This window comes from Melanerpes formicivorus, unplaced genomic scaffold (assembly GCF_026170545.1).
Source record: "Melanerpes formicivorus ecotype bairdi unplaced genomic scaffold, bMelFor1.0.p_v2 SCAF_60, whole genome shotgun sequence".
Taxonomy (NCBI): domain Eukaryota; kingdom Metazoa; phylum Chordata; class Aves; order Piciformes; family Picidae; genus Melanerpes; species Melanerpes formicivorus.
Genome location: NW_027142412.1, coordinates 3,302,354 through 3,408,282, shown reverse-complemented (window position 1 = coordinate 3,408,282; position 105,929 = coordinate 3,302,354). Strand labels below are relative to the sequence as shown.

At 64.2% G+C, this 105,929-nt stretch overlaps 13 protein-coding genes across 23 annotated transcripts; 7 read left to right on the top strand and 6 right to left on the bottom strand.

Moving 5' to 3' along the window:
• Window positions 1-5,153: 5,153 nt before the first annotated feature.
• Window positions 5,154-11,203, bottom strand: SLC35E4 (solute carrier family 35 member E4). Its single transcript, XM_068161879.1, has 2 exons — window positions 9,650-11,203; window positions 5,154-8,166 (listed from the first exon to the last, which is right to left on the bottom strand). The coding sequence occupies exons 1-2, from the start codon at window positions 10,266-10,268 to the stop codon at window positions 7,739-7,741; spliced, it is 1,047 nt and encodes a 348-aa protein (XP_068017980.1). The 5' UTR covers window positions 10,269-11,203; the 3' UTR covers window positions 5,154-7,738.
• Window positions 11,204-11,296: 93 nt separating this feature from the next.
• On the bottom strand, window positions 11,297-15,720 carry TCN2 (transcobalamin 2). The gene is made up of 10 exons (XM_068161878.1): window positions 15,244-15,720; window positions 14,364-14,553; window positions 14,186-14,254; window positions 13,202-13,344; window positions 12,942-13,103; window positions 12,676-12,851; window positions 12,148-12,322; window positions 11,816-12,008; window positions 11,507-11,628; window positions 11,297-11,405 (listed from the first exon to the last, which is right to left on the bottom strand). The coding sequence occupies exons 1-10, from the start codon at window positions 15,326-15,328 to the stop codon at window positions 11,344-11,346; spliced, it is 1,377 nt and encodes a 458-aa protein (XP_068017979.1). The 5' UTR covers window positions 15,329-15,720; the 3' UTR covers window positions 11,297-11,343.
• A 923-nt stretch (window positions 15,721-16,643) lies between these two features.
• PES1 (pescadillo ribosomal biogenesis factor 1) lies at window positions 16,644-25,661 on the top strand. Its single transcript, XM_068161877.1, has 15 exons — window positions 16,644-16,753; window positions 17,152-17,231; window positions 17,838-17,991; window positions 18,080-18,189; window positions 19,959-20,130; window positions 21,083-21,172; window positions 22,202-22,318; window positions 22,458-22,535; window positions 23,093-23,182; window positions 23,405-23,535; window positions 23,684-23,809; window positions 23,919-24,103; window positions 24,198-24,331; window positions 24,616-24,783; window positions 25,112-25,661. Exons 1-15 carry the CDS (start codon window positions 16,730-16,732, stop codon window positions 25,196-25,198), a joined length of 1,746 nt encoding a protein of 581 aa, XP_068017978.1. The 5' UTR covers window positions 16,644-16,729; the 3' UTR covers window positions 25,199-25,661.
• A 2,420-nt stretch (window positions 25,662-28,081) lies between these two features.
• GAL3ST1 (galactose-3-O-sulfotransferase 1) lies at window positions 28,082-36,368 on the top strand. 6 transcript variants are annotated; one of them, XM_068161870.1, is made up of 4 exons: window positions 28,082-28,600; window positions 28,944-29,165; window positions 32,360-32,493; window positions 34,116-36,368. In XM_068161870.1, the coding sequence occupies exons 3-4, from the start codon at window positions 32,369-32,371 to the stop codon at window positions 35,266-35,268; spliced, it is 1,278 nt and encodes a 425-aa protein (XP_068017971.1). In that variant the 5' UTR covers window positions 28,082-28,600; window positions 28,944-29,165; window positions 32,360-32,368; the 3' UTR covers window positions 35,269-36,368. The 6 variants fall into 6 exon arrangements, with proteins under 6 accessions (XP_068017971.1, XP_068017973.1, XP_068017972.1 ...); XM_068161872.1 differs by lacking the exon at window positions 28,082-28,600 and adding an exon at window positions 28,634-28,785; XM_068161871.1 differs by lacking the exon at window positions 28,082-28,600 and having other exon boundaries at window positions 28,799-29,165.
• A 1,465-nt stretch (window positions 36,369-37,833) lies between these two features.
• LOC137452902 (zona pellucida sperm-binding protein 3-like) lies at window positions 37,834-40,992 on the top strand. The gene is made up of 8 exons (XM_068161720.1): window positions 37,834-37,884; window positions 38,325-38,510; window positions 38,995-39,175; window positions 39,307-39,421; window positions 39,600-39,691; window positions 40,066-40,160; window positions 40,522-40,602; window positions 40,694-40,992. The coding sequence occupies exons 2-8, from the start codon at window positions 38,333-38,335 to the stop codon at window positions 40,951-40,953; spliced, it is 1,002 nt and encodes a 333-aa protein (XP_068017821.1). The 5' UTR covers window positions 37,834-37,884; window positions 38,325-38,332; the 3' UTR covers window positions 40,954-40,992.
• A 472-nt stretch (window positions 40,993-41,464) lies between these two features.
• On the bottom strand, window positions 41,465-43,339 carry MTFP1 (mitochondrial fission process 1). 2 transcript variants are annotated; one of them, XM_068161868.1, is made up of 4 exons: window positions 43,228-43,336; window positions 42,300-42,427; window positions 42,000-42,232; window positions 41,465-41,680 (listed from the first exon to the last, which is right to left on the bottom strand). In XM_068161868.1, the coding sequence occupies exons 1-4, from the start codon at window positions 43,277-43,279 to the stop codon at window positions 41,605-41,607; spliced, it is 489 nt and encodes a 162-aa protein (XP_068017969.1). In that variant the 5' UTR covers window positions 43,280-43,336; the 3' UTR covers window positions 41,465-41,604. The 2 variants fall into 2 exon arrangements, with proteins under 2 accessions (XP_068017969.1, XP_068017970.1); XM_068161869.1 differs by having other exon boundaries at window positions 41,622-41,708; window positions 43,228-43,339.
• A 500-nt stretch (window positions 43,340-43,839) lies between these two features.
• On the bottom strand, window positions 43,840-48,800 carry SEC14L2 (SEC14 like lipid binding 2). The gene is made up of 12 exons (XM_068161867.1): window positions 48,692-48,800; window positions 47,310-47,385; window positions 47,193-47,236; window positions 46,930-46,989; window positions 46,636-46,824; window positions 45,612-45,707; window positions 45,276-45,336; window positions 45,115-45,198; window positions 44,814-44,920; window positions 44,589-44,728; window positions 44,340-44,509; window positions 43,840-44,250 (listed from the first exon to the last, which is right to left on the bottom strand). The coding sequence occupies exons 1-12, from the start codon at window positions 48,743-48,745 to the stop codon at window positions 44,099-44,101; spliced, it is 1,233 nt and encodes a 410-aa protein (XP_068017968.1). The 5' UTR covers window positions 48,746-48,800; the 3' UTR covers window positions 43,840-44,098.
• Window positions 48,801-51,710: 2,910 nt separating this feature from the next.
• On the top strand, window positions 51,711-56,472 carry RNF215 (ring finger protein 215). Of its 3 annotated transcripts, none has more exons than XM_068161864.1 (10): window positions 51,711-52,043; window positions 53,541-53,669; window positions 53,917-53,988; window positions 54,096-54,181; window positions 54,822-54,876; window positions 55,188-55,292; window positions 55,455-55,571; window positions 55,647-55,784; window positions 56,131-56,233; window positions 56,365-56,472. In XM_068161864.1, exons 1-10 carry the CDS (start codon window positions 51,711-51,713, stop codon window positions 56,385-56,387), a joined length of 1,161 nt encoding a protein of 386 aa, XP_068017965.1. In that variant the 3' UTR covers window positions 56,388-56,472. The 3 variants fall into 3 exon arrangements, with proteins under 3 accessions (XP_068017965.1, XP_068017963.1, XP_068017966.1); XM_068161862.1 differs by having other exon boundaries at window positions 53,538-53,669; XM_068161865.1 differs by lacking the exon at window positions 55,455-55,571 and having other exon boundaries at window positions 53,538-53,669.
• Window positions 56,473-57,679: 1,207 nt separating this feature from the next.
• Window positions 57,680-59,191, bottom strand: LOC137452988 (coiled-coil domain-containing protein 157-like). The gene is made up of 3 exons (XM_068161866.1): window positions 59,037-59,191; window positions 58,202-58,275; window positions 57,680-58,124 (listed from the first exon to the last, which is right to left on the bottom strand). Exons 1-3 carry the CDS (start codon window positions 59,151-59,153, stop codon window positions 57,875-57,877), a joined length of 441 nt encoding a protein of 146 aa, XP_068017967.1. The 5' UTR covers window positions 59,154-59,191; the 3' UTR covers window positions 57,680-57,874.
• An 837-nt stretch (window positions 59,192-60,028) lies between these two features.
• Window positions 60,029-64,421, bottom strand: CCDC157 (coiled-coil domain containing 157). The gene is made up of 5 exons (XM_068161861.1): window positions 63,943-64,421; window positions 62,593-62,764; window positions 61,402-62,029; window positions 61,004-61,081; window positions 60,029-60,171 (listed from the first exon to the last, which is right to left on the bottom strand). The coding sequence occupies exons 1-5, from the start codon at window positions 64,194-64,196 to the stop codon at window positions 60,110-60,112; spliced, it is 1,194 nt and encodes a 397-aa protein (XP_068017962.1). The 5' UTR covers window positions 64,197-64,421; the 3' UTR covers window positions 60,029-60,109.
• Window positions 64,422-64,626: 205 nt separating this feature from the next.
• On the top strand, window positions 64,627-85,598 carry SF3A1 (splicing factor 3a subunit 1). Its single transcript, XM_068161860.1, has 16 exons — window positions 64,627-64,810; window positions 67,030-67,142; window positions 68,019-68,223; window positions 69,439-69,696; window positions 71,363-71,437; window positions 72,503-72,653; window positions 74,050-74,243; window positions 75,492-75,609; window positions 75,761-75,946; window positions 77,285-77,406; window positions 78,472-78,714; window positions 79,486-79,696; window positions 81,471-81,625; window positions 83,159-83,260; window positions 83,458-83,529; window positions 84,950-85,598. Exons 1-16 carry the CDS (start codon window positions 64,745-64,747, stop codon window positions 85,049-85,051), a joined length of 2,373 nt encoding a protein of 790 aa, XP_068017961.1. The 5' UTR covers window positions 64,627-64,744; the 3' UTR covers window positions 85,052-85,598.
• Window positions 85,599-86,458: 860 nt separating this feature from the next.
• TBC1D10A (TBC1 domain family member 10A) lies at window positions 86,459-98,500 on the top strand. 2 transcript variants are annotated; one of them, XM_068161859.1, is made up of 10 exons: window positions 86,459-86,726; window positions 90,211-90,310; window positions 94,227-94,334; window positions 94,911-95,017; window positions 95,612-95,726; window positions 95,814-95,879; window positions 96,270-96,459; window positions 96,781-96,935; window positions 97,145-97,471; window positions 98,149-98,500. In XM_068161859.1, exons 1-10 carry the CDS (start codon window positions 86,527-86,529, stop codon window positions 98,149-98,151), a joined length of 1,371 nt encoding a protein of 456 aa, XP_068017960.1. In that variant the 5' UTR covers window positions 86,459-86,526; the 3' UTR covers window positions 98,152-98,500. The 2 variants fall into 2 exon arrangements, with proteins under 2 accessions (XP_068017960.1, XP_068017959.1); XM_068161858.1 differs by having other exon boundaries at window positions 97,145-98,500.
• A 1,445-nt stretch (window positions 98,501-99,945) lies between these two features.
• On the top strand, window positions 99,946-105,647 carry CASTOR1 (cytosolic arginine sensor for mTORC1 subunit 1). Of its 2 annotated transcripts, none has more exons than XM_068161857.1 (9): window positions 99,946-100,114; window positions 100,234-100,304; window positions 102,694-102,887; window positions 103,021-103,153; window positions 103,372-103,495; window positions 104,130-104,243; window positions 104,348-104,430; window positions 104,745-104,835; window positions 104,930-105,647. In XM_068161857.1, the coding sequence occupies exons 1-9, from the start codon at window positions 100,002-100,004 to the stop codon at window positions 105,105-105,107; spliced, it is 1,101 nt and encodes a 366-aa protein (XP_068017958.1). In that variant the 5' UTR covers window positions 99,946-100,001; the 3' UTR covers window positions 105,108-105,647. The 2 variants fall into 2 exon arrangements, with proteins under 2 accessions (XP_068017958.1, XP_068017957.1); XM_068161856.1 differs by having other exon boundaries at window positions 104,745-104,839; window positions 104,930-105,077.
• The last annotated feature ends 282 nt before the right edge of the window (window positions 105,648-105,929 follow it).

Sequence of the window (105,929 nt, the reverse complement as noted above, 5' to 3'; positions counted from 1 at the left end):
GGCTCAGCAAGACCTTCATCAGGGGTAAATGAGTCCCCATGGTTTAGACACTTTGGAGCTTAAGGGTCCCCATAGCAGAGACCAGAGGGAGGGATGTAGGGATGGGGGCAGAGGAGTGTGAGGCCATGCAGGAACTTGTGCCCCACAGCACCAGCCCCAGAGGGCAAAGCTCTGCTCTGGTCCCCAACCCTTGCCCTGGGATGAGGGCAGCCCCTGTACCTGTGGCCTTGCACTTGGGGGTGGCCATGGTAGGTCACTTCTGTGGGGGCCACCTCTGGCCAAGTTTGTGCCCCCAGAGCCAACCTGGGCTTGCTCCATTCTATTTCTGGGCATCACTTGGTGATTTCCCCAGAACATGGCAAGCTCTAGCATCTTGTAGCAGGATAATTTGGTCTCCTTTTGGGGTGTGGAGTGGTTGCACCTGGGGCTGATGAAACACCTCATCTGGAGAGCCATGGGTGACGTGGCACAGCCCGGGGGGGAGGGGGGTGTCCCACCTGCCCTCCCCGTGGCAGCTGCAGTCACCCAACTGCCACCACTCCTGGAGGCAGCAGTGCTGAGACTCGAAAGCAAGAGCTGGGGCTGAGAATAGCCCCAGCCCAGGCTGAGGGGAGTGGGGCAGAGGCAGACCCCACTGGGCTGGCTGTAGGAGGACAGCAGTGCCAAGCTGAGGCAGTACCCAATAGCCTGAGCTGGGTGGGTGCAGCCCACGAGCACTTGGAGGGATGACTGGTGGCTCCTGTTCCCCATCCTCACATCCCCCCACTCAGGTAGTTGCCTTCTCTGAAGGGTTTGGGGAAAGGCTGTGCAGAGCCCAGGCTGTGCCACGTCAGCTCTGGCCCCTCCTGGCCCCCCAGCCAGCCCCACCATGCAGCTGCACTGCCATGGGGCATCCCCCAGCTAAATTTACTCCTTGCTCACCACAGCCTCCAATCAGAAACTCGAAAGGGGAGCCTGAAAAAAGGAAGTGAAACCATCTCCAGGAGGTGCTGACATGTGAAGGTGAGTGGGTGCCACACAACCAAGCCCTGAGCTGGCTAAGTGCTGAGCTGGCTGCCTGCTCTTTGCTATGGCAAGCTTTGCCCCTGCCCCACCGCTGTCACCTCAGGGAGCCATCACCAGCAAAGGCACAAGCCTTGGAGCAGCCTGAAGCTGCCCAAAATTGGCAGGGTGGGTGGTAGGGGACCAGAGACACAATGGCAAAGTGGGTTGGTGTGTCCAGCCTGGGCTCTCCCCTCCTGTCTCTTGGAGAGTGCCTGGAAAGGGCCCTCCCAGGTGGGGTCTGAAGTGGCAAAGTGGTCCCTGCCCCAGTGAGGGCTTGTCATAGCATCATAGAATTGTTAGAGTTGGAAGGGACCTCAAGGCTCAGCCAGTTCCAACGCCCTGCCATGGGCAGGGACACCTCACACCACAGCAGGCTGCTCACAGCCACCTCCAGCCTGGCTGCAAACACCTCCAGGCAGGAGGCTTCCACCACCTCCCTGGGCAGCCTGTGCCAGGCTCTCACCACCCTCCTGGGGAACAACTTCTTAACATCCACTCTGAATCTCCCCACTTCTAGTTCTGCTCCATCCCCCCCAGTCCTATCCCTCCCTGACACCCTCACAAGTCCCTCCCCAGCTTTCTTGTAGCCCCCTGCAGATCCTGGAAGGCCACAATTAGGTCAGCTCAGAGCCTTCTCTTCTCCAGACTGAACAGCCCCAACTCCCTCAGTCTGTCCTCACAGGAGAGGAGCCTCAGCCCTCTGCTCATCCTCCTGGCCCTGCTCTGGACACATGTGGGGTTCAGAGCCACCTGACCCTGACCCCTCAGAGCCACCTGACCCTGACACTTCTCAGCTTGAGGCTTTGTCCCCCTGTGCCACAGGAGCACCAGCCTGGGGCCTCCTGCTACCACCCCACTGCCTAAACCCTCTCTCATTAACCCAATTAAATTGTCCAGACCCTGCCTTCTGCTGGGCAACCCCTTGGCTGGGCTTGTCTGCCAGTCCCACCTGCTGCAAGGTGCACAGGGCAGCCTCCAGGTCCCCACAGCACAGGGCAGATTTCCCTGGATCTGGGAAAGGAAATGCAGGTTATAAATAAATAAATCACTACATAAAATGCTGGTTATCAGTTATCAAATACGAGGTGTGAGCTACAAAATGCTATCAAGCACTCCCTGGGCAGCCCCAAGGCGAAGCCCCAGCAAGGTGTGAGCTACAAAATGCTATCAAGCACTGCCTGGGCAGCCCCAGGTCAAAGCCCCAGCAAGGTGTGAGCTACAAAATGCTATCAAGCACTGCCTGGGCAGCCACAGGTCAAAGCCCCAGCAAGGTGTGAGCTATAAAATGCTATCAAGCACTGCCTGGGCAGCCCCAAGGCGAAGCCCCAGCAAGGTGTGAGCTACAAAATGCTATCAAGCACTGCCTGGGCAGCCCTAAGCCGAAGCCCCAGCTGAGGGGAGCCGGCGAGCCCCAGGCTGAGGTTTGTCATTCCCCCCCCGCGATTGAAAAGGAATTAATCAAAATAAATAAACTCTTGGGGCTGACGTGGCCAAAAACACAAAGCCCAGCAATGGAGCCCACTTGCAAAGCCGAGAGCATTTGCATAGCTCTGTCAAAACAGCAACGGCCGCGCAGGCAGCTGGCAGCCGGCAGGAAGCAGCGGGGCAGGGCGGCTGCAGCTCTAGCTGGGGGGGGGGGGGGGGGGGGGCCTTTGATGTGCATTAAAGGCTAGCCACAGCCTGGGGGGAGAGGCAAACAGCCCCAAACCTAAACGCCTGGGCTTGTAAACAGGTTGTAAACAGGCTAACCCGACTGGAAAATAAACACCTCCCAGCTGCATCAAAATATTTATCACCGCCAGCGGAGCGTGGGGAGACAACAAAACCTCCCAGCAGAGCCTCGGCCCTGGGCTGGGGGCCAAGCAAAGCTTTGTTTTCTGCTGCTGTTTGGTGTAAACAGCCACTCCTGCCCGTGCAGGTGTGCTGGCGGAGGGGTTTGGTCCCGGGGCTGGGACTGCCGGACTGCCTGGCTGGAGAAATGTGGTGGTTGAGTTTCAGCCCTTGGTCCAACTTGCAAGACAGGAGGTTCCAGCTTCGTGTTGAGACATTTCTAGGTAGGGAAGGCTGGGCTCAGGGTTCTGGCAAGGTCTTGGCCGTGAGTGCTGATGGATGGGTATGGTGGAGGTAGCTGCCGTGGTCCTCACCGGGCCCTGGGGAGGGCATGCAAGGGTTTGACTCAACAGTTAGAGCAGGCTTTAAGTCTCATTTGATCTTCTTCCCATGCATGGCTTGCCAGGGTGAGCAGTACCAATGCCACAGCTTTTAAAGCATTGCTGTGCCTCGAGGTGCACCTCACCTTCCCCAGCGTGGCAGGGGCAGGAGGGGAAGGTGAGGTGCACCCCGAAGCACCCCGGCCAGTGCCGCCCTCACCAGCAGCCTCCCCACCCTGAGCAAATGCTGCTGGCCACAGCCACAGCTTGGCCTCAGCCCTCTCCCCTTCCTCTGCAGCCACAGCTTGGCCTCAGCCCTCTCCCCTTCCTCTGCAGCCACAGCTTGGCCTCAGCCCTCTCCCCTTCCTCTGCAGCCACAGCAGGGGAGGACCATCAACTTTAAGCATTTCTGCCATCTTTTGGGCATTTTTGCCCAGGTGCCCCGAGGCTGGGCGTGGGCATGGGGGGTTCAGACACGCACCACCAGGCCCCCAGCTGAGCTGGGGCTCTCCCCATGCAGCTGTGCCGACCGCAGCCCCGCTGCTCGGGGTCAGCCCTGGCTAAAGTTAGAGCTGGCCGAAAACAGGAGCCTGCTGTGGCCAAACACCAGCTGGGAGCCAGGAATAGCCCCAGCCAGGGCCACTTCCTCGGTACAAACTTTCCATCACCTGGCAGCCAGAGCAGCTCTGCCCGGCCACGCTGCAGGCAGAGCTGCAGGCGGGAAAAGCCATTGTTGAGCCTCGCTTCAGCCATGGCTCTGGGGTGACAGGGGACGTGCCAGGCCCTTTCCATGGGCAGCCAGAGCAGCTCAGCAGGGGGCATAGCCTGGCCCCAAGCACGGGGGCCCAGCAGGCTGCACAGCATGTGCCAAGCCCTTGGGTGGTTTTGCTGTCCAGCTGAGCAGAGGGCCTCGACTGCCAGACCCTGCCTGGTGCCACTGCCATCTTCTGGCAGAGGCACCACAGCCAGCTGAGATGGACACACCACGAGCACAGGTTTGTCTGCTTCAAAGGCACCTGCCAGGCGTTTTGTCCCTTGGAGAGCAACAGTCCTGTGCCTTTGATGCCCTGCTGCCCAGGTGCCCCTCACACCTTGGCCTGGTATTTGGGGGGACTGGGAGCTGCAGCCACTTGGGGCTTGCTGTGGCTGCTGATCCCTGCCCCTGTGTGCTCCTCCAGTAAGCTCCCGACAGCCCTGAGGGCAGCAGCTAATCTCCTGGCCTGAAACACAGAAAATATCCAGCCTGTGCTCCCAGGCATGCAGCAAAGCTGCCCTGGGTCTCCTCTTCCCTGCTTTGGGACACGCTGCTCCTCCACCAAGGTTCCCAGCTCCACCCCCAGCACATCCCATGGCTGCCTCAGGGGAAGATTTCGGCAGATCCAGAGGAAACCGTCTGGCCAGATCCCATCAGACACACATTTATTGCTCTGCTGCAGACTGTCACTCCCCTGAGCCTCCTCTCCTCCAGGCTGAACGCTCCCAATTCCCTCAGCTGCCGCCCGTGGGAAACCCGATCCGTCCCGCAGAGGAATGGCTGGAGCAGAGGGATGCCACCGGGCTGAGATCACAGCTTGAAATACCCAGAGGCTCACCATGCCAGGCCAGCCCACCCGCCACTGCCAGGCCTTTCACAGGCAGCAGCAAAGCCCCCAGGCCCAGCACAAAGGCTGCCCGCGGGACCCCCTGTGCCCAGCACAGCTCCACCACCAGTCTGCACAGGGTCACCTGGAGCAGCTGGGCATGTGGCCAGCCCCGTGCCACTCCAAAACCGGGTGGGCAAAGCGAAGCCACAGGTGGAGGCAGTGTCCAGGCAGCCCCTGGTGCCGAGTAAATGAGTCAGTGGACAAGAATGGGCAAGTGCTCCCTGGGGATGGGCTCCTTGAGGTCCCCTGGCAGGGACAGCATGGGTGGGAGGCCCCAGGAATGCCCAGAAGAGGTCCCTGGGGCCGCCCTGGGATTGGCCTTTTGCACGGAAATGGAAAACCGAAGTGACTCTTCCACCCTCCCCGTTATGGAAACGCCTCTGAAGTGTGAGCCCAGAAAGCAAACAGGGCTGCGGCAGCCACACTCTTGGCCAGAAAAGAGACCATTTGCCAAGAACTCGGAGCCCTTTGAGCTCTCTCTGGGATGGGCACTGCTCCAGCCACGCTGCGTGGGGCACCCTGGTAAAGCTGGCACCCGCGGCGGGCACACCACAGCACCCCAAGGGAGCTGCCCTTCCTCCACCGTGTGCTGAGCAAGGCGGCGATCCTGGGACGCTCCTGGGATCGGCCTCAAAACTCCCCGCCAGGATGAGCTCTGGATAAACACCGATGTTTGGGAAAGAGGGCGGGGAGCCGGCAGGGAGGAGCCCCGCGGGCAGCGGACGCCGTGGGTGTGACACGGTGGAACGATGTGAGTCAGAGAGCTGGGGGAGGATCGGATGTGTGAAGCCAGCAGACAGGATGCTCCCCAGCGTCACACTGCCCCGGGGCAGGGCGCAGCCAGCCCCCCTGCCCGACTGACCCTTCGCTGGCCACCCGCGGCCGGTGACTCCTCTCCTTGTCACCGCGTCCCTCCCATGTCCTGTGTGAGCGGGGCCCCAGCGCCAGCCCTGGGGCTGCTAAACCTCTCCACTAGGGCATGGTGGCGATGATCATGGTGGGCACCGTGGCCTCCCCTTCCCCATGGAGCTGGGACACCCCGCGACAGCCCTGTGCCTGTTTCCCACGCGGTTCCTCCTGTCCTGCCGTGACGCCGGGCGGGAGATGGCCCCAGGAGCCAAGGGTGGAGTACGACAAAAATAGAGCTTTATTTTGGGACAAGTGCAACCAGAGCTGGGTCCCTTGGCCCCGGCACGGTCAGCGCGGCAGCAGCCACACCGTGTGCCATGGTGCCAGCGCCGGTGCCGGGCACACGCACGCTGGGATGTCCCTTTGGCAAGGCAGGAGCGCGCCGTGCCGCGGCCCAGCACCGTTCTGGAGCGCTGGTGGCTGGGTCCGAGCTGCCCCCGACGCCTTTGCTGGGCTCTCGCCATCGCTGCGAGAGAATCCTGGGGACGCGCCGCAGCCCTGCAAGCCGGGAGGGACGGGGCTGGAGTTGGAGCTCTGTGGTTGGGAGGACAGGGAGGGGACCACGACAACACTGGCAGCACCCCCAGCAGCTCTTGTGGGACCGGCGTGACACGGTGGGGTTGGGGACAGGAGAGGGGACACTCACCCACCCCATCCCCATCCCCATCCCCATCCCCATCCCCATCCCCATCCCCGGGCGTCCGGTTTGGCCACGGGAACCCTGCGCACGCCCAGCCCCCGGCTCACTCCAGCCAGCAGAGCTCAGCAGTGGCACACACGTGTGTGAGCACACACCTCCTGCTCCGTGTCCCTAGGCAGGGCAGCAGCTGGCTGTGTGCCCGCAGCCACGACCCTGAGCCAGCCCAGCCGGCACGGGCACAGGGGGACACGCGTGCGGAGGCCGAGCACACGTGCGCACACACACGGATCTGTGCACACACACACGGATCTGTGCACACGGATCTGTGCGCACACACACGGATCTGTGCGCACACACGGATCTGTGCACACACACACGGATCTGTGCACACACACGGATCTGTGCGCACACACACGGATCTGTGCACACACACACGGATCTGTGCGCACACACACGGATCTGTGCACACACACGGATCTGTGCGCACACACACGGATCTGTGCGCACACACACGGATCTGTGCACACACAGAACCCGTGCCCACGTGCTCACAGAGCTGTGCACAGACACGCTCACGCATGCATGAGATCTGCTTGCACACGCAGAGCCCTCACGCACCAATACGTCTCCATGTGCACGCAGCCACACGCAGAGGCCTACTCTGCACAGCAGAGGCGCACACAGAGACAGCTCCCTGCACACACACAGCCTGTGCACAACAGCACAGAGCTGTGCACACGAAGACACAACAACACACCATGCACAGACACTCCCATCCACACAGCGCTGTGCATGCAACACCCTTGCACAAAGAGTTTGTGCACATCAGCACATCCACGTGCACAGAGCTGTGCACACCAGCACACGCATGTACAGCTCTGTGTGCACCAGAAAACACACGGTCACAGCAAGCCATGCACACCAGCACACAGGTGTGCACAGCACCACACACCTTAGCTCATCTGTGTGCACACCGAGCCATGACTGCCAGCACACACATGTGCACACAGAGCTGTGCACACCAGCACCCACGTGGGCACACAGAGCTGTGCACACAGAGCTGTGCACACAGAGCTGTGCACACAGAGCTGTGCACACCAGCGCCCACATGGGCACAGAGAGCTGTGCACACCAGCGCCCACATGGGCACACAGAGCTGTGCACACCAGCACCCACATGGGCACAGAGAGCTGTGCACACCAGCACCCACGTGGGCACACAGAGCCATGCACCACACTGCTACGCGTGCACACCAGCACACGTGCACCTGCACACGTGCACCTCCAGAGCCACGCTCTCCCACGGCCTGCATCCTTCCAGGCTCCCATCCACCCCTGTCCCCGCTGGGGACCCTACTCCCGCCGGGGCCGGCCGCGTCCCGGCCGCTGTGCCCAGCCCGCGGCGATGAGGTCCGGCTGGTGGTACATGAACATCCCGGCCAGCATCAGCCCGATGCCCAGGTAGCTGAGCCCGCTCAGGTGGCTACCAAAGAGCAGGCGGGAGAGCAGCAGGTTGCCCACCACGGCGACGTTGCCCAGGACGTGGACGGTGAGAGCAGAGGTGAGGGAGAGAACGCAGAAGGTGGCCAGGTTGTAGAGGACGGAGCCCAGGCAGCTGAGCAGGACGCAGGCCCAGAGGGCGCCGTCGTAGCGCAGGACCCCCTCCCAGGAAGGACCCACCTCCAGTGCCACGGCTGCCCCGAAGAGCAGGCAGAAACTGGGCAGGGAGGTCAAACAGAGCAGGGTCAGGGCATCCAGACGGTCCTCCTGCAGCAGCAGACCTGGTGAGAGGACACAGAGACAGTCAGCACTGCAGACACTCAGGTACCCAGCACCCGCAGGGCGCCCACTGACATGAGCCCTTGATCTGTGCCCAAGAGGTTAAGAAGTCCTCACCCTCCCCAGGAAGGGGGAAATGGCAGGGGGAGCCCCTTCCATGGGCCCCAGTTTGGGAACACCTTGGTTTGCAGGTCACCCCAGACCAGAGGCCCAAGGTACCACGGGTCAGGGTTTCACAGGGCAGTTTCCCCACCCCGATTTGGACCAAACAGGGGCTCCATCCCCTCACACATGCACCTCACACCCCCCATCCCGGTTTCTGGGCATGTGGCCTGTCCCCTCCATCTCCCCATGTCCCCTCCAAGTCATTTGAGGACAGCAGGCACAGCCAGGCCAACAGGCATGCACAGGGGGGGCACATGCTGTGTCCCCAAAGCCACCCTTGTGTCCCACTGGTGACAAGGGCAGCAGGGCGAGTGCCAGGCGGTGATGTACCTCAGATGGCCACAGCACCCCTGGTGCAGCCACCAGTGGTGCCCCTGGGGATCTTGGGGGGTGTGCCTGCTGCTCGGCCCCATGCCAGCAGCTGTCCCCACGGTGCCTGCCTGAGTCACCGGCTCTAGAGGAAATGTTCCCAGCCTGGCCAAAGAACAACCTCCCTGCTGACTGCCAAGGACATTGTGGCCTGGGCAGCACAGTGGCTGCCTGTGTCCCCACACACGGGGACAGCACTGCTGAACACGGGGACTTGCAGGGGACCCAGCAACCTGCGGCGCTGGTGAGGGGAGCCCCTGGGGATGGGGAAGCTTGGGTGCCCCTGTGCCACCTGCTGTGGCACAGGCACATGGGACAGCATCGCTGGGAGCCAGGGACAGAAGAGGGTCACGTCACCCTAGGGCCAGGAGTACAGCACAGCCCTGAGGCGACAGCTGGGTGGATAAAGGTGGCACCAGGTGACCCACTGAGTGGCACTGGGTAACACACTGAGTGGCACCAGGGAAAGAGTGAGCAAAGGGTGGTATTGGGTGACACTGAGGGCAGAGGGTTGCACTGGAGTGATGCCAAGGTGGCACCAGACACAAGGTGAGCAAGGGATGGTGCTGAAGTGAGCCTGGGGTATCCCCGGGGACAGCGTGCGGAGGAGGCAGCGCTGAGGCTGGGGTGACACTGAGGGTGACACCAGAGACCAAGTGGGCAGCAAGTGATACTAGAAAGGCAGTGGGTGAAACTGGAGTGGCACTGGGGCCAAAGGGGCACTAGGGTGATTCCAGGGCCAAAGGGGACAGCAGGTGGCACCGGGGTGGCACCAGGTGTCAGGGTGCCACGAGGGTTGGAGCAGCAACGGAGTGGCACAAAGGCCAGGAGGAGCAGGGAGCATCACTATCCCCAGGGTGGCAGTGGGGTGACACCAGCAGCCCCTGCGCGCCGGGGGCCATGCCAGGGGAGGGCAGATGAGCAGGGCGGGGACAGGCAGATGGCACTTACTCTGCTGTATGGACTTGAGGGCGCGGAGGACGGTGGCGGCCAGGAGGAAGCCGCAGCCGGGCTGGTGTAAGCGGAGGCCACCGGCAATGCTGCAGGCGGCCCCGGCACAGACGGGCCCCATGGCGACGTACTGCAGCGGGTGGTGCCGCCGGCCCCCCAGCAGCCCCGACAGCACCAGGGTCACCAGCGGCGTGGTGGTGGCCACCGCCTGCGCCACCTCCAGCTGCACGTAGCTCAAGCCCAGGTTGCCCAAGGCCACGCTAGTGCAGAAGGTGAGGCTGAGCAGATAGATCCTAGCGCGGGGCCGGGGGGCCGGGGGGGCCGGACCCCGCGCCCAGCCCAGCGGATACCCCACGGCCACTCCCGATAGCATGTGGAGGGACGAAAGCAGCAGCGGGTAGCGGAAGCCGTGGGTGGTGAAGATCCATTTGTTGAGGCTGGCCATGGTGGTGCCAGTGCCCAGCCAGGCCAGGACGGTGAGGGTCAGGGGCAGCGACGGCCCCGGGGGCGGCCGATCCCCCTCCGCCTGCCCCGGGTCCGGTTTCCAAGGCCGAAGGGTCCTCTCGGCAGCTGCCATCGTCATCGCTGCTTCATCGCCCCGCCGGGAACGCAGGCACATGAGCACCGGCTCCGCTCCCCCCCGCTGCCACCCGCCACTCTGCCCCGTCCTCCCGCGCCGTGCCGGTACCCGGTGTCGGTGCCGCCGGTGGCAGCGCTGGTAGCGGCGGTGGCGGCTCCCCGGTTCCCGGCGGCGGCGTTGGCGTCACCCACTCCGGGGGTGGATGGGGGGGACGGTGGCAGGACTCAGCCCCGGGGTGTCGGTGCCATGTGCCAGGGAGGCGGCGGCAGCGGCCGGGAGCGAGCGGGAAGTTCGGTGATGGCGGGGAGCGGAGGGACGGAGCCTCGCCGCCGCCTCCCCGCCGCCGTGCAGCGACTCCGGGGTGGGGGGGTCCGGGAGTGCCCGCCCGGGGATGCCGCCCGGTGCAGCAAGGCCTGCTGGGAACCGGCGGCCATGAACCCCGGCCGGAGCCGCTCACCGGAGGTAGCCGGAGCTCGGGCCGCCTCCGTGGTGACGGCAGCGGCGGGGCTGCGTCAGAGCCCCGGCTGAGTCAACGGCGGGCAGCGGAGCCGCCGCCATCGCTCCCCAGCCGCCGCATCCGCGCCGCAACCCCGGACTGCCCCGGGTTCCCTTCGCTGCCGGCCTCTCTTGGGTGGTTTTGGGGGGTGGATTAAACCCCGGGAGGAAACACGCAGGTTTGGGACACACACAGCAGGTCCCCCGCCGGCTGCCCGGGGCCACCGCGGTCCCCGAGCCCTTGGGCAGGTAAGGGCTCCGTGGGAAGGGCTTCTGCCCGCCCCGGCATCTCCCGGAGGTTTACAGAGGAGGACGGCCCCAGCTGGCAGCTTTTGGGGACAAGCTTGGATTTGGATTCCCTCCAGACAAGCTGCTTTGGGTACCCCAAAACTGGCCACTCCCCATGGCTGCCCATCCCGTCCCTGAGAGGTGCTGGGACTGAAGGAGCTGCTGGTCTGGGTTCTTCCACCGTGCCCACAGGGCACATCCTCTGTGTGTGAAACCCTCTGCCTCCTCCTCCTCCCCACCCGAATTTGGGGTGCGGCGAAAGCAGGAGGCAGGGAGCCGGCAGGTCCGGTGCCCACGGTGGGCGTTTCATTGCCATGGGCCCCGGCCCCCTCTACCACTCGCTCAGGCGAAGGATGATGGTGTCCCCATCGTGAGGTCTGTACTCGGCAACACCTGCAGACACAGGCACAGCGGCCCCAGGGGGTGAGAGTGGCCGTGGGGGCTGCCCGGGCCCCCCGGCTGCCCTCCCCCTGGGGCCCCCAACCATCACTCACCCATCTGCAGGCTGGTGCTGGGCTCGGTGAGGAGCTGCCAGTAGCGCCGCTTCTGCTGCTGGGCTTCCAGTCCCAGCACGCTGATCAGAAAGGGGCCCTGGAGAGTCTCCTGGGTGTCAAACCTGGCAGGTGGGGAGGGAGGGGGGGGTGGGGGTGGGTGAGTGTCTGGCCCAGCACTGACAGCAGTGGGGCAGGTGGGAGCTGGGTGGTGGGGACTGGAGTAAGACCCTGGTAGAGGTACAGGGCAAGTGGCCACCCCAGGTGTGATGCCCAGAGGGTCTCTCCACCCTGGCACGGGTCGCCACCTACGTGAAGTCCTGAGCTTCCTGGGCAGCAGCTGCCTTGAGCACATCCAGGAGGGAGGCACCGGCGGGCGCGGGCACCAGCCGGTCATAGGGTCGGTGCTGGGGGCACCCTGGCAAGGGGCATTCCACCACCAGCTGCACCGTGATGGTCCCCAGCACCTCGGGCAGTGGCTCAGGACTGATGGGTGTCAGTGTGTCTGTGAGAAAGAAGCCACCAGGTGCTGATGGACACCAAGGTACCACGGCACTGGTGGACACCAAGCCACCATTGTGGTGGCATCTGTGCCAACTGCATCCCAGCTGCCCACCATTTCCCTGCTTCACCCTGGCTCCTACCTGGCTCCTCCTGGCAGCGCATGGAGGTGATGTCCAGGTAAGAGTGCCCATGCAGCACTGGCAGCACCTGGGCCATGGTGGCAGCGGTGGTGAAGGCATTGAGGTTCTTCAGCAGCGCAGCCATGGCCTGGCCATACACTCCCTGTAGGTGGCACATCTTGCTGGCAATGAAGACCTGGGAGCAGGAGGGAGGAAGGTGGTGGGGCAGCAGCCTGAGTGGGAGGTGGGTTGGGATCAAGGGCACGCCTCTGCCCCAGGGCACCTCCCTCTGCCCAGGCACCTGCTTCTGCACCCACGGTGGCAGCCATGCCTGCACCTGCAGCCACACCTGCACCCACTTCTGCACATACACCCATATTACACCCACCCCTGCCTCCCAATCTGCACTTCACATCCACCCTGCACACCACCTTGCACCTGCAGCCATGCCTACCCCTGCACCCACACTTCACCCGTTCCCCCTCACACCTGCGTCCCAAACCACACCCCCACCCCACCCCCGCAGCCTCCCCTCACATCTTCCCCCACCTGCATGGCCCACGGCGTGCTGTAGACGTTGCCGAAGAAGCCGTCGGGGCGCTGCTCCTCCACCATCCTCCTCCTCACCCTGCGCCTGGCCGCCCGCAGCTCCGCCGCCAGCCGGGACTTCACCAGCCGCTCCCTCTCCAGGCAGGTGAAGGCCAGCACTGCCACCGCCTCCGTGTCTGCAGGGACACCGTGTCACACGCTCCGGGTGCCGCACACCCAGCCTGGGGTGCCACCACCCTTGCCTGTCCTCGGCGGGGGACCCTCACCCACGGCGCTGCCACCAGCGTGCCTGAACTTGTGGTGGTGCTCAGCCTCCAGGAGCCGGCGGATCACCTCCTCCCGCACCCGCTTGTGGTGGACACACAGCGCCAGGACGCCCAGGCCGTACTGGTAGTAACTGGTGAGGGGGTGGCCGTGCCGCCGGGACCCTGGGGAGGAGGTGGTGTGTGTCACGGGGGTGAGCCGGCGGCCCTGTGCCTGGATGTGCCAGCAGAGGAGGGGGTGCTCGCCGCTGGGATGCTCTCACCTGCCCAGTCCTCCTCCAGGTGGTGCTTCAGCCACGTCACCAGCGAGCGCTGGGAGCTGGGATCCGGTGGGGGGCAAGTGGCACGCAGCCCCAGCAGGTACAGCGCCAGCCGCCCTGTCTGCGGCCACTCCGCCTCCACACCCCTGCAAGCCACCGAGCTGTCACTGCAGGCCTCCGCAAGCAGTCTCTCCCCATTCTTCCTGTGGCCCCCTTCAGGTACTGGGAGGTTGCTATTAGGTCTCCCTGGAGCCTTCTCTCCTCCAGGCTGAACACCCCCAGCTCCCTTAGCCTGTCCTTGCAGCAGAACTGCTCCAAGCCCCTGAGCATTCTCCTGGCCTCCTCTGGAGCCTCTCCATCAGCTCCAGGTCCTTCCTATACTGAGGGCTGCAGAGCTGCACACAGCACTGCAGGTGAGGTCTCAGCAGAGCAGAGGGGCAGGATCCCCTCTTTCCACCTCTGTCCATGCTGCTTTTGATGCAGCCCAGGATGTGATTTGCCTTCTGGGCTGCAAGCTCACACTGCCTGCTCCTGTCCAGCTTTTCATCCATCAGCACCCCCAAGTCCTTTTCCTCAGGGCTGCTTTCTATCCCTTCCTCCCCCCAGTCTATTGACAGTGAGGATTGTTCCAGCCCAGGAGCAGAGCCCTGCACTTGCTCTTGTTGAACCTCACAGGGTTCACCTGGGCCCAACCTCTCCAGCTTGTCCAAGTCCCCCTGGACGACATCTCATCCCTCTGGTGTAAGTTAACATGGCCAGAGGCAGCAAATATGAAATAGAGACCACAGGGTTAGGCACAGACATCAGATTGCTGCTGGCAGCTACAGGATGTGTAAGGTGGGTCCCCACACCCCCTGACAGGGAGCTATCACCCCACACATGTGACAAACACGCAGGGGACAAACACACAAGCAGCTCACACACGTACTTGCTGCTCACACACACAGGACACACACATGTGCATGCTGCTCACACACACACACATACATGCTGCTCTTGAAAGCCTTGGCATCCCGGTGCAGGTGGCCGTGGTGTGGTCCAGCTTCCTCCAGGGTCCTGTGGAGATCCGGTGTCAGCAGGGTGCCAGGGCGGTGCTGGGGACAGGGGACATCCCCTAGAGGCTGGGGACCCGGTGCCCCCCTCCCCTCCACACCTCGGGACCTACCGGTTGTAGCGGCTCTGGAAGGTGTCCCGCAGCCGCGCCAGGTACTGCAGCTCCCCGGCCGGGTGGTGGTCGGCAGCCAGGCGAAGGGCCAGGTAGACGCTGGGGTCGGGGTCCCGCCCCAGGTCGGACGCCAGCCCCAGCAGCCGGCCGCTCAGCGCCTGCACCGCTGCCGCTGCCTCCCCCGGGGCTCCTGCCCACCGTGGCCCAGGGAGAGGGAGTGAAGGGTGATGGGAGGCAGGAGGGGCCCGAACCCACCTCAGGCGCTGGCCCCACGGCATCTGCAGCCCCCAGCACTGGTTGCGTGGGGCCACGGTGGTGATGGAGACCCAGCACCCCGACCCCGCTGTGTCCCCTGTGCCCTCTGCGTCCATCCCTCAAGTGCCAAAACCTCCATTTTTCGCCCCCCAAAATCGGGAAGAAACCAGGTAAGACATGACATGAGGTGGGAGCAAAGAATGCCCAAGGTCCTGGGCATGGTCACCCTCCCACCGTGCCCATCAGGCTGGCAGGGTGCTGGGATGGCACCTCTGTCCCCAGGGACCCTGTGGGACCTGTGTGGCACAGGAGCAGGTTGGCTCCGGGCTTTGGGCAGGGGAAGGGGAAGGGGGGCACAGGAGTGAGGCTTAACCCTGATGGGTGCTGGGGACAGCTCAGCCTTGGAAAACTCATCCCCGGAGGGGTTTCATGCGGCCGACGTCCTCCCAGGGGCCAGTGCACGGGGCTGGAGCAAGCGATGGTGGCCACTGCCCCAGCCTTACTCTTCGGGGACCTCTTGGCTACTGCAGCCAGCTCGGGGACCTCCTTTGGGCACCATCCCACCTGGGCGAGACGCCCGGCTCCAGCGGCGTCCCGCGGTGGGACGTGGGGGAGCTGTACTCACCGCAGGGCTGAGCGGGCAGGAGGGCAGCCTGCAGCAGGACGAGGAGCAGCCACATGCCGAAGCAGGACAGTGCGGGATGAGGCATGGCTCAGCCTGGCACGGCGCGGCAGAGGCAGGCAGAGCCCGGCCGAGCCGAGCCGGGACACCGCTGGGAACGGGGAGCTCTCGTCAGAGGCTGTTTCCGCACTCCGGAGCCGAGTCAGCAGAAACGGGAAAGGAAAAGGACTTCGGCTGGAGGCGAAGCGAAGGGAAGAGGAGGGAAGTGTGGCCCGCCCCAGGCAGGGCAGAGATAAGCTGCTCCCAGCTGCTCTTCCCTCCTGACTGCTCTCTGACCTGGCACAAACTGTGCGAGCGTCCCTGGATGCCGTGCCACAGCCGGGGCAGCGTGACCCGAACTGTCAGTGTGGGTCAAGCCGACCGGTCACATTAGCCCCCACCCCGCGAAAGAACCCAGAGGGGATTAAAGCACACGAGAAGGAGAGGAAGTGGACTCAAATTACACCACAGGGGACGTTCAGGTTGGGTATTAGCCTAACTTCTTCACTGGAAGGGTTCTCAAGCACCGGAACAGACTGCCCAGGGAGGGGGTTGAATCCCCATCCCAGGAGGGGTTTAAAAGCTGCAGAGATGTGGTGCTGAGGGACAGGGGTTAGCACCAGCCACGGTAGAGAATCGTTGGACTCGATGATCTTGAAGGTCTTTTCCAACCAAAATGTTTCTGTGACTCTAAACCCCTGAGAATCCTGAACCCTCTGTCTCCACAGCCTCTGACAGCAGTAACTCTGCTGCGCCCTTGGAACTGGGTTTTCATTAGCAATCTGGATTAACCAACCCAGTTTAGCAAGTGGGGGGTGCACACAGGGGTTCTGAACCACTGCAGGCAAGGGAAGGGAAGACACACCGCTCCCAGCCCAGAGGAGGGAGCCTAGAAGCTGAGGATGATGCCGTGGAGCCAGGAGACTGCCTCCAGCTGCAGAGGGGAGGAAAAGCAGCAGGCTCTGGGCAGGGGCTTTCCCCTAGCGACAGCGTGGTTCAGCCAGCCTTGTGCCTCGCTATATCCCAGCCAGCCCCGCGGCGCCAGGCGAGAGCCCCGTGTAGCGCAGCCAGGCCTGCGCCTCGCTATATCCCAGCAAGCCCTGCGGCGTCACGCATTATCCCAGCGTGTCCTTCCCTGCAGGCCCCCCCTCCTGCCAGGCCCCTCGGGCTGTCCTCGGCGCGCCTGAGCTGGCGTGGCCTCGCCGCCTGGCCACGGCGCCTACCGTGGCCGTCCTGCCTCGCCGTACCCGCGCTGCCCACCTCGCCCCCTGTGCTCGCTCTACGTCCCCCGCGAGCGGCGCAGGGCGGCTTTGGCTCCGCTAGGCTCCGAGCCGGGGGCGCAGGCAGGGCGGAAGCAGGCGGAGGGCAGGCAGGCCGGGCGCAGGCAGGCCGGGGGCAGGCAGGCCGGGCGCAGGCGCTGCGGGAGCACGCGGGCAGCGGCGGCGGTGCCATGGGCGGGCTGGAGAAGAAGAAGGTACTGCGGGGCTCCTGGCAGCCCCCACCCCCTCCCCCTTCCCCGACCCCCGCTCAGTGGCCGTGCTCACGCTCCCCGTTGCCGTCCTGCGTCGTGCCTCCCTCACGCCGCTGCCATCCGTCCCTCGGTGCCGGCGCTTCCCCCCGTCTCTTGATGCCAGTGGTGCCCCTTCGCGATGGCAGTGCCCACCTCTGCCTTGCCCCTCCACCCCGTGCCCGGTCCCCCGTCCTTCCAGCTGGCCGTGCCCGGCGGCCACATTTCCTATCCCTCCCACCCCGCCGGTTCCCGTTTCTACTCCGTTTCCAGCCGCTGTGGCTCCGGGGCAGCGCCTCTCGGTCGCGGGGCACGCTGAGCCTCCCCGGTACCGAACTCCCCCCGACCCTCCTTTTTGTCCCCAGTACGAGCGGGGCGCTGCCACCAACTACATCACCCGCAACAGGGCGCGGAAGAAGCTGCAGCTGAGCCTGCCCGACTTCAGGTGTGCTCGGGGACCACCGGCACCCCCTGGAACGCCTGAACCCCATCGTGACTCCCCGGGGGTCCCCCTAGATCTCCCCCCCCCCCCCCAACTCCTACAGACCCCCTGAATCTCCCTATGACTCCTGGATGCCCATTGCCCCTTCCTTCCAGAATCAACCCCGTGGGCCTTCCTGGGATCACCCTGAACCCCTTCAGGATCCATCTGAACCCCCTTGGGCCCCCTTCCAGAACTCTCTGAACAGTCCTTGAAGCCTCCTGGAAACCCCCAGAGGTCCACTTGGACCCTCCCTGGGTCCCCTAAATGCCCTACCTCCGATCCCTCTAGAGCCCCCTGAACCCCCTTCAGATGATTGCCACACCTGAATATTCCCAGACCATCCCCAACCTCCTGAACCTCTTCTTAGGACCCCCAGACCCCTCAGTAGGAGACCAAGCCCACGGTGGGTGTGTGGGGTGGCCCTCTCCATAGGGAGCATGGTGGTGTGTCCTGGGGTTTCAGGCTGCCCAGTTTTGGGGTTCCCCACCCCAAGGGGTGGCAGCAGTGGAGGGGAAGGCTCCAGGGGTCTCCTGCTCTCGGGGGTCTCACCCCTATCACCACTCCCAGGCGCCTCTGCATCTTGAAGGGGATTTACCCCCACGAGCCCAAGCACAAGAAGAAGGTGAACAAAGGGTCCACAGCGCCCAGGACCTTCTACCTCCTGAAGGACATCAAATTCCTCCTGCATGAGCCCATTGTCAACAAGTTTCGGGAGTACAAGGTGAGTGTCCTGCAGGATGCCCTTTGGGAGGGGCTGCCCAGGGCTGAGCTTGCCCTGCAGACCCCCCGGGCTCCCCCTTGCCCCCCAGGTCTTCGTCCGCAAGCTGCGGAAGGCCTACGGGAAGAGCGAGTGGGGCACTGTGGACCGGCTGAAGGACAACAAGCCCACCTACAAGCTCGACCACATCGTGAAGGAGAGGTGAGGCACCTTCTTCTCCTTCTGGCAGCAGCTTTCCCCCTGCTCATCTGGAGCCCTGGAGGCTTCACCATGTCGTAGAGTCATGGGAGGGTTTGGGTCGGAAAAGACCTCCCAAGGCCGGCGAGTCCGAAGCGTCAGCCTGAGACCACCCTGGCTGTGAAGCTTAATCCTAGCATCACAGAATCAGCCAGGCTGGGAAAGACCTCAGAGATCATCCAGTCCAACCTATGACCTAATCCCTAACACCTCCTGACAACTAACCCACGGCTCCAAGTGCCACATCCAAGCCCCTCTTGAACACCTCCAGGGATGGGGACTCCACCACCTCCCTGGGCAGCACATCCCAGTGGCCAATCTCCCTTGCTGGGAGGAGCTTTCTCCTCACCTCCAGCCTAAACCTCCCCTGGCACAGCTTGAGACTGTGGCCTCTTGTTCTGGTGCTGGCTGCCTGGGAGAAGAGCCCAACCCCCACCTGGCTCCAACCTCCCTTCAGGGAGTTGCAGAGAGCAAGAAGGTCTCCCCTGAGCCTCCTCTCCTCCAGGCTAAGCAACCCCAGCTCCCTCAGCCTCTCCTCCCAGGGCTGTGCCCCAGACCCCTCCCCAGCCTCCTTGCCCTTCTCTGGACATGTTCAGGTATCCCAATGTTTTTCTTGAACTGAGGAGCCCAGAACTGGACACAGGACTCAAGGCACTTCCCCACATCTGAGCCCCAGAGCTGCTGGGTTCCTCCTTGGGAAGCCAGGAGGACCTGGAGCTGGTGGGGCTGACAGGAGAGCACTGAGCATGGTTGGATTTTGTGATCTTCAAGGTCTTTTCCAACTGAAAGAACTCTATGAGCAGAACAGGGTTGGGGCTGCAGAGCTGTCCCTCTATTGGGGCCTTCCCCATGTCCCTTCCTCCTTACTGGAGCCTTCCCCGTGTCCCTGCCTCCTGACTGGAGCCTTCCCCGTGTCCCTCCCTCCTGACTGGAGCCTTCCCCATGTCCCTCCCTCCTGACTGGAGCCTTCCCCATGTCCCTGCCCCCTGACTGGAGCCTTCCCCATGTCCCTGCCCCCTGACTGGAGCCTTCCCCATGTCCCTGCCTCCTGACTGGAGCCTTCCCCATGTCCCTGCCCCCTGACTGGAGCCTTCCCCGTGTCCCTGCCTCCTTACTGGAGCCTTCCCCATGTCCCTGCCTCCTGACTGGAGCCTTCCCTGTGTCCCTGCCTCCTTACTGGAGCCTTCCCCGTGTCCCTGCCTCCTTACTGGAGCCTTCCCCATGTCCCTGCCTCCTGACTGGAGCCTTCCCCGTGTCCCTGCCTCCTGACTGGAGCCTTCCCCGTGTCCCTGCCTCCTTACTGGAGCCTTCCCCATGTCCCTGCCTCCTTACTGGAGCCTTCCCCGTGTCCCTGTCTCCTGACTGGAGCCTTCCCCGTGTCCCTGCCTCCTGACTGGAGCCTTCCCTGTGTCCCTCCCTCTTTTGGGCTCCAGTTCTTGGGGGTTCTGCTCAAACTGCTGTGTTCCTCACCTGCAAGTGTGCTGCATGCTGGCTGCAGTGCCACCTGAGCTCCCCAGGGAGTGCTGGGCCACCCTAGATGGCCTCTGTGGGCTCCCCAGTGCCCGTGTGGGACACCCCCACCCCGTGGGTCCGCAGCTCTGGTGGGAGGGGCAGGAGATGGAGGCTCCCTGGTGCCTGGTTCCTCCCTCACGTGAGGCCTGCAGCAGTGCCGGCAGCCGCCGGAGCTGGCTGTGATTCCTCCTCCTCCTGCTCCTGCTGCTGCCGGGGCGCAGGTACCCGACCTTCACGGACGCCCTGCGGGACCTGGACGATGCCCTCTCCATGTGCTTCCTCTTCTCCACCTTCCCCCGGAGCGGCAAGTGCCACGTGCAGACCATCCAGCTCTGCCGGCGCCTGGCCCTCGAGTTCCTCAACTACGTCATCGCCTCCCGCGCCCTGCGCAAGGTGAGCGCCGCGGGCCGGCCCCTGCCCCCTGCCCCCTGCCCCCTGCCCCCTGCCCCCTGCCCCCTGCCCCCTGCCCCCTGCCCCCTGCCCCTGCCCCCTGCCCCCTGCCCCCTGCCCCCGGCCCCAGCCCCCTGCCCCCTGCCCCCTGCCCCCTGCCCCCTGCCCCCTGCCCCGCGGTGCCGGCGAGGCCGCAGCCGTGCCCCACGCGAGCCTCGGGCCAGCTCTGCTGCCAGCCTCGGGTGGGCACCGAGTCCCAGCAGGCTGTCTGCAGCGCTCCCCCAGTGAGCCTGCAGCTCACAGCGCACAGGAGGTCAGGGTTGGGAGGGACCTCAGGAGAGCTTCCAGCCCAAGGCCCCTGGCAGGGCAGGAGCAGAGACTCCAGCACAGGGCACACAGAACACATCCAGATGGGGCTGGAGAGGCTCCAGAGCAGGAGACTCCACAACCTCTCTGGGCAGCCTGCTGCAGGGCTCTGGCAGCCTCCCAGGGCAGAAGTTCCTCCTCCTGCTGAGCTGCAACCTCCTGGGCTGCAGTTTCCATCCCTTGCCCCTTGGCCTATGGCAGGGTGCAGCTGAGCAGAGCCTGTCCCCTCCCTCCTGCCCCCCAGCCCTCAGAGATTCAGAAGCATTCCTTAGATCCCCTCTCAGGCTTCTCCTCTGCAGCCTAAGCAGCCCCAGGGCTCTCAGCCTCTCCTCCCAGGGCAGTGCTGCAGTCCCTCACTCATCCTGGGAGCCTCTGTTGGGCTCTCTGCAGCAGCTCCCTGTCCCTCCTGAGCTGGGGAGCCCAGGGCTGGCTGCAGTGCTGCAGGTGTGGCCTCAGCAGGGCAGGGCAGAGGGGGAGGAGACCCTCCCTGGATCTGCTGGCCACACTCCTAATGATGAGGGAAAGGTTAGAGACAAGGGGGAGCACCCCTGGCCTTCCTCCCCCTGAGCTGTCACTCTGCTCCTCACAGGTCTTCCTCTCCATCAAGGGCATCTACTACCAGGCCGAGGTGCTGGGGCAGCCCATCACCTGGATCACCCCCTACACCTTTGCCCACGATGTGAGTAGCTGGGGAGGGCAGGGTGGGATCCACACTGCCACAGCCCCACGGGGCTGAGGAGCCTGGCACCACAGGGCCCAGCTCAGGAGGCAAGTGGGGACACAGCCCTCCTCCACCCCACTCTTTCTGGCAGTGCCCCTGTCCCCCCCTATGGCTGGCAGTGCCCCTATGGCTGGCAGTGCCCCAGTGGCTGGCAGTGCCCATGTCCCCCCCATGGCTGGCAGTGCCCCAGTGGCTGGCAGTGCCCCTGTCCCCCCCATGGCTGGCAGTGCCCCAGTGGCTGGCACTGCCCCTGCCCTCCCCGTGGCTGGCAGTGCCAGTCTCCGTGGGTCTTTATTTCATGTTGTCAATCATTAAGATCATTAAGCCATTAAAGATTAACCTGCAGGAATGAGGCTGGTGGCACCTGGGGAGGAGGTGACTCAGACCCTGCTCCCTCTGCCAGGGTGGCTGTGCTGCATCTCCTGTGCCATCCAGCCTGGGTGAGGGGAGAGCTGTGGGTGCCGGCGTGCCCAGGCACCTTGCCAGAGATCTCATGGCAGGCAGAAGTTCACCACACAGCAAGGGCCTCTTGCTTCACTCCCAAGCTTCCCAGGGCTTGGCACAACTGGGCTGAGGCTTTGCAGCTTCCTGGCCTTTGGTGTGGTCCCTGCTGAGCTCCCCTGCCCAGCTCCTGCAGCATCTCCTTGGCCAACCCAAGGCCTTCCCAGACGATGACTTCTCAGGCCCTTAAGTTCTGGCTGTGGTGCTGGCTGAGTCCCTGCTGGGTTTGGCACCTGGTGTGGCTTTGCCATGGCCTGCACTCCTCACCTGGACCAAGCCACCAGGGCCTCCACCCATGCTGGGCTGTGGTGCTTGGTCTGGCCAAGCAGATCCCTTCGTGGAGAGCTGGCAGCAGGGCCCAGGGAGCTCTCCCTGCCCGGGGTCTGGCCAAAGATCTCCAGAGCTCCCTGTGAAGGGAGGGAGGATCCTCCCTGTCCTGCTGGGACAGACCCTTGTGCCCTCCTCACCTTGCCCCCGTGCCTGCAGCACCCCACAGACGTGGATTACCGAGTCATGGCCACCTTCACCGAGTTCTACACCACCCTGCTGGGCTTCGTCAACTTCCGCCTCTACCACTCCCTCAACCTGGTCTACCCCCCCAAGGTGAGCTCACCACTCGCCCCAAGGGAGCACCAGGCTGCCCCAAGGCTGGGGGATGGGAAGCAAGCCCCTGCTGGAGGGTCCCAGTGGTGGAGGGGAGGATATTCTGGGGGCTCCTCCATGCCCTCCTGTTCCCCCCCAGATCGACAGCCAGGCTGACGCGGAGCTGAAGCCCGTGGAGGGCAAGGAGTATGCCATGGATTCAGAGAGCTACCTGGAGGTGAGGGGCACTGCCACCCCTGGGGTCTCTGGGAGGATCCTGTGTGCTGTGGGACTTTTTGAGGGGATCATCCAGTCCAGACCCCCTGCTCAAGCAGGGAGAGCCACAGCAGCTTGCCCTGGAGCACAGTGGCCATGGGGGGTTTGGAAGATCTCCAGGGAAGGAGACTCCACAACCTCTCTGAGCAGCCTGCTCCAGGCCTCCAGCACCCTCACACCAAACAAGTTTTTCCTTCTGGCATGGAGGACTCAGTGTGTGGGGGTCAAGGAGCAGAGCCAGATCCCTGTTTAGTGGAGGGAGCTGGTGCCAAAGTCCTGTCCCCTCACACTGGCCCAGGGAGGAGCTGTGCCTCCCTTCTGCATGGTGGGAGCCCTCCACAGCCCCATGCTGAGCATTACAGGGTTGGGACAGCACCTGGAGAAGGCTGAATTTCTGCCAGGTCCCTTGGTCTTTTGACCTCTTGCTCTGAGAAGTCACCTCACACCCTGAGGCTGCCCCTCTTCCCATCCTCCAAGCACTGCTTGGACCTCTGACACCTTCTTGGTCTCCTGCTGCAGAAACTGTCAGCTCTGAGTGCCAGCCTGGCACGTGTGGTGGCACCAGCCCATGAGGATGAGGTGGAGATGGACGAGTTCCCAGTGGAGGGGGTAAGAGCCTGGGGTGGGGGGCTCGACCCTGGCCATGGGGGATCCTGTCTGCAGGCTGCCAGCCTCTGCCCAGGTGTGGTGGCTTGGTCACAGCAGGCAAAGGACATTGTGCAGACAGGGCCTGGTGTGGTGCTGGGAGAGGCTGGCAGCTGGGTGGGAGACCTCCTTTCAGAGTGGGGCTTGGCAGCACGGGGAGGGGGCTGAACACTTTGCTCTGAGCAGGAGACAGCAGAGCAGATGGACATGAAGAAGAAGGAGCAGGAGGCCCTGGAGAAGCACAAGAAGATGTTCGAGGGGCTGCGCTTCTTCCTCAGCAGGGAGGTGCCTCGAGAGCCCTTGGCCTTCATCATCCGGTGCGTGGATAGTCCCCTTCCTGCTCGTGCTGCTTCCCTCCCCCCTCCCTCCTCCTGGGGCTTCTGAGGCCCAGGTCCTGACCCCCCGTGGGTGAGGTGAGCCTGAGGGCCCCCTGCTGCCTGACTCCTGGCTGGGCTCTGCTGGCAGGTGCTTTGGTGGCCAGGTCTCCTGGGACAAGTCCTTGTGCATCGGCGCCACCTACGAGGCCAGCGACCCCTCCATCACGCACCACATCGTCGACCGGCCCCGGCTGCAGCAGCAGGTGGTGGGCAGGTGGGCTGGGGCGAGTGGCCTGGCCCCAGAACGTGGCCACGTGGGCTAGCAGGGCTCCCTGGCTGTTGCCACACGCCGCTCCCTGAGCCTGAGCCCCTGTGCCCCACAGGTGCTACCTGCAGCCCCAGTGGGTCTTCGACTCGGTCAACGCCAAGATGTGTCTCCCCGTGGCTGACTACTTCCCTGGCGTCCTGCTGCCCCCACACCTCTCCCCCTTCGTGACAGAGCAGGAAGGGGACTATGTCCCTCCTGAGAAGCTGAAGCTGCTGGCCTTGCAGAGAGGAGAGAACCCAGGTGATGGGAGGCTCCGAGCTTGGAGGGCTTGAGGAGCCCAGCAGGGCTGTGCCTGCTCCGGGCTCTCCTGTGGCTAACGGTGATCTCTCTGTAGATGAAGAGAGTGAGGAGGAAGAGGAGGAGGAGGAGGAGGACAATGAAGAGGAGGAGGATGATGAAGATGAGTCTGAAAAGGAAGAAGAAATGAAGTTAAAGAAGATGGAAGAGCAGAAGACTCAGAGCAACAAGGTAGAGGGTGGGAGCTGCAGGAGGAGGCAGCTTTGCTCAGAGTTCAGTCCCTGCTGTGGGCTGTCCTGGGCCAGGTCCCTGTCCTGGCACCACTGGGGCTGTGCTCTTCCTGAAGAGCTCCTGCAGGTGCTCCCATTCATGTGGTCCTGCAGCCACGCTCCCATTCGTGCCCAGCCCCTTTCTGCCTGGTCTGGAAGGTGCCACAGCTCTTCCGTGGCCCCCGGCGGACGGTGGGGAAGGGAGAGGGGAGGTCCCAGGGTCTGAGCTCTCGGGCTCCCCTGCAGGCACTTCCCGTGAAGGTGACTGCCGGCAAGCTGCGGCTGGAGGACAAGCAGCGGCTGGAGCAGGAGCAGCAGAGCGAGGAGAAGCGCCTGGCCATCATGATGATGAAGAAGAGGGAGAAGTACCTCTACAAGAAGATCATGTTCGGCAAGAAGCGCAAAGTCCGGGAGGTAGGAGGGCAGGGCGCTGCGGCGGTCCTGCTGCTTCCCCACGTGGCTGAAGCCAGCTCTGTGCCTGTCCTCTGCCAGCTCCTGGGCTTCTCCCTCTAGCTGGTGAGGAGAGGGAGGGAGGGTGGGCAGGGGTGAGGCTCCACAAGCCTCTTCCCCAGCGTCACCAGGCCTGGGAGAGCTCCTCGCGGTCCCTTACGGCCGTGGCTCTCCAAAGATGCTGCCCCTCTCTGTCTCACCCTGCCAGCTGCACAGGCAGCTGGGGGCTTGGGTGGGATCAAGGGTGGAGCAGCCCTGAGTCTGACTGTGGCCCTTGGGGGCTTCTCCCCAGGCAAACAAACTGGCTGCAAAGAGGAAGGCCCACGACACAGCTCTCAAGGAGGAGAAGAAGAAGAGCAAGAAGGCACGGCGAGCCTGACGGGGCCCAGGGGCTCCCACAGCATAGAGACCCTCATCTGGGGCTGGCAGGCCCCAGCTCTGCTCTGGGGCCAGAGCTGCTCCATCCAAGCATCTCTCACCTGTACCTGCAGCCTCCCCCTGCGCCTTGCTCGCAGCTCCCTGCGCTGCTGCCGCTGCCCATCCTTGCCCGGGCTGGGGCCGGTGTCACAGGGACTGTCCTCTTCATACTGGTGCCACCTCTGCTTCCTCACCTGGGAGGAGGAGGAGGAGGAAGCCAAGGAGGGGCCTGAGCTCTCGCTGGTCCCTCCAGATATCTTCCTTTTGGATTCGCACAGCCCTGTAGTGGAGCAGGAGCTGAGCCCCATGGTGGAGCAGGAGCTGAGCCCCGTGGTGGAGCAGGAGCTGAGCCCCGTGGTGGAGCAGGAGCTTCCCAGGGCTTGGTGCTTGGGTTTTGTTTGTAATTAAAGAAGGTGACACTGCCAGGGGGCTGTGTGGGGGGCTGTGTCCTCCCAGCCAGGGGGCTGTGTGGGGGGCTGTGTCCTCCCAGCCAGGGGGCTGTGTGGGGGGCTGTGTCCTCCCAGCCATGGTGCTGTGAGGGGGGCTGTGTCCTGCCAGCCATGGTGCTGTGAGGGGGGCTGTGTCCTCCCAGCCAGGGGGCTGTGTGGGGTGCTGAGCCCTCCCAGCCAGGGGGCTGTGAGGGGGGCTGTGTCCTCCCAGCCATGGTGCTGTGAGGGGGGCTGTGTCCTCCCAGCCAGGGGGCTGTGTGGGGTGCTGAGCCCTCCCATCCAGGGGGCTGTGAGGGGGGCTGTGTCCTCCCATCCAGGGGGCTGTGAGAGGGGCTGTGTCCTCCCAGCCATGGTGAGGTGGCACTTGGGGCTGCACTTGGTGTTCTGCCCAGTCCTGGGCATGGTGAGGGAGGTGTGGAAGGGGTGTCCTGAGGTGGGGGTGGTTTGCTGTGGTGCCCTTGCAGTGCTGGGTTGAAGGCAGGACTTCATCTTGGCCCTTCACTGGGCACATGACTGTGCCCACATCTCTTGCTCTTTGCTGAACACAGCACTCCCTGGGTGGCCTCACAAGTGCTGAGGGGCAAGATCACTTCCCTCAACCTTCTCCAACACTCCCCCCACAGCACCACTAGTACCCTTTTGCTGGCTCAGGGTCAGGATGGTGCCCAGGTCCTTCTTCTACAGAGCTGCTTTCCAGTGTGGTGGCCCCCAGCAAGTCCTGGTGCCTGGTGCTGCTCCCCCCAAGAGGCAGCACTTTGCTCTTCCCCTGGTTGAATCAAATGGACTGAAGCTGGCTCTCAGCACCCAGCTGGGATGCAGCTGACCCTGCCCAAACCTGCCTCTGGGATGAAGGACCAGCAAAGGCTGGCAGAGAGCATGGTAACAGCCACAGTGTTCATGGGTTGTAGCATCTGCACCAGAGACTAAGCTCTGTCCCTTCAGCTCTACTTCCCAGCAGAGACAACTTCCCCACTCACTCCACCTAGACTCTGCCCCACTGACCACAGCTCTCTCTTTCCCTCAACCAGTTCTCAGTCCACCTCACCACCTGATCATCCAGACTCAGCCTTCACCTTGCCTTTGGTCACCAGGTTCTCTCCTTCATCCAGTCTGCCTCCCTGCCTGCCTTGTCTGTCTTTCCTTTCCTTCTGTCTTCCTAACTTTCCCCTCTTGGAAAAAGAGGAGCTTTGACTCCTTGGGAGCTCCTGCAGCGGCAGCCAGAGCGGGGCTCCACCATGGGACAGGACACCTTGAACAGGGCTTCCCAGCCCCAGCAGAGCCCCTGGACACCTGCTCCTGGACACTCAGCCCCAGGCACTGTGTCAGGGTGGTAGATAAGGAGAGGGTGGTGGGACCAGCAGGCAGAGCTGCCTGGCCAGATGACCATGAACCGGTTCCACCACCCCAGTGGCCACCAGCTCCCCCTCTTGCTCCAGCACCACTGCACCTTTTCTCCCCAGTGAAACCTGATGCAGCCCTTGGCCAGTGAGTGTTTGATGGGGCCAAGCCCTGGTCCCTTTGGGGTGTGCCACTGCAGTGCTGCTGCCTGCCTGTCTGACCAGCCTCTTGGGCACCCCACCAGCTCCCTCAGGCCCTCTAGCTCAGCTGTGTGCTTCCCCCAGGAGCCAGTTCTCAGTGGGAGTGCAGTGCTATTTTGGTACCCCCAAATGGGGTGGGGGGAGGAATTTGCTTTTCCTGCTCCCAGGTATGGAGATGTGGGACAGGGGGTGGGGGACGTCGTGGTGGAGCCCTCCTGGGGGTGATTGACTGCTGGCAGGCTGTGGGAGATGGGGCTTGCAGCTCCTTGGCTCCTTTACCTCACACCCATCTCAAGGAGTTGCCATACCCCAGCCACCGTGGTCCTCATCCATCTGGAAATGATCCACACCACCAACCCAAAAGGGGAAAGCTTGGAGCTGGGGGAGGTGCCCTGGGGAGTTGTCTGTCCGGGAGAGCAAGGACAGGGCCGGAAGGGTCAGTGCGGGTGGGGGGTGGCAGCTCTTCCCGCGGTGCTGGAGGACATTCCAGCTTTTCTAGGCCCCCAGCGGGGCCGGTGCTGCCCGGGGGTTGTGCAGGTTAACCCCGGGCCGAGAACCGGTCCCGCCGAGGCAGGGCAGGATGCGGCAGCTGCCTGCCCCCCTGGATGACACCAGCCCCGCGGGGATGAGCTCAGAGCCCCAAACACCTCTGTCACAGAGACTCGGGTGGGTACCAGGCGCAGCTGAGGGGTGCCCTGTGGTCATGGCACTGACTGAGCCCTGGCGTGCTGGATGCTGGCACAGCCACCGCTCCCTTGCCCATCTGAGCAAGCGCACGGGGCCGTCACCTCCTGTGGCAGCAGCGAGCTGGCGCCGAGAGCGGTGGGAAGTGCCAAGGCCGGATCTGGGCACACAATGGCCCCCACTCTGCCCCAGAGTGATGCCGGATGGTGATGCGTGGTCACAGCACCCGCTTACCCCCCGTGGGTGGAGGTGCAGGATGGTACCCTGGAGCAGCAGCACCACTCAGACCCCTCCGGGTGGGGTGCCCGGGCACAGCCAGTGAGGCAGGGGAAAGGCTGGAGGCAGCGTGGCGGTCCCGTGGTTATTGTGTTGAGGGTGAGGGAGTACAAATATTGCTGCCATAAAAGCCATAAAAGCCATTTAGATGCAGCAGATAGTGGGAGGGAGGACCCGTGGGAAGGATGGCAAGGAGCAAACAGCATCACCAGGACTCCCCAGGGGAGCAGGCTGCTGGATTGGGGTGCAAAGAGCACTCTGTATCTTGAGATGGACTCTGGCTGCAGGACGTGACAGCCTGGGTATAAGCCAGGCCACGGGAGGAGCCTCGTGAGAGCTGGCCTGGTGAAAGGGAGCCGAGTGCCACCACCAAGGGACAGCCATCGTCACCCGCTCGGCCGGCAGCACCCCACCACCGTGGGTGCCGCCTTGCGGGGCCAAGCTGGGCTGGGGGCTGGCGGTGGCGGGGAGCAGAGGGGCTGGTGGTGACAATGTCCCTGTTGAGGCCGGAGCTGCAGATGGAGACAAATGTCCCCCTTGTTCTCGGCGCTGGCAGGCAGCGGGATGGCAGCGGGCTGAATGCCTCCTCTGTGCCGCTCCAAGTGGGTGGGGAGACGGCAGGCTCGGGGTGGCAGCGGGCACCCAGGGCCTGGCCCGGCCGTCCCGGGGAGCCGGGCAGTGCCCGGGCACAGCCCCGCGTCCCTCTGGGCAGTGGCTCTCACTTCTTTCTCTCCTTTCTTTTTTTCCTCGCCGTTCCAAGGCCAGCGACTCGGGGCCGGGATCCCAGCGATGCCATAAAGACCGCGGCTGGCAGGGAGGCTTTGGAAGAGGCAGCATTCGCGGGGAGCAGCCCGGGACGAGCTTATTCCATGTCGGAGCAGCACCGACACCCCTGCCCCGTGCCACCCACTCCCCCTGCGCCCCGGGCAGCCCAGGAGAGGAGAGGGACGGCTCGCCGAGAGCAGCTTAAGCAAAGGAAAAGGTGAAGCCTGGGAGACAATGGGATGCTTGTGGGGGGGCTCTATGGGCCAGGGCGCTGGAGGGCGCGTGGGGCTGGCTGCTGGCACCTATGGGTGGGTGCAATAGGGGCAGGGGGGTAGGAAGCACCGCACCTGCGTGGAATTGGGCACGTGGAAAGAAGAACGTGTCGGTGGGCTTGCAGGGGCAGGAGGAGCAAGCAGCAGGTGGATGCACCTCAGGTGGTGTGCCTGGAAAGGTTTGACCACAAAGAAGTGATTCCCTTAGGAAAAAATAACCCAAAGACGGCTCAGGGATGTCCCAAGGGACGTGCTGGGACATGGGGAGAGGGCTGTGGAGTTGCGTGGCCTGGGCTACCCTTAGGGAGATGACTCATCCCGCGGGGGGTGGGGGGTTCAGTGGCTGGAGGGGCTGCGTCCCCCCACTGGGAGTTTCAGCCAGCCGGCTGCAGGCTCGGTGCCGCGGCTGCCCCCGCCGAGGGGAGCCCCAGGAAAGCGCCGCGCTCGCTGCCTCTCTCCTCCGAGCTATTAATAATTAATCTGCTCGTTTAGGGCAAAGTCAATAGAGCGACTGGGTTGGGAACTGTTTGCCAGAACCACGCCAGGGCAACCAGCCTGGCTGCGGCAAGGCATCCTCTCGGCATCCCAGCACACGCGGCTGGGCGGCCGTGGTGTCCCAGGGGGATCTGGGGGGGGGTCCCACACTGGCAGCCGAGGTGGGGGCTAACTGTGCCGGTGCCAGAGCCGGCAGCATTGTGGCCCAGTGGCCTGAGAGCCTGGAGGGTGCGGCTTCACTCTTGGCTGGCAGCACCCACGCAGGTGGGTGTGTGGGGGTGGATGTCCCACCTGGCACTGCCAGGCTCTCACTAGCTGTTGCCAGTGCTGTGGATGGTGAGCACTGTCTAAAACCAAACCCTGGCAGCTCCCGGGCATGCAAAACCCTCTGGGCTTCACACCCACGCTGTGATGTTGGGGTGGGGTCTCTCGCTCCCTCTGCACTCACGCTGTGCCCCGTGGATTCCTGCCAGCGGCTTGGCAAACCAGCCAGGGAAAGGCTGGATGCAGCCAGCCCTGCGTTGGTGATCCTTGCAGCAGGGCAACGGGACGGGGAAGTACTCGGGCGAGCTTGTGGGGTGCAAGCAAGTCCTCCCACCCCACCAGCATCATCTGGCTGCTGCCGTGCTGGGTGCCAGGATGCGCCGTGCCCAGCACCCAGCCGCAGCCCGGGGCTCCGGTTGCATTTTCCATTCATTATTCATCGAGCTGGAAATCTCAGTCCGCAGCACGAGGTGACCGGGTGGGGGGGCCGCAGAGAAGGGGAACGCCGGCGGCAGCAGCGGCCGGGGCTCACCAGACCCTGGGCACCCTTCGGCTAACTTCCCTGGGCACTCTTCGGGCAACCTTCCTGCTTGGGGGTGAGCTTGGAAATCTTGGGGGGGTCTTTGCTGCGTGGAGGTCGGGGGAGCTGAACCGAGTCTGGGTGCAAACCACGGCTCTCCCAGCCAGCGTTTTGGAATGATCCGCTGGAGCAAGGTGGCTCTAAGCGGGGGACGCTGCGGGGGGCACGGGGGGCACCGGGTGTGTTACTGCAGGGGTGGCATTCAGAGGGCAGCTGGGAGCGCGTCCAGCCTCTGCTGGAGGATGCTGGGAGCCGGAGCGCAGCCAGAGGGAGCAGAGCGATGCTGCTCCAGCGGCCGCTGAACGGGGGGTGTGAGGCTGGGGGCGGAGGGGTAAGGGGCGACACTCCGGCTTGGGGGTGCTGCCAGGTGCTCTGGGTGTTGCAGTCACGGGTGGCGTGTCCTCTTGTTCTGCCGCGGTCACGGGTGGCAGATCCTCTTGTTCTGCCGCGGTCACGGGTGGCAGGTCCTCTTGTTCTGCCGCGGTCACGGGTGGCGTGTCCTCTTGTCCTGCGGCGGAGGACAGCTCTGCTGCAATGCAGTGGCTGGCGCGGTGGAGCTGCCGGTGCGCCCCCGAGTCGCTGCCTGCGGTGATCAGGGACAGCAAGCGGCTGGGCAGGTGTGATGGGGGCCAAGGGGAAGAAGAGCAGCACCGGGGAGGGGGCAGCAGGGCTGGGCACGGTGTGGGGGCTGCCTGCTGCAGGGGCTGTGGCTGTCTGTGCGCCCACATCTCTGTGTGTGCATGCTTGCACGTCCTGGTGTGCCCTTGGGCACTCGTGAGGGTGCATGGGGGATGTCTGTGTGCGTAAATGTGTGTGGAGAGGGGGTGCTCGTGTCCCTGCATGTGTGCATGTCCTTGGGAGGGGCGGGGGGGCTGGGGAGGGAATGCAGGAGTGCATACATGTGTGTGTTATGTGTTTAGAATCATAGAATTGTCAGGGCTGGAAGGGAGCTCAAGGCTCAGCCAGCCCCAACCCCCTGCCATGGGCAGGGACACCTCACACCACAGCAGGCTGCTCACAGCCACCTCCAGCCTGGCCTTCAGCACCTCCAGGGAGGAGACATCCACAATGTCCCTGGGCAACCTGTTCCAGTGCCTCACCACCCTCAGTGGAAAGAATTTCTTTCTAATCTCCAGTCTCAATCTGCCCTCCTCAAGCTTCAATCCACTGCCCCTTGCCCTGTCACTCCCAGCCCTTGTCAAAAGTCCTTCCCCAGCCTTCCTGGAGCCTCTTCAGGTACTGGGAGGCTGCTCCAAGGTCTCCCTGGAGCCTTCTCCTCTCCAGGCTGAAGAGCCCCAGCTCTCCCAGCCTGTCCCCACAGGGGAGGTTCTCCATCCTTCTGATCATCCTTGTGGCCTCCTCTGGACCCTCTCCAGCAGCTCCAGGTCGTTGTGCTGGGGGCAGCAGAACTGGAGGCAGTGCTGCAGGACGCACAGGGATCTGTGCACTTCTGTGTCCCTGGGTGCAACACCTGGGTGCACACCAGCCTGTGGCCCTGTGTGTGCACACACATGAACAGCACACAGGTGTCTGTGTCCCAGTGTGTGTGCATGTCTGTGCATGCCAGTGGACAGCAAGCTGCCCACGGGACAGCACTGTGCCCTCGTGGCCAAGAGGGCCAATGGCATCCTGGGGTGCAAGAAGAAAAGGGTGCCCAGCAGGCCTGGGGAGGTTCTCCTGCCCCTCTTCCCAGGACTTCCCATGCCCATGAGGTGACCTCATGCTTTGTTTGCTTGTGGTCTGAGCCACACAGTCCTTTCCCCGGTGCTAATGGCTCTCCTCTCTCCTCTCTGGCCACAGGTGACCAGGATGCTGCACCATGGGAAGCACTGGAGGTCCATGTGCAAGGGGCTCGTCCTGGGGACCCTCCTGACCAGCTTCATGCTGCTGCTCTACTCCTATGCCATCCCCCCACTGCAAATCAGCATGACAGAGTGAGTGTGGGGTCCCCTGGTAGCTCGGCCACCCCCTTTCATGCTGGGCACCCCCAAATGGAGTGGTCCCCAGGGCTCTTCAGGCTCTGGTGGCTTCACACCAAGGTGGTGTCCCTCTCCTACAGCTTCCTGTGCCCTGTCCCATGGGTGGGGGGAAGATGAATCCCATCTCCCTGAAGGGCTAGGGACACTCAGTCTGGGGGGACCTGCGCTCAGTCCCTGGTTGGTGGAGGGCATGAGGTGGTGCAGGAGGTCCACTGCAGCTTCACATCCCCTGGGAGGAGGAACAGAACCACAGGAGGCATTCCCTGGCAGCCAGTAGCAGCAGGCAGAGCCAAGGGAGTTATCCAGGTGCTCTTTATCACAGGTTTGTCCTTCAAGGCTAACCAGAGTGCTCCTCCAGGTAAACTCTCACCCACAGAGACAGTCACAGGGAGGTTCAGTACAGCACTTGGCTCCTGGCCATCCCTCCTGCTGTTCAATTTGCCCCTGAGCTTACAAAGAAGATCCACCCATGGGTGCTCTGTAAGCTCCGTGCCAACCTGTGCTGCCAGCTGGGATCGTTGTCAAGGGATCAGCTTCACAACCTCATCAGCAGTGTCCAAAGTCACTCAGCTCTGTGGTCTCTGTTCCCTGCTCTGGGCATCTCAGATGACACACAAGCCTGCCTGTGGGGCCATGAGCTGGGATTATTCTCCTCTTTACTGGGGTCCTGGATCCTCCATAACTCCTACAAGGGGCTGAGAGCTTCCAGACCTTGCAAGAACGTGATCAGCTCCTGCCCATGGAGTTACAGCCACGGAGAGCTCGTCCCAATGCAATCTCAGCATCACCTGGACCAGAGCCACATTGGCCATGCCTGTTGGGAGGGATGGGAACCCTCTGCTCCAGCTGGTGGGGGCTGACCTCTGTGTAGCCCTCCACAGCAGCACATCCTTGGTGGCTGGGGTTGTCCAGGGGTTGGATGAGCTTGGTGACTCAGAGGTGCATCTGATGTCAGGGAGCTTATGGGGGCGGTGGGCTCTGCCCTGCTCACCAAGGAATCCTTACAAGTGGGTGCCTGGGTTCTGGTGGGCATGTGGCTGGGGGTGAAGGGAGCTCTTCCCAAAGCCAGGCTCGTCTCTGCCAGGGACCCGGGGGGAAAGCACCCACCCACAGGTCCAGCACCCACCCACAGGTCCAGCACCCATCCACAGGTCCAGCACCCACCCACAGGTCCAGCACCCATCCACAGGCCCAGCACCTGTCCCCAGGTCCAGCACCTGTTCCCAAGTCTAACACTCATTCCCAGGTCCAGCATCTGTGCCCAGGGTGAGCACCCATCCCCATCTCCAGCACCCATCCCCATCTCCAGCACCCGTCCCCAGCTCCAGCACCCATTCCCAGCTCCAGCACCCATCCCCATCTCCAGCACCCATCCCCATCTCCAGCACCCGTCCCCAGCTCCAGCACCCATTCCCAGCTCCAGCACCCGTCCCCATCTCCAGCACCCGTCCCCATCTCCAGCACCCGTCCCCAGCTCCAGCTCCCGCGGGAAGGAAGCCGGCCAAGCCTTCCCGGCGTCTGCGCCGCACTTTCCGAGCCGCCCTGCCTGCAGCGTCCCACCTCTTCTCCCCGAGCAGGCTCACCGTCCCCGCCTCCTGCTCCTCCTACCCGGCCACCGGCAAGGTGCCGGCAGCGTCCAGCAACGGCACGGGCAGCCCGTCGGGCCGGAGCTGCTCGCCCAAGCTCAACATCATGTTCATGAAGACCCACAAGACGGCCAGCAGCACCATCCTCAACATCCTCTTCCGCTTCGGGGAGAAGCACGGCCTGAAGTTCGCCTTCCCCAACGGCCGCAATGATTTCTACTACCCTGCTTTCTTCGAGCGCAGCCAGGTGCAGCACTACCGCCCGGGCGCCTGCTTCAACATCATCTGCAACCACATGCGGTTCCGCCACCGCGAGGTGCGCAGCCTCCTGCCGCCCGACGCCGCCTTCGTCACCGTGCTGCGGGACCCTGCCTACCTCTTCGAGTCCTCCTTCCACTACTTCGGCCGCATCATCCCCCTCACCTGGAAGCTGGCCGGGGAGGACAAGCTGGCCGAGTTCCTCCGGGACCCCTGGCACTACTACGACCCCAGCGGGTTCAACGCTCACTACCTCCTAAACCTCCTCTTCTTCGACCTGGGCTACGACAACAACATGAACGCCGAGAGCCCGCTGGTGGAGGAGCACATCCGAGAGATCGACCGCCGCTTCCACCTCGTCATGTTGCTCGAGTACTTCGACGAGTCGCTGGTGCTGCTGAAGGACCTGCTGTGCTGGCAGCTGGAGGACGTCCTCTACTTCAAGCTCAACGCCCGCAAGGGCTCCACCGTCTCCCGGCTGACGCCGGAGCTCTACGAGAAGGCCACCTCCTGGAACCTCATCGACGCCAAGCTCTACCGCTACTTCAATGCCACCTTCTGGCGGAAAGTGGAGGCCTACGGCAGGGAGCGGATGGCCAAGGACGTGGCCGAGCTGCAGCGGGAGAACGAGAAGATGAAGAGCATCTGCATCGACGGCGGGCACCCCGTGGATGCCAGCGCCATCCAAGAGTCCTCCATGCAACCCTGGCAGCCTCTGGGGGAGAAATCCATCCTGGGCTACAACTTGAAGAAGAAGATCAACAAGAAGCACCAGAAGCTGTGCCGCAAGATGCTGACGCCCGAGATCCAGTACCTGACTGACCTGGGGGTCAACCTCTGGATCACCAAGCTGTGGAGCCGCGTCAGGGACTTCCTGAAGTGGTAGGGGGCGGCGGGCACCCCGCTGGCCCCCGGGCAGAGCCAGGTGCTTTCCTTTCTCATCCTCGTGCTGGCTTGTGATGGGACCTGAGCAGCACCAGCTGGAGGCCGTGGCACCCAGAAACACCCCGGGGGACCCTCCCCTGGAGCCCCAGCTCGGGCTGCCACCACCCACCGCGAGGAGCGGAGCCTCTGCCCCAGCCCTGCCTCTGAGGGGTCAGGGGCTGGGGAACTCGGGGGTGTCTTTGTCCAGCAGGATCCACATCTTCCTTATGGAAAGGCTGGAGGAGAGGCTCATGAAGGCCATGTCACAGCGGGGGCAGGACGTGTGTCACCGTGTCGCTGAGGGCCTGCCGTGGGCTGGCAGCGCTGGGCACGGGCGTGCCTGGCTGGCAGCAGCGTGGGGTCCTCCTTGCCTGGGTTGGGCAGAGTTGCCAGGAGGGAACCCAAACCTCGAGGGGCTCCTCAAATCACCCCCTCTCTCTTGAGCCCTGGGTTTGGGGCTGTGTGTTGGACCCACCACACTACTCCATCAGTTTCCAGCCCCTGAGGGTGCTGAGTGCAGCGTGCTCCCAGCCATCAGTCCATGGCAGGTGTGACCTGAAGCCATCTGGAGAATGAAGAACCCACTCTAAAAGCCCCAGCACTTTCCAAAGGGCTCGTGTTCCCCTCGGGTGAGGGGCACTGGTGCAGCAGGTCCCCTTCCAGAGCCCCCTTGTCCTGGTTGGAGGGCCCTGTGGCCCTGGTCCCCACAAGGGACATCCTGGAAGGCCCACGGGGTCTGGTGAGAACTGGTGTGGGGAGGAGGGAGGAGTGGGGTCTGGTGGCCACCATCCTGGTGATGCCATCCCCTGGGCATGGGGCAGGGGGGGAGCCAAGGATGGGATCCATCCCCACCCCGTGGTGGGGACAAACCTTGGGCATCCCGGCCGGGCTGGATGACGCCAACGATGCCACATCCTGCTGAGAGTGGCCCTGGCAGGGCAGGGAGGTGGCCACCTGTGGCTGAGCCTCCCCAGCGGCAGAGGTCCTCCAACCAGCCCCCAGCCCCTGTTCTGCTCCCTTTGTAAAGACAGAAATAAAGAAGCAGTTCTACTTTTGTAAGAAGGTGGTGGATGGGGCAGTTCTTCAGGGGAGGATGGTCCAGCTGGCCTCCAGCCACCTCCTTCTTCTGCAGGGGGTGGGGAGGGATGGGGACCTCTCCATGCTGAGGCATGGGGTTGAGTTAGGAGCACCTGGATCCATCCTGCTGTCTCTGCAGAGCTGCTGGGTGCTGGCTCCCATGCTGTGCAGGTATCCACCAGGAAGGTCTCTGGGGTGACCACAGGTGACACAACTCACTGCAGCCATCAGGTGCTGGTCCCATTGCTGGTGGGTGCACTCCATCTCCAGGGGGGCCCCAAGGCTCTCTCTGGGGCTCCTCCAGGCGGAGCACCAGCAGTGCTGGGTGGACATGAGCAGTGGTGGGCAGCCTGGAGCCACCACGGGGGCCAGCGGCTCGAACGCTCGCGGTGCTGCCTGCGGGCGCTGGAGCTGCAGGGCCTGGGGCACTGCCAGCGTGGGGCAGCTCTCCCTGGGGGAACCTCGGGGGCCACAGAGGTCTCCCACGACGTGCTGAAGTCTCCTGCTGGGTGCTGGTGCCAAAGCCCAGCTCAACAAGCAGTAGCCCCTGCAGACAGGGGGGTGGAAAAGCCTCTTCTGAGGCAGAGGTTGGCTGCAGAGCCCACCTGCGACGGTGCCCCCATGGGGACATGCTCCACCACCCTCTCTGCCCACACCACCAGGCTCACCCAGGCAGACAGGGCTGTGATGGAGCTCTGGGGCCATCTGAGGCAGACAGGAGCCATGGACACCTCTCCTCCCTGTCCTTCAGCAGGCCTCTGTCCTGCCTGTGACCAAAGTGCTGTCCCCAGCCAGGCTTGTCCTGGTGGCCAGCAATAACCCCGAGCTGGAGAGCAGCAGCTCTGCATTTGCCTGGGGCCAAGGGGTGGCAGGAAAGTCCTCCTGCTGAAGTCCCCTGCCCCAGCACCCAGCAGCCTTCTCCTGGGGGCTTTTGCTCTCAATAAATGGAACCAAGCTGGAGCTATGGGGCCAGGGTTGTGTGCTGGGACCTCATTCCTGCTGCAAGCAGGACCATGGTGGGACAGGGACGGTGCACTGAAGACCAGGGCTGGGGTGGGAGCAAAACTGTGGTGGGCTAGGATGGTGTGGAGAACCAGGAGTTGGGACCATACCATGGGACAGGGAACACCCACAAGACCAAGACTGGGTGGTGGGACCAGCCCACAGAGTGCAACTGGGACCAGGGCAAATTACTGGGACCAAAACTGCCTGATGCTGGACCTTGCTCAGGATCAGGAGCACACACAGGACCAGACTGAGTGGAAGGACTCTGTGATGGAGCCTGGGCTGAGCAGGGAGCCCCTGGGGATGGGACTGGGATGGTCTGTAGGACCTGCCCAGAGAGCCAAGCAGATCCCCAAGCCCCATCAGCTGTGGCTTGTTGACACCCAGCCCTGGCCTTTAAAGGGCCCCAGGTGGTGGTGCTGGGGCTGCTGCTTGCTGAGGATGATGAGGGTGTGCTGGTGGGTGCTGCTGTGGGAGGCTGTGCTGGGGCTGGCAGGTGAGTGGGGCTGGAACCCCCTGGCTGCTTCCCGTGGTCCTCCCAAGCCCTGGCTGTGCTGAGGGAGGTGTGGGTGCTGGCACCCACGGCTGGGGCAGGAGGGTGGGGGCCGGCTCTGCCCGGGGCTCCTGGTGCTCTCCTGGACCTGCTGGTGCAAGACTTCTTGCTGGAGAGGAGACTCCTTCCCATGACCTTGCCCTTTGGGAGGTGAGGTTGGAGCAGAGGGACTTGCAGGCAGCTCCAGGAGCCCCCAGGTCCGGGCAGGTCTGTAAGGACCTGCTTTGGGGGGAGGGTCTCGAGCCGCTGGTGGGCTGCTGGTGTGATCTCATGAGCAGCTCCTGCTCTGTCCCCAGCCTCGGCCAGGGCCATGGGACTGGGGAATGCAGTGAGCATGTTGCTGCACGCTCAGCCCCACTGGCTAAGCCCTGTCCTTGCTGCAGGCACCACCATGGCTTCAGCTGCTTCAGAGTCCCCTGGTCCTGCAGTGGTGGCTCCGGTGGTGGCCTCAGCTGTGGGGACAAGGGCTGCAGCCTCAGCACTTGCTGCCACCACCGTGACTGGTGAGGCTCATGCTCACCCCAGCTGGGAGGAGCCCACCATGAACTTCACCTTGAGGCTTCTGGATGGTGAGTGCTCTGCACCTGGTGTGAGGTGCCAGCTTTGGGGGGATGAGCCCACAGGATGGGTCCCACCAGGTCCCCTGAGCTTGACCAGCAGCAAGCAGTGCTTTCTCCTGGCTGGCCTCAGCACTAGGACCCAGCAGCAGGTGGTGTCCATCCCTGCAGGACCTCTTCTGCTACACCTTCCGCAGGCCTGGGGGCCTGAGCGATTCCCAGCTCTGTGCCTGGACTCTGGGGGTCAGCTGCCACTTGTCATCCTGGTGGGTGATGTGGTCCCTCTCAGCTCCGTGGTGGGAGCCAGGAAGGTGCTGTGGCTCCTTCCAGGGACAGGGGATGGCCTCTGTAACGTGGAAGCTGTGGGTAGCCACCTGACCTGTACGTGAGAAGGCAGACACCCGGGGGTGGTGGCCTGGCATGTGTCTGATGTCCCTGTCTGTGGTGGGACAGGCTTGGGGATGCCACCACACTGAACCCCCTCTTCCTCCCTCAGAGCACCCCAGTACCATGAAGAAGCCACTGGTGCTCAGCCCCAGCTCTGCCATCCGCCTGGAGGCCAGGGCCAGCTTCAGCCCCAGCATCCCCCTGAGGCTGTCTGTGGAGCAGTGCTATGGGAGCAGCGCAGCGCAGCTGGGACGCTCCAGGAGGGTCTTCACTGTGGTGAACAGCTATGGGTCAGTGCCTGGGGGAGGGGGAAACTGCTCCTCCAGGTACCCTGAGGTCCTGCAAGACCTCCTGATGGGGAAGGGCTGCCCAAGGGCTGGAGACAGCCTGGGAACACCCCTGTGTTGCTCTCCATGCTCAGGTGCCTGCATGGGCAGAAGCTGGTGAACCTGTCTGCCCAGCACCAGCCAGGGATGTCCACCCTCCGGCTCACCATCCTGGCCCCTGTGCTGGAGGATGGTCGTGAGGAGGAGGAGGTGAGGCTGGGGTGGTCCTTGGTAGCAGGATGGAGGCCCTAGGGAGGGACAGCCTGTGGCTCCTGAAACACCATCCCTCCTGGGGCTCCCTGCTGCCTGCTGGGGTGGCCTCCAGGCCAGGAGGTCAAGTGGGAGGAGAGCAGGGTCTCTGAGGAAGGCCATGGTGGTCTCTTGGCAGGTCTATGTGCACTGCCTGCTGATGTTGTCAGGGCCTGGCAGTGTCCAGGGGCATGGTGCCAGGACCTGCTTCTACAGCCAAGCCACAGCCAGGTAAGCTTGGCCCTGGGGAAGGGTCCCTGCCAGTGTCCCAGGACACCAGCACCCATGGGTGCTCTGGAAGCAGAAGCCACTCATCAAGGGGAAGCATCTGGGGGACCAGGCCAACCCACTGCCATCAGGGTGCCACCTCTCCACCCATGGCAGCCAGGTGGCATCACCACAGGTCCCAGCTTCCTCCTGGGACAGATAAATTGGGAAGGTGCTTGGGGTCTCCTAGGGGGCATCTCCCTCTGGGGTGGCCAAGGCTTGAGAGCAAGGCCCAGGCTAGAGCTGGAGGGACTTGCTGGCATGGCACCATTGTAGGTCTTGTGGGGGAGGCTGGGCTCCCCTAGACCTCTGCCCTCAGCTCTGTCCTCTCCTCTCAGCTGGCACAACGCAGAGGACCCATCAGAGAGTGCCCCGTGCCGCTGCTGTGACACCAGCTGTCCGCTTGAGGGCGCCCTCTTCGGAGAGCTGCCAGGTACTGGGGCTGGGCTGTGGTGGCCTCACGGTACTGGGGTCCCCTCCCTGGAGATAGTCGAAGTGAGGCTCGAAGGGCTCTGGGCAGCCTGGGAGCAGGCTGGAGGTGGCTGTGAGCAGCCTGCTGTGGTGTGAGGTGTCCCTGCCCAGGGCAGGGCTTGGAGCTGGCTGAGCCTTGAGCTCCCTGCCAGTTCTGACTGTATCTAGCTGAGGATGCCCCTGCTGACTGCAGGGGTGGGGGGGTTGGACTGGATGACCTTTGGAGGTCTCTTTCCACCCTGAGCATCCTCTGATTCCATTTGGAGTCCTGGGAGGGGGATCCAGAGGCTGGGACAGGCAGTACTGACCATGCCCTCCCCCAGGGCTCCCAGGAGAGGGCACGCTCCACCAGGAGACAGTTGGGCCACTGCTGGTGCAAAAGGAGAAGGTGCCATGGTATGAAGGTGAGCAGACAGCCCACCCCCCTCCCCCAAAGCCACCATCCCCGGTGCTGAGGCAGCCCCTGAGCCCCCCCTGCTCTGCTGCCGTCCCCAGCTCCGTGCCGCACGGTGAAGAGGCTCCTGCTGGCTGCCCTGGCCCTGCTGGGCAGTGCCCTGCTGGCAGCCACCCTGGTGGGGGCTCTGCTGGGACTGGCCTTGGCCACCTGGCGCCTGAGGGGACAGCGGCGGCGACGGCGGAGAGGTCACTGCCCCTTCCAGGCCGAGCTGCAGAGCGTGGTGGGGGCCTTGGCCTCCAGGGAGTCAGAGAAAGGGCATGAGGTGGGTCCAGGCTACCACAGCCTGGCACAGAGCTAGCTGTGAGCTGGGGACCCCCTCCTCTCCTCCCCCAATAAAAGGAGGCTTTCTGTTCTCTAAAGCATCTCATGGTGGTACCTCGTGGATGCCACCACGGGCTGGGGCTGTGCCACCACCCTTGGAAGCCACATCTCCTGGTGGTACCTCCTGGTGGTACCAGGTGTGGCTTCTAGTTGTGGTGGCATGGCCCCAGCCTGTGGTGCAGGAGAAGCCTGGTGGCTTCTGGATGGGAGGATTTGGGTCTCTGGAGGCAGCACTGAAGAGCTTGGACACGGTGGCAGCTCCTGCTGGGGACTGTCCCAGGAGGCTGGTGGTAGTGTGCAGAGGGATGGAGGGGTTCCAGATAGGAGCTGGGGGTGCTGGTGTGTGATCAGGACTGCTCTGGGGGTGCTGGGACACCCCATTCCAGGGTGGGCAGCTCAGCCAGACCGATGTGCCTCCTCCAGAAGGGCACAGGGCAGTGGGTCCCCACCAGCTCTGGCAGGGCCCCCAAAGATCACCCAGCCTGGGGTCAGGTTTGAAATGGTTTATTAGGACCAGCCAAGGGGAAGGGTTGGCCGCTCTGGGGCCGTCACCTGAGCAAAGGTTCACAGTAGATGGGTCACAGCACCCCAAAACCAGCAGTGTGCCTCAGTGTCCCCCGCGGGGGGCTCAGTGTGGGGCCGGGGGCTCTCCTGGGGGCCTGTAGAGCTTGCGGAGGCTGGCGTCCATCAGGAAATCCACAGTCCTGCGGCAGGAGAGGGGGTCAGGGGGGCCTGGGGAGATGACACTGGCTGTGATAAAGGGGGCTGGAGCCGTCCCTCCTACCCCCCAGGGACCCTGTTCCTGATGTCACCAAGGCCCCAACCCTGCTAAAGCCAGGCTTAGCGCAGCCACTCCTGGCTAATCCCCAGCTCATGCTAATCTCTGTGCCATGGGGCTGTGTCCTGGCTGCACCCCACCAAAGCCACTCTGGGGCTCCATGGTCCCCTCCACCTCGCTCTGAGCCCACACTGGGACTGGCTGCAGGGAGGGGGTGGTGACCCCCGAGGCAGCATGCCCCTTACCTGTCGATGGGGGTGATGATGAGGGGGATGGCGGACAGCCCCAGGGCGGTGGTGGTCCAGCGGCGGACGGGCAGGGGCCAGCGGGTGAGGGCACCCAGCAGGGCCAGCGAGGCGGCGCAGAGGCGGTTGATGGTGATGCCAGGGATGGCCACCGAGGCCAGGCCCTGCCACACGAAGGTGTCCACCACGGCCACCCCCACTCGTGTGGCCTGGGCGGGGTCCTGAGCGTGGGCCTGGGGGGAAGGGGGGTGTCAGTGTGGGGGGGGAGTAGTTTGGGAGCGGGGAAGGGGTGACACTCACGGTGGCAGCTTTCCGGCCCTTGTCGATGGCGTCGGCGGTCACGTAGGCGCTGGCCACGCCGTAGCTGGCCCACACCACCGGCACGGGCACCAGTGGGCGGAAGGACTCGCCCACCTCATTGGCGTAACCTGGGGGGCAGGGGGGTCAGTCGTGTCCCCGGCACCCTTGCTCTGGGGGTGTCCCTGGGTGCAAGGAGGGAGGGGTCCTGCACAGAGGGGCTTGGGGCAGCTGGGTCACCTTGGAGCCCTGCTGCCACCAGGGTGTTGGGGGCTGTTGGGGCCAGGGGCAGTGACTGGTCCCAGTATCCAGTGCCCCGTACTGGTGGTAGTGACTGGCGCCGGTTCCTGATGCCCGTACCTGGTGCTGATGACAGCAATCAGTACACAGCAGTGACTGGCCCAGGCACCCAGTGCCAGTGACCTGTCCCACTGTGCAGTGACAGGGGCTGGGTCCCTGGTGGCAGTGTCCGGTGGCAGTGCCCAGAGTGTAGTGCTGGTACTCTGTACCAGTCCCTAGTGTGCAGCGCTGGTACCCAGTGTCAGTGCCCGGTGTGTGGCGTTAGTACCCGGTACTAGTACCCAGCGGCAGTGCCGAGGACAAGTGCCGGTGCCCGGTACCCCACACGGTGTAGGTGCCCGCTCCAGTGCCTGATACTCAGCGCCGGTGTTGAGTGTCAGTGCCCAAGGACAAGTGTCAGCGTGTGGTGCCGGAGCCGGCGCCAGTGCCCGGTACCCTGTCCGGCATTCGGGTTCAGTGCCTGAGGGCGAGTATCAGTGCCTGGTGCAATTTCCGGTGCTCGGTACCTAGTGTCAGTGCCCGAGACCCGACGCAGTGCCCAGGGTCAGTGCCCGGTAGCCGGTGCAGTGCGCGGTGTCAGTGCCCGAGGCCGTGTCAGTGCCCGGTAGCCGGCGTAGGTGCCGGTGCTCACCCAGGTATCGGACCCACGTGTCCCGGTAACGGTCGGGCTCCGCCGTCCCCATGGCACGCGCGCTCCCGCCGCCGCTACGGTCGCCGCACGTTCCCCTCCCGCCCCGCCCCCTAAGGCTACGACGTCACCAAGCCCCGCCCTGCGGCATGCGCTGGCTGCGAGATGGCGGGGAGGGGGCGGGGCCTGGCTATGCGCGCGACCCTGCGTCACCCGGCAGCGGCCATGTGGACGGGAAGTGGAACCGGGACCGGGAAACGGAAGGACCGGGGCTGGCTGCGGAGGGGCATGGGGCTGTTTATGGGGCTGACAGGGCAGTTGGCAGTAGGGCCTGGCTATGGGACTGAGCGGGGCAGCAGTGTCCGGTTACGCCGCTGGGCAGCGGGACCAGTGTGTGGTTATGGTACCAGACGGTCAGTAGGAGCCAGTTAGGTCTCGTTATAGACCCGAGAGGGCAGCAGGGACTGGTTGTGGGGGTAGAGAGGAGTTATAGGCTTGGTTATGGGGCGAGTGGGAGAATAGTCCTGGCTATGACATCAAGAGGGTCAGCAAGAGCAGATAAAGGGGCTGAGGGTGTAGCAAGGAGCTGGGGGACAAAACCAGCCACGACACAGCTCAGTCTGTCCCTTTACTTGCCTACGCCACACAGCAGCAGGTGGGCCCAGGACCTACATAAGGCACAGAGAGAGGGGGGGCCTCAGGTGCTCTGTGCCACTCCAGTCCCCCACTTTGGTGTGTGAGCTCCAGGGGCTCAGCCCCTTTTCTCCATCCTCCCAGCCCTCCTGGGGACACAGAGCAGCCACCTGCCCAGCTGTGGGACCTCAGAGGGTCCCCTGCAATGTGTCGGGGATCCAGGGCTGCGAGGGGGTCATCATTAGGGCTTGTGGTTGAGGGCCACCTCGCTGGGTTTGTCTGCTGTGTTCTGGATCTGCTGGACAGAGGCAGTGTCAGGCAGCAGCACCTCCACGCTGTAGCTCACCTTCTTGGAGTGGAGGTAGCTGTAAGTGTTGTCGAAGCGCAGGACATCTGCAGGAGGATGGGGCAGGGGGTGTCAGGGGCCTGGGGCACACCCCTGGCAGGCACCCAGCACCCCGGGGGAAAGGGGGCACGCTCACAGATGCCAGGCGTGGAGCAGGTGAGGGATCCATCCTCGGGCACCATGTGGGCGTTGTAGCGCTGGTTGGGGTACACCTCGGTCATCTCCCCTGCCCGCTGGCGCTCCCCAGCCTTGGTCTTCAGGTACACCCCGAAACCCACGTCGCCTCCCTCCGACTTGAACTGCCACCTGTGCAGGAGGGTCCGTGTGGTCCCACGGCACCGCTGCGCCCCCCAGCGCTGCCCGTGGCCTGGAGCCCCCTCCTCACCTGAGGACGCAGCCAGGGAAGAGGATCTCGTACTCCACCTGGTGGGAGGAGCCGCGGTTGACCACCGCCGCCTGCTCGTACTGCTGGGCCAGCTGGTCCCGCACGTAGTAGTGCTTGGGGACATCGCCCCCGTAGTTGATCTGCAGGAGGGGGGAGATGGGTATGGAGACACTACTCGTTCTTCCCCATCGAGCAGCCAGGGCTGTTGGGGTGGCCTGCTCTCACCTTGCTTAGGCACTTGGGGTTCCCGTCGGGGTCGGTCATGGTGCCCCCGTACTCCACTGGGATCTGACTGGGGTCGATGTACTTCTGCAGTTCCTCCTTCCAGTTGGCTGAGGGGGTGGAAGATGGCAGGGTATGGAGGGGGCTGTGGCCCTCGTGGGGAGCCCCAGCCTGGCTGGGACTCCCTCAGTGTTGGGGTTTCAGGTTTAGGGTGCAGGAGGGGACGAGGCACCCTGGCTTTGGCTTCCACCCCACCAAGGGACAACCCCAAGGGGAGGTGGGGAGGAGCAGGGTCAGGACTCACATCCCAGGACCACAACCTTCTTGCGGGTGTCCTCACTCAGCAGGTGCTTGACAAGGTTGTAGGCCACGGGGAAGATCTTGGGGGCTGGGGGGCAGATGGTGGGTGTTAGGGTGGGGATCAGCACCCAGCTGGGTGGGGTGGGACCCTGGGGCTGGACTCACCCTTCACAATAAAGAGGCGCTTGAGGGACTCGGGGAAGTTCTCCTCAAACATGGTCAGGAGCTGCAGGGTGGAAAGAGCTCAGCTCTGGGTCATTTACCCCCACCCCACAATACCCACCAGGGCATGGAGGGAGCATGGCAGACTGCAGGATGGGACCCCACACCCCAAAATGCCAGGGAGGGGGCATAGGGCACCAGCAGGAAACTGCTCTTGCATCATCCCTCGAGGCCATGAGTCAGCATGGATCCCTGCATCACCTCTGCAGCCTGAGGTGGGCTTGGTCCCCAGCCAGGGAAGGAGATGGGGGGGGGGGGTGTCAGGCAGAGGGTCCCTACCTCCCCATATACATCCACAGCTGGCTTCCAGAGGTGCTTCAAGCCCAGGCCCTCGCAGTCATAGACCATCATCACCATCTCAATCTTCTTGCCCAGCTGAGATGGGAGGATTGGGGGTGAGGCTCAGGTGGTCCCCAGCCCCTGTGCAGACCCACAGGAGGGGAGCTTCTGGGTTGGCTTCCCTTGGCCAGAGCCTACACCCAAGTGTTGGTGTAGGGAGAAGAGGTGGCATGGGCTGGCATGGGTGCTGGGACAGGGACATGGGCTGATGGGGCTGGGGAGAACATCTGTGAACCAGATGTTGACTTAGAGAGTCTATGGCAGCAGAGACAGGAGATGGACTTCATGGGGCTGGGAAGGACATTGGGTGGTGAAGATGGACCACAGACTTGTGGGGTCTGCAGGGACATGGGATGTACAGGATAAGCACTTGTGGGGCTGGGGAAGAGGAGGGACATGGACTGGTGGGGGTGGCAAGGGTGTGAACCGACAGGGCTGGCTTGCAGGAGTGGATGATGCATGGACTTATGGGGCTGTGGTGGGATGGACAGGATATGGGGTAAGGGAGATACACTGGACATGCTCCTGTAGGGCTGGGGAGGACACTGGCTGTTGGGAATCAACCAGACACTGACTTATGGGGGTGGCATTGATGTAGCTTGTGGCAGGATGGACAGGAGGTGGACTTGATGATCTTGGAAGTCTTTCCCAACCTTAATGATTCTATGGCTGGGGCTGGTGGGGCAGGACTGGATGTGAACCTATAGTGCTAAGGAGGATATTGGCTGGTGGGGATGGACACAGCACAAAATGAGGTTGGGAGAAACATGGTTTGTGGGGAGATGGGAAGGACATGGGCTGGATGTGGACCTGCAGACCTGGGTAGAACACTTGGTCATGGAGATGGAGCAGATGTGGACTTAGGGGGCTGGCAGGGACGTGGTCTGGCAGGGCTGGTGGGGACATAGCTTGGTGGGGAGCTGGGCTGGGGGGCCTGGCGGGGTGTGGGCAGGCAGGCACCCACCTCCTCAGTCTGCTTCTCACACTGGTGCCTCAGCACCTCACAGTCACGGAACTTGTTCTTGAGCAGGTCCTGCTTGGAGGCGGAGAAGAGCAGCCCCTTGGCGTCCAGGGGCCCGATGATCTCGTACCAGATGGGGCTGCCCTCCCGGTCGTAGCCGCACATGCCCCCCGACATGTACTTCTTGATCACCTGTGGGAGCGCCACGGAGGCTCAGGGGGACCCACTCGGCTCCCCCTGCAGTCTGGGGGCACAGTGCCCTCCGTGGGCCCCCACTCCAGGGCTGGGGACACTCACCTCTGGGGGCTCCCAAGCGATGATGTTGTCGGCGTCCATGTACTTGCGGACCTCGATGTGCTGTGGTGATAGGGGAGCAAAGCAAGCTGGGGTTGGGGGGACCTGGGGACACATCCACCCCCCAGGATGGGATCTTCCCCAGGGGCAGGTCAGCCCTGATGGCAGGAAGGGACTGTCCTGGTGGCCCATCCCAGATGACAAGCAGGAGGTGGCCATCAGCTATGGCTCTCCCCTCCCCCAGTAGAAGTGGGCTGTCCTCTCACCTTGCGCAGCATTGCCTCTGCCCTGGCCAGGTCGAAGGAGCGTGCTGCAAGGGAACACAGACCCTCAGTGGCGTCTTCCAGCCTCTCCCCCGTGTGTCTCCCCCACCCCAGGTTTACCTCGAAGCCATTTCAGGAGGAAATAGTCATCCTGGGCAGGCAAGGAGGGCAGCACGTCCTGCAGGTTCTGCCGAAACTGGGGGAAGAGGAGGAACCGTTCCAGGGGTCCTCACTCCCCCCCACAAGAGCCCCAGGGCTGGAGGTTTGTCCCCCTCCCTCCTCTCTGGCCATCCTCTCCCTCAAAAAAAGTCCCAGCCAGGAGTGGGACTTGTCCATGGAGAAAAGGGACACAGACTGTCCCATCCCTGCCACCAAGCCCAGCCGTGGTGAGTGGCTGGTATCTGCCAGGGGCCTATCTCCAGGTCAGCCACCAAGTGCCCGGTGTCCCCACACTGGTCACCTTGCACAAGGGGGGGAGTAGGAGCTGCCACCCACTGGGCTCCCTCTGGAAGGGTCCCACTGGGCAGCCTCACCCTGCAGCCATGACCAGCAGCATCCTTTGTGATATCAACTTGTGCCCCCTGTCTCCAGCAACACATCAGCAAGTCACAACCAGGCCAGAGCTGGCATTAGTGTGACAAGGTGCAAAGCTTTGGGAAGGGAGAAGAGGGGGTGGCAAGGCTTGGGGCACCCTTGGCACATGGCCCCTGCACACCCTGGGCAGGCTCCAGGCCAAATCTCTGTACCAGCCTGGGACCTTCCTGTAAGGAGCCTGATTAGATTATCTGCCGCTGAATTTAGGTGTAATTAAACCCGGGATTAGCTTCTTCACACGGAGGAAAACAAGGTGCCGGTGGAAGGGTTCTGCAGCTCGCCTTCCTCGCCGGCCCTTGGCACCACTTGGCACCCGGAGGGTTTTGTCTCCGTGCCCCATGCCTACTCCCACCCCCTGGCCTCCGGACCCCACTGGGGTCATTACCCGCGGTGGAGTTTGGTTGGGTCGAAAAGACAGCGATAAGATAAAGTCTCCATCGTTGCCCTTTCGGTGTGGTAGAATCCAGATAAAGCCTGGCACCTCGGTGAGGTGCCGGTGGAGGCACGGCACGGCCACCATGGCGGGTGCCCACCACCCATCTGGCTGTGCATCCTCGGGCCCAGGAGCTGCCATGGCAGCGCGGAAAGTTTCCCAGGGGGGAGGATGAGAGAGGGCTCCTCGGTGCCCAGTGTCCGCAGGCCGGGCCGCCGGTGGGATGGTCCAGCTGGTGGCACCTCCAGGACCCGGCCGGGAGGCTCCTTCCCCCGTGGGAAGCCCTCCAGTGGGGCTCAGCCGGTGAGTTTGGGCCCGGGAGAGGAAGGGCGATGGAGCTGCGGAAGCACCCCGGGAGCGGCGGGGGGCGGGCGCGGGTGATGCCCGTCGCCGCGGGTGCAGGTTGCAGCGGAGCAGCCCCGGAAGCCTGGCTCCGGTTCCCCCCCCACCGCCACCGCCGCCGGTCCCGGCTCACCTGCGCCAGCGTCTCCGCCTGCCGCGGGCTGAGGTCCCCTACGTGGCCGCTCATAGTGCCGGGCCCCGGTGCGGCGATGCGGCGGCAGTGCCGGGGCCCGGCCGGCGGCGAGTGGCGAAGGCTTTCGAACCCCAGCCCCGCCCCCGCCCCGCCCCGCCCGGCGCAGCCCCAGCCTTGGACCCTGCCCGCCCGGTCAGCGAACTCCCCGCCCCGGCGCACGGCGGGGGCGTGCGGGGGCATGGGCGCTGTAAGGGGTATGAGGGCTGTAGGGCATCTGAGATGGCACGGAGCCTGGGGGGGACACGGGCAGGGCTGGGTCCTAGAGAGGATTTGGAGGGGGGGGGGGGGACATGGGGGCATGGGGAGACGGGGGGGTACAGGAGGTAGAGAGATGAAGGGGTTGGGCGGGGGGTGTCTGGGGTATGTGGGAGCTGTAAGGGCTGAGCAGGGGTCTTGGCCAGGGGAAGGGGTAGCCTGTTCTCACTGTCCCTTCCCAGGAGTGCTGCCCTGTGTCCCCCCCCATGGATGTCCCATGGAGCCATTTGTCTTCCACAGAGCCCTTAGGTATCCCACGGAGCCATGTGTGTCCCTTGGCGCCGTAGATGTCTCACAGAGCCACCTGTACCCCATGAACCTATGGATGCTCCACAGAGCCATCTACACCCCCTGAGTGTCCCACGAAGCCAGCCCCACCTCAGTGCTCCCTCCTTGGGGCAGTGCTCATGGCAGCAGCACCCCAGCTTCCCATTTCTGGGGGGCTCCTCCACCAAATTCGTGCAGGACCCACACGGGTGCCCACCATTCACAGCCCATGCCAGGAGCCAGCTGGACTTCCAGGCTGCTGCTGTTGGCCCAGCCAGACCCTTGCCAAATAGGGAATTTTTGCCATGTGGTTAAACCGGCTCCGGTTGCCGGCCGTGGGTGGAGGGGCCCTGCCTGCTCAGGGGTGAAATCCTCACGGTTGCAACACGATGGAGGACTTGGGGGACATTGGGGACACACCCAGCCCTGCCCTGCAGGTGCCCAGTCCTTGGCCCCGGTATGGCTCCTGCCGAAAGGAGGTCAGCGCCGGGGCCTGTGCTAATCCCCCCGGTAACCCCTCCCGCCGGCACACGTGCCAGCCACACGTGTCCAGAGCAGGGCCAAGAGGGTGGCACTGCCAGGGCCACCTGCCCCGTGCTGGTGTGGCGATGACTGAGGGGTCTCGAGGGTCGGGGAGCAGTTGGAGTTTGGGTTACAGGGCTATGGGTGTGGGCCTGTGCCATCTGGGCTGTCCCCACACGTCTGTCGTGGTCTCGGGGTGCAGCTGTGTGCAGGGCTGTGTGTGCCCTGCTGTTCCCATGGCCGTGTGTGCCCTGCTGTTCCCATGGCCATGTCCCCAGGTGTATGCCTGTCCCCGGGGTACTCCCATGGCCCTGTGGTACTCCCCTGTGCATTCTCAGGGAACTGGTGCCAGGGGGAACCGTAAGGGGTTGTGTTCCCATGCCTGGAATTATGCCTGTCCTTGTCCCTATCCCTTTCCCTCTCCTAGCGCCTCTCCCAGTCTCTGTGCTGGTCTTGGTCCCTGTTTCCCTGTTGCCATGCCTGTCATTGGTCCTGGTGCCAGTCGCTCCTCCTGTCCCTGCCCTTATCCCTCTTACTGTCCTGGTGCCCAACTTGCCCTGGCTCTTGTTGCTGTCTTGACCCCAGGCCCCACTCCCTGTCCCTATCCCGATCCTTGTCCCAGCCTTCTCCCTCTCTCTGTCCTGATCCCTGTCCCCATCCTTTTCCTGGTACCAGTCCCTGTTCCCAGCTCTTGTCCTGGTCTCAGCCTTTGTCCCTGTCCTGATGCCAGTTCCTCATCCCGATCTTGGCCCTTGGCCCTGTCCCTGGCCTGGCCATTGTCCCTGTCCCTGACCTTGTCCCTATCTCCATTCTGGTCCCAGTTCTTGTCCCTATCCCAGTGCCAATCCCTAGAGCTGTCCCTGTTCTTTTTCTGGCCCCTGTCCCTGCCCCTGCTCCTAGTGCCAGTCCTGTTCTTGGTGCATGTCTCTCTTCCAGTGCCTCTCAGTGCTTGTTAGAATCAGCCTGGGTGGAAGAGAAGATCGTCCAGTCCAACCCTTGACCCAGCTCTGAAATATCTACATGAAACCATGTCCCTAAGTGCCAGGTCCACACACCATTTGAACTGCTCCAGGGATGGGGACTGCAGCACTGCCCTGGGCAGCCTGTTCCAAAGTTTAAGAACCCTTTCAGTGAATAAATATTTCCTGAGCTCCAGCCTCAGCCTCCCCTGCTGCAGCTTGCAACCATTTCCTCTGCACCTGTCCCTTGCCACCAAGAAGCAGAGGCTGCCCTCTCCTCACTGCAATCTCCCTGCAGGCAGCTGGAGAGAGCAAGGTCCCCCTCAGCCTCTTCTGCAGCCTCAACACCCCCAGCTCCCTCAGCCCCTCCTCGTGGGCCAGGGGCTCCAGGCCCTTCTGCAGCCTCATTGGCCTGCTCTGGACAGGCTCCAGCCCCTCCATGTCCTTCCTGGAGTGAGGGTCCCAGAGCTGAGCCCAGCACTCAGGTGTGGCCTCAGCAGTGCTGAGCACAGGGGGGTGGTCACCTCCTGTCCCTGCTGCCCACCCTGTCTCTAACACAAGCCAGGATGCCCTTGGCCTGCTTGGCCCCCTGGGCACTGCTGGCCCCTGGTCAGTGACCGTCAACCAACACCCCCAGGTCCCTCTCCGAGTCGCAGCTTCCCATGTCTGTAGTTCCCCATGGGGCTGTTGTGACCCAGGTGGAGGGCTTGGCATTGTCGAACTTCATACAGTGAGCCTCGTCCCGGTCCCGGCCCCATCCCTGTCTCTATGCCAGTCCTTGTCCGTGCCCCAGTAGCGGTTTCCGTTCTTATTGCTGCCGCGGTCCTCGTCCCAGTCCCGCCCCAGCTGCCGGTGCCAGCCCCGTTGCGGACTCTCCGTCTCCCCGCGGCGACTCAGCGGCTCCTCCGGGCGGCAGGGGGCGCTGCGCGGCGGCGCGGCGCAGGCAGCGCGGGGCGATGGCGGCGGTGCGGGCTGCGCTGCTGGCGCCGCTGCTGGCTCTGTGTCGGGCCGGGCCGGGAGCGGGGCCGGGGCCGGGAGCGGGGCCCGCCGCCTGCCTCGAGGTGGCGGTGGCCGAGCCGGGGAATGAAGCCGGAGCGGCCGCGGGGCCTGCCGCCTGCGTCGAGGTGGCGGTGGCCGGGCCGGGGAGTGGCGGCGGAGCGGCTGCGGAGCCCGGCGGCGCCTACAAGTTGCGCGGGGCCGTGCTGGGCGTAGGGGGCGGCCGGGGCGCGCCGGGGCGGGGGGGCCTCGGGGAGGAGCAAGAGGAGGAGATCCGCGGGCAGCTGCTGCTGGTGAGCACCGGCACGGGAGCGGGCACGGCGGGGCTGCGGGGGGCTGTGGGTACCGGCACGGGAGCGGGCACCGCGGGGCTGCGGGGGGCTGTGGGTACCGGCACGGGAGCGGGCACCGCGGGGCTGCGAGGGGCTGTGGGTACCGGCACGGGAGCGGGCACCTGGGGGGCTGCAAGGGGCTGTGGGTACCAGGACAGGAGCGGGCACCGCGGGGCTGCGGGGGGCTGTGGGTACCGGGACAGGAGCGGGCACGGCGGGGCTGCAGGGGGCTGTGGGTACCGGGACAGGAGCGGGCACCGCGGGGCTGCGAGGGGCTGTGGGTACCGGCACGGGAGCGGGCACCTGGGGGGCTGTAAGGGGCTGTGGGTACCGGGACAGGAGCGGGCACCGCGGGGCTGCGAGGGGCTGTGGGTACCGGCACGGGAGCGGGCATCGCGGGGCTGCAAGGGGCTGTGGGTACCGGCACGGGAGCGGGCACCTGGGGGGCTGTAAGGGGCTGTGGGTACCGGCACGGGAGCGGGCACCTGGGGGGCTGCAGGGGGCTGTGGGTACCGGCACGGGAGCGGGCACCGCGGGTCTGCGAGGGGCTGTGGGTACCGGGACAGGAGCGGGCACCTGGGGGGCTGTAAGGGGCTGTGGGTACCGGCACGGGAGCGGGCACCCGGGGGGCTGCAGGGGGCTGTGGGTACCGGCACGGGAGCGGGCACCGCGGGTCTGCGAGGGGCTGTGGGTACCGGGACAGGAGCGGGCACCGCGGGGCTGCGAGGGGCTGTGGGTACCGGGGCAGGAGCGGGCACCTGGGGGGCTGTAAGGGGCTGTGGGTACCGGCACGGGAGCGGGCACCTGGGGGGCTGTAAGGGGCTGTGGGTACCGGGACAGGAGCGGGCACCTGGGGGGCTGTAAGGGGCTGTGGGTACCGGGACAGGAGCGGGCACCTGGGGGGCTGTAAGGGGCTGTGGGTACCGGGACGGGAGCGGGCACCTGGGGGGCTGTAAGGGGCTGTGGGTACCGGGACAGGAGCGGGCACCCGGGGGGCTGCAGGGGGCTGTGGGAGCTGGGACTGGGTGGGAATGGGAAAGGGGAGGGCAGTTGGGATTTGGGGGCACTGGGACATATTGGAGAGGACCATTGGGCACTGGGGGCAGCTGTGAGCAGTGATGGGGGGCTATGGAACTGGAGGACAGGGGGCAATGGAGAGGAGAGAGAGGTGGTAACTGGATGGCAGTGGGCACTGGGGGTTGGTGGGGAGGCCAGGGACATGGTGGGGTGGGTGAGCTCCAGGAGGCACTGATGGGCACAGCCTGGGGCAGGAAACAAGAGGGTGCCCAGAAGCAGAGGGGAGGTGCAGACAGGGATGGGGGTAGCAAGAGCCAGTTGCTGTCCCCTGTGCCACTCCAGCTGCTGTGCCCATCCATGTGCAGTGTTTTTTGGGTACTTGGGAGTGTCTTCAACCCTGGGCACCCATCCTGGCTCTCCTAACACAGCTGTGCCCAGCAGGTGGGAGATGCAGATCCCGAGCTGGGTGCTGCTGCCCCCTGGATCGGCGTGGTGCCCGTGGGTGAGGAGCCAGCCGAGGGCCCCCGTGGTGCCAAGGAGGAGTCCTTCACTGCTGCTGTTGTCAGCAAGGTGACTGCCCACCTGCCTCAGATCCTCTCCACCTGGCCCAGTGGCTGCTGTGGTATTTGTTGGTTGCAGGGCACCTCCTGGAGTGTCTCCTTGCCATATGTGAGAGGTTCTGGCCTGTGCTTGTTGACAGGAAAGCCCTTGGCAGGGCTTCTGGGCAGTGCCAGCCCCTCTTGGGCTTCTTGTGACTCTTCAGCCAGGGCAAGGAGGCAGTGGATGCCCTCTGAGCCTGTGCCCTGTGTCTCTGCAGATGAAGAGAGCCCTGGTGCTGGGGGCATCAGCCCTGCTGATCCTGGCGCTGAACCAGAATGCCATCCGGGAGGTAGGACAGGCCTGGCAGCAGCTGGCCTGGCAGCAGCTGGCCTGGCAGTGGGTCCCCAGGCTGCTCTCGTGCCCTGCTGACACCTGTGGCCTTCCTCTCTGCTGCAGCTGGATGTTTCCCAGCTCCTTGCCAAGCCTGTGATCGTGATCCAGTCCTCGGACAACGTCACCAAGCTGCTGGGAGCGCTGCTGCGGTGAGGGCTGGGGCAGGGCTGGAGCTGTCCCCTGCCTGGCTGTGCCAGCCAGGGGCTGTGCTGGGGAGAGCAAGGGGAGGTCTCTCACATCGCATTCCTTGGGCTGGGCTCTAGCTTCTAGGGACCAGCTGGGGCTGAGAGATGTCAGCAGGAAGGGTCTGAGGCAGACTCAGCCTTTCCTCAGGGCCAGAGCCCTTCCGTGGGTCCCCACACAGTGGCAGGGGCTGGCTGTGGCCTTTGCCAAGGTCGCTGGGGCTCAGTGCGAATTAGCCAGGCCAGTTGGTTGCCAGCATGGCACCAGCATCCCTGCTGCCTTTCTTGGTGTTCATCTCAACCTCCTGCACTGCTGGGCCCCCCTTGGTGCTTCTTACCCCTGGTGAATCGGTATTGCTGCCATGGTGTCACCTGGGGAAACTGAGGAATGGACCTGGGAGAGAGAGATCAGTGCAGGGTTGCTCAGAGGGCCAGGAAGGGGACACCTTACTGTGACCTTCCCTCTGTGTTGGCTGTCCCCAGTGTCCCCTCAGTGTGAGTTTTCCATCCCTATGGGGAAGGGGCTGCTCCCTAGCAGTGGGGTGCTGTGGGCTGGGTCTTGCTGCCCCCCATGGGACTGATGTTCCTCTTTGTCTTGTGCTCACAGGGGGCTGCGGGCTACAGCCAGGATCACCTACCAGGCAGTGCTGCTGGAGAACCTGGTATGTAGGTTCCCCTGCTCCTCTTCCTTCACTTCTCCTGCTCCTCTCTGTCCTGGTTAGGGGGGCAGAGGCATATGTGTGCCCACCCAAACTTCCCAGGCCAATGTGGAGGCCAGGCTGCAGGGAGCAGGAGCCAGCTCCAAGGCTCTTGGTGTCTTGGTTTCCCCAGACTCGCTCCATGGGAGTGGGGCAGCTGGCAGCTACCAGCGCTTCCTCCTGTCCTCCACCCAGCGTGGCCTGGCCGTGCCCACTCGCTTGGGCAGCGCTGGGAGTCGTGGTGGCCACCAGCAGTGCCCTCTCTTGCCTGGCAGGGAGTGACCCTCACCCTGTGGTCCACCTGCGGCCTCTCCCGAGGAGGTCTGTACGGGGAGTGGCAGGGAGTCATCTGCACGGGGGAGACCAGCTCACAGGTGCAGGTACGTTCCCCAGCGCCAGCCAGGGCTCCCCGCGGCGCTGGAGCCCCCGGGGCGGGGGCAGGGGCGGCGGTGGGGCGGGGAGCGGCGCGGGGGTGCCCGCCGCTCCGCTGCCCAGCGCCGCCGTGCCCAGCGCCGCCGTGCCCAGCGCCGCCGTGCCCGCAGAAGTGCCTGCAGCAGCTGTGGAACACCATCCTGCTGATCGCCCTGCTGCTCTGCACCGGCCTCGTGGTGCAGGCCCAGCGGCAGTCGCGCCACCGCCCCCCGGAGCGGGACGCCGAGGTGGGCACCTCTCCGCTCTGCTCTCCGCCGGGGAGCGCGGCGGCTGGGCGCTGAGCTTCTGCTCTGCCCCGGCAGCTGGACCTGAAGCAGCGCGTCCGGCGGCGGCTGCTGGCGCTGAAGACTCGCCGCTACCACCCGGGCAGGGCTCCGCGCCGCCGCGCCTGCGAGATCGACAGCTGCGCCGTCTGCCTGGACCAGTTCCACCGGAGCCAGGTGAGGGCTGCGCCGCGGAGCCTGCAGCCTGGCCCGCCCGCCGCTGGGGGCGCCCTGCGCTTGTGCCATCCTTCGGCTGAGCCTCCCCTGGCCGCCGGGGCGTCCCTGCCGGGGGCTCATCCCTGTCTGCGGGGCAGCACGATGGGAGGCAGGTGCTTGACCCTCAATGGTCATTTGTCCAAGCTCCCTGCAGTCAGCAGGGACACCTCCAACTGGATCAGGCTGCCCAGGGCCACGTTGAGTCTGGTCTTGTCTCCAGGGATGGTGGGCCTCAAACTCCAGGGACAGGGCCTCAGCCCCTCCCCACTTTGGCTCACCTCTGCTGCCTGCTTCCCTCCCCCTGCAGTGGCTGCGGGTGCTGCCCTGCTCCCACGAGTTTCACCGGGACTGTGTGGACCCCTGGCTCCTCCTGCAGCAGACCTGCCCTCTCTGCAAGCGCAACGTCCTGGGTGAGAGCCACACCGCTGCCCACCGGGCCCCGGGAGCGTCTCTGTGCTGGGGCGAGGGCTGGGGGGTACCAGAGGGCTCCCCCCTCCCCCAGGCTCCCTGTGTGTTCACCTTCCTTCCTCCTGCCTTCCAGGGAACTGCTGCATGGAGAGTTAGCTGGCCTGGTGGACGTGCTCCGGGGACAGCCCCATCGCCGCTCCGGGGAGAGGGAGGGGTGCAGGGGGTGCTTGGCACTCGCTGCTGGCGCCGGGCTCAGGCCCCTTCAGAGAGGAGGAGCTCAGGGCTTTCCCCCTGCTGGGCGTGATTGGAGGGGTGGGAGGGGTCCAGGCGGTGCCAGGGGGCTGGGGGGAGTGGGTGCCAGGTAAGGAAGCAACAGGGGCACCCCTGGGGTGGGAGGCTGGCAGCGAGGCGAGCCCTGGAGCAGCTGCCCTCCCTCGCTGCCCGCAGGAGGCTTCCCAAGGCTCTTGTATTTCACTGCTAGGTGCAGTGGCTGTGCTGGGGTGGGCTCCTCCACACCCAGGTGGCAGAGCTGACAGGGACAGGGACAGAGCTGGCAGGGTGCCCACCCGGGGGGGGTGAGAGCTGTATTTATGCCAACTTCCCAGAGAGGATGGCGCAAGGCTGCCGCGGCGCCCGGCCCCAGAGCGCCTTGGGTTGCCAGGGGCCCCTCTAACCGAGCGTGGGGCTGGCTTGATCAAGCATGGGCTGGGTTGAGCGCACACAGAGCTTGTGTGGGGCCTTGCTGGAGCCAGCAGGGCTGTGCTGGGGGGGCTGAGCAGCTCCTGTCCCACGCGGTGCCCGCAGGACGCCGGGCTGCGGCGTCGCGCGCCTCCGTCTCTAGCGAATACAGAGCGAGGACGAGCTGCCGTGTCTGGTCTTGGGGCTGCCTCTGAGGCCGGCAGGGTGGGTTGGGGCCACCTCAGGTGGGTGGTTGGGTGGTCCTGGGCCCTTCTGGTGCTCGTGGCTGCTGGCAGCGCAGGGAGGGCCATTCTCCCAGGCTGTGGCTGAGGGCAGCTCAGACTCCTTTCATCCCCAGCCCAGCTGTCCGTTCATTTTCCACTCAGAGCAGCCTGGCCCCATCCCAGCTGCCTCTTGGGAACAGGCTCTGGCATGAGCTCACTCGTGCTGTGCCCAGCATTGTCCGGCTGCCCGCAGGGCCAGCGCTCTGCCAGGGCCTCCAGCAGCAGCTTAGCTGCGGTGACAGAGCTCCAGCGTGCAGCAGTGTCCCTGCTGAGGGGCTCCCTGCCTCTGGGGATGGCAGACCCCTGGCTGCCAGCCAGGAGAAGCCAGCGCTGGCTTGACCCCTGCCTGCAGTGGGGCTTCTCCCATAGCTGATGGGCTGAGGCAGAAGGGCAGGGACACACTAGCCCAGCCCTCCCCTGGGCCCTCACCCTGGGTTTTGCCACAAGCCACCACGTTGCCCAACAGAGAGGGACAACAAAGGGAGCTGCCTGGACGGGTTGGGTGCTTCATTGCTGCAGAAAAGGGTGAAGCAACAGGCAGAGTGTGCTGCCAGTGCCAGGAGCTGAGCTGGGGACTGGCTCCTGGGCTGCCAGCGTCCAAGGGAACCTTCCTGACGCACAGCGAGGCGCCGTGGGGCTGGGCAGGTGGCTGCTCCCCCGAGCTGCCTTCCTGCCTTGGTCTCAGAAACGTTTGACGTGGAGAGAGCGCAGCTGGGGCGGGAGGAGGGGCAGGTGGGGGCTGCCCATCCCTCTGGGCTGCCCAGGGCTCAGCACCAGCTGCTTAGCTGGGAAGGAGAGGCAGGGTCGGGGCTTGCCCCTGGGCTCTGCCAAGGGTGGCTTTGGCCAGTGGCTGTTGGGAGGCCACTGCTGGCTCCTGCCTGCGTGTCCCTGTGACCCCGTGGCGTCCCCCCTGCTCTGGCTGCTGGGCTGCCTGCAGGGAGTGGGAGCAGTTAGAGGGGAGGAAGAAGAGGGAAGCTCCTCAGCCCCTTCCTCTGGGCACCTACTCACCTTGTGTCCTGCCCACTGGTCCCTGTGCTGGGCTGGCTGCTGAGCTGGGAACAGAGCTGGCTCTGTGGGATGAGCTGGAGGAGAGAAGAGAGGATGGAGCTGCCCCCTGGCTCCTGGCACCCCTTGGCCCCTGCCCTGGGTGAGTGTCACTGCTGAGCTGGTGGCAGTGGCACTGTGCTACACCAACCAAGATGGGGCTGATGTAAAGGAGCTGGGGACCAGCCCCAGGCACCTCCCTGCCAACAGCAGTTAAAGCAGACTGACCTGGTGGCACAGGAGCCCAGGCCAGGCCAGCACAACCCCTGGAGACAGGCTAAACCAAACGGGGCTGGGCCAGAAGGGCTGGCCCAGGGAAGGGCATTGCAGCATCCCCTCTGCCCAGCTGGTGCTGCCCAGCTCGTGCCAGTCACTCCCAGGGAGCCCTGTGAGCTGTCCCTGCTTGCAGCCTAGCGCTGGGGACATGCTGGAGTGGGTCTGGCTCTGGCTGCTGGCACTGCAGTGAGCCAGCACCAGCTTGGCTGCTCTGGCTGCTGGGAGGAGCCAGCTTGGGCTGAAATGGGCTCCTGAGGGCAGGATCAGCCCTGACACAGCACAGGATCCCAGCCCCTGCCCAGCTTTGTGCCCCTCTGGAAGCAGCTTTGTCCATGCAAGGTGCCCCACGGCCTTTTGCCACCCCCCCAAAGCCTTTCCTGCCAGGGAACACCACAGGGCACCACCCCCAGAGGACATGGGACAGTGCCAGGGGCCAGGGTGGACTCCGGGTACACAGCACCCAGCTGGCACTCGCACCCCCTCCCCCCTGGCACCCTGCTGGCCCTGGCTGGGTGCAGCTCACCTGCAGTGCCCCCTGCTCAGCAGCCAGCTTCACCTTGGCCAGGGCCGAGCCGAGCCGCGCGCTCTCCCGCTCCAGCACCTCCCTGCGGATGCTGTTGGCCTGCAGCTGCCTCTCCATGTCCTCAGCCACGTTCCCGCTGCCTGCCAGCACAACAGGGCACCCCTGGGGCAGGAGCTGGAGCGCTGTGGCCACCTGAACAGCACCAGCACAGCCTGGCAAGTGGCAGCTGGGAGCCGAGCCCAGGCCAGCTGGCACCTCGAGGGGCAGTGAAGCGCTGCTGGTGCCCCGGCCCGGAGCCTGCGCTGGCGGTGCCCGCACGAGGAGCTGTGCTGGGATGGCAGCAGCTTGGCACAGCCCAGGGCTCAGCCCCACCAGCAGGACAAAGGGTGCTGGGGTGTCTGGGGCTGGCAGAGCCCTGGCAGAGCCCTGGCAGAGCCCTGGCAGAGCCCCGAGCACAAGGCCGGGTGGGGGTCGCAGGCCCTGCTGCCCTTACTCTGCAGCGGCGTCTGGCTGCGGCTGTGGAGCTCAGGGAAGAGCACCAGGAGCCTCTCCTGCTCCTGCAGCTGCTGGGTCTGCTGCTCCAGCCTGCAGACCTCGGCCTGCAGCTCCCAGACCGACTGCTCCAGGCTCAGCTTCTCCTGCTGCAGCTCGGCCAGCAGCTCCTGTGGGGCACAGCAGGGAGCAGGTGAGCTTTGAGGCTGCTCCCTGAGCCCTGGGGGGGTGTGGAAGGAGGGAGCCTCAGATCCCCAGGGAGAGCTCCTTGCCTTCCCTTAGGTGACAAGGCTATCCCATGGGAAGTGGACAGTGAGGCTCTGCAGGGTCTCAGCTGTGAGGCCCTGGTGAGAGCTGGAAGCCACAGCTGGCCAGGTCCCAGCGTCACCCCAAGTCACAGCAGTGCAGCAAGTGGCTCCTGACACCCCCCTGGCACTGCTGTGGCCCCTACCAGCTGCCCCCAGCAGCCCCTGACCTGCTGTGCCCGCAGCTGCTGCCCACTCTGCTCCTGGCTCTTCTGCAGCTGCTCTTCCAGCTTGGCCTTGTCCTCCTCGGCCTCCCCCAGGCTGGCCTGCAGCTCCTCACGCTCCTGGGCCAGGCTGCTGAAGTGCTGCAGCAGGAGCTTCAGCTTGGCCTGCAGGGACTGCACAGGGCTGTGAGCCTGCATGGGGCTGCTGCTGAGCCCCTGCTCCCCATCACCCTCACACCCAGCAGCAGCACCCAGGGGCTCAGCCCACTCCCACAGCTGTCTGAGCAGCTCCAGAGCTGCCCCAGCCGTACCTCCTCGTGCCTCAGGATGCTCTGCACTTTGGCCTTCTCCTTCTCCAGCTGGATGGAGGTGCTGCTCAGCTCCTGGCTCAGGCTCTCCTGCTGGCTGCTGAGCAGCTGCACCTTCCCCTCCAGCTCCAGGACCTGGCTCTTGGCCACCATTGAGGTCTCCATCTCCTCCAGCAAGGTGGTCTTGGCCACCTCTGGGGAGAGAGACACAGCATCTTTGGCCCAGGCTGGGCAGGATGAGGAGTTACAGCTTCACAGGTGACACTGGGCTGGGAGGGACCCTCCAAGGTCACCTTGTCCAACCCCCTGCAGGGACATCTCCAGCTACAGCAGGCTGCCCAGGGCCACCCTGGGTCTGCTCCAGGGACAGGGCCCCAGCCACATCTCTGGGCAACCTGTTCCAGTGTCTCACCACTGCCCCTGTGCAGAACTCCCTCCTTCTGTTTGCAGGAGTCCCACACCCTTCACAAGGTGAGGGCAAGGTAGGTGTGGAGGGAGGGCTGTGATCTTCTGCATCTCCACCAGCAGCAGCCCACTGTGGTGCTGAGTGGTATTTGGGCACTGCAGCTGAGGAGGCTTCTCCCCACTGCTCCCAGCAGCACCAACCCTGACCCACTCTGGGGGGAGCTGGGAGGTCTGTGGGTGTAAAACGCTGGTGAGGTCAGAGGGAGGCTGGGGGTGGGCCCCAGGGTCCTTACCCAGCTCCTGCAGTGCAGCCTGCTTGGCAGCCAGCTCCTCCTTCAGGGCAGAGAATTGTTCTTCCAGCAGAGCAGCTCCTGAAGCAGCACAAAAGCTTCACTCATTAAAGGACTCCTCAGGAAGCCCTAAACCACGGAGGCAGCAGCAGACAGCCACCCCCAAAGTGCTTTCCAGCCAGTGCTTGTGCTCCAGAGGGAGGAAGCAGTGAGAGGACCTGGGCAGCCAGCTCCTGCCCTCTGGGCTTAGACCCCACAGCAGGGCAAAGCCCTCAGCACCCACAGAAAGCCCTGACAAAAGCCCTGCTCATGGTGCTGGGACCAAGAGCTGACCATGGACTCCAGGCCTCCCCTGCCAACCCCCCTGGGCCTGGGAAGGGCTGCTGGGAGCAGTGCTGTACCTTTCTGCAGCTCAGCCTTGTCCTGCTCCAGCCTGGCCACGACCTCGGAGTGTTCTCTGCTCTTTGCTGCCAGGCTGAGCTCAGCCTCCTTCCTCTGCTGCTCCTGGGTCTGCTTCTCTGCCTCAAGCAAGCAGGAGAAGTCCTCAACCTGTCTCCTCAGCTCATCCCTCTGTTTCTCTGCCTCCTCCAGCTCAGACTTGAGAGGGCTGAGCTGCTGCAGCAGCCTCTGGAGGTGCTTGCGGATGCGGGAGAGGTCCTTGCTCTGCTCTGAGGCCCAGTGGCTCACGTCCACTGCAGACAGAGTCCTTCTGCCTGTGCTCTCCTCTGCCACCTGCAACTTGCTGAGGGCTGAGGGGATGTTCTGGCTCTGGCAGATGCTGGCAATGGCCTTGCCAACCTCCCTGAGGCCGGCCTGGGCACTGGCACAGGTGTCACAGCCTCCCAGGGAGGAGGCAGGCGCTGGCCTGGGGACGCTGCTGTCAGCCATGCTGTGGGCAGCCCTGGGCAGGGAGCTGCCCAAGGGGTCCCTGTCTGGTGTGCAAGCACCCAGACACTTCAAGGGCTTCTTCTCAGGGCTCTCAGCCTGGGGGGTGGGTTGTGGTGGGAAGCTCTCCTTGGCAGCTGCCTTCTGGTGGAGAGAACAGAAAGAGAACCCAGGTCAAGCAGAGTCAGCTGCAAAGGATCCAGAAGAGCCCAAATGCAGAGGTGGGAAAGGAGAGGGCAGCACAGCAGTGCAGCCCAGGGGCAAGGAGGGCACCAAGCCCCCCTCTTGGCAGCATGACCCTCAGGCTCAGCTTGTGGGGTTGCAGTGCACACAGCTCACTGAATCACAGAGTGTCAGGGGCTGGAAAGGGAGCTTGAAAGCCCACCCAGTGCCACCCCCCTGCCAGAGCAGGGTCACCCAGGACAGGTCACACAGGAACCTCTCCAGGTGGGTGTCAAATGGCTCCAGAGGAGACTCCACAACCTCTCTGGGCAGCCTGCTCCAGTGTTTTGTCACCCTCACAAAGTTTTCCTTCTGTTCCTGTGGCTCCTCCTCTGCTCCAGCTTGCCCCCAGTGCCCCTGGTGCTGTGCTTGGCCAGCCCTGAGCAGAGCCTGGCTCCATCCTCCCCACACTGCCCTGCACAGCTTTCTCCCCAGCAGTGAGGGCAGCCCTCAGGCTCCAAGCTAAAGAGACTCAGATGTCTCACCTCAGCCAGGAGCTTCTGGTAGGAGGCTCCCAGTTTCAGCATGCTGCAGCAGTACCTCTTGGCTGTCAGCCCCACAGACATGGAGGGTCCTGCTGCCTGTGCTGGGGCCACGGCTTGCCTGCTCAGCAGGTTTTCTGTGTAGCCTGTGAAGCTCTGGAGCAGCAGCAGCAGCCTTTTTGTGACAGAAACAAAACACAGCTTAGAGCACCAGAGTGGCTGGAGCAGGGAAAGGGCAGGCAGGTTGTCCCCCAGCCCCTGGACACAGTGGGGTTGGCACAGGAGGGTGGGTATCAGCACACCTGGGACCCCCCTGCCCCTGCCCCGGGCCTGAGTGACTCCCTGCAGCAGCATTTGGTGGGATGAAAATCCTCCTGCAGGGGCAGGACACAGGCTGTGCCTGCTGCTTGCAGCCAGCCCCCTGCAAGAGGCTGCAGTGAGGCCCTCCCAAAGGATCTGGGGCACCCACGCTGCCCATACCAAACCCCAGTGGTCAGGGCCAGCAGCTGCCTGGGAGCAGCTCCTCCTTCCAACGGGAGGTGTGTTTATTTCACTCAGTTTCCAAGAGCTGTGCTCTGCCTCCCAGGGCTGCGGGTGCTAAGGGCTCCTGGGCAGAGCAGCAGCTTCATCTGCTCCCTCGTGGCCAGCTGTCATGCTGAGAGGAGCTGGGGCTTAAGCCTCAGAGCAGAGCTGTGGATAAGGTGGCTGAGCTGTTGGCACTCTGCTTATGGAACCGTGAGGGAATAAAGCACCCAAAATGCTTCAGGAAACCACAGAATTGCTTTGGTTGGAAGAGACCTTTAAGATTCAACCTAAACCTCCCCCCGGTGCAACCTGAGGCCATTTCACAGCCTCACAGATGGCATCGGGTGGGAAGGGAGCCTCCAAGGGCATCCTGTCCAACCCCCTGCAGGCAGCAGGGACAGCTCCAGCCGCAGCAGGCTGCACAGGGACACAGCCAGGCTGAGCTTGGACGTCTCCAGGGCTGGGGCCACAACCACGTTCCCGGGCAACCTGTGCCAGTACTTTAGCACTCTCGTTGGAAATAACTTCCTCATGTCCAACCTCAACCTGCCCTGCTCTGGTCCTATCACCGACCCCCACCTGGCTCCAGCCTCCTCTCAGGGAGCTGCAGAGCGCAAGGAGGTCTCCCCTCAGCCTCCTTTTCTCCAGGCTGAAGACCCCCAGCAGCTCCTCAGCAGCTCCCCCAGCAGCTCCCCCAGCAGCTCCTCAGCAGCTCCCCAGCAGCTCCTCAGCAGCTCCCCAGCAGCCCTGCTCTCCAGAGCCTCCACCGCCGTCGTTGCCTTTCCCGGGACACGTTCCAGCCCCTGCGGGTCGCCGGTGCCGTCTCACCTGTCTATCACCAGCTCCAGCAGCACCACATGGGCGTGCTGGGTGAACTCGGGGTCGCTGTCGGTGTAGCGGTAGCGCTCCAGCAGCTCCCCCACGTCCAGCTCGCAGGACACTCGGTTGGGGAACTTCCAGGAGCGGAACCGCACGGCCCCGGTGCCGGCCCGGGAGGAGAGGTCGCCGATGGCTGCCTGCAGGTCCCGCAGGTCGGCTCGCAGGCTCTCCATGCAGCCGCGGTGGCCCAGGAGATGAGCCATGCTGCTGGGGGGGCTGCCCCCGGGGGGCTGCCCCCGGGACACCCGAGCCGGCGCGGAGGGTAACGGCGCCCCGGGGGACGGGACGGCCGGCCGCAGCGGGACCAGCACAGCGGCTGCCGGGGCTGCGGGGCTCCAGGGGAGCGAGAAGCGGGGGACACCGCGGTGAGGAGGCACCGACCGAGGCCGCGGCACGGACGCGACGGCGACACCAGCGCGGCCGCCGCAACGGAGCCGGCCCCGCCGGTAACGCTCCCGGCGGACTGCGCCCCCTACGGGCAGGCTCCCGGCAGCGGCTCGCTCCACCTCTGGGCGATCCCCCGCCCCCCCCCCCGCCGTGTAATGGTACGTCCCGCCGCGCACGCGCAGTGCCCAGGCCGCGCCGGCCGCCCGCCGGGGCCCTGCGTCACTTCCGGCGCGCACGCGCGGCGCCTGGCGGGCCGGCGCCATTTCGTCCCCCGCGGGGCCCTCGGCGTCCTCCTCCTCCCCTGCGCCTCAGACCGGCAGCGGCTCCGGCGGGGAGGCCTTCCCCGCCACCGCCAGGCAGCGCCATGCCGGCCGGACCCGTGCAAGCCATGCCTCCGGCGCAGCCGGCGCCTCCCGCCGAGAACAAGCCGGTGCGGGCCGCGAGGGGTCGGGGCGCGGCGGGGCTGGGCCTGGGCTGCGGGGCAGCGGCAGGGCGGCGGAGGGCGAAGGCCTTGTCTGGGAGGCCCCTACGGAGAGCCGGAGGTCGTAGATTCAGAGAGTGCTTTGGGTTGGAAGGAGCCTCCAAGCTCCTCCAGCTCCAGCCCCCCCCACGGGCAGGGACCCCTCCCCCAGCCCAGGCTCCTCAGGGCCTCATCCAGCCTGGTCCTGAGCACCCCCAGGGCAGCCGCAGCCTCCCTGGGCAGCCTGTGCCAGGCTCTCGCCCTCTCACTCTAGGGAATTTCTTACCCGCAGTCTCGCTGTGCTCTTCCCAAGCCTCTGCATCCTGCCCCTCCCAGCCCCTGCTGGCTCCCTGCCTGCCCTTCCGGCAGGACCCTGCCCGCTGCTGGCAGGCTGCTCTGAGGCCTCCCTGGAGCCTTCTCTTCTCCAGGCAGCACAGCCCCAGCTGCCTCAGCCTGTCCCCACAGGGAGGGTCTGCAGCCCCCAGCACTCCCATGGCCTCCTCTGGACCCCCTGCAGCAGCTCCAGGTCCTTCTCGTGCTGGGGGCACTGGGACTGGGGGCAGTGCTGCAGGTGGGCTCTGAGCAGAGCAGAGGGCAGAATCCCCTCCCTGTGCTGCTCTCCCTGCCCTGGCTGCAGCCCAGCACAGGGTTGTTCAGCCTGGAGCAGGGAAGGCTCCAGGGAGGCCTCCTGGTGGCCTTTCAGTCCTGGGAGCGGCCAGCCAGAGAGCTGGGCACAGCCTTTGGGGCAGGGCCTGTTGTGTCAGGGCAAGAGGTGATGGTCTGGAGCTGAAGGAGGGGAATGCAGGCTGGAGAGAAGGGAGGAAGCTTGCACTGAGGGTGGGGAGAGCCTGGCCCAGGTGCCCCATCCCTGGGCCCACTGCAGCTCAGCTTCTTTGGGGCTGTGCAGGCTGCTGGGAGAGGATCAGCGTGCTGACAAGTGCAGCTTTGGCAAGACAAAGCCATCCCCAGGGACTTGGGCTTGGGGTTTGCTCTGCCATCAGTGAGCAAAGTGCCCTGCAGAGCATTCCTGCAGGGAGAGGCTCTGCTGAGCTGCACCAGGATCAGCAGTGGTGCTAACAGCTCAGATTCCCTGCAGCCCCTCAGGCCCCTGGGAGCACCCATGCCTTCCAGAGCTGTTCTGCAATGCTGAGTGAGCTGTTCCTGGATGGGGAGGTTCAGGCATCCCCCCAGGCTGCCCCTTGGGTCAGCATTTTTCAGCCCACACAGGGTCAAGGCCAAAAGGGAGCAGTGCCAGGAGGGCTTGCTTTGGTTGCCAGTGCCCAGCCCTGCAGCTGGGTCCCCTGGCCAGGCAGCCAAACATCATCTCCTACCCTGAGGAGCTGAGGAATGCCTCTGTGGGCTGGCTGCTGCAGGCTGTTGAAGCAGACCTTTGTGTCAGGAGGGATTGGCTGCTCTGGGGGCTGAGGAGGAGAGGCAGGGCCCTGTGTGCCCTCTGCATTGCTGTGAGCAGTGCTCAGCTTGGTGAGGTCCCTGGCACTGCCAGGGGAGGTGAGGAGGCAGAAGGGAGGGGAATTGTCCAGCTCAGCCACCTCAACATGACCCTGCTCTGGGTTTGCAGCCCCCATGGCTACCTGCCTCAGCAGTGGTGTGGCCAGCAGGAGTCAGCCCCTGGGCTGGGCACTGGTGAAGCCACAGCTCAAATCCTCCCTCCAAGCAGGACACTGAGGGCTGGAGCAGGGCCAGAGGAGGGCAACAGAGCTGGGGAGGGGGCTGGGGAGCAGGGCTGGGAGCAGCAGCTGAGGGAGCTGGGGGTGCTCAGCCTGCAGGCTGAGGGAGGCCTCACTGCTCCCTGCAGCTCCCTGGGAGGAGGCTGCAGCCAGGGGGGTTGGGCTCTGCTCCCAGGAGCAAGGGAGAGGACTGCAGGAGATGGCCTCACACTGCCCCAGGAGGGCTTTAAGTTGGGCATGAGGAGCAATGTCTTTCCCAGCTGGGTTGTCAGGGCCTGGCCCAGGCTGCCCAGGGAGTCCCCAGCCCAGGAGGGCTTTCAGAGCTCTGATGTGATCTGGGGGGGCTGTCCCTGCTGGCTGCAGGGGGTTTGGCCTTTGGGGTCCCCTCCCAGCCAAGCTGTGCTGTGGTTCCTGTGCCCTTCAGCTTTGCATGCTTGCTGCAGCCAGGAGGCAGCAGGGCAGAGCACTCTCTCTACCTCTGCCTCTCCTTTGCCCTTGCAGGCTGAAGAGGAGTCAAAAGAGGAAGCAGCCCCAGCCAAGCCTGTGGTGGGAATCATCTACCCTCCTCCAGAGGTCAGGAACATTGTGGACAAGACTGCCAGCTTCGTGGCCAGGTGAGTGTCTGGGGTGGTGCTGCTCCTCTCCAGCAGCTGCAGCAGGGGCAGTCCCCTGCCCCCTGTGAGGGCTCTCCAGGCTGAGTGGCCTGCAGTGAGGCTGTGGCAGAGAGCTGGCAGCCTTCTGCTGCTGCTGTGAGAGAGCTCTGCTGGGAGGGCTGGGGGGGATCAGACCAAGGCCTCTGGGAAATCCTGCAACGAACCAGGGACCAGCTGCCCCTCAGGAGGGAAACCAATACCCCAGGTAGGAAGGGAGCCTCATCCCAGAGGCCTCAGTGGGAGATGGAGCCAGCAGGAGCTGTGGCTGTGGCCTGAAGCCTGTAGGCCCATGGGAGGTGATGCACTTCCCAGGACAGGAGAGGCTGCTGGCTGCCTGAGCCCTGCAGTTCAGCCCCATCCCTCCTGCTGTGCAGCTGGGTTGGGCTGTGCTGGTGGCTCAGAGCTGTGCCTCCAAGCCTTGGCCACCTCCCTGCCTTCTGGCCAGGGGGAGGGATGTGTGCACCTCCAGAGAGCAGTCTGAGCCTCACTCAGGAGGGGTGAGCTGCCCCGGGGGGGGGAGGGCTGGCAGCTGGCTGGCCTTGCCTCAGCTGAGCTGCTTCCATTTGCTTCATCCCAATGTTCTGCAAGCTGAAGCCTTCCTCTCATCCCTTGTAACCCTCCCTGGCTGCCTCCCCCCTGTGTGAGCTCCAGGGGGAGCCTTGGCCTCCTGGGCAGTGTGTGAGGAGCACAGGAGGTGAAAGCCTTCGAGCTGGCTCTGGGTTCTTAGCCACCCCAGCCCCCAGAGGGGCTGCCTGCTGCCTGCACACTCCCTGCCCTGGCAGGGTCAGCTGTGGGCACACAGCTTGGTGCCCACCCCTCTGCCTCTCTGCTCCCCAGGAATGGTCCTGAGTTCGAGGCTCGGATCCGGCAGAATGAGATCAACAACCCCAAGTTCAACTTCCTCAACCCCACCGACCCCTACCACGCCTACTACCGCCACAAGGTCAGCGAGTTCAAGGAGGGCAAGGCTCAGGAGCCCTCAGCTGCCATCCCCAAGGTCATGCAGCAGCAGCAGAGTGCTCAGCAGCAGCTCCCACAGAAGGTCAGTGCTGCCCTTGGGCCTTGCTCAGGAAGGGGGCTGCTGGGTGCTCAGGTCCCAGCCTGAGCTGCAGGCAGAGCTCTGTGCCAGGAGCTGTTGGCACATCCCAGCCCTGGGGGGGTGGGGCTGGGGGTCTGACACTCTTGGGGGCAGGTCTGCATCCTCCACTTGCTGCCAGCTCAAGGGCTGTGTGTGCCAGACCCAGCCTGCTGTTCTCCTTGGCCCACCTTGATGTTTAGCTGTGCCCTGACTGCTTTGGGGCTCCCACTGGTGAGAGCTGAGGACTCCTGCCACAGCCCAAGCCTCAGAGCACTTCCCTGAGGCTGCAGCTTGGGCTTCTCCCATGCAGTGTTGTGTTAGCAGCATTTCCTTTGTGTCTGCCAAAGAGAGCAACTTCCCCTTGAAATGGGGAGAGCAAGATGTTGCTGATCTTGCTCAGCTGCTCAGAAACCCAGCTGAGAGGTGTCCCTGCTGCTGGCAGGGGGCTTGGAGCAGGTGGTCTGTGGGATCCCTTCCAGCCTGGGCCACAGATCCATGTCCTGGGGGAAAGGACTCTGAGACTCCTGCTTGCTCTGCCCTGCAGAGTGCTCAGTGCAGTGCTGGCCAGTCTGGAGAGCAGTGCCTCCAGACTGGAGGTACCAAAGTCACCTCCAGGTACTGCTAGCAGAGTCCTCCTGGTGTCCAGAGCTGTAGCTGTTGGAGCAGCATCTCTTTCCTGGCAGGCCCTAAAGGCAGGGACCTGCAGAGCTCATCCAGTTCCCCTCCCCCTGCCGTGGGCAGGGACACCTCCCACCAGCCCAGGTTGCTCAGTTCTCCATCCAGGCTGGCCTTGAACACCCCCAGGCAGGGAGCAGCCACAGGCTCCCCTGGGCAGCCTGTGCCAGAGTCTCCCCACCCTGGCTGGGAAGAGTTCCCTCCTCGTCCCCAGTCTCAGTCTGCTCCTCCAGCTCCAATCCCTGGCCTCTCATCCTGTCACTACAATCCCTGGTGCAAAGTCCCTTCCTGGCTTTCTTGTAGGCCCCTTGCAGCTGTTGGGAGGCTGCTGTGAGGTCTGCCTGGGGGGGTCCAGGTGCATCCAGGTGCACCCCATGGTAGTTGCTGACTCCTCCCTGCAGCTGCCCGGGGGCCCGCCCCGCCGAGAGGGGAAGGAGGCTGTGCCGAGCGCTGGGCAGCGATTCCCCTCCTCAGTCCCTGCTCACTCTGCCTCCTGCCCTGCAGGTGCAGGCCCAGGTGATCCAGGAGACAGTGGTCCCCAAAGAGCCACCTCCAGAGTTCGAGTTCATCGCCGACCCTCCCTCCATCTCGGCCTTCGACCTGGACGTGGTGAAGCTGACGGCGCAGTTCGTGGCGCGCAACGGCAGGCAGTTCCTGACCCAGCTGATGCAGAAGGAGCAGAGGAACTACCAGTTCGACTTCCTGCGCCCCCAGCACAGCCTCTTCAACTACTTCACCAAGCTGGTGGAGCAGTACACAAAGGTAGCCCTGCTCCACAGGGGTGCTCTCAGCAGGGGGTTGAGTGTTTGCCTTGGGAGGGTGGCTGGAGCCCCGGAGAGGGCTGGGCTGGAGCCCCGGGAGAGGGCTGGGCTGGAGCCTAGGAGAGGACTGGGCTGGAGCCTAGGAGAGGGCTGGGCTGGAGCCTAGGAGAGGGCTGGGCTGGAGCCTAGGAGAGGACTGGGCTGGAGCCTAGGAGAGGGCTGGGCCGGAGCCTAGGAGAGGGCTGGGCTGGAGCCCCAGGAGAGGGCTGGGCTGGAGCCTAGGAGAGGGCTGGGCTGGAGCCCCAGGAGAGGGCTGGGCTGGAGCCTAGGAGAGGGCTGGGCTGGAGCCCCAGGAGAGGGCTGGGCTGGAGCCCCGGAGAGGGCTGGGCTGGAGCCTAGGAGAGGGCTGGGCTGGAGCCCCAGGAGAGGGCTGGGCTGGAGCCCCGGAGAGGGCTGGGCTGGAGCCCCAGGAGAGGGCTGGGCTGGAGCCCCGGAGAGGGCTGGGCTGGAGCCCTGGGCGAGGGCTGGGCTGGAGCCTAGGAGAGGGCTGGGCTGGAGCCCCAGGAGAGGGCTGGGCTGGAGCCCCGGGAGAGGGCTGGGCTGGAGCCCCGGGAGAGGGCTGGGCTGGAGCCCCGGGAGAGGGCTGGGCTGGAGCCTAGGAGAGGGCTGGGCTGGAGCCCCGGGAGAGGGCTGGGCTGGAGCCCCGGGAGAGGGCTGGGCTGGAGCCCCGGGAGAGGGCTGGGCTGGAGCCTAGGAGAGGGCTGGGCTGGAGCCCCAGGAGAGGGCTGGGCTGGAGCCTAGGAGAGGGCTGGGCTGGAGCCCCGGGAGAGGACTGGGCTGGGGGGGTGCAGCAGGGACAGCCCCAGCCAGAGCAGGCTGCACAGGGACACAGCCAGGCTGAGCTTGGATGGCTCCAGGCATGGAGCCTCAAGCCCAGCCCTGGGCAGCCTGTCCCAGTGTCTCCCCAGCCTCCCTGTGCACAACTTCCTCCTGATGTCCAACCTAAATCTCCCCTGCTCCAGTCCCAAACCATTGCTCCTTGTCCTGTCACCAGTCCCTCCCCAGCCTTCCTGGAGGGCTCTTCAGATAGTGAAGTGCAGCTCTCCCTGAAGCCTTCTCTCCAGGCTGAACAGCCCCAGCACTCCCAGCCTGTGCCCATGGCAGAGGTGCTGCAGGTGCTCTGATCATGGCCTCCTCTGCACCCTCTCCATCAGGTCCATGCCTCCAGAGTGTTGGGGGCCCCAGTGCTGGACACAGCCCTGCAGGTGAGGTCTCAGCAGAGCAGAGGGGCAGGATCCCCTCTCCCCATCTCTGCCCACACTGCTTTGGCTGCAGCCCAGGCTGCCATTGGCCTTCTGGGCTGCAAGTACCCAGTGCTGGCTTCTCCCCTACTAGCACCCCCAAGTCCTTGCCTGCAGGGCTGTTCTCAATCTCATCCCCCCCAGCCTGCATTTGACATCTAGGACTGCCCTGACCCATTTGTAGGGCTTTTTAAATGCAGAGTGGGGCTGGAGGGCCAGCAGGGCCTGTATGAGCCCAAAGCATGAGCAGGAAGTGATGCAGGACAAGGCATGCAGGCTCAGGGGTCTGCTGATGTGTTTGTCAGTGTGGAAAGGAGGCTTTGGCCAAAAGGTTTGTCCCCAACTGTCATGTCAAATGTGTTTCAGATCTTGATCCCTCCAAAGGGTTTGCTCCTCAAGCTCAAGAAGGAGGCTGAAAATCCCAAGGAAGTCCTGGACCAGGTATTGCAACCCCAACCTGCAGGAGTGGCTGTTGGTTTCCTCCTCTGCATGTTTCTGGCTCTGGCTGCAAGTTCAGTACTCAGACAGGGGGTGCCCCAGGCTGCCTCTGCACTGCCATCAGTGTCCCTGCTGGGGGTTTGCTTGTGGCAGCATCGAGGCACAGACACTGCACAGCACCAGTGCAAAGCAGGATGGTTCCCTCTGACACATGGAATCCTTCCAAGCTGTCCTTTACTGCTTTGACCTCTGTCATTGTCACAGAGGCTGCCTTTGCTTTGGGCAGGTGGTGTTCCAGCAGGGTCATAGAGTGTCTGAGCTGGCTCCTGGCTGGGAGTCTGCAGGGGTACCTGAGCCATGTGCTAGGATGGCTTGGTCCTAGATGAAGAAGGCTCAGAAATGCAGCCTCAGAAAACTCCTTCAAAACTGAGTCCAACCCTGAGCCCAGCACTGCCAGGGCACCACCAAGCCATGGCCCTCAGCACCATGGCTCTGAAACCCCTCCAGGGATGGGGACTCCCCCACTGCCCTGGGCAGCCTGGGCCAGGCCCTGACATTGTTCCTCAGGTCCAACCTAAGCCTCCCCTGGGGCAACCTGAGGCCATTTCCTCTCATCCTATCACTTACTCCTGGGAGAAGAGCCCAGCCCTCACCTCACTCCAGCCTCCTTTCAGGGAGGTGTGAGGAGCCAGGAGGTCTCCTCTCAATCTCCAGGCTGAGCACCCCCAGTCCCCTCAGCTGCTCCTCCCCAGACCCTTCCCCAGCTTTGCTGCCTTTCTCTGGACACCCTCCAGCCCCTCTCAATGTCCCTGGAGTGGGGGGCCCAGGATGTGAGTTGTGGCCTCAGCAGTGCCCAGCACAGGGGATGATCCCTGCCCCAGTCCTGCAGCCCCAGCTTTGGCAAAGCCCTTTGCAGTCTGAGACTCCGGAGGCCAAGCTCCAGGTTCCAAGCTCAGCCTTTGTCCTGCCAGGCCTCTGTGATGGCTGTGAGGGCCTTGGTGGTGCTGTGAGGGAGGCTGTGGTGTGCTGCTGGCCTGAGCTGTGCTGTTGCTCTGCCTGCTCGTGCAGGTGTACTACAGGGTGGAGTGGGCGAAGTTCCAGGAGCGAGAGCGGAAGAAGGAGGAGGAGGAGAAGGAGAAGGAGCGCGTGGCCTACGCCCAGATCGACTGGCACGACTTCGTGGTGGTGGAGACTGTCGACTTCCAGCCCAACGAGCAAGGTACTGCAGCTGAGTGCTGGGACCTCTGCTGCTGCTCCCCTGGGGTGGGGGCCCCGTGCTGAAAGGCCATCTGCAGGCAGCCCTCGGCTGGTACAGCTGCATGGCCCCCAAAGAGGGAGGGGGAAGCCACCCGGGACTGGTTTTACCTGCAGTCAGTGATTCAGAAGGCCAGGACTGCTCCAGGGCAGCAGAGCTGCTCCCACTGTCCTGCTGGGGCTTTCATCTTGAAGTTCAACAAGACCCAAGGGCAAGGTCCTGCATCTGGCTCAGGGCAATCCCAAGCACCAATACAGGCTGGGCAGGGACTAGCTGGAGAGCAGCCCTGAAAGAAAAGGCCTTGGGGGTGCTGGGGGAGGAGAAGCTCAGCAGGAGCCAGCAGGGAGCACTTGCAGCCCAGGCTCTGCTTGGCTCTCTGGGCTGCAGCAAGAGAAGTGTGGCCAGCAGGGCAGGGAGGGGATTCTGCCCCTCTGCTCCACTCTGCTGAGACCTCAGCTGGAGTATTGCATCCAGTTAGGATCACATCACAGCATCAGTCAGGGTTGGAAGGGACCACAAGGATCAGCTAGTTCCAGCCCCCCTGCCATGGGCAGGGACACCCCACACTAGATCAGCCTGGCCAGAGCCTCATCCAGCCTGGCCTTAAACACCTCCAGGGCTGGGGCCTCAGCCACCTCCCTGGACAACCCATTCCAGGGCTTCACCACTCTCATGGGGAAGAACTTCCTCCTCTGTTCCAGGAAGGCTCTGGAGGGGCTGGAAGGTGTCCAGAGCAGGGCCACGAGAATGAGCAGAGGGCTGGAGCTGCTCTGCTGTGAGCACAGACTGAGGGAGTTGGGGCTGTTCAGTCTGGAGAGGAGAAGGCTCTGAAGAGAACTTCTTGTGGCCTTCCAGGATCTGCAGGGGGCTGCAGGAAAGCTGGGGAGGGACTGCTGAGAGTGTCAGGGAGGGATAGGACTGGGGGGGATGGAGCAGAACTAGAGGTGGGGAGATTGAGATTGGCTGTGAGGAAGAAGTTGTTGCCCAGGAGGGTGGTGAGAGCCTGGCACAGGCTGCCCAGGGAGGTGGTGGAAGCCTCCTGCCTGGAGGTGTTTGCAGCCAGGCTGGAGGTGGCTGTGAGCAACCTGCTGTGGTGTGAGGTGTCCCTGCCCATGGCAGGGGGTTGGAGCTGGCTGAGCCTTGGGGTCCCTTCCCACCCTGGCAGCTCTGTGATCCTCATAGCTGGTGCTGCTGTTCCTCTCTGCAGTCTCCATCCTGTCCCCTCTCTGTGTTTGCTCACAGGAAGTTTTGCCTCTGCTGCTTTGTGAAGAAACTGCTTTTCCTTCAAGAGGTTGATGTTTCTGTCTGTGCTTTGAGCAGCTCAATGAGGGAGTCAGGAGCTCTGGTCTCTGTCTTGCAGGGAATTTCCCCCCTCCCACCACCCCAGAGGAGCTGGGAGCTCGCATCCTGATCCAGGAGCGCTACGAGAAGTTTGGGGAGAGTGAGGAGGTGGAGATGGAGGTGGAGTCAGATGAGGAAGATGAAAAGCAAGAGAAAACAGATGAGCCCCCAGCCCAGCTGGATCAAGACACTCAAGTGCAGGATATGGATGAGGTAACAGCAGAGCCAGCAGGAGCTTGTGTGGTTTCTGGTCCCCTTGGTTTTCACTGGGGGAAGTTCCTCAGCTCCTTGAGGGACTGAGGTTGCCTTCTGAGGGCATTTCAGACCTCTTCCTGCTGGAGTGCTGAAGTTGGTGTTCACCATTTATGGTTCTTTAAACGTTTTCCATGGCACCAACCTCATTTCCAGGAGTGAAACCCAGTAACTGTCTCACTGAGTGGTGTGGGTTTGTTGGTGACCCAGCCTGTGAGGCTTTCTCTGCACATGGAAGAGATGACTCACTGGAGACTCTTCCTCCCTGCTCACTCCATAGCAGCTGTTTTGCTGGTAACCAGGGGCAAGAAGCCTGGCTGAGCCCTGAGCCCCTGCTTGCTGTGCTGTGGTAATGTGGAAGCTGAGGAGCCCTTGCTTCCTCTTCTGGGCTTGCTGAATCTGACTTGTGGTTGTCCAGAGGAACCACTCACATCAGCTGTCAGGGCCAAAGCAGCTGTGCTGCACAGGACTTCCTGTGCCTCTCTCAAATCTTGTTTGCTGGACAGGAAGGACATGGACCTGAGGGAGTGGGTCCAGAGGAGGGCCATGAAAATGCTCAGGGGGTTGGAGCAGCTCTGCTGTGAGGACAGGCTGAGGGAGCTGGGGCTGTTCAGCCTGGAGAAGAAGAGGTTCCAGTACCTGAAGGAGGCCTGCAAGAAGGCTGCAGAGGGACTGCTTACAAAGGCCTGCAGTGGTGGGATGAGGGGCAATGGGTTGAAGTGAGGGCAGAGCAGATTGAGATTGGATGTCAGGAGCAAGTTCTTTACAGTGGGGGTGGTGGAGCTCTGGAGCAGGTTGCCCAGAGAGGTGGTTGAGGCCCCATCCCTGCAGATGGTCAAGGTGAGGCTCTAAGGGGCTCTGAGCAACCTGATCCAGTGGAGGGCAGAACCATGGAATCCACCAGGCTGGAAGAGCCCTCCAGGATCACCCAGCCCTACCCAAGGACCAGAGCATGGCTCTCAGGGCCTCGTCCAGGCTTTCCTGGAAGCTCTCCAGGGACGGTGACTCCACCACCTCCCTGGGCAGCACATCCCAATGGCCAATCTCTCTCTCTGTGGAGAGCTTCTTGCTAATACCCATTCTCCATGTCCATTCTCACTGCAGGGGTTGGACTGGATGGCCTTTGGAGGTCCCTTCCAGCCCAGGTGCTAGGGTACTTGACTGGAGGGCCTTGCTTACCTCTTCCCCCCTTTTCTCCCCCTAAACCAGGGCTCGGATGACGAAGACGAAGGTCAGAAGGTTCCTCCTCCTCCAGAAACCCCAATGCCACCACCTCTTCCTCCCACCCCAGACCAGGTCATTGTGAGGAAAGACTACGACCCCAAAGGTAACTCAGGCTGGTGAAGAGCAGAACCTCTCCAGGAGGCAGAGCTCTCCCTCAGGACACTTCCTTCCCGCACCCCCAGGCCCCCTCACCGCTTCCTGGCCCGCAGCCTCTTGGTGCTGTTGGTGTTTAACAGTGTGGTTTGCTTCCCCAGCCTCCAAACCGCTGCCACCAGCCCCAGCTCCAGATGAGTACCTGGTCTCCCCCATCACTGGGGAGAAGATCCCTGCCAGCAAGATGCAGGAGCACATGAGGATCGGGCTGCTGGACCCGCGCTGGCTGGAGCAGCGCGACCGCTCCATCCGCGAGAAGCAGAGCGACGACGAAGTCTACGCCCCAGGTCGGCTCCAGCCCCAGCACAGCTTGCAGGGCCACTGCCCAGCCCACTGCTGGGGGCTCCTGGCACATCCCCCTCCCTCTGCTCTGCCCCCCACTCGATAAGGACCATCTCAAGCCTGGCTGTTCGCTGCTGGCCATCGCGTGCCGCGCTGTGGCTGCGTTCCTCGTCCGCGGCGGACGAGGGCAGGCTCAGCAGGCCAGCAGTGACACCAAGCAGTTGAGAAGGCTCAGGGCCTGCAGGGGTGCCATCCAGAGGCACCTGCACAGGCTGCCAAGGTGGCTGAGGAGAGCCTCATGAGGTTCAGCAAGGCAAAGTGCAAGGTCCTGTGCTGGATCAGGGTGATCCTCAATGTCAGTCCAGGCTGGGGGTGATGAGATTGAGAGCAGCCCAGGACTTGGGGGTACTGGGGAGGAGAAGCTGGGCAGGAGCCAGCACTGGGCACTGGCAGCCCAGAAGGCCAATGGCAGCCTGGGCTGCAGCCAAAGCAGTATGGGCAGAGATGGAGAGAGGATCCTGCCCCTCTGCTCCTCTCTGCTGAGACCTCACCTGCAGGGCTGTGTCCAGCTCTGGGGCCCCTAACACTCTAGAGGCATGGACCTGATGGAGAGGGTGCAGAGGAGGGCAGGGAGATGATCAGAGGGGTGGAGCACCTCTGCTATGGGCACAGGCTGGGAGAGCTGGGGCTGTGCAGCCTGGAGAGGAGTCTTCAGGGAGACCTTAGAGCTGCACTTCAATATCTGAAGAGGGCTACAGGAAGGCTGGGGAGGGATTGTTTGAAAAGGCCTCTGGTGACAGGATGAGGAGCAATGGTTTGGAACTGGAGCAGGGCAGATTTAGGTTGGACATCAGGAGGAAGTTGTGCACAGGGAGGCTGGGGAGACACTGGGACAGGCTGCCCAGGGCTGGGGTTGAGGCTCCATCCTTGGAGCCATCCAAGCTCAGCCTGGCTGTGCCCCTGTGCAGCCTGCCCTGGCTGGAGCTGTCCCTGCTGCCTGCAGGGGGTTGGACAGGATGCCCTTGGAGGCTCCCTTCCACCCCAGTGCTATTTCTCAATCTGTGCCTCTTAGCACACTCCCTCACTCTCTCCACATCCCACTGATAAGGACCATCTTCAGTGCAGCTTTGCTCTCAGCTGCCCGTGCTCTGGATACATTTATCAGCAGCTCTGGGAGTTCTCTAAACTGAAGGGCAGAGAACTGCAGCTGCTGCTGAGCAGCCATCAGTCACAGTGTCTCTGTAAGCAGAGCAAGGTACCAAACAGCCTAAAGGTCCTTAGAGGAGGCTTCCTCATGCTTGGTGAGATCCCCTGAGGTAGCAGTTCCTGTTTGTGCCCTGCAGGGCTGGACATTGAGAGCAGCCTGAAGCAGCTGGCCGAGCGCCGTACCGACATCTTCGGTGTGGAAGAGACTGCCATAGGCAAGAAGATTGGAGAGGAGGAGATCCAGAAACCAGAGGAAAAGGTAGAGTGGACACTGGGGGGGTTGAACAGCACCCTGTGGTATGAAGAATTCTGGCACTTCTGTGACTCTGAGAGCAGCCCTGAGAAGGACCTGAGGCTGCTGGGGGTTGAATGGTTGGGTAGGAGTTAGCACTGTCTGCTGCCAGCCAGAGCCAGCTGTGTCCTGGGCTGATCCCCAGCAGCAAGAGCAGGGAGGGGATTCTGCCCCTCTGCTGTGCTCTGCTGAGATTCCCCCCTGCAGTGCTGGGGCAGCTCTGGAGTCCTCAGCACAGCCAGGGACTGTTGGAGCAGGGCCAGAGGAGGCCACAGCAGGGCTGGAAGCCCTCTGCTGTGAGGCCAGGCTGAGAGAGTTGGCCTTGGGCAGCCTGGAGAGGGCTCCAGGGAGACCTCCTGGTGGCCTTGCAGTGCTGAAAGGGCTGCTCAGAAAGCTGGGGACAGACTTTGGAGCAGGGCCTCCTGTGCCAGGACAAGAGGTGATGGTTTGAAACTGAAAGAGGGAGATTGAGAGGGGAGAGAAGAGAGAAATGTTTGGCACTGAGGGTGCTGAGAGCCTGTCCCAGGCTGCCCAGATTGCTGGGAGAAGCCCCATGGCTGGCAGCATTCCAGGTGAGGTTGTGTGGGGCTGTGATCAAGCTGCCCCATGGCTGGCAGCATTCCAGGTGAGGTTGTGTGGGGCTGTGATCAAGCTGCCCCATGGCTGGCAGCATTCCAGGTGAGGCTGTTTGGGGCTGTGATCAAGCTGCCCCATGGCTGGCAGCATTCCAGGTGAGGTTGTGTGGGGCTGTGATCAAGCTGCCCATGGCTGGCAGCATTCCAGGTGAGGCTGTTTGGGGCTGTGATCAAGCTGCTCTGGCTGCAGCTGTCCCTGCTGGCTGCAGGGGGGGTGGATTCATTGACCTTGAGAGGTGCCTTCCAATCCAAAACATCCTGTGATTCTCTGGTTCTGTGCTGCATGACTGGAGCCTCCTGAGCTCTGTTGCTGCTGTGCAGCTGCTCTCTCCATGTGTTTGCAGCTCACTGCTGCCTGGACAGGCTGGAGGGGTGCTGATTGATTTCCTCCTGGCAGGTGACCTGGGATGGCCACTCGGGCAGCATGGCTCGCACACAGCAGGCTGCTCAGGCCAATATTACTCTCCAAGAGCAAATTGAAGCCATCCACAAGGCCAAGGGACTGGTGCCAGAAGATGACAGCAAGGAGAAGATTGGTCCCAGCAAACCCAACGAAATGCCACAGCCACCCCCTCCTTCATCAGCATCCAACCCCCCAGCCAGCGCTCAGCCCATCACATCCGTTCCTCGTCCTCCCACAGTGAGTCTTTGGGCTTCCAGGAGCAAATAAGTGTGGCTGGAGTTAATCAGGAGGGAGCCCTGCTGCAGCTCTGGGTTTATGACAGCAGGGAGCTGGCTTAGGAGCAGATTTTGAGTCAAGTTCGTGGTTCCAAATAACTTCTTCAACCAGCAGAGGAACCCTCGTGAACTTGCAGTTAAAAATGGAAAGCAGGACTTGGGTGGAGCTTTTCATTCTTGGAGGCTTGGATCAGCTGGGCTGGAGAGGAAGCTGGGCAGGGAGATCTGGGAGGAGGAGTGTGGCTGGCAGAGGAAGGGGTGGGGGCTCTCTTGAGGTGTTAAAGGGTGTGATGCAGAGCAGAAGCAGCTGGAGGTTCAGAGGTGGTTCCCTGCCCGGTGTCCTTGCCCCAGGGGTTCCACTCTGGAGCAGCTCTTGCTTGGTGGCTCAGGGTCTGACACCCAAGTGGTGGGGGGAGGGAGAACTCTTTATTCCTGAAGCTTCTGTGCCCCTTTGAAGGCACCTGGGGCTGGCCAGGTGGGCGAGTCTTTGGCCAGCAGAACTCCTCTGTGTGCCGCCCTGGTGGTTTCCAGCAGGCCTGGCCTTGGTGGCTCAGGGTGTGACACCCGAGGGGTGAGGGGAGGGAGAACTCTTTAATCTATTCCCGCGGCTTCTGTGCCCCTCTGGGGGCGCCTGGGGCTGGCCAGGGGGTGGCTTGCTGAGGTTCTGGGCGAGCCTGGCGCGCAGCCCCGCTCCGCGCAGCCCCCAGCCAGGCTGTCCCCCGTGTCGCCGCAGATGCCGCCCCCGGTGCGCGCCGCCGTGGTCTCGGCGGTGCCGGTGATGCCTCGCCCCCCCATGACCTCGGTGGTGCGCCTGCCGCCCGGCTCGGTGATCGCCGCCCCCATGCCGCCCATCATCCACACCCCGCGCATCAACGTGGTGCCCATGCCGCCCTCCGCGCCGCCCATCATGAGCCCCCGCCCGCCCCCCATGATCGTGCCCACAGGTCAGTGCCCCGCTGCCCCCCCCCTGCCCCGCTGCCCCCCCTGCCCCGCTGCCCCCCCTGCCGCTGCCCCCCCTGCCCCCGCTGCCCCCCCTGCCGCTGCCCCCCCTGCCCCGCTGCCCCCCCTGCCCCGCTGCCCCCCCCTGCCCCGCTGCCCCCCCTGCCGCTGCCCCCCCTGCCGCTGCCCCCCCCTGCCCCGCTGCCCCCCCTGCCCCCCTGCCCCCCCTGCCCCCCTGCCCCCCCTGCCCCCCTGCCCCCCTGCCCCCGCCAGCCCAGCTCGGGCGCAGAGAGGCTGTGGGGATGCTTGGGTGCCCGGGGAGGGGGTGGAGGCCTCGTGCCCAGGGGTTCTGAAGGCCAGGCTGGATGTGGCTCTGGTGGGAGGTGTCCCTGCCCATGGCAGGGGGGTGGGAACTGGCTGAGCCTTGAGGTCCCTTCCAAGCCTGACAGTTCTGTGACTCCATGCTGAGGGGAATGGAACTTCTGTGTGAAGAGAGGAGAGCAGCCCCAGAGGGGATCTGAGCAATGCTCAGCAAGAGATAGAGGGTGGGAGGGCAAGAGGCTGGGGCCAGACTCTTGTCAGAGGTACCCAGGGACAGGACAAGGGGCAGTGGGCACAAACTGGAGCCCAGGAGGTTCCATCTGAAGAAAGTTCTGAGGGTGCTGGAGGCCTGGAGCAGGCTGCCCAGGGAGGTTGTGGAGGCTCCTTCTCAGGAGAGATTCCAACCCCCCCTGGCCACTGTGATCCTGGGCAAGCTGCTGTAGCAGCAGGGGGTTGGACTGGATCATCTCCAGAAGTTCCTTCCAGCTCCCACCATGCAGGGGCTCTGGAACTGCTCTGTGATGCAGGCTTGCTCTTGAATTCCTGTTTCCTTCAGTGCCTCTGGTAATCCAGATCACATCCACTGCCAGAGGCACAGGAGGAGCAGAGTGTGACTGTGCCCAGAGACCCCAGGTGCCACCATTGAGAGTTTTGGGGTGTTTGATCCAGCGTTAGCAGCACTGCTTTGGGGCTCAGGGCTCCTCCTCCAGCATGAAATGCAAACCAGTCTGTCTCAGCCAGCTGATACCTGTGTCCCTGGGAGCCTGCCCAGGTGAATGTGAGCAACCCAGAAGGAAGCAGAGTGAGGAGCAGCTGCCAGCACCTCTTTGGCTGTCACAGCTTGTGACAGGTCACACAGAATGTCCGTGGCTGGAAGAGACCTCCAAGCTCATCCAGCACTGCAGGGTCACCACCAAGCCATGTCCCTAGGCACCAGGTCCACAGCTGCTTGAGCACCTCCAGGGAGGGTGACTCCAGCACTGCCCTGAGCAGCCTGCTCTGGTGTTTGAGACCCCTTTCAGTGAAGAAATGCTGCTGCTGGTGCAGAGGGAAGAGCCATTCTCTGACCCCCCCCCCCCAGCAGCTTCATGGCATTGGGTGCTTTCCAGGCTGAAAAGCAGAGTGTAACAAATCCAATTCTTCCCTTTCTTATCATCACTTCTTGATTGGAGGTGCTGGCACTGCTGTGTGCCAGGCTGTGCCAGCTTGTGCTTTTCTGCAAGCTCTGCAGGAAGCTCTTCTGCCTCTTGTGTTTTCCTGGGCTGTTTCCCAACATAAACCATCTCCCAGCGTTTGATCTCGGCCTCTTGCTGGTGGCTGTCTCAACTTCCTCCACCTATTGTGGTGTCTCTCCCCAGCCTGCACTGCCCTGCTCAGGGAGCTGCAGTGCAAGGCAGTGCCTGCTGTGTGCTCAGGGGGTGATGGCAGGTGGGGCTGTGTCTTCCCATCCCCTTGCAGCCTTCGTTCCTGCCCCTCCTGTGGCTCCCGTGCCCTCTCCGGCCCCCATGCCGCCCGTCCACCCCCCACCCCCCCTGGAGGAGGAGCCAGTCTCCAAGAAGCTGAAGAGTGAGGACAGCCTGATCCCAGAGGAGGAGTTCCTGCGCAGGAACAAGGTATGGCCGAGGCTTGGCGGCTGCCTGGGGAGCAGCAGGGCCCTGGCCCGGCCTGCTGGGGCAGGGGAGCTGGGTGTGAGAGGACTGCTCAGGGCAGAGACTGCTGAGGTGGCTCCTTCCTACCACCAGTGCAGCACTGCACACCACACAGGCAGTGAGGCTGTTCAGCTGCTGCAGGGTGGAGAGGCTCTACAGAGGGACCTGGATGGACCAACAAGCCAAGGCCAGTGGTGGGCTGAGGTTTGACAAGGCCAAGGGCTGGGTCCTGCACCTGGGTCACAACAGCCCCAGGGATGCTCCAGGCTTGGGGCAGAGTGCCTGGAAACTGCCCAGCAAAAAGGACCTGGGGGTGTTAGTCAGCAGCTGAAGATGAGCCACTGTGTGCCCAGGTGGCCAAGAAGGCCACCAGCATCCTGGCCTGGATTGGCCATGGTGTGGCCAGCAGGACTGGGGCAGGGATTATCCTTCTGTACTTGGCCCTGCTGAGGCCACACCTTGAATACTGGCTTCAGTTTTGGGCCCCACTCTCCAGCAAAGATGTTCAGGTGCTGGATGGAGCAGGTCCAGAAGAGGGCAAGAAGGCTGAGGATGAAGGGAGAGCAGGGCTGGGGAGGAGGGGCTGAGGGGACTGGGGGTGTTCAGTCTGGAGAAAAGGAGGCTCAGGGGAGACCTTACTCCCTGAAAGGAGGTTGGGGTGAGGTGAGGGTTGGTCTCTTCTCCCAAGGAGCAAGCAACAGGACAAGAGGAAAGGCCTCAAGTTGCCTCAGGGGAGGCTTAGGTTGGACATGAGGAACAATTTCTTCCCCAAAAGGGTTGTGAAGTCCTGGCCCAGGCTGCCCAGAGCAGTGGGGGAGTCCCCATCCCTGGAGGGGTTTCAGAGCCATGCAGCTGTGGTGCTGAGGGCCAGGGCTTGGTGGTGCCCTGGCAGTGCTGGGCTAAGGGTTGGACTTGAAGGTCTTAAAGGTCTCTTGCAGCCAAAGCAGTTCCATGTTTCCCTGCTGCTCAGCTGTAATTAAGAGCTAGGTTCATGATAATGTAAAGAGCTGAAGCTGCTAATCTGCTTTTAAGCAGAGGGCTGCTAAGCTGCCAGCACAAGGAGCTTGAAGCCTTGGTGTCAGCATGACAGTGCAGCAGTGTGCTGTGTCCCAGAGCCACACAGACTCTGTGCAGCTGAACTCCAGCCTGAGGAATGAGCTGGAGGTCCTGTTGGGAGCCTCTGTGGCCTTCTTGGCCATCTGCATGGAGAAGCTGCCTCCTGTTTGCTGCTCCACTGCCTTCACTCTAGCCCTGGGATGCTTGGTGTGCAGCACCCCAGGAGGGACTCCTGCAGGAGGGACTCCTGAGCCCCTGCTCAGCCTTGGCTTGTGGTGGCAGTGGAATGGCTCTCTCAGCCTTGGGCCAGCACAGCTCTGTGTTTACTGAGGAGCTGAGATAGGAGGCTAGTTCTGGAGATCAGTGATCAGCCTGCTGCTCTCTTATCTCTGTCCTGAGCCTCCTCACTGCTGCATGAGGCTTTATCTTTGTTTCCTCCAGGGTCCAGTCACGGTCAAAGTCCAGGTTCCCAACATGCAGGACAAGACAGAATGGAAGCTGAATGGCCAAGTGTTGGTGTTCACTCTGCCTCTCTCAGACCAGGCATGTAGCTCATTAACCTGGCCCCTGCCCCTTCCCTGCTACCTCAGTTCTTCCCTGCCTGGCAGGAGCTGTACACCTCTGGGTATTCTCCATGCTGCAGCCTCTTGCCCAAGAGGATTGTGTGGCTGGGGAGCAGCTCTGAGCATCTTTCCAGTGGTGGAAAACAAAGCCCTGACCCAGCCCTTCTGTTCTCCTAGGTGTCTGTTATAAAGGTTAAGATCCATGAGGCCACAGGCATGCCAGCTGGGAAGCAGAAGCTGCAGTATGAGGTGGGTCTGAGCCCTTCAGGTGCTGGGGGCTACTTCAGAGCTTTCTGACTTGCTTACAAGAAGAAGCTGTAAAGGACCTGCTGAGATACTGGGAAGAGCAGAGGGAATGGCTTTCCTGCCTTGGTCACAGAACCACCCAGAGCAGGACAGGCCTTCAGTGGGTGGCATCAGTTGGTGTGCTGCTGCAGAGTACTCTGAGCTCAAAGGCTTCCTCTGAAGTCAGTTTTGGTTGGGGTTTTTTTACACCTAAATGCAGCAGCCTGCTCCTGCTCTGTGTGAGCCTGGGGGTGCTGGTGGGTGAAAAGCTGGACAGGAGCCAGCAACATGTGCTCCACACCATCTCCTGGGCTGACCCCCAGCAGGGTGGGCAGCAGGGGCAGGGAGGGGATTCTGCTGGGGCAGCTCTGGAGTCCTCAGCACTGGCAGGGCTGGAAGCCCTCTGCTGTGAGGCCAGGCTGAGAGAGTTCTCCAGGCTGAACAAGCACAAGAGAAGGCTCCAGGGAGACCTTCTGGGGCCTTTCAGTGCTGAAAGGGCTGCTCAGAAGGGTGGGGACAGACTTCTGAGCTGGGCCTGTTGTGACAGGACAAGAGGTGATGGTTTGAGACTAGAAGAGGGAGATTGAGGCTGCAGAGAAGGGAGAAATGTTTGACACAGGCTGGTGAGAGCCTGTCCCAGGCTGCCCAGAGAGGTGGGAGATGCCCCCTGCCTGGAAGCATTCCAGGTGAGGTTGTCTGGGACTGTGATCAAGCTGCTCTGGTTGCAGCTGTCCCTGCAGGAGGTTGGACTGGGTGACCTTGAGAGGTCCCTTCCAACCCAAACCAGTGGTGCTCTGGAAGATGGAATAGGACACTGTGGGACCCTGGCAGCTCTGAGAAGGCTCCAAAACACAGACAGAGGCCTTCCTCCCTCCCTTCCTCCCTCCCTCTGCAGAGTGGAGCTGTCAGGAGGCACCACTCCTGTGTAATAACTCACTTCCAGTCATGCATGTGCCCAGGCACAACCTGCTGCCTAAGCAGTGAACTTTGGGCACTGATCTCCTCAGCAGTTCATCTGGGGGCAGATAATGTGTTAACCCTTGGTGAGAGGGGAGCTTCAGTGAGGTCCTTTGAGGGGCAAGGGGGGCAAGGAGCAGTGGAGCCTGAATAACTTCCTGTGTTGTGGTGACCATCTCCATCTGTATATGGGTAGAGCTGCCTCTCTACTCCTGGGGCACTACCAACCTCCTCCAGTGCCCAGCTGCTGAGGCACTGGTCTCTCTCCAGGGTGTTTCAGAGCCTGCAGCCCTGTCAGCACCCTGCTGTCAGAGCAGGGCCAGCAGGGCTCCATCTCTTGAGGAGAAGGGGTGTTGTGGGAAGGGAGCATCAAGATCTCTGCTGTACCTGGCTCTTGTGGCTTATTGTTTGTTTCTTCTCTCCTCAGGGCATCTTCATCAAGGACTCAAACTCCCTGGCATATTACAACATGTCCAGTGGCTCTCTGATCCACCTGGCACTCAAGGAAAGAGGAGGCAGGAAGAAATAAGAGCCATGGAGCCCAGAGAAGTGTTGTGGCCATGATGCCACTTGTGTAATCTCCCCCTCCCCACCTGCAAATCCTCTGGCCTTCCAGGGACTGCTTGGAAAGAGAGACTGGACCCCATGTGGGGGAGAGAGAAGCTGTTGCTAGAGCCCTGAGATGTGTCAGTGTAGTGACCTGGTGTGTAACTGCAGCGTGTTAGTGCTCCATGCTTTGCTCCAGCGCTGCCTCTCCACTCAGTTCCCTCTTGCAGCACCCACTGAAGTAATTCCCAGCTTAGCTTAGACCTTCCTTGGAGGGATTCCCACTGCCCAGCAGCATCAGCTCTCTGCAGTGCTTCCTGCTTTAACCTTCTAGCTGGAAATCTTTCTTCCCTACCCTTCTTTGACCCCTGTTTCTTTCTCTTCTCTGATCTACCCCAAAACCCTCTTGCACCTGCTCTGGAATTCATCCTCCTTCAGCATCCCTCTCCCCTGGGGCTGTGCATGCTGAGCAGCTTTGTACTGCTTCTGGACAGCCTGGTTTGTTTCAATAAACATGTTTTGGTGTCACAGCTTCTTCCCTTGGGCTCTAAAGCTTTAGATGAGGATGTGCCTTGCTTCACAGTGGGGAAATAGTTTGGGCTTTAGGGATAATCCCTTCTACCAGCCTGGCAAAAGGAGTTCAGCCCTACCAGGCCTGTGAAAGCTCATTTTTAACTCCCTTTCCAGCAGGAAGTGCTGAGTTTGTGAGGGTTGGATGTTTTCAACCAGGGCAGGTCTCACCCAGTTGCTTACAGATTCTTTAATGGTTTCTTTTTAGGAGAGTGGAGCCAGTTTGACTTGTTTGGGCTGGTGGTGATGGGGTGCCTCACAGTGAAGCAGTGGTGGGGCTGCTTTGGAGTGTGGGGTGCTTGTAAAGGGGCTGCCACTTGTGCCAGAGCCTTCGGAGTGTCCTTAAACAGCCCTCTTGCAGCCTCATCCAGCTTCTGTGCAGTCCCAGTGCATTCCTAGCTCCAACATAGGCTTGGCCCAGTATGGACTCTGGCCCCGTACGGAACATAGCCCAGGCGGGGCTCTCCCAGTGTCGCATTCCAGTACGGCCGAGTGAAACCCTGGTACAGCCCTCTTGCAGCCCCATCCAACTCCCCTGCAGCTCCAGTGCATTCCTAATCCCCCTGTGTCCAGCCCGGTCCCGCTGCGGAGCCGGTCCGCGGCCCCAGCCCCACTGCGGAGCCGGTCCGCAGCCCCGCTGCCCGTCCTGCCCCCGCCCCGAGCCTCACGCAGAGCCGCCCCGTCTCTGCCCGCCTTGACAGACAGCTCCCTCCCGCCTGCTAAGCCAATCATCTCCGGGGGCGGGTCGCCTCCGGCTTCATCCTTGCAGCTGGTTGGCAGGGGGCTCCGCTCCCGCCCAATAGCGTCGTGGCCGGGCGGGCGTGGGGGTGTGGCCGCCGCCGTGGCCGCGGCATGGAGGAGCGGCCGCCGAGCCGCTGAGCCGCCGCCATGGCCAAGAGCCGCGGGGGCGGCGGGCCCGGCTCGCCCGGCGGGAGCCTGGCTGGCACCCGGGAGAGCTTGGCCGAGCCGGGCGGCGACGAGCTCAGCTCCCTCGGCTCTGACTCCGAGGTGAACGGCGGCGGCGGCCCCGAAGAGCGGCGCGTCGACAAGTTCGGGTTTATCGTGGGCAGCCGCGGCGCCGAGGGGACGTGAGTGGGGCCGGGGCCGAGGCGGGGTGCGCGCATCGGGCCTGCAGGAGCCGCCCTAGGCCCCGCTCGAGGCCGCCTCCGGGCCCTGGGCTGCCGCGGGGCCGGGCCGCGGGGCCTCGGCCGCTGGGCCGGGCCGGTAACGGCTCTTCCCGCCCCGGGGGGAAGGGTTGTCATCCGCCCCCGGCCCCGCGGCCCGGAAGAGCAGCAGCTCCTGGGGCGGGCTGCGGGGGAGCGGGCGAGGGCCCGCAGCGCTGCTTTGGCTCCGGCAGGCCGCCGAGGAGCCAGCGCGGGCTGCCCCGGGCCCTCCCGGCGCCAGGCCCGCAGCGGGGGGCGGCCCGGGGCCGGGGTCTGCTCCGGGGCCGCTGCGGAGGGGACACCGGTGTTCCCAGCTCGCGGGGCAGCGCCTCCGTGGCAGGGGCGGGTTTGGACTAGGTGGTCTTTAAGGTCCTTCCCAACCAAACCATTCCATGGCTCTGTGACCCCTCGGGGGTTTAATCGCTCTCGGAGGAGCGGCACCGGCAGCAGCTGGGCAAGGACTCTCCCGTGCCCCGGCCTTCAGTGCCACCGCCGTCCCCAGGGTGTGCTGTGTGCCCACGCTGGAGGCTGCAGCAGCCACGATGTGAGCAAGAGCCCCGAAGGCTGCTCCCACTTCCCCCCCATCCCTCCTGCATGGATCAGGGGAAGGGCTGGAGCGCTGCGTCCCTCCCAGGCGGGGTGGCTGGAGGCTGCCAGCAGCGCCGAGGCCTCCGTGCCGAGGTCAGTGGCTGGTCCCCTCCCGGCCTCTCCTCCTCCAAGAGCTGGATTCCCATGTATTTTTGGCCACCGTCGAGCTAGGGAGGGCTTGCAGTTGTTGGGTGTCCTGCCAGCGGAGCCGGCATCAGCAGTCGCCTGCGGTGCCTTGCCGGGAGGAAGCTGGGAGAGGAAGCTGGAGTCGGCCCCCAGCACCCATGGCACCGCCAGCCCAGGGCGCCGGGCCCTAGGGCGGTGTCAGCACCCAGGAATGCGCTCTGGGCTGCTGGGGAGCTGGTTCCACAGCTTGCTTGGTGTTTGCCTTCCCGGCCGTGGTTTCACAGCTGCGCCCGGAGAGGCACAGGGCCGCGGCAGGGACGGTGGGTGGCAGCTTGCCCCTCTCCAGCTGGGATATTACCTGGAGCAGGCTCCTCATCCTCATGCTCTGGTGTTGGTTGGGCCCTGTGCCTCAGTTTCCCCATCTCCAGGGAGCCCCTCACAAGCCTGTGGGTGTTACTCTGCCAGTGTAGCAGGAGAGGTTGTTGGTGCTGGGCAGGGTGCATGGTGCTGGGTGATAAAGGCTGTCCCTGCCCACGGCTCAGCACTGCGGGAGCAGGCTGGCCTCTCCTGCATGGGGAGCTGCACCCCATCCCATGCACACACAGCGAGTTCTGGGGGTGTCCTGCCTGTTGTCATTTTGTCCTTGAGTGCTTGGTGTGATAATGTCCCTGCCCCTGATGTTCAGCAGACAGTGGTTTGCCAGCCCGAGCTTCTGGTGCTGGAGACAGGTGGGGACTGCAGTCACTGGGGACTGAGCTTTCCTCCTGTGTCCCACAGATGCTCTGGGGTTCAATCCTGCTCTCCTCAGGGCTTTTATCCGCTCTCCATCTGTCCAGGAGTGCATAAACAAGAGCACATGGCCCCGACCCATGGCAGGCAGACCTGGGGTCCCTCCAGCTGGAGGGGTTTGGGGAAGCAAAGGCAGGGCAAGGGGGTGTGCTGGCAACCTGTGGAGGGTCTGGAAGCACAAGGAGGACTCATGGGGTGTCCTAGGCCCTGTGGAAGGTGAGGGGCATGAGGAAGGGCTGAGCTGTGAGGTTGTCACCCACAGCATGGCTGCAGAGAATCACCTTCCCTGCCCAGGGCATCTCACTCCCCTCCAGCCTGCCGTGCTCCCACCACATCCTCCATCCTCCCAGCCGCAGCCATCTGAAACGCCTCTGGTCCTTGCTCCCTGCCCGCTGCCAAGCAGCCATCAGCTGGTAACAGCTTCCAGGCTGGGCTGGCAGGGCTCCAGCAGGCCCACGGCCAGCTGCTGTATCCAGCGTCCAGTACTCCCGAGCTTCCCACGCCGCGCAGAGCCGCAGCTCCTTCGGCAGCGCGGGCTGCCCGGCCTGGGGCCAGCCTTCCCCGGGCTGCCCGGCCTGGGGCCAGCCTTCCCCGGGCTGCCCGGCCTGGGGCCAGCCTTCCCCGGGCTGCCCGGCCTGGGGCCAGCCTTCCCCGGGCTGCCCGGCCTGGGGCCAGCCTTCCCCGGGCCCCGAGCTGCCGGCCGGGGAGCTGCCGGCCCGGGGAGCCGCCGGGCGCTCCGGGGAGGGTGGGGCGGCTGCAGCGAGCGAAGCGAATCCCTTCGGAGCAGGGTTGCTCTCCCAAACAATCGTGCTCAGCCCTGTTTGACCCGCTGCAGTGGGTGGGAGCCGGCGGGGAGGGGCTGGGCAGGGGGCAGGGCTGGGCAGCAAGCAGGGCTGAGCAGGGAGCAGGGCTGGGCAGGGAGCAGGGCTGGGCAGGCAGCGGGGCTGGGCAGGGAGCAGGGAGCAGGGCGGTGCTGCCAGCCGGACGTGGCCCTGGGCTCGCAGCGCTGCTCGTTTTCTGGCTCCCAACGCCGATGAGTCTGGGAGGAGGCAGCCTCCGTGTGTCATGCAGTGGGGCTGGGTGCTCTGCACCTTTCTGGGGCATGCTCAGTGCCCAGACCACCATCTTCAGGTCCGTGGGAAGGGTTTGGCTGCTCCTGGGATCAACACGGCCCTGGGGCATCAACTCTGCTGAAGTTGACCCTTCTTAAGTGATGGCTCGAAGCAGTTTCTGTCCTCCCAAGGATGGCCATGGCCAGGGGCTGGCCGAGCTGTCTTGTCACCCACCTCCAAGCTGTTGAAGGGCAGGAGGGTGGCACAGGGAGTCTGTAGGTGTGGTGCCAGCTTTGGTGTGGCAGGAGCAGCATCCCCCCTGCCTTCTCAGGGTTAAATTGGATTCCCCAAGTAGGAACAACTGCAGAACACTCCCCATCCCTCCTGGGGGACCCTTGGCCGGGCTCTGTGCCGGGCCTGGAGCAGGGCCAGGGTTTTTGGCTGGGAGCAGGCCCAGGGCCCTGCAGATGAGATGATGCTTATGGCCTCAGCTTGCTCCATCTGCAGCCGGCCCCTGCGGCGGAGTCAGCGCGCTGAGCTCAGCCGGCAGCTCTCGCTGCACTCCTGCTTCCTCGACTTCCTGATGTGCCCCAGGTTGGGCACACAGGTCCCCAGGGCTGCCAAAGCACAGCCCAGGCTGCTCCCTAGAGATTTTGAGCTGCTGGGGGGTGGTGAGCTCGGGGGTGGTGAACGCTTCCGGCAGCGCCAAGCAGCCGCTGGAACCAACGCTGCTGCTCCTGAGCCTGCCCTGCCTGGGGAGGGGACGCCCAGCGTGCTGGGGAGGATGCTCAGGGGGGCTCTGTGCTGCAGGGAGGGCACTGTGCTGACTGACCTCCCCTCCCCTGACCCTGCAGGCTGGAGGAGGTGCCCTTGGAGGTGCTGCGGCAGCGAGAGTCCAAATGGCTGGACATGCTCAACAACTGGGACAAGTGGATGGCCAAAAAGCACAAGAAGGTAAGGGGCAGTGGCTGTGTGCCCAGGGGCAGTGGCTGTGTGCCCAGGGGCAGTGGCTGTGTGCCCTGGGGCAGTGGCTGTGAGCCCAGGGGCAGTGGCTGTGTGCCCAGGGGCAGTGGCTGTGTGCCCTGGGGCAGTGGCTGTGTGCCCAGGGGCAGTGGCTGTGAGCCCCAGGGGCAGTGGCTGTGAGCCCAGGGGCAGTGGCTGTGTGCCCTGGGGCAGTGGCTGTGTCCCCCAGGGGCAGTGGCTGTGAGCCCAGGGGCAGTGGCTGTGTGCCCAGGGGCAGTGGCTGTGTGCCCAGGGGCAGTGGCTGTGAGCCCAGGGGCAGTGGCTGTGTGCCCAGGGGCAGTGGCTGTGTGCCCAGGGGCAGTGGCTGTGAGCCCAGGGGCAGTGGCTGTGTGCCCAGGGGCAGTGGCTATGTGCCCAGGGGCAGTGGCTGTGTGCCCAGGGGCAGTGGCTGTGAGCCCAGGGGCAGTGGCTGTGTGCCCAGGGGCAGTGGCTGTGTGCCCTGGGGCTGCCCCACCACAGCTGTGCAGCAGGGAGAGGCAGCACAGAGGGACAGCTGGCTGCAGCTGTGTCCCCGTGGGGCTTTGGGGCAGCCTTGCTTGTCACCAGGTCCCCACAGACAGACAGACAGACACGTTGGATGATGCTTGGGCGGGCTGATCCCTCCCTGTGACGTTCTGGGGGTGGGAGGGAAGCTGGAGCTTGCAGTGGGGGCGGGGGTGTGCTGAGCCTGCAGTCTCTGAGCCAGCCCCTGCTCCTGCCCCTGTCTGCTCCCCACTGGGCTGGAGCCTTCCTAGGGCTTCTTTGGCTGCCTGCAGGGAATTGTTTGGTCATGGAAACTTCTCTTCTGAGCATCTTGTCGACCAAAAAAAGCTGTGGGTAGGAAATGTTGGAGCCTGATGCTGGGCTGCAGACCGAGGTCCCCAGGAGACCCCTGGTGCTGCGTGCCAGGTGGCTCCATGGCTTGGCCCTCTGGGGGCTCCCTGACCTCCTGAGCCTGTGAATGAGGCAGGGATGGGATGCAGCAGGTCCCAGCTTGCTGTTGTGTGTCTGCTGGCAGCCCTGAGGCAGCTGGCACGGGCCATGGTGCCTGAGAGTGGCCGAAGGGCAGCATCCTGCTCCTGCTCCTCCTCCTCCCTGCTGCTGGCAGAGCTTCCTGGCACCGCTCTGTGTGCTGGGCTCCCAGAGCGCTGTCCCTGCTTGGTGCCTGGTGAAAGAGGCAGGAATCCCTCCTCTTGTTTCTTGGCTGCTCACAAAGGATTTGGGAAGAGCTTTTTGGGCCGTGGCAGGCAGGAGCTTTGTTCCGGAGAGCTTCCACTGCGCTCCGGCCGGGCCGCAGCCTGGGAGCCTGCTCCAGCTGCCCTGTGCCTGCCACAGGAGCTGCCCTGTGCCTGCCACAGGAGCTGCCCTGGGCCCAGCACAGGAGCTGCCCTGTGCCTGCCACAGGAGCTGCCCCAGCACAGGAGCTGCCCTGGGCCTGCCACAGGAGCTGCCCTGGGCCCAGCACAGGAGCTGCCCTGTGCCTGCCACAGGAGCTGCCCTGTGCCTGCCACAGGAGCTGCCCTGGGCCTGCCACAGGAGCTGCCCTGGGCCCAGCACAGGAGCTGCCCTGTGCCTGCCACAGGAGCTGCCCTGTGCCCAGCACAGGAGCTGCCCTGTGCCTGCCACAGGAGCTGCCCCAGCACAGGAGCTGCCCTGTGCCTGCCACAGGAGCTGCCCTGGGCCCAGCACAGGAGCTGCCCTGTGCCTGCCACAGGAGCTGCCCTGTGCCTGCCACAGGAGCTGCCCTGGCCCCAGCACAGGAGCTGCCCTGGCCCCAGCACAGGAGCTGCCCTGTGCCTGCCACAGGAGCTGCCCTGGGCCCAGCACAGGAGCTGCCCTGGCCCCAGCACAGGAGCTGCCCTGTGCCTGCCACAGGAGCTGCCCTGGCCCCCAGCACAGGAGCTGCCCTGGGCCTGCCACAGGAGCTGCCCTGTGCCTGCCACAGGAGCTGCCCTGGGCCCAGCACAGGAGCTGCCCTGGCCCCCAGCACAGGAGCTGCCCCAGCACAGGAGCTGCCCTGGGCTCCAGCTGAGCTGCTGGAGGTCTCTCTGGGCCTGATGTGCTGGGGTAGCCTATCCTGCACCACAAATCCGTGCCTGGAGCTGCTCAGGGAAGGGTGCCAGGGCTGGCCCTGGGCTCTGGCAGGAGGCTGGCTGCTTTGGCACGGGGCCATGGCCCCCGTGTGGCACGGGCCCTGCTGCTTCGGAGCAGCTCCCTGTGCCTCCAGAAGCCCTGTTTCTTCCCTGGCTGCCACACCAGCGCTGGCTGGCAGCCCAGGGATCTCTCCTGCTGGGCTCACTGACACCTGCAACTGCTCCAGGATCCCCAGACGCTGCTTCCTTCACCTGCCTGGCCTGGATCCCACGGGAGCTGAGCCGTGCCGGTGCTGCGTGCCCGTCCTTGCCCTTTGCAGCCAGGCTGAAGGAGGGCAGGTGGTGTGGGCAGCTCCTGCTGCTCCCCAGCGTTCTGATTGCTCTGTGCTTTCAGCAGCCCTCACCCCAAATGTGCTCCTGCTCCCCTGGAGGGGCAGAGTGGGAGCCCAGGGGCTGGGTGCTCCCATCCAGGATCTGAAGGGATGAGGTGCTCAGCCTCTTGGCCCTGGCTGTGCTGAGCCTGGCCAGCTGGAGGGGCTGCCAAACCGAAACCCAGCAAGGCAGCTTCCTTCCTGGCAGCTTATCCAGCAGGAAGGGGAGCAGGCTCCAAGAGGGAGAGCTGCCCGCGGCCGCCCCGGGCATCGCCCGATGCCTTCCCTGCCAGCACCGGGGCCCCGGGGCCTGCCCGGGGGAGGGAGCAGCTCTGCAGGGGGGAGAGCAGACCCTCCCACTTCATGGCGTTGGCACCGTGCTGGAACCAGCTGAGCTAGGCTGGCACATGGGGAGAGGGAGTTCTGGCAAGCAGGAGAGGCCAGGGGAGGCTTTGGGAGCTGCTGGGTAGGGGTTGGGAAGCGCTGGCACGGTGTCGCCAGCTGTGCCACCCTGGTGGGGGCATGTGGCCTGGAGGCCCTGCAGGGCTCTTGGGGGGGTAGCTGTGCACTGAGCTCGTGGGTCCCAGCTTGCTGAGTGACCTGGCCTGTGGGAAGGTGGTGTGGTCACTTCTCCACCCACCCAGCCCCCAGGGGCCTTAGGGTGGCCCCTGCTGGGTGCTGGCAGCGCAGGGTTCAGCTCAGCTGGCTCAGCGGTGGGGGTAGGTACCAGCAGGTGCTGCCTCAAATGGACTTTGGTCCTGGCTGGTGCTCAGTGCCAAGGAAACCAGAGGATGTCTGTGAGCAAGGAGCTGGCCCCAGGAGCTGCCCATGCGTGGAGCTGGCTCAGTGCTGTCCTTCTGGCCAGGCTGAGCGGGTGGAAAAGTGGAGGTGTTCAGAAGGGTTGACCTCCCTGCTCTCCATGGCCCCATGGGTGAGCAGGAGGGCAGGACCAGGGGCTGGGGAGCCCTACCCAGTGCCCCCAGTCCTTCCCCCCGCTTGGCTCCAGTGTTTGATTTTCCAGCTCCCAGCAGGATCCTGCTTTGAGGTGGAGCTGGGCTTGTTTGAAGCTGCTTGGAAGCCACAAAGCCTTGGCTGGGCTCCTGGCAGCCATCCACAGCTTCCTCTTGCTGCTGCAGCTCCAGCTGCCATCCAGGCTGGCATCTGGAGTGCCATGCTGTGGAGAAGGGGGTGGGCAGTGTCTCCTGTGCCGTGCCCAGACGCTGTCATGGGTTGTGAGGCAGGGCTCCCTGTCCCGGGGTACAGAGACACATCCCCTTGTACGAGGAGGCAGCAGGGCACCAGCCTGGGGCCGTGGTGCTGGGCCTGGCTCCCCCCTTACCCCAGGGCCGCCTTGCTCCCTGCTGCTCCGTGATTCCCCTGTGACAGCTGCACCTCTGCCCTCAGATCCGGCTGCGGTGCCAGAAGGGGATCCCCCCCTCGCTGCGGGGCAGGGCCTGGCAGTACCTCTCGGGGAGCAAGGTCAAGCTGGAGCAGAACATGGGCAAGTTTGATGTGAGTACTGCTGGGCAGGGGGCAGTGCTGGGGTGATGCCTGCTCCCTGCAGGGCTGGGGTGTGAGTGGGGGCTCCAGAGGCTGTCTGTGGGCTGATGGGGCCTCGTGGGAGGCCTTCTTGCTCTCCCCACTCCCTGATAGCAGACTGGAGCCAGGTGGGAGTTGGTCTCTTCTTCCAAGGAGCAAGTGAGAGGACAAGAGGAAACAGCCTCCAACAGCACCAGGGCAGGTTTAGGTTGGACATGAGGAACAGTTTCTTCCCCCAAAGGCTTGTCAAGGCCTGTCCCAGGCTGCTGAGGGCACTGGTGGAGTCCCCATCCCTAGAGTGGTTTCAAGCCATGGAGATGTGGTGCTGAGGGCCATGGCTTGGTGGTGCCCTGGCAGTGCTGGGGCAGCGCTGGGGCAGCACTGGGGCTGGGTGATCTTAGAGATCTCTTCTAACCTGAGTGATTCTGCATTGCAGCAGAGCTAGATCCAGCCCTGTGGCTGCTCCTTGGGCTCCCTGGGGCCCTGCATGCAGGAGCAGGGCTGTCTGCTGGTGCAGGCTGTTGCTCACCCTGTGCCCCTCCTGCCCAGGAACTGGATCTCCTGCCAGGCGAAGCCAAGTGGCTGGATGTGATCGAGCGAGATCTGCACCGGCAGTTCCCCTTCCACGAGATGTTTGTCTCCCGTGGAGGCCATGGGTAAGGGCAGCTGCTGTGTGGCTGACCCAGAGCCCCCCTGGGCTGGGCCAGCACTGTGGGATGGGCGCTGTCTGTCCCCCCTCCCCGAGCCACGCTCGTCCCCCACAGTGTCCCCTTCAGTGCTCCCCCCGTGCTCCCCAGCTCACAGCATGAGATTTCTGGGGCTGTGGTGCATAGGTCACAGCCCTCAGCACCAGCTCTGGCGCCCAGGGGCCTGGGTGTTGCTGTGCAGGAGGGCAGAGGGAGGAGGCTGTGGCCTCTGTTCCCCCTCTGTTCCCATCAGTGAGCGTCTCACTCCTGAGCTGGCAGCAGGGTCCCTACCCCACCGTGGCTCCCCCCGAGCCAGCGTCCCTGGGAGGCGGTTGCTGCCTGCCTCCCCTCTCGTCCCGGGCAGGCTGGGGCTCTGTGTGCAGCGCCCCCCGGCGCAGAGCTGCGGTCACTGCGTCCCTCAGCGCCGGGATGCCAAGCTGAGGACTGACCCCGGCTCCTGGGGGGGGCCGCTGGCGCTGCTGGGCCAGCAGCTGACGATGTGCCCCTGGCCCACGGCCGTGTCCGTGCCCTGTGCCCACCTCTCCTGCCCCGGTGTCTCCACAGGCAGCAGGACCTGTTCCGGGTGCTGAAGGCCTACACCCTGTACCGCCCCGAGGAGGGCTACTGCCAGGCCCAGGCGCCCATCGCCGCCGTGCTGCTCATGCACATGCCAGCTGAGGTAGGGGCAGGGAGGGCAGGGCCCAGCAGCAGGGTGCTGGTCTCTGGGGGCACGCTGGGCCTTCACACCCTCTCCCTTGGCTTGCAGCAAGCGTTCTGGTGCCTGGTGCAGATCTGTGAGAAGTATCTCCCTGGCTACTACAGCGAGAAGCTGGTGAGTGAGGGGCCCGTGGTGTGTTCAGCAGGGGCAGGGACCTGTGATGTCTCTAGCTTGAAACCCAGCTCCTCACCACAGAGGGAAGGGAGGTTGGAGACATCCTGAGTGCTCCCATGGTCTCTGTCTTGTGCCACAGCCCCCAGGAGCATCCCACAGTCAGGGATAGAGGGGCTCAGTGTGGCTTTGCTGCTGTCTGTGGGGCACAGATCTTCTCCCACAGCCAGGTCTGGAGGGTGGGTGGGCACTGGGGAGCTGATTCCAGGACTGGGCTGAGGCTAAGGTGCTGTCTGTGGGGCACAGATCTGCCCCCACAGCCAGGTCTGGAGGGTGGGTGGGCCTGGGCTGCAGTTAAAGTGCCCACTGGGGTTCTTGCTGCTGTCCCTGCAGGAGGCCATTCAGCTGGATGGGCAGATCCTCTTCTCGCTGCTGCACAAGGTCTCACCTGTGGCCTACAAGCACCTGAGCAAGCAGAAGATCGACCCCATCCTCTACATGACGGAGTGGTTCATGTGCGCCTTCTCCCGCACCCTGCCCTGGAGCTCCGTCCTGCGTGTCTGGGACATGTTCTTCTGTGAAGGTAGAGGCTCCCCACCATCCTCTTCCTCCTGAGGTGGCACACAGATAGAGCTTGAGGCTACAGCAGGAGCACTGCCGTGGCTGCTTGCCTGAGCCTGGCACGTAGGACCTGTTGTGGGGCAGGTTTGGGGCAGCCACGTGCCGGGGATGGAGAGCAGGCTCTTTCCCTGGGGGCTGGAGGGCGCACAGGGTCCCAGATCCACTCTTGTGCTTGTCCTGAGTGCTGGCAGGATGGGAGCCTGGTGCCCCACAACACCTGAGGGACAGTGACAGCGTCACCCTGTGCTGCTGGACACTCAGCGCCCTGCCTCTCCCCTTGCAGGGGTGAAGATCATCTTCCGGGTGGGCCTCGTGCTTCTCAAACACACCCTGGGCTCCTCGGACAAGCTCAAGTCGTGCCAGGGCCAGTATGAGACCATGGAGAGGCTGAGGGCCCTCAGCCCCAAGATCATGCAGGAGGCCTTCCTGGTGCAGGAGGTGAGGCGCTGGGCAGGGTCTGGGTGCCAGCCGGTTGGCCACGCTGCCCGCCCGGACCGGCCCCGGATGGGCATCGCTGGCACGCAGCAGGGGGCGACCCCCGGAAGGCCTCCGCTGGGGGCTCCCTCTGCTGCGGGGGCTGGCTGCGGGGCACAGCCAGCTGCCGGGCGGCAGTGGGGACGCTGATGGCGGCGGTGCGCCCCCCGCAGGTGATCGAGCTGCCGGTGACGGAGCGTCAGATCGAGCGGGAGCACCTGATCCAGCTGAAGAAGTGGCGGGAGACGCACGGGGAGCTGCAGTGCAAGTCCCCCCCGCGCCTGCACGGGGCCAAGGCCATCAGCGAGGCCGAGCCCCCTCCCCGCAAGGCGCTGGAGCCCGCGCCCTCCATCATCGCGCCCCCGGGGCCAGCCCCCGTGCCCAAGGCCCGCAAGAGCAAGGAGAAGAGCCGAGAGAAGAGCCCGGCCGGCCCCACCGCCGGCCCCGGGGCCGAGGGCAACGGAGCGCCCGGCTCGGCCCGGGAGCTGCTGCACCCCCAGGTCTCCCCCCACCACCAGTCCAAGGAGAGCCTGAGCTCCCGGGAGAGCGAGGACACGTACTTGTAGGGCCGGCGTGGCCGTGGGGCCCTCCCCCGGGCAGCTGGGCTGCGCACGGACCCCGGGCTCAAGGACACCCAGCTGCCCGTGGCGCCCAGCGCTGGGGGCTCTGGGCGGCAGAGGTGGGGACAGGCCGGCCGGTGCGGCTCCCGGGGACACCGTGTTCCCCGCCCGCAGGGGTGCTCGACGCCGGGGCCTTCATCCCTGGGGGCTCAGCCGGCCGTGGTGACCAAAGGGCCAGCTCAGGGCTGTGCTGGGTGCCCACCCCAGCAGGGTGCTGGCACCAGGAGCTGTGGAGCCCTGGCAGGGGGTGGCTGAGCCACCCGAGCGCCTTCCCCATGGCTGTGGGAGCCCCTCGGGCACTCCTCCCTGTCCCAGAGCCCCTCAACCACCACCCAAGGGTCCCTCCTGCAGCCCTCGACCCTGTGCCGGCCGCGCAGACCCAGGCCCCGCCCCCGAGCACTCGTGCCTGGTGCAGGGGGACTGGGGGTACGCGAGGAGCCGGGGGGCCACCCCTCACCCCCTCCTCTTTATCTAGCGAGGATATATCAAGCTGTAGCCCTGTATGTAGTGCCCCACTGACCTACTCACTGAGCCTATTTATTGTTCCTCCGTGGCAGTAACCGTCGCAGGACAGGGACCGAGGCAGGATGCGCCGGAGGCAGCGGGATGTGATGCCAGACCACAGCCGTGGGGCTAAAGCCCTCCCATCCCTCCCCCTCCCTCCCCTCTTCCCATTTCCTGGGCTCCCCACAGCTCAAGGGGAGCCTTCACCCCCCTGCTGCTACCCACCCCCCACCCCCTGAGGCCTCAGCAGAGGTGAGGAGGGGCGGGCAAGCGGCTGGGTGCTCCCCGTGCTGGGGGCCCCTCTCTCCCCCCTGCCTTCCCCAGGGGCCAGGGGCAGCTTTGTAAAATACAGCGGGGAAGCGGTTTTGTACAAAGGGGTAAATAAAGCAGGATTGTGTAAAGGCACTGCAGCTCCCAGCCTGGCTCCTCCTCACCCTCTGCTGCCATGGGGCGAAGGGTGGCATGGGGCTGGGTGGGGGTGGCACCTCCCACTTCCTGCTACATCGGCTTCAGCGAGACACCCTGGCCTGCTGTCACCACCCCAGCAGAGACACTCGGGGGGGTCAAGCCCGGACCTGGCTGCTCTGTCTCGCCCAGCCCTGAGGGGCCAGGTGCTGGGGAGGGTCCTGGGAAGCGTCCTGCTGCTCTTACACCTCAGTCATCACCCCAGCTGACACCCAAGGTGGCCAAGCCTGGACCTGGCTGCTCTGTCTGACCTCACCCTGAGGAACAGGTACTGAGAAGAGTCCTGCTGCTGTCACCTCTGTCACCACTCCACTAGAGACAGCAAGGTAGCCAAGCCTGGACCTGGGGGTCAGATGCTGGAGAGGGTCCTGGAAAGAGACTTGCTGTTTTGTCACCATGCCAGTGGAGCCTCTCAGGGTGGCCAAACCCTGGCTGGCCTCCCTGTCTCACCCAGCCCTGGGGGACAGGTGCTGGGGAGGGTCCTGGGAAGAGCCCTGCTGCTGTCACCACCCCAGTGGAGGCACCCAGGGTGGCTAAGCTCTGAGCCAGCCTCTCTGTGTTAGCCAGCCCTGCAGCTGGCCCTGTTTTCAGTGTAAATGGGAGGATGCTGAGACCTGTCCCAGCTTGTGATGGTGGCTGCCAGGCTCTGGGGGCATCTTTGTGGGGCTGCTGTGGGGTAAGCTCCTTTCCCAGCACCCAAACCTGTCCCCTTCGTAGTGTCACAGTTCTTGTGGCTGAACAGAGGCAGGAGGCCCCTAATTTATCCTGACTGGTGCTGGTGGGGGCTGAGCTGGGCTGGTAGCAGGAGAGTTGGGGTCTGGCTCGACACCCTGGGGCTCTAAGTTGGGACTGCTCCAGGCATCCAGGTTGGAGCTGCTCCAGCTCTCCACTGTGGGCACCCCGGGGCTCTGGATGTGGGCTGGTTTGGGCATCATGGGGCTCTGAACTGGGTCTGGTCCTGGCACACCGGGTGAGGTCCAGTTCCGGCCCTAAGGGGTGCAGGTCGGGGCTGTCCGAGGTACTCTGGAACTCTGGGCTGAGGCTGCTCCGGGCATCCCCGAGCCTGCGCGATGGGTCCGGTGTGGGCACCCCGGGGGCTCTGAACCGGGTCTAGTGCTGGGGGTCCGGGTCGCCTCCAGTTCAGGCTACCCTGGGCTGGGGCTGCTTCAGGCTTCCGGGGGCTGAGAGCTGGGTCCGGACTGGGCACCCCAGTCCGCTCCGCACATCCCGGCGCTCCGGGTCCGACCCGGCGTGGGCACCCCGAAGCTCCCGGTGGGTGCACTGGGGCCGGTGCCACGGCGGGGCGGTCCCGGGGCCGGGTGCCGGGGCAGGGCGGGGTTGTCGTTGCGCCTCCCTTGACGCGGGGCGGGGCCGGGGCCGCGTCTACAGCGGCGGCGGCGGCGGCGGCGGCTGGTCCCGGTGCTGGTGCGGCGGGTCCGCCATGGACCTGCACATCCTGGAGCACCGGGTGCGGGTGCTGAGCCTGGCGCGCCGCGGGCTCTGGCTCTACACCCACCCGCTGCTCAAGCTGCTCTTCCTGCCCCAGCGCTGCAGGTACCGGCCTTCCTCCTTTTCGTTCTCCTCCTCCTCCAGCTCCCCAACCCCCTCCCGCTCTTCCTCCATCCCCCTGCCCGGCCGCTGCTGGGGTCGGCGACGTCGGTTTCTCCTCCCAGGTGCAAGTTCTTCAGTCTGACGGAGACCCCCGAGGACTACACCATCATGCTGGACGAGGAGGGCTTCAAAGGTACCCTGTGGTGGCTCTTGCAGCCACCCCGTCCCTGGCAGGGTGGGCTGGCCCCGCAGACAGCGTTGTGCATGTTCTCAGCCCGGGCCCGGGCCGCAGGGAGCAAGTCCTGGCTTGCAGCAAGGCTCCCTCGGTACGTGCCCATCCCTGGGGCGCCCGGCCTCAGAGCTCCCAGCCCCTGGGCGCCCGCACCAGGGATGTGCCAGCTTGCCCGGCCCAGGCTCTCCCCACTAATAACCTGCTTCCAGGCAGCGCTGCAGCTCCGCCGGCTCATGGGATCAAACTGGGAAACAGCCGAAGGCGGTCTGTGGGAAGCCTGGTGCTGGCTGGAAGGTCGGGCCGGGGTGCAGGTACCTGCCGGGATGCCTGCCGTCAGCACTGCTGGCTCCCTGCCTGCACGGGGGGCTGCTGCCATCCCTCCTGCCACCGTCCCCATGGCTGCCTTTAGCTAGCGAGGGCTGGGGCCGGCAGAGAGGGGCCCATTCTGCACCCACCCTGGCTGGCAGGAGGGAGCCCAGCCCTGGCATGTGGCCTGGCAGCAGGGACCAGGTTTTGGGGAGTCCTGGGGGTGGGGGGCACTCGAGGCCATCCAGGCCGGTTTCTCTCAGTGAGAGGTGGCACTGGGTGATGTCCCCACCGCGGGTAACCCAGCATGGGTCCAAGCATCACCATCCCCACCGGTGCTACCAGCCCGACGGGCTGTCTCGGGGGGGCCGGATCCTGGCCTGGTTTCCCACGCCCAAACCTTCCTGCCCAGGAGCCGGCCACAGCTTTATCACCTTGGACGTGCCCCAAGGAGCAAGGGTCAGCCCTCCGGCCTTGGGGCAGTGGCTGGACGGAGCCAGCTGCCACCTCCTTCCCAGCCTTGCAGACGGGGCAGGGGCTGTGGGGCTGAGCTCTCCGGAGCCAGGGCCATCCCCCACGTATTGTTTTATTTCGGGGCCTGTGGACAAATGTTCCTCGATCCCGAGGGGAGGGCGGGAAGTGCCGAACAATGGTGCTGCGAGCCGGCAGCCCCGCTGCACCCTCTGTTCCTCCCCCCACCAGGGTTGGGGGGCTGCCAGCATTTCCCCGCTGAGGGGCTAGGCAGGGGACCCCCTGCCGCACCCCTTCTCTTCCCTTGGGGATCCAGATTAAGCCCCGGGGTGGGTGGCAGGGGTACGGCAGGGTCCCCTCCGCTGCCTCGCCCATGGTGGTGTTGAAAAGCCATTAAGTGGAGAGTGCTGGGACAGGACCCCGTGTCCCCATGTGTCCTAACCCCACCTTCCCCCCCGCGCGTCCCCGAGGCTCAGCCCTGGGCCGGAGCCGAGGCCGTTCTGGCGCTTCCTGCGCAGGAACAGGCGCTGGGAACACCCACCGAGGCTCCGGGATCCGGCCCCGCTCCCGCCCTGCCCCGAGCCACGGTTCGGCAGCGGGATACGGAGCCTGTCCGGTGATAGGGTCCCGCCATGGGTGCCAGACCCCTCCCTGGGGCGACCTCCCCATTGCAGCTGCCGTGATGGCTGGGTGCCCACCGAAGGGCTGGGTGCTTGTGGGGGCCTGTGGGTGCTGTTTCGTCTTGGTTTGGAGACCCCCGGAGGTACAGACCTCCCCCAGTCCCTTCCAGAGAGCACTGTGGGGTAGGGAAAGGTGTGCTGCGTGGTGTGCTTGGATGGGTCCTGGAGCACCCCAGCGGTGCCAGCCCCTCTCCTGGGCAGATGGGTGAGTGCAGCAAGGGGGACATGGGCACAGCCTCTTGTCACCTCAGCCCCAGGGCAGGAAGGAGCTGGCCAGGAGCCAGCCAACAAAAGCACCTTTTGGGAAGCAGCCCTGGCCCCCTTCCAGCCTGGGCTTGGCCTGTCCTGGCTGGGCTGGCACAAGGTGCTGGCATCCTAGGAATGGCAGCGTGGCCCTTTCCCTTGTCCCCTCTGGTGCCACATGTCCCCACCCTAAGCATCCTTGGTGCTGGGCTGGGGGATCCTGGGGTAGCAGGGATTATCCAGGCAGCCCCAGGGCTTTGGCAGTGCCAGTTTTGGGGTGCAGTGTGCCCTGACACCCACTGGCACCCAGGCCAGGGTGCTGCTGCAGGGAGGAGAGGTGCACCCCGGGGCTCAGGGGAGTCAGAGCCTCAGCAGCACACATCGCTGCGGCCACATTCCGGTGCCACCTCAGCACCTGGAGTGGCTGAGCCCCATCCAGCCCTGCCACACACGAATGGGGCTGGCTTGCACCCCCAAACCAGCATCTCCAGCCCCCGAGCTGGGGCTGATGCTGCCCTGGCAGTGCTCCCCTCCCGAGGGGACACGCGTTGTGAGCCCCGCGGCAGGGGCTGGCGCCGGGTGCCGCTGGGCCGTGCCGTGCCCTCGGCGGGGGAGCCCCGTGCCTCAGTTTCCCCTTACGCCCCGCACAGAGCTGCCGCCCTCCGAGTTCATGCAGGTGGCAGATTCCACCTGGCTGGTGCTCAGCGTGGTCTCCAACGGCCGGGCACCCTCTGGCAGCCAGGCCACCGGCGTCACCAAGATCGCCCGCTCCGTCATCGCGCCGCTGGCCGAGCACCACGTCTCCGTGCTGATGCTCTCCACCTACCAGACCGACTTCATCCTGGTGAGCCCACGCTGGCTGGGGGTGGGCACGGTGGGGCTCGGGCTCCTGTGGAGCTGGGTGGGGACCCAGCCGTCCCCAGCCGGCAGAAGGGGGGCGGTGGTGGTGCTGGGCCTGATGCCGCAGCCCTGGCCAGGTGCGGGAGCGGGACCTGCCGGTGGTGATCCACACGCTGGCCGGGGAGTTCGACATCTACAAGGAGGAGAGCGGCGAGTGTGTCCCTGTCACCTGTGACGACGTGAGCAACGGCTTCCTCAAGTCCAAGCCGGGTGAGTGGCACGGGGTCCCGTGTGCCCCCACGGCCACCTGGTTCCCGCTGAGATGCTCCGGGCTCCCACCGGTGGTACCCGCAGCCTCGGGGGACCCCTGGAGCCACCCTTCTGTGCCCTGAGGGATGCCGAGCCGTGGCCGCGGTGGCCACGAGGTGGCGCTGCGGTACTGTCCCCGAGCTGTGCCCACACCTGACGGGAGGCTGTTCCCCTGCCAGCCGCCAGCCCCACGCTGCACCCCGTGCAGAGCCCCCAGACTCGCTTCTGCATCCTGACTGTGGCCCCCGACACACTGCCTGCCATCGCCACCATGCTCATTGACGTCCTCTTCTACTCCCACAGGTGGGTCCTGGGTACAGGGACATGGTGGTGGCTCCTTGCCTGGTCCCACCTGAACCTCGGTGTCACTTCCTCCACCCTTGCTCCCAGTGGCTTTTCACGTGCTGGGTGTGTGTTCAAACCGGTTTTGTCCTCTTGAGTGTGCTGGAGGGGCTGCAGCCCTGTGGGTGCTGAGGTCCTGCTGCCTCCTCCCAGGTGGCAGCCGTGAGGTGGCCCAGGGGCATGGGAAGCCCCAGTGCAGCAAACTTTGGGGAAGGGGGGATTGTGAAACAGGAGGAGGTGGTAATGATGCTGGGGGGAGGGGATGCTGCTGGCCAAGTCCTGGCCATGCAGCCCGGGGTGCAGTCCCTTCCGGTGGGACACTCCTGCTGTGGAGGCACCACGGTGCTTTGGGAACGCTGCAGAGCCCTGTGTCACCCCTGTCCTGTGTGTGGCAAGCACCTGCTGACCCCCAGCTCCATGGCTCTGCGAGCTTGCAGACCTAATGGGCAGCACCTGCTCCCATCCCCCCTCTCCTCCACCCTGCAGCATCCCAGCAGGATGCCTGAACATGCCCAGTGCCACCAGTAGGACCTCTCACAATTTTGGGGCTCATTGCCCCCCCCTGTGGCTCCTTTCCCCCCTCCCCACTCCACAGCCCCCCCAGGGAGGCTGGAGCCAGCAGCCAGGACCTCGACTCCATCACCTTCTTCGCCTTCTCCCTCATCGAGGGCTACATCTCCATCGTGATGGACGCCGAGACCCAGAAGCGGTAGGTGCCACCCGTGGGGCTGTCCCTCTGTCTGTCCCAGCCCAGGGCTGGGGACACAGGAAGAGGGGAGGGACAGTGCTACACTCAGCTCTGCCCTCTCTCAGGTTCCCAAGTGACCTTCTGCTGACCAGTTCCACGGGGGAGTTGTGGCGGATGGTGCGGATCGGTGGGCAGCCCCTCGGCTTCGGTGAGTGTGACCGTGGTGGCCGTGTCCCCCCTCCCTCCCTGTGCCACCACACTACCCAGGGAATGCTTTGGGTGATGCTCCTCCTGTGTGTCCCCACGGCTGTGCCTCCAGGCTGTGCCACCACCCTACCCCGGGAGAGCTTTCAGGGGACGATGTTCTTCAGGGTGATGCTCTCCCTGCTTGTCCCCATGGCACTTAGCTGCCTCACCACCCTGCCCAGGGATGGATCCTTTGGGGTGGTACTGTCCCTCCACGTCCACATGGCTGTGCCACCAGGGCCACCCCCTCACCCCAGGGTCCCTTTGCCTCCCCAGACGAGTGTGGCATCGTGGCACAGATCGCCGAGCCGCTGGCTGCCGCCGACATCTCAGCCTATTACATCAGCACCTTCAACTTCGACCACGCCCTGGTGAGCCCCCGCCCCTTCCCGGGAACCCACCGCCCCGGGGCTGTGCCCTCGGGGCTGAGCCCTGCTCTGTGTGTGCCCTCCCCCTGGCAGGTCCCCGAGGAGGGCATCGCTGAGGTCATCCAGCTGCTGCAACAGCGCCAGGAGAGCGGCAGATAGCGGCCGGCTGCCCCGCGGTGGGTGGCCCTGCGTGGTGGCACCGCGGGACCCCCACCCCCTCCCTTCTTTCTCTTTCATTTTTAAGGCTCCCCTCGGTGTGGGGCAGAGCTAGGTGCAGGGTCACTGCCTGTCCACTGGAAATAGGGTGGCTCTGGGGACCCGGTGGCCTTGTGGCAGGGGGGACAGTGTCCCCACAATGCCACTCTCTGCCTCCAGCCCTGCCTGTGTGGGGCTGGGGGGCTCAGGAGAAAGGGGAATGTCCCCAGGGACCTACTGGAGCAGAGGACACTGGGGGGACACGCCAGAGAGCAGTGATGTGCCACCATGGTGCTGGGGGTGAGGGGTCCTCACACCCTTAAGTGTCCCCATGGCTGGCCTCCTTGGATGAGGGGATGGCCATGATGCCCTGGGGCACCCCTGGGCCAGCTCCCTGTCTGCTGAAAACATCCCTGGGGCTGGGCTCCCCCCCTGCAAAAATCTCCTAGGAGGGAGGGCTGTGGTTCAGCCCCAGCCCTGTGTCCCCTCTGGGGTGGCCCTGTGTTGTTGTCTGGGCTGTCACCTCTGGGGGGGGGATGAGGGTGTCCCCCCAGCTCCTCCCAAGCTGTACTTTCACCTTGTTTTTAATAACTCAATAAAAGTGGTGTTATTTTTATTTCCCTGGAGCCCTGGGGGGGAGGTGGCCCAGAGCTCCTCCCTGCTGTGGGGGCACTGGGTGGGCTGGGATGTGGCTGGGGCACATGGACACTGCCATAAGGGGAGGAGATCACCTGCCCGTGTGTTTTGGGTGAAAAGGGGGGAGGTGGCAGCCAGACGGCATGACAGCAGCCCTGGGGCTGGAGATGCTTCTGCCACGGCACCACGGCACCTCCCAGCCAGGTGGGATGCCCTGAGCAGGAGCTGTCGCCTCCTGGGGCACCTGGAGGGTTCTGTGGTG

Coding starts and splice junctions, on each gene's coding strand:
- RNF215 (XM_068161862.1), top strand. CDS start 51,711: ATGGCGGCGGTGCGGGCTGCGCTGCTGGCGCCGCTGCTGGCTCTGTGT. Junction 52,044..53,537: donor TCCGCGGGCAGCTGCTGCTG/GTGAGCACCGGC, acceptor AGCTGTGCCCAG/CAGGTGGGAGATGCAGATCC. Junction 55,293..55,454: donor AGACCAGCTCACAGGTGCAG/GTACGTTCCCCA, acceptor CCGTGCCCGCAG/AAGTGCCTGCAGCAGCTGTG.
- TCN2 (XM_068161878.1), bottom strand. CDS start 15,328: ATGCCTCATCCCGCACTGTCCTGCTTCGGCATGTGGCTGCTCCTCGTC. Junction 14,255..14,363: donor TTCCAGAGCCGCTACAACCG/GTAGGTCCCGAG, acceptor GGATCTCCACAG/GACCCTGGAGGAAGCTGGAC. Junction 12,009..12,147: donor GCGCTGCCAGGAGGAGCCAG/GTAGGAGCCAGG, acceptor TCTTTCTCACAG/ACACACTGACACCCATCAGT.
- PES1 (XM_068161877.1), top strand. CDS start 16,730: ATGGGCGGGCTGGAGAAGAAGAAG. Junction 22,536..23,092: donor ATTCAGAGAGCTACCTGGAG/GTGAGGGGCACT, acceptor CTCCTGCTGCAG/AAACTGTCAGCTCTGAGTGC. Junction 23,810..23,918: donor CAGCAGCAGGTGGTGGGCAG/GTGGGCTGGGGC, acceptor TGTGCCCCACAG/GTGCTACCTGCAGCCCCAGT.
- SF3A1 (XM_068161860.1), top strand. CDS start 64,745: ATGCCGGCCGGACCCGTGCAAGCCATGCCTCCGGCGCAGCCGGCGCCT. Junction 75,610..75,760: donor GAAAGACTACGACCCCAAAG/GTAACTCAGGCT, acceptor TTGCTTCCCCAG/CCTCCAAACCGCTGCCACCA. Junction 78,715..79,485: donor CCGTTCCTCGTCCTCCCACA/GTGAGTCTTTGG, acceptor GTGTCGCCGCAG/ATGCCGCCCCCGGTGCGCGC.
- TBC1D10A (XM_068161858.1), top strand. CDS start 86,527: ATGGCCAAGAGCCGCGGGGGCGGCGGGCCCGGCTCGCCCGGCGGGAGC. Junction 86,727..90,210: donor AGCCGCGGCGCCGAGGGGAC/GTGAGTGGGGCC, acceptor CTGACCCTGCAG/GCTGGAGGAGGTGCCCTTGG. Junction 95,727..95,813: donor TCATGCACATGCCAGCTGAG/GTAGGGGCAGGG, acceptor CTTGGCTTGCAG/CAAGCGTTCTGGTGCCTGGT.
- CCDC157 (XM_068161861.1), bottom strand. CDS start 64,196: ATGGCTCATCTCCTGGGCCACCGCGGCTGCATGGAGAGCCTGCGAGCC. Junction 62,765..63,942: donor CTGGAGCTGGTGATAGACAG/GTGAGACGGCAC, acceptor TGTCACAAAAAG/GCTGCTGCTGCTGCTCCAGA. Junction 62,030..62,592: donor ACCAGAAGCTCCTGGCTGAG/GTGAGACATCTG, acceptor TCTCTCCACCAG/AAGGCAGCTGCCAAGGAGAG.
- LOC137452902 (XM_068161720.1), top strand. CDS start 38,333: ATGGCTTCAGCTGCTTCAGAGTCCCCTGGTCCTGCAGTGGTGGCTCCG. Junction 39,692..40,065: donor TACAGCCAAGCCACAGCCAG/GTAAGCTTGGCC, acceptor CTCTCCTCTCAG/CTGGCACAACGCAGAGGACC. Junction 40,161..40,521: donor CCTCTTCGGAGAGCTGCCAG/GTACTGGGGCTG, acceptor GCCCTCCCCCAG/GGCTCCCAGGAGAGGGCACG.
- SLC35E4 (XM_068161879.1), bottom strand. CDS start 10,268: ATGTGCCTGCGTTCCCGGCGGGGCGATGAAGCAGCGATGACGATGGCA. Junction 8,167..9,649: donor CCTCAAGTCCATACAGCAGA/GTAAGTGCCATC, acceptor TCCTCTCACCAG/GTCTGCTGCTGCAGGAGGAC.
- SEC14L2 (XM_068161867.1), bottom strand. CDS start 48,745: ATGAGCGGCCACGTAGGGGACCTCAGCCCGCGGCAGGCGGAGACGCTG. Junction 45,199..45,275: donor GCGCCTCTTTATTGTGAAGG/GTGAGTCCAGCC, acceptor TCTGCCCCCCAG/CCCCCAAGATCTTCCCCGTG. Junction 44,729..44,813: donor ACCCCAAGTGCCTAAGCAAG/GTGAGAGCAGGC, acceptor CCCCTCCTGCAG/ATCAACTACGGGGGCGATGT.
- MTFP1 (XM_068161868.1), bottom strand. CDS start 43,279: ATGGGGACGGCGGAGCCCGACCGTTACCGGGACACGTGGGTCCGATAC. Junction 42,428..43,227: donor CACGTGGGTCCGATACCTGG/GTGAGCACCGGC, acceptor CCTGCCCCCCAG/GTTACGCCAATGAGGTGGGC. Junction 42,233..42,299: donor AGGGCCGGAAAGCTGCCACC/GTGAGTGTCACC, acceptor CCTTCCCCCCAG/GCCCACGCTCAGGACCCCGC.
- LOC137452988 (XM_068161866.1), bottom strand. CDS start 59,153: ATGGAGAGGCAGCTGCAGGCCAACAGCATCCGCAGGGAGGTGCTGGAG. Junction 58,276..59,036: donor CTGAGCAGGGGGCACTGCAG/GTGAGCTGCACC, acceptor TCTCTCCTCCAG/CTCATCCCACAGAGCCAGCT. Junction 58,125..58,201: donor ACCAGTGGGCAGGACACAAG/GTGAGTAGGTGC, acceptor CACTCCCTGCAG/GCAGCCCAGCAGCCAGAGCA.
- CASTOR1 (XM_068161857.1), top strand. CDS start 100,002: ATGGACCTGCACATCCTGGAGCACCGGGTGCGGGTGCTGAGCCTGGCG. Junction 100,305..102,693: donor GGACGAGGAGGGCTTCAAAG/GTACCCTGTGGT, acceptor CGCCCCGCACAG/AGCTGCCGCCCTCCGAGTTC. Junction 103,154..103,371: donor CTTCCTCAAGTCCAAGCCGG/GTGAGTGGCACG, acceptor TTCCCCTGCCAG/CCGCCAGCCCCACGCTGCAC.
- GAL3ST1 (XM_068161870.1), top strand. CDS start 32,369: ATGCTGCACCATGGGAAGCACTGGAGGTCCATGTGCAAGGGGCTCGTC. Junction 32,494..34,115: donor CTGCAAATCAGCATGACAGA/GTGAGTGTGGGG, acceptor CTCCCCGAGCAG/GCTCACCGTCCCCGCCTCCT.